General features: G+C 39.8%; 3 protein-coding genes across 3 annotated transcripts; 2 read left to right on the top strand and 1 right to left on the bottom strand.

Annotated features, from left to right (window-relative positions):
- The first annotated feature begins 2,399 nt into the window (after nucleotides 1–2,399).
- LOC107790763 (WD repeat-containing protein PCN-like) lies at nucleotides 2,400–12,481 on the top strand. The gene is made up of 11 exons (XM_016612725.2): nucleotides 2,400–2,675; nucleotides 2,768–2,911; nucleotides 3,700–4,000; nucleotides 4,082–4,145; nucleotides 4,301–4,414; nucleotides 4,544–4,706; nucleotides 6,136–6,289; nucleotides 6,428–7,023; nucleotides 10,315–10,496; nucleotides 10,816–11,073; nucleotides 11,876–12,481. The coding sequence occupies exons 1-11, from the start codon at nucleotides 2,514–2,516 to the stop codon at nucleotides 12,189–12,191; spliced, it is 2,454 nt and encodes an 817-aa protein (XP_016468211.1). The 5' UTR covers nucleotides 2,400–2,513; the 3' UTR covers nucleotides 12,192–12,481.
- A 6,420-nt stretch (nucleotides 12,482–18,901) lies between these two features.
- LOC142174480 (uncharacterized) lies at nucleotides 18,902–20,113 on the bottom strand. The gene has a single exon (XM_075240280.1). The coding sequence runs from the start codon at nucleotides 20,111–20,113 to the stop codon at nucleotides 18,902–18,904; it is 1,212 nt and encodes a 403-aa protein (XP_075096381.1).
- A 28,594-nt stretch (nucleotides 20,114–48,707) lies between these two features.
- Nucleotides 48,708–123,827, top strand: LOC142174479 (uncharacterized). Its single transcript, XM_075240279.1, has 3 exons — nucleotides 48,708–49,411; nucleotides 49,463–49,544; nucleotides 123,699–123,827. Exons 1-3 carry the CDS (start codon nucleotides 48,708–48,710, stop codon nucleotides 123,825–123,827), a joined length of 915 nt encoding a protein of 304 aa, XP_075096380.1.
- Nucleotides 123,828–144,179: the final 20,352 nt, after the last annotated feature.

Here is a 144,179-nt window from a genome sequence, read left to right as displayed (position 1 = left end):
GATACAGTTATACTTGTCTGGTCCAATACCCCACACAAGAATCTTCTTCACCTTGAAGTTCTTCTCAACAGCTTTTCGATCAGCATTAGTGTATTGTTTTCTTGTCTTTGGAACATTCTTTGTTCCCTCTCCAACAGCCTTCATAGGGACAAATGGACCATCATAAATCACGTCCCAAAGCTCGAAGTATTCAGTCATAATGAAGTCATGCATTCTTGTTTTCCACCAGCCATAACATTAGCCGTTGAATCTTGGGGGTCTATAGGTTGATATTCCTTCCTCGAAGTTTGGTGAAGCAGCCATGATGAAAATCCTTTCCAAGTGTTAACCTCTTAAAAAGAACCTGCTCCGATACCAATTGATAGAAACTAAGGGTCCACCAAACTGTTTAGAGAACTAGGTTCTCTATCAGTTACCATGGTAAACAATAGACTGTAAAACCAAACAGTATAGGGAACTAAGTTCTCTATTTATTCCCGCAGTAAATCGGCAGTAAATAAATAACACACAATATTTACATAAAAACTCCTTGTTCAAGGGATTAAAAACCATGACCTACCCTAATATGATTTCAACCCCACTAAATCGAGCAAACTTGAGATTATAACCTATTGCATTCTAGGAATTAAACTCTTAATCCCTCACCCCTTACAATAACTCTATTGTAAGCCCTTTACAATAACTCTATTACAAAGTAACAAACCTTGACTAACTCTAGTCAAGAAACTAAATCAAATCGTAGTTTAAATCTGTCCTACAAATTCATTTCTTGAAAGTAGTGTATGATTACAAATGAAGAATAAAATAACAAAGACTCAACAAACCTAAGGACTTAAGATATCTTCAACCATTGGATCTGGTCCTTGAGGTTGCAGCAGCTTTGTTCTTGAGAGAGGTGGTGGCTAACACTTGAGAGAATATGTTTTTTAGATTTGCAAGTGTTGGTGAAATGAAATCCCTTGCCTCATGTTGATAATATGTGCGTGTGAGATCATCAAAGATGATGCAATAAAGTGTCCTTTAGTTTGGCCTTAGCAAGCTACAACTGTGTTGCTGTACTGCTGTCAGACGGTACATTACATCAACTTTTATAGCTGTAAAGTTGACTGTACGACGACCATGGGAATTGATCCCTGTCTGTTCCCTCTATTGTTCCCTTATCTGATTTTATTGAGAATTGAACCAGACATCTGACTAGTTACTCCGAACGCAAGGGAACTAATTGTATCAGGTTCCTTATCTGGTTCTCTCATGAAGTTTGTCAAACCATCAAAACAAAAGAGACATAACTTATCAAATATGATTTGTTGGACCCCATGCTCCAAGAAAGTTGAACGGTGCACTTGGTTGAATGCTAATTATTTATCCAAAGGAACATGGATCGATTCCCACTTAGTATTTCTTTTTTCAATGGTGCACTCATATTTTAGAAATCCTAAATCCGCATGTGTTTGTTAAGGATTATGAATCAACTTCCTCCATCAAAAGTTAAGAAGTCACAAAGGCACATGACCCTAAGGGATTGGTGAGATCCTACAAAATCATGAAGTAGTTCCTAGGTGGGTCGAATCCGAATAACATATATAAACACTTAAAATTTCTCCTTCAACGACAGAGATAATACTTTGTGATACTTAATATTGAGTAAGATTTTTTTATATATGAGAATTAATTGTATAATTTAAAATATTAGGATATTCATGCAATTGAGTCATATAATATGATTATTTAGAGTAAATTAGACTTAAGGGTCATTTTGCTATAGACATTATGAAAATATTCCCGGTATAAAGTGTTTGGTTGGAGAGAAAATTAGGAAAAATGATCCTTAATATACGCATACCTTGCTTGGTGTTATAAGAAAAAAAATAATTTCTCTATCATCAATGCAACTTTAATTGACGGTATTAATAAGTACTCATATTAAGTTATGTGCAAAATTATTATTATCTTAATGTGGAATAAAAAATTATTTAAAAACAAAAATGCCTCAAAGCAAGTATATCCTTACATGACGATTTCCTATATTATTATCCTTACATGGAATAAAAAATTTTCTTGTTATTATTCATTGTTTAAATAATCTTTACATCACAATTTTTACACAATTAGTGTAAAATAAAAAAAAGACTTGAGCATAGCATAACAGCACAAATTCAAATTAGTTGGGGAATGAGTTCGGAATACTTACTGAATACTTAAAAAGGAAAAAGGTACTGCAGAGCTAAAGCCAAGAAGGAACCCTAGTTCATATTGTCCTTTTCTTATAGTAGTAGTAAGTATTTTTTTTAGAGTGAAAATGGTCTAGGATCGATTGACTAACCCGTTTATGCCGGGCGGACCTTAAAAAAGCCCGAATTAATAATTAATTAATTCAGCTTAAACCCTCGTTCGTTCGAAAACCTAGCCCTCTTTTTGGCATCGCCTACATTTGAGCATGTCCTGCCCCCTCTTCGTAGCTGCACCTTTCCTCTGAAACTCGAGGAAAAGTACAACAATTTTAAGCTTCAGAGATGCTCGAAGTTTATAGAAGCAGCTCAGTTGAGTGGAAGCCTTCGCCGGTAGTAGCCCTAGCTACTAGTGCCGACGATTCTCAAGTCGCCGCAGCTCGAGAAGACGGCTCTCTTGAGATTTGGCTTGTTTCTCCTGGCTCTGTCGGCTGGCACTGTCAACTTGTACGACTATATATATTTGTCTATTTACTCCCTTTTTTTAGCTTTAAAATATGTGTGATTGAGCTTTTTTTGTTTTGTTTCTGGCTGTGTAGATTATACATGGAAATCCTAATTCTAGGGTTTCGTCGTTAGTGTGGTGTAAGTCGGGGTCGAGAAGGTTAGATGCAGGTCGGTTATTTTCGTCCAGCATTGATGGATCAGTTTACGAGTGGGATCTTTTCGATTTGACTCAGAAGGTACGTGTAATTGGGTAATAAGTGTATGCGTATATTGATTGATTGAATTGGAGGAACTACTTATGCTATAATATACTCGTCCAAGGGACCTTAAAAGGTATACATTATTTAGTAGTGCAATGAAATGGACCTGAATTGAGTTGACAAGGTAAACTTGTTGACTGCATTTTTTTGATGAACATAGAAAAGAAGGCAATCTGAAATACGACAAAAGAAGGAATTTTTGACATTTTATGGCAGTGATTGTCTTTATAGAATACTATGTTGATCTTATCTACTATTTCCTTTTCTCTCCATTATTCTACCTTTTTTAATATATAAATTAGTGGATTTTTGAAATGGTTGTTTGTTAAAAAGCTATGTTTAGCTTTCCTTTTGTGGGGTGGAGAGATTCCAAAGAGATGATATCCTCTATGATATTTTTCATTAATAAAAGGGCAGTCCGGTGCACTAAGCTTCCACTATGTGCGGGATCCGGGGAAGGGCTGGACCGCAAGGGTCTATTGTATGCAATCTTACCGAATAGTACTCGTCGGCAAGAATTTTGTTAAAAGCTTATAAGCTGCATATTGCTGTAATCTATTGCTTTTAGCTGCTATTGTCTTAGATACCATGCTCTTGCAGTGTCTTTTATGGATTTGGCATAAGAAAAATGCAGTCTTTTTGGCTGTATGATCGGAGACTCGGGTCTTCCCTGATCAATGCATTTCAAGATCCATTTTTCTTGCCTGTAGTTTTAGGGTTTGATTTCGACGGATCGAGTATGTTTTTTCTATGGTTGCTTGCAGGCTGTGCTAGATTCCATTGGTGTTTCAATATGGCAGATGGCTGTGGAACCATGCAATACTTCGCAGCTTCATCAAAATCTTCCAAGGCAGTATGAGAATGGCCATGTTAATCATACAAATGGTGTTAGTAGTGATAATGAGAGCACTGAAGGTGAAGATGATGATGACTCAGTTGTTCTTCACGAGGATGATGATAGTGAAAATGGTCAAATTGCATTTGCTTGTGACGATGGTTGCGTTCGAATCTACACTACTGATGAGAAGAATATGACTTACAAAAGATCATTGCCTAGGGTCAGTGGTGAGACAGCTGCCCCTGAGAGTCAAAGTGCAGATATCTGATTGTTGCTTTGGGTATTTTATAATTTTTGTGTAATTGCAGGGCGTATATTGAGCGTCACTTGGAGTTCTGATGCAAAGAGGATATTTTCTGGTAGTAGTGATGGGTACGTTCTATTTTGGAATTAACTATGTGCTACATTTACTTGTTGATTTCTGATGAAAAACTCAACAGAGGCAATAATGTCGGCTGAAGCATGACTGTCTATTCTTCATGGCGTGTCCGCTGTGAAAATTCTGAGAGGAGATTTTTCCTTTGCAGGTTTATAAGATGCTGGGATGCGAAGTTAGCATATGAAGTCTATAGGATAACTGTTGGACTTGGAGGTTTGGGTAGTGGATCTGAACTATGCATATGGTCATTGCTTGCGTTGAGGTGAATATCAAATTGGCAACCCTTCCCTTAGAAGTTTCAGAAAGAATGGGAACTCCTTTTTTTTCATCTTGTGTTATACTAAAATTTTCCGTTTTAATATTGCTTCAAACCTCATAATGCTGTTTGCAGATGTGGTACCCTGGTTAGTGCAGATAGTACTGGTAGCGTCCAGTTCTGGGACACCCATCATGGCACTCTTTTGCAGTCACATTCAAGTCATAAAGGTGACGTGAATGCTTTAGCAGCATCACCCAGCCATAGGAGGGTGTTCTCTGCTGGTTCTGATGGTCAGGTACATAAACACGCTCCCTATCCAAAGAAAATACTCTATTTAAGTTGTACATCTATTTGTGCTTATTCCTCTAGGTTCTCATTGAGCCCTTGCTTGTTTACCCAGATAAAAAATGAAGTCCCATTTTATGAAGTTAGTAGATGATGTTAATTGATGAAACTAGCAATGGTATCCGCCAGAAATTTGAACTATGGATAAGCATTTTAGGGATTAAGTGGTTTAGGATAAGTAGAAATAAGACAGAATATATGTATTTCAAGTTTAGCAAGCATACGAAGAGTGAAATTGAGGTGGAACTAGGCAGGATTGTGGTACCTAAATGCAGGCAATTCAAATATGTAGACCTCAATGCTTCAGGGGAGTGGTATAGCAAATGAAGATAAAACACAGAACTAAAATGGGATAATACATAAATTGCCTCCTAAACTTGTCCCTAATTATCAGTGCTTTGAGATGCTACAATTTTTTTTTTAAAACAGGCTCAATGGTTAACTATGAATAAATAAACAGGTTGTATGGTTTGTGATAGTAAAAGATAATATGTTCGAAGCATTTAAATTGTTAGTTGCTTATGTTGTTATACATGGGTTAAATCGCTTGTCTAAAAGACAAAAAAAGAAAATATGCTACAATTGGTTGTTGCTTGAGAGGCTTGACTTCCATATTTCCAGTATAAGTGCTTCCTGTGTTTTGTTTTGTTTTTTGCCAAAAAACTTGCACGTAAAACTTCATTTCCTTTTCTATTTCTTGTTATCTACCTTTTTCTAAAAAAATGATAAAGAAAAGTTAAAGCAAAAAGGCAAAGAATTGACGAATGACTAACATAGAGGTGCCTGCTATTTTATAAAAATGTATCTGTAATCTTCGTTGATCAACAATATTCTTTTTTTATGAAGTTGTTTCATTACTGGCATCATGAAGATGCAGAAAGTACAAAGGTAAATATGTTAGCTTCGTTACATGATATTGTAGATACTGGGAGCTAGCCACAACACCAAAAAATCTTATGAAGGCCTTTCATGACTATGGCTAGTCTACAGTTAGGGAACTAACAAAGCCTATGAAGATAGTAGTACTATTTACATGGAACTGGTTGGACCAACTAAACAGACTAAGCAGACATTTAGCTTTTTGGTGAGTGATTTCGAGTTGAAATTCCATCAAAACATCTGAGGTTTCTCTCATCCGAAGGCACCAAAAAGTACCTTTGTACTTAAATCTTTCGAGTTGATCGACAATATTCTTTCAGTCAATCTTGCTAAAATGAAGATATTACAGTATCAATCTTTTATTTAATTTGTTTTTCTTTAGATATTGTATATTCTCATCTCTTCTGATATCTTGCTTAAGACATTCTCAGCTATAATTGTTTTGAGAACACAATTTAAGTATGCTTTTATAGCTGCTAATTATTTGCTATTGTTTTTAGGTTATAATTTATAAGCTCTCAACCAGTGAGGTTGGGTCTAATGATGGAGATATTACTTCTGTAGACATGAAGAAATGGATTTATGTTGGTTATGTGAGGGCCCATACACATGATGTGAGGGCCTTGGCAGTTGCTGTACCCATTGCTCATGAAGGTCAGTTATTTAGTTTTGCCTCTCGTTCACTGAAATTGAAGTTGAAATATTTGCCTTGTTTTGATTTTGGACTTCAAGATATCCCTTCTTATCTGGGTTTTGTTATACTTAATTTTTAACCTTTCTTCTCCCTGACAGAGCCCATGGCTGAACATAAGGCAAAGAAGCAGCGTTCTGGGGAGAAGCCCCTTGATTTTAGTTACCATAAATGGGCACACTTGGGTGTACCGATGCTTATCTCAGGTGGTGATGACACTAAACTTTTTGCATACTCTGTAAAGGAATTCACCAGGTTTTCTCCGCATGACATTTGTCCTTCACCTCAGAGGCCACCTATACAACTTGCAGTAAATACAATCTTCAGTCAGGCTTCTTTACTCTTAGTCCAGGCTGCGTACTGGATAGATATTTTTTGTGTTCGTGTAAAAAAGGGAGTTGTGTCTGATAGCTGTGGCCAGTCTGGCGGGGCTGCGAGAACAGATCTTGTGGCTCGTGTTAAGTGCAAAACTTCGAGGAAGATCACATGCAGTGCAATTTCTCCTTCAGGTGTAATGTTTGCTTATTCCGACTATGTAAAACCCTGTCTTTTTGAACTTAAAAAGAGTGGTGCTAGCAAGAGTCCATGGACTGTCAGCCGAAGGCAGCTCCCTTCGGGACTGCCATTTGCCCATTCAATGGTTTTCAGTGCGGATTCTTCTCGAATGATGATAGCAGGGTGTGACAGAAACATCTATGTGAGTGATTCCGTTCTCCAGTTTATCTTCTCTAGTTTAAAGCATAAAGTGTGTTTGTCTTTGATAAAGTCAGGGTGAAGTTCTCAATGTATTTTGCATGTTGCTATCACTTTTGAGGAGTGAGTTGATGACAGCTTTTTCTGAGGTGTTACTCTGACTATGTTAGATGTAGTTTGTAGGTAGTAAGGTTCTTACTAAGGTTGGAACATTTTAGTTAAGAATCATGATTTTAGAACTATACTAACTTAAATACTCCTTCCATCCCAATTATGTGACACTCTTTCATTTGTAGTTAGTCCAAAAAAGAATGATACCTTTTTATATTTAGTAACATTTCACTTTAAATTTCTTCTTTTACCCCTAATCAGATGATTTTTAGCCATACAAATTTCTCTAGTTTGTTATAGACAATAAGTTTCAAAAGTCTTTCTTTTATTTCTTATAACTTTATGCCCAATCAAACACCTTCACATAAATTAGGACAGAGGGAGTAACTACAGTAGTCAGATTTTCTCCCGTTTGCATATTTTATGTCAATAATAGGGAGTGTGAACTTTTCTTGTGTGTGTTACTGGCACAATTTCGTCTTTGTGCTGACTCAGTATAGCTGTTCCCATCCTAACAATAGTCTATTCATATGATGGATGTGGAATGGATACAAATGATTCATAGCTGACCCATGAAGTATAGTAGATTGATCGATTAATTGAATTTATTGCTGTACAGCATACACGTGCAGATCCTTTTCCAATTTGTACACGGACAAGCAGATGTTAGCTTTATGTTGTGTGTGCATATGGAGATGCTTACTCCTACACATGCAATAATAAAAAGTTTTAAGTTGATTTTTGACCTAGTTTTCTTGTTTGGAGGATAAAGCTAATTCTTCACAAGGTAGGGGTAAGGTCTGCGTACACACTACCCTCCCCAGACCCCACATGTGGGATTACACTGGGTTTGTTGTTGTTGTTGGTTGATAAAGCTGATTGGATGCAACCTTATTTTGGTGCATCATATGCATTCAGGATTTTCTTATACCAAAAAATATTCATCATGTTTCATCTCTCCTCCTTTCCCCACACCGATAAAATAAAATAAAATAAAATAGAAAATTGTTTCTCTGAAGAGCCTTGGAGCGACAGTGAAGTTGTCTTCGTGTGGCTGATAGGTCATGGATTCGAGACGACGCTTGTGTTAGGGTAGGATGCCTACAATACACCCCTTTGAGGTGAGGCCCTTCCCGTACCTTGCGTGGACGTGGTAGTCTTCGTGCATCCTGCTGCCATGTTTTAGGAAATTGTTTCTCTAGTACTTAAACTCGTATTTGTTGAGTTTTCAGTGAGATGGTCACTAACTTTGTCCTGCTAGTGAATTTTAACCAGTATTGGGAAAAGTGCTCTCTGTCGCTTAAAGCGACGAAGCAGAGCGACGCAAGATGCCCTCGCTTTGACATGTCGAAGATGTGATATCACTGAAGCATGCGCTTCCAGTGATGAGGCGAAAAGCAACAAGCAATCGCTTTGTTGCTTCTTATTTCTGCCCTTTTACCTTTAAAAGGGAAATAGGAAATGAAAAGCCAGAAAGTTACCAGCTAATCAGAACCCAGAATTCATGCACCGACACTTCTCACATGACTCTGATCTATCAGCCAGGTGCTTCTTTCTCTTTCTCATCTTCTTCTTCTTCCTTCTCCCCCTCTTCCACTTTTTCTTCTTTGAAGTTTCACTGCTACAGAATCAGGCTCTGATGCTTCGCTCTTCTTATAGCTTCACTGTGGCAGTGCTGCAAACCCTGTATTAGGGCTCTGAAGAAGAAGTGCAAAAGCATTGCATCACTTCTTCTTTGTGTCTTTGCTGTTAACTGAAGATCATAAAGGGTTTAAAGCTTCATTTTTCTTCTTATTGCAAAACTGCTATATTTTTCTTGTTATAATTGTTTTAAAACAGAGAACAGAGTCTGTTTTTCACTCTATTTGAATTGAACAGAGTATGTGAAGCAGACTTCTTATAAAATGCCTATTAGTTTGTCGTCCCTTTTTTATTTTTAGCTTGTCTGAAAATGGTAAATTTTTTTTAAAGCAAGTTGCTTTTGTATTTTACCCTCTTTTTAATAGTGATGTGAAAATGGTAAAAACTGATTTTAGCAACTTTTGTCTGCATTCTACTACCTTTTCTTATAAATTTATAACAATTTAAAACTATCGTGAGTAGGATTCTTTCTTGGGATAAAATTTAGGAATACGATCATGGTCAAATGGTGATTTTCTTAGCCTATTGGCTGGTGGACTTTGTTTTTGAATGATTTCGTTTGAGTTTGCCTTTTCTTTTTATTTTTAGCATGTTGAGATTATGCTTGTTATGTGTGAGGGTTATGTGAGGACTTGTATAACATGTACTTGTTGAGTATTGTTCTTGCATTTATAATGATTTCCTGATTATATATGTGTATGCTGCAACTTTGTTATTTCTTCAAAAAGTGCACTCACGTATTGCTTCTTGCTTAAAGCCCCACACCGTTTTTGGCGCTTTTGTATTTGAAAACACTAAGATGAACCAACTGTAATTTCTCCCAGTAAAAATGATCCATTTCTCACAAACATGTTTAATCTAATGGGAATTACTCCATAGTACGTGGGACAAAAATTTTCCTACTTTTTGTTGTATAATAAGGGAAAAACAGTGACACATGCCTCCCTCCTGAACCATATCTCTTTGTCATCAGCCCCCCTTACCTCACCAGAATCACCACCGCCAATCTACATATGGGGAAGATGTGAAGAGGAGTTGCTGGAAAGTTAGCGAAACAGAAAGGAAGTTGGGAAACTGGGATCATATGATAGAGGAAAGAAGAGGGTTAAGGGAGTGGGGAAATGAAGAGAAGATTGCCAGTGAGAGGAGAAATGGTGAGGGGATTGATGGAAATGGCGAGGGGATTGTAGGATGCCTATGACAAGGGAGGAGAGAGCCGGGCTGTGGCTGGTGCTGGTGCGGAGTGATTATTGACCTTTTTGCTTTAATTGAGGATGTCATATTTGCCTTGAATACTGTTGTCGACTGTAATGTCCCTCATGTAGACATCAGATGTCGGAGTTAATTTTTTTTTTTTTTCAAAGATGGGGGAGTTAATGTATATTGTAAATTTGGATCAATATTAATAGGAGAATGCAGGGTGGAGACAATAGTTAATCGATAATAAGAAGTATCAATGTAGAGTGTCAATCCTATAGTAGTCGTAGTTGAGATATAATTGTGATGTTTTTCTTTAGTCTCTGAAGCTTGTCTTCTTTTCTAGGTGGTTGATGCCGTAAGCTTGGAACTAGGTCACATTTTCTCACCTCGTCGTCAAGAGCATTACGAAGAATTTCCACCAAATGAACCTTCCATTACCAAAATGTTCACTAGTGTCGATGGGCAGTGGTTAGCTGCTGTCAACTGCTTTGGAGATGTGTATATATTTAATCTTGAGACACAGAGGTATGGGACCTCCTCTCTTACATGTATCTAGTATCTTATCTATCTTCATTTTTGCCCATTGTGGTTTACTTTTTGTGTATTTTCCAGTAAACTTCTAGGTACACTACATGATAAATAGGCATATTTTTAGAATGAGAATTCTTCCCATTTCTTGCGCATTGAAACGATGAACACTTAATTCCCTGTGTTGTGTGGTTATCCTTTGAGTGAAACTCCCATTTGCCACTTGATAACTTTCACTGTCAAGTCAGTTCAATATTTTTTGGAGGACCTTCATCATATTTCCTTTTGGGGGCACTGACTAAATATTGTGGAACAGGCAACATTGGTTTATATCAAGATTGAATGGTTCTTCTGTTACAGCGGGTGGTTTTACTCCTCGAAATAGCAATGTGCTTATTGTATCCACATCTTCGAACCAAGTATATGCCTTTGATGTTGAAGCTAAGCAACTAGGAGAATGGTCCAACCGGAATACATTCTCCCTGCCGAGAAGATTTCAAGAATTTCCTGGAGAAGTTATTGGCCTTTCTTTTGCTCCTGCTAATTCATCATCTGTGATCGTCTACAGTGCAAGGTGTGTTTTGCTGTTTTTGTCAAAGCTGTTTTTGAGTTTTTGTTTGTCTTTGTCTTCTGCTGTCTTTTCTAGCTGTATTCTTTTTGGTGACACTTTAGGTTTGCTTTAATGTGCATCAAAGATTTTGGTAACATTTTGTTAAGAGAATGGTGATTACATGAAATACAAGTTGGTCTCGTAATTGGAGCCAAGTACTGAAGTAATGGGCTTTCTTAGCTAGGCTGTTCATTTTATATGTTTGGATACAAAGATTTTGCTTTTGATGCATCTAGGCACATCAGCACACAGTAGTAGTAGTCAGCATGTGTATGATGTGCTGCAGATTGCTGTGGTTCAGTCATTATAGCTGAGATTGTTTAGAGCAATTTATTTGCTGAGAGCTAGTTTTTTTTTGCTGTGTTAAGAAATTTAATTTCTTATCCAACCTAATTGCTGGCTCAGGATATTCTTAGAAGCGTTCAGTTGAACCCCAACTTAATCCGAAGGAACTGCATGTGGCTTTAATATTCATGGAAAGTTGAAATGCCTGAGCAGTGTATGCTTCAGTATGTGTACCTTGCTATGGCCCAATAAAGTTGAAATGCCTGAGCAGTGTATGCTTCAGTATGTGTACCTTGCTATGGCCCAATGGAAATTTCTTTGACCATGCCCTAGTCCTGTTTCCTGCATATTCCTTCTCAGTTTGTTTGATCTTTCTCGAGTTCTTTATCTGGTTAACTTTGAGAAACCTAATTACGTTATCTCAGTGCTTTAGTTCCAATAAATGTCACATGAGAAACACTTTTATGGCTTTATTCTGTAGGGCGATGTGCTTGATTGACTTTGGGTTGCCAGTTGGTGATGATGACGATACCGACTTAGCTAATGGTCAAGATTTAGCTTTGAAGAAGCTACATGGTACTCCTGCAAATGGGACCTTAAAGCGCAAGCCAATAGGGAATGACTTAGATATGAAACAAAATGGTAGAAAGAATTTTGAATTCTGTGCATTCAGGGATCCTGTTTTGTTTGTTGGACATCTTTCAAGAACTTCCACCTTGATCATAGACAAACCCTGGATTCAAGTGGTTAAAACGCTTGATGCATTACCTGTTCACAGACGTATTTTTGGGACATAAGTCTTTGTCACAGTTTTTGTTACAGCTTTACTAGGAAACGTTTCGTGGGGTGTATTCAACCCCTTTCACTCACAGATTCTTCTTTGTTTGTTGGAGTTCGGGTTGGGAAAAAGTTGAAATCAACTCTCAAGTTCAATATAGCTTCACTTCATCTGCAGGAGTTCTCCATACCTGTAAATATAACTTATGAGCTTTACTAATGTCCATTAGTCTGTTCAGATATTGATTAATGTTTTCCTGTATAACATTTTTTTCTAAGTTTCTGTATCAAGCAGTTTTGCCTCATTAAACATACGTTTTGATCCACAATGTTTAAGTTTCTTTCTTCTAGTGTACTTCCCGCTCTTACTCAAGTTATATAAGATTTGTTTTTACAGAAAGGGTCTGATATTTCCCTCTACTATGATTAATTGTTTAAAGTTATTCCCCGTTATACTATTGGGCTATGAAATTCTCTGCCGTCTTACTATCCTAACAAATCTATCCTTAATTAGACGGAGGTGACATGTGGCACCCATCTGTGGCCTTTTTACATTTGGGCACATATTAAGCGTCCCGTTCCACGAAACCCATAACACGTAATCCATTTTATCTTATTTTAAAGTATTTTTTAATATTGGATAATCTCCTTGACCATCCGAAATTTCTCTTGGATTCCCAAGCTCAATCACCATTTTCCAAAAATAATTTATTTCACTATGTAAAACCATTCTCATCAAAATCCATCAATCTGTTTTCTTTCTTTTCATCCATCATCACAAATACCACCATTTTCATGACCAAATCTATATATTCCAATTCCAATACAAAGAAAATCCAAACCGCTAATGATAGTAGATCGCAATTTAATACTCAATCAACTAGTGTTTACCAGAGATTGCAATTTTTTGGTTATGTAAATGGTGGAATTTGGTCATCTAATTTAATCACCGTGCAACTCACCAAACCCACCGTTCAGTTTTTCTTTTTCTTCATCCCATCATCTTAAAATCCACAATTTTATTCCAATTTTAGGAGGGGAGGTACTTGCCCAGAACGATTCTTTTGACCGAGCAAATCTGTCTCTAGGGGCGATTTTGGTAACACAATAGGATGATTATTTTTCAGATTCGTGCAAAGAGCAGCAAATAATTTTTTAGACTCGGTCGATTTTTTTGACTGGGAAAGGAGAACCTTCTTTCTTGGTGCAAATTTGCAGATCCAAAGAAATAATCCCTCTTTCTTTTTTAGTGATAAGAGGAAGCGTAATTATTTTAGTTGTTATCCAGTCAAACTTCCATATCATACACCCGCAGGAAACAATTGATTCAACTCATCAAAATAATTCACAAACAAGAGGGCAAAAATGATGAATTTATGAAAAAATCTGATCTTATTTGAGAAAAAAATTTAAAATTTTATTGTAAAACTCCATGATACAAATCTGCAAGTATATGTTGAACAACTTTCTTGTCAAACAAACTTTTGAAGTCTTCTCAAAAGTCAAAAGTTCTCCCACTGTACTTCTTCAATTTATAACCACCATGAGCAAGCAGAATCTAACGTGCCGCTGTTGTTGCAATAAAAGGCCGCCGGAAAATTCTTCGGTAAGATGCCGACCATACTCCATGGTTGGAGTTTCAGCTATTATTTCGCTCCCTTCTGGATCTGGTAAATAAAAAAAACATATGAAAAAGAGAACAATGGCTCGCCGGAAAATTTCCGGTTAGATCCAGTAAATTTCAAATCCAAAGGTTCTCCCTGGTTTCCGGCGAATTCTCCAATAGAGATTCCAGCCATGGTCATAACAGTGATGTAAGAGAGAAGAGTGGAGGAAAAGAGAGAGAAGCGGGTGAACTTTGGGTCGGATAGTGGGTTTTTCTTAAGTGAATCGGGTTAGAAAAAATAAAAAAGGGTCAATTTTAATCCTATGCCGCCACGTATTACCTCCGTTTAATTAAGGATAGATTTGTTAGGATAGTAAGACGGCAAAGAATTTTATGACCTAATAATATAACGGACAACAACTTTAAGCAATTAATTATAATAGAGAGGCATATCAGACTCTTTTCCGTTGTTTTTAATTAATTTGGCTTAATTTTTTATTGGAAAAATTAAGAGAAAACTAAACTAGCTTTATACTTGTAACCACGCGATAAACAGAAAAGCTATTCTCAGTCTCTATTTTAAATTTCTCTTCTAATTCAATCTCCCTGTCAACTTCTATGTTTATAAAATTGATCGAAAGACGGAATAAAAGATCTCTCCTTCATTCAATCTCCTTATCAACTTCTGAATTTTCGGAAATCGATTGGAAGAGGGAATAAAAGATCTACTGCCTTTTGGTATTAAAAATTGACTTATGCCCCTTAACCAATCTCTTTCATTTAATGGGACCAAACCTAATTGTTAGTTATAGATAGACTATTCGTTTCATGCAAAATGTCATTTCCTCACTGTTGAATATCTTTGGAATTTTTGAGGTGTCTAGTCATGCATGTGCTAATTTGGAGGATTTTAGTTTCCAAATCTTTTTGCTGGCCACAGTTTCTCTTGTCATTGTGGACATTCAGTAGTCACTCGAAACAAAAGTTATAGATATTTTGGTATAACGATGGATTGGCAGATAGTAAGGCACACGTACGCTAATCAGTAGGTTAAATCCATATTATTTCCTTACAAAAAATTTAGCCAACTAACTAAACTACTAAAAAATTTTGAAGGTCGAACCCATGTCTCTCACTCATACAAACCCCAACCCTTCCCTAAAGAGTAGAGAGTCAACAATAACAGTGGTAAATAGGTATATCAAGAAATCTAGGTTTGGAAAAAGAGAGAATATTTCCGTCTACTGAAAAATATGGGATGCATGTGTTTGCTCACAAGCAATCACATGAAAGGACTCCTTTCATGTATTTACCAACATCGATTGTGGTGGAATCATATTCAATTATTTAAATTGTAGGTTCGCATCTGAATCAAAGATGTGGAGAGTATTATGTCGTCAACTTGCATAAATGTTTGAGCCGTGAAAGGAGAGCACCAGGTTAATAATATGGGTGGTCCAAAAATTTTAAGTGAAAGTGAGGGCCAACAAAGTTCGGATTAGGGCTGAAAAGCTCCACATTATTAGTAAAATGTTATTTAACAATGGTGATTCCATACTCAAGGCCCGGGTCTGAGACTTATGATAAGGATGAATGAGTATATACTATATCACTTTACTTGTGATAATGAGATAATGAAACAAGATAAAGAAAGTGAACTTAATATTAGTATATATATTTCTTTACTCGTAAAACGGTATAGTTAAATTTGTTACGTGGTTTATAGACAAGCAAATTGATTTAATCCTAAATGATAAATAAATAAGATTAAAAATAAGACTTAGCGTTAAAATCAAAGGGAATGACATGCGTGACTCCGGGAGCGATGCTTCCGAAGACAGAATAAGATCAATATAAAACAGAAAGTAAAGTTGTATTATTTAGCTTGAGAATAGAATGTAGCATAAGTTTTCTCAGAGATTTCGTGTCATACAATGGTTGTTAAAGCCACTATATATTGCTATACCTAGAAAACAAGATCCTAGGATCAAGCCCCCTTTTTTTTTTGGAAGGTGTATTAATTCCATTTATAAGTCAAAAGATTACATAGAGAGGGACAAAAGCTTAACCTCTTATACAAAATATGCAAAGGACTAATCTGCAGAAGATATGGGGAGGACTCCTCATGTAACTATTTTGCTTCCAAAAGAGATTAACTAAGTATTAAGAAAGTTACAACAAGAGAGACTCATCCTGGATCAAAAATGAAGACACCTTTCTTCACTCTAATCCTGAATGTAGGAGGTCCATTAACCTCATTCTTCATTGTGGATTTTATCTGTCTAGGTAAGGTGGTATCCCCAGTGAAGAAAGTGTTCTGTTTATTCCTTTCCCCCAAGTTAGCAAGTTGATCTGCTACTAAATTGCCTTCTCTAAAAATGTGCTCGAGTTGAAAGAAACCTTGTGAGGTCATATTCTGCACTTGAGTGATCTCTTCTCTGATTTGCCAAAATGGAGTGATGTTGCCCTTGACCATTTGGATAACTAAAGTGAGTCAGATTCAATAGAAACGTTAATAAATCCATGTTGAAGACACCATCTTAACCCAATTTTTAAAGCAAGTATTTCAGCCATGTTATTACTGCAATTCCCCAAGTATACTGCAAATGCCATGATCATATGGCCAGTGTGATCTCTAAGAATGCCTCCTGCTCCTGCACTTCCGGGATTACCTTTACTACAACCATCAACATTAAGCTTTAACTGGTTCTGGGGAGGTTTGATCCATATGACTAGCTTAATATCAAGCTTTGGTTTGAGTCTGTCAACTAGTTCACAGATGTATGACATTGTTGGGGGAAAATTGATAGAAGGAAATTGAGCAATCAAAATGAGTCTCATTAGGTGAGTGACTTGATCAGTCACCCTTCTAGAATAAAATCTGATACCTTCATATTTGTGAGAGCATCTGGATTTCCAAATTTGCCACAAAATAATAGAAGGCAAGCACTGCAAAATTAGATCATGAACTTTGTTTTTAGGCTTTAATAACCACCATCTCATTACCATGCTTCTGATATCTCCGTGGAGCAAAGGTATACCACAAGCATTAGAGAAATATCCCCAAATGTTACTTGCCAATTCTCCATTAGCAAAAAGATGATTTATAGTTTTCATATTTTTTCGAGAACAACAGTAACACATAGAGGGACCATGAACCCCAAATTTGATGAGAGAATCATCAGTAGGGAGCTTTCCTTTTAGAAGTCTCATCATAAAGAAAGAGACCCTGAAAGGAAGCTTATTATGCCAAATTTTCTTTCCAGTAAGAGTAATGTTATTCGGATTCTTGAGATTCTTTCAAGTAGATTTGGTGGAAAATTTACCATTTTGGTTGGCAATCTAAATTGCTTCATCATCTTGCCCAGGGATAAATCAGATAGTTTGAATATGAGAAACTTAATCAACAGAGAGAACATTATGGAGCTTAATCAGATCCCACCGATTATCAATAAAGAAATCACTAACTCTAGTTTTTTTGACTTGTATCTCAGATTCATTAGAGTAGCTAAAGCTCCTTTTTCCGTCCAATTATCCCACCAAAATGACAGGTTTCCTTTACCAATCTTCCAGTGTAAAAGTTTTTCACAATTTTTTTTCACATCCATGAGTCTCTTCCAGATATGTGATTGGCCATAGGCCCAACTCTTAGAGACAGGATGTGATCTCTTACAATATTTTACTTGTAAAACAAGGTTAAGAAGAGAATTTTGGGTTCTGAAGGTCCACCAAGCTTTAGCAGCAAAAGAAATGCAAATATCATGTAAAGATCTAAATCCTACCCCACCCTCCTGAGTAGGAAGGCACAGTTTTTTCCAGGAAATCCAATGATACTGATTCTTACCTTCTGACTGACCCCAGAAAAAGTTAGCAAGAACCTCATCAATTTGATCAAGAGTAGTTTTAGGAGGGTGCAAAACAGCCATGATGTGAAGGGGTAAAGAATGCAAAACTGACTTAATAAATACAGCTCTACCCCCGACATACAATAATTTTCCCTGCAACCCTTGAACCCTATTGACTGTCTTAGTAACCATAGTACTAAAGTATGAATTTTTTTTCCTGCCTATGTAGATAGGGCATCCAAGATAAGTGAAAGGAAACTGTGAATGAGAGTAACCTGTGATGACCTTGATATCCTCAATAGTTGACTGAGCTATTTTTGGAGAAACCAGAAAGGAAGATTTCCTTTTATTCACCATTTGGCCAGATATGAGTTCATATGTCTCCAACTTCTTCATCATAATGGATATTGAAAGAAGATCGCTAGAAGAAAATAAAATGGTATCATCTGCATAAGATAAATGGGTGAGTAAAGGGCTTCCTTCATCTATAGAGTAAGGAATAAAATTATCAAGTACTAATTGATCCATTAGTCTTGATAAGAATTCAGCGGAAATAGCAAATAAAGAAGGGAAAATAGGATCTCCCTGTTTTAAACCCCTGGAAGATTTAAACCATCCATGCCTAGCTCCATTAATATTAATAGAGTACCAATTATTGGATAGAGTTCTCATTATCATGCCTATCCACCCTTCATCAAATCCCATTTGCCTCATGACATGAGATAAATAGTCCCAATCAACTCTGTCAAATGCCTTGGCCATGTCCAACTTTAGAATGATATTACCACCAGAGTTTGGCTTCCTAATGTTATGAACCAGTTCTTGAGTAAGCATAACATTATCAGAAATTGTCCTACCTTTTATGAAGCCAGTTTGATTTGGTGAAATGATCTTATCCATTAATAGAGAAAGCCTAAGAAGTTTGGAAATAATTTTAGAAGTAAAATTACTCAAACTAATAGGTCTGAAATCAGTAAATTGTTGAGGACTATTAATTTTAGGAATGAGGACAAGAAATGTATGCGTAAAAGATTTTGGAAGTTGATGTCCAGAAAAAAAATCTAGAACCATATTATAAAGATCAAGATAGATAATGTCCCAGCAATGTTGAAAAAACTTCCCCGAAAAACCATCAGGGCTTGGAGAGCTGTTGCTGCTTAAAGAGAATACTGCTTCCTTCAGTTCTTCAATGGTGGGAGTAACCTGAAGCTTGAGATTGTCTTCCTCAGTAACCACCATTGGAATGCAATGAAGCATAGAGAAATCCCTGTCTTGGTTCTCAGTAGTAAATTGATTTTGAAAAAAAATGAATAGCTTCAGTAGCTATATCCTCATTGCCTTCAATCCAGGTGCCATCTTGCTTTTTTATTCTTTTTAAGAAGAGCCTCCTTCTTCTAGAGTTAATAACAGAGCGGAGGAATCTGGTATTGTTGTCTCCATCAGTAAACCATTTTAGACCAGACTTTTGCCTCCAGAAAGCTTCTTCAGTCTTAATATGTCTAATCAACTGAGCATTAATGTGATTAAGCTCCATCCTATTCTCCTCAGAATTATCAATAAGACTATTTTGCTCAATATATTCTAGCTTGGACTGAAGCTCCTTAGTCTTGTCAAAGATATTTCCCAAACTATTTTTGGACCAATTGGAAAGCATCTTACATACATTCTTTAGTTTAAGATGTAGCTTCCACATTGGGCCACCCACTACCTGTATATTCCAGGCTTGTTCCACAATATCCATAAAACCTTCATGTCCAGTCCATAAGTCTAGAAACCTAAAATATTTTTGAGGTTCTTGTAGTGTATTGAAAAAGGATATCAAAAGAGGGGCATGATCTGAGCCAGTTCTCACTAAGTGAGTAACTGTGGTATCACTAAACTTCTGAAGCCAATCATTGTTACCAAGAGCTCTATCTAGCCTTGCCCAGATTCTATTTTTTGGCGCCCATCCATTACACCAAGTAAAAGGAGAGCCACTATAATCCATATCCATTAGACCGCAATCCATAATGCAGTGAATGAAAGGGAGGCTTTTTGACATGTTGTGAATTTTCCCTCCTTTCTTCTCTTCTGGGTCAGTAATAATATTAAAATCCCCAGCCACCATCCATGGGGAATTCATTCCGCTAGCAATGGTTTTTAAGTTGTCCCAGAGAGGTTCTCTGAGATGAGCCTTGCACTTAGCATAAACTAAGGTAAGAAAAATTGGATCATCATTGATAGAAACCTTTACAGTAACCTGTTGTGACACGTCCTCCACTATACTAAAATTAAGGTATCCCTCACAAAAGATCCACACTTTATTAATACAGTTAGCATACGCAAAATCTAACCCCAATCTTCTCTTGAAACTCCTTAGAGTAGAATTTTGGCATAAAGGTTCCATTAGAGCAATGAAAACCAGCTTCTCAGATCTTTTGAGTTGAATAAGTCTATCAAAAGCACCTTGTGATCTGGTGCCTCTTATGTTCCATATAAGGGACTTAATCATTAAAATGATGTTGAGAGGGAATCTTGAGCCTGTGCAAGTCTCACAGACTTTCTAGTTCTGCCACCTTTGCCTCCTTTAGATGATGGACCTCCTTTGGAGGAGGTTGTGCCTCTACGAGATAGATGTTGTTGCTCTGCAATTTCGTTAAAAGCTTGGTCAATTTCATCTACAATTTGAGATTGTTGATTGAGTGTCACTACCAAATTATCAACATTGTCATCACTAGTGGCAGAGAATTCATCCATACTTTCAAAGTCACTATCAGATTCATTATCACCTTCAGATTCTTCTACTAATTCATTATGATATGAGTCTTCTGAGTTATCATCCTCAGAGTCAAGAGCACCAGTGTTATCTATGTTCCGACTATTAGCTAGAGTTGTAGTAACTTGGTCTGTTCGAACATTAGGAATGGATTTCAACTGAGAGAAAGGGTTACTGGTATCCAAGAATTCGATGCTGGCGTTGATTTGATGGGCAATGTTGTTGATCACATGATTAGAATCTATAGGGTTAAGAGAGGTGGGGTTACTTAGGATCTGCTGACTATTAATTTTGGGGTCAGGTGGTTCATTGTTTGAAGGAGGAGGTGTGAGAGCTTTTTGGGTATTGAGTTGCTTCTCAGGGGGTTCAGGTTTAGTAGTAGTTGGTTTAGTTTTCTTGCTATTTGGTTTGTTGGAAGATTGTATACTAGAGTTGTCTTGATGTTGGGTTGGTGCTTGTTTTGGTGGGGGAGCAGGACTTTGTTGAGTAATTTTCTTTTGTGAAAGATCTAAGTCTTGTCGAGTCGTCTGTTGTAATGTCCCAAGGGTTGAGATGTATTGTGGTTGATTTTGTTTTAGTGGCTTATCTATATTGGCATTAACATTTAATTGTCCCTCACGGACTACATTTTGTTAAGGCATCCGTTGGACTTTCTTTTTTAGTTTATTTCTTTTTGTGGAAACTTGCTGGACATGATATGACTCATTGTGTGTCCTGACTTCTTTGCCTTTTCCTTTCAAATTTTCTGTTGCTATACCATGTTGAGTTACCTGATGCCCGTTAGTTTGCATTGGTATTTGATCACCGCTAGCATTTCCAGTTGGAGGATTTATTACAGACACTTGTTGAGTGTCAGATTGCTGTAATTGAGGATTTATTACAGGCACTTTCAATTGTTGAGTGTCAGATTGCAGTAATTTTTGAGCTCTTACAGCATTTTTTTGTGATTTCAAATCATTTTCCCCGACTTCAGTTTGGATCTTCTCTTGTTCCTCGTCCCATTGCTTCCTTCTACAAGAGCTTTGAGAATGTCCTTGCATAAGACAATATTAACAGTAAGCTGGAGCATCTTCATATTCAATATCTAACCAATAGCCATCTTCCTCATTGCTTCCTAATCTTTTAAAACCAACCCATATTTGATCTTGTCGGGGCTTAAGTAAGTCAACTTCAACTTTGAGCTTAGCAACATTCCCCCTAAACTTTGAAAAGGTAGCAAGATCAGGAGCCATAGCTGTACCCACAGATTCCACCATTTTAGAGATTATATCCCATCTAAATAAGTGCCAAGGGAGTTGATGGATAAGAATCCAAACTGGGGCTAAGGATGTTTCAATCCCTGGGACAAAATCAGGTGTCCAAGTGACAATTTTCATAGAATATGGTCCCGGATCAAGCCCCTCTTAAATGACAATAAAGGGGGCCTATCGATGAACATGTAACGGCAGGCCATGAATGCCAAAATTCTCTGTAACGACTGCCTATTTAATATTAGGAAATATTCTTCATTAAATGCCACCTGTTGACAAACATTCGAACCCGCTCACGTCGGTAACGCTCCCTTCGGGACTTATCCGATGTCAGCTGCAGCTGTTGTCCCCTATCTTGGTTCTTACACGATTCATCTTTTGCCTGTCTCCGGTTCCACGTGTCACACAATCATTCGATCATTTAGTATAAACTAATTTTATCCTATACAGATAGACCCCCTACTTTTCGGTGGCACATCTTTGTGTCATCGAAAAGTTGGTGAAGATTCCTTTCTTGGTGGGAAATTTTCTATAACCCTCTGAGCAGACTCTGACGCTTGATAAGACGCACGTCTCCTCACATTTAATATCCCGAACACATGTTGCCCCACGATTCAATAATATTTTTGCTGGTTCTCGAGGTAATTATGACCATAATTTTAGCCGTTTATATCTTTAGTTATACGCATCATTTTGCCTTTTTCATTTCTAAATATTTCATAAGCTTTTTTATCCTCTTTGCACTTAACTTCCTTCTACTTCCATCTCTCTCCGATTTTCTTCAAAAAACTTTGTTTTCTTCTTATCATTACTATGGTTTCTTTCACTGAATCTATTTTGGTCTTCTCTTCAGTGGAGTTCCGAAGAGAAGCAAGGATAAAGAGGTTGATGTTGATGCTGATTTTCCTATGGTGAGCACCATCATACCCAAACATTTGAGTACTGTTAACGACTTCCAAGAGAAGTTTTCTTTTACGAATCCTTGATCTTGGCATGTTAGCAGGTATTCCTCTTCTATTCTCCCTTCCAGTATTCCACTGTGAAGGATGATTGTAACTGCCATGACCTAAATATCATTGCTCCTAAACTAGTAGAGCGAGTTACCTTCACCAAGAAGGGTTTTACGTATGTCTATATGTACCTCTTCACTTTGGGTCCATTTTCTTTGAGTGGGAGACTTAACCTCGTGATCTTGAAATTATGCCACTGGTACCAGATTTGCTTGGTTCAAGTAGGCCATTCTGTGTGGCGAACGGTAGCATGTCTGTGCTGGCTGTGCACAGAGATAGAGAAGACCCTAACCTTGACACATATGATGAACCTCTATTCCCCCAAAATTTTCCATGAGAAAAGTAAGATAACTCTTGATTAGTTAAAAAATTTCTGTATAAAAAAAGTGAAGCTATTGTTTGTTGAGTCATGTGACTTTCATCCTCGTTCTTTGATTATTATTATTATTATTATTATTATTATTATTATTAAAGCAGAATTATCAATTATAATTGGTGAATTTTATTGATTAATCATTCAATGTTTTTTTTATATAAATAAATTTTGATATTGTTAGGTTTTGCCCTGAATTTCTAATTTGTTAGGACTCTCATTCTTGAAAGAAGGAAAATGACTCTTAAAAGAAATAAATCTCCTTCATATGTCTTATCCTTTTCTTGGAGAAGTTTTATATTTCTATAAATTGACATTTTCCTCTTACAACAAGAACAACAATATCATCTACAATGTAGTAATTAAAGAGTCTTGTTTAGGGAGATTTTTCTCTCAATAATTTTTATATTTTTATACTAGTTTTTATATGAGTGTTAATTGATCAAACCCATTATAATAGCCTGTTTTATTATTCTTTTGCTATTTGATTTATCATCCATCAAACTTTGTATTGTTAGCTTTCGCATACCCCATGTTATTTCGATCTCAACACATATTGTCATACAAAGTTCAATACACTTAATGTAATACTCCGTAAATTCGGATTAGGTGTGAATGTATTAAATGAGTATTAATGTGATTTTTAGGAATGCTAATTCCTATCAGGATGATTATGGGTGGAAATAGTTATTTTGGAATCAAGACGCAGAGTGATACGCATAAGATGCGATAAAATCGAATAAGTTTATGAAATGTCTGTTTTTAGACTAATTTCACGTAAATCAGTTAGGAATTTCGGAACATTTAAAACATGAAAGTTGTATCCCTTTGAAATACCTTTTAAATGATATACTATTCAGCCTGAATGGATCTCTGTGCAAAATATTATGCACATTTTACTGGACAATGCGCAGCCTGCGCACCCAGCTGTTCCCGTGCACGACAACGCACTTGTGGCAGTGCCACTGCCCTTGCTGCACGTCCGAATGCACAGTTGGACCTTCAGCTGCGTGGAACGCACCCAGAGGGTCGTTTTAAAATCCCTACCTCGTCCCCCACACCCCAAAATACGAAAATTTGCTCTAGAAAAGGAAGCTTTCAAGAACCCAACTTCCTCCAAGATCCCTCCATCATCCAAGGTAAGTTCTAATGATGATTCTAAGTTAATTTTAATTCTCCAACACCTTATTGACATGGGTAAACTCTTTAAATCATTATATATTCATTCGAGACATCATTGTTGAGAAATGAAACTCTAAAACTCGAATTCAAGATGACTGGACGTAAAAAAAGGAATGTCTTCACCCTCTGTTTGACTATAGTATTGGATTAATAATTATAAACTCTAGTTCATGAGATATGAATTGATGAGTTTGATATAAAAGTATGAACGGTTATACGTTTGGATTGTTGATTACTCTCTCCGGTTCAAATTAGATGAGATACTTTTCTTTTTAGTATGTTCCAAAACAAATGATACATTTCTAAATTTGGAAATACTTCAACTTTAAACTCTTCTTCTTACCCAGTTTTCCCTCAATGAGAAGTTTTTATAACTACACAAATATCATGGCCCCACAAAGCTTTTAGCCATAAAGCTTTTAAGACCACAAACTTTAAAAGTCTTTTTTTTCCTCTTAAACTCTATGCCGAGTCAAACTACCTCATCTGAATTGAAATGGAGGGAGTATTAGTTAAGGGTATTGTTTATCTTATGGGTGATGAAGAATGATATTGATTATAAGAAATTTGAGATTTTAGAATTTATCTAGGAGCAAGAGAATGGGTTGTTGGGTGTAGAAACACTATTAATGAGGGCGATAAGGTTTTATGCCCATAAGGTATTTGATGAAATTCCTAAGTGACTAAAATATGAGCATTAGTGCTAATATTGGTTCTATTACACCATATAGTTTCGTACGTGAAAGTATGCCATAAATAAATTGATGAAAGCTCGGAAATAAGATGTTACATCCCGCATTTTCGTACGTTAAAGTTTTGTCGTAAGTTAATCAACGCAAGCTCGGGAATGAGATTATTTTGAGATTGTTAGTGTCATGCGATTTCAAGCAAGTGATAAATAAATTCGTGAAGATGAGAGGGTAAGTAAAACGAAGAAAATGAATTTTCGTCGAAGTTTGACATTTTGGGATAAAATACGGCCCGAGGTATAATACCCCGTATTTATGGACTAGTGCCATACAAGGTATTACATGACCATGATAGTAAGGTATATAAAGTGTATTAAAAGTGAGTAGTATTTTAAGTAAGTTGAGATAATTCTTAATTATGTGGATAATTGATTAATTATTGGTTAGTGGAGATTAATAAATTATCAATTTATTAAAATTGGATAAGTTTGAGGGATCTTACCTTTAACGTGGCAGCCCATGAATTTGTTACTAAAAGCCACTAAATGACTCACATAAGACATGGCAAGGTATCACATTATTAAAGCTTTTAACAAGATCCACATTCTTTAAGCCCTTTGAATGTGATTTACACAAATATATGCACTTTAGCATTCTTTAAGCCCTTTTGAACGTTATAGCATTCTTTAAGCCTTTTGAATGTGATTTACACAAATATATGCACCTTAGCATGCTATAAGCCCTTTTGAACGTGATTTACAGTGGTCGGAGTTGTAATGTGAGATTTTGCGATTCTAAGGAAGTACGGTACAATCTTTCTCAAGAATATCATACGACTTTTTCCCTACTCCGCTCTTACCATCACATGTTTTGTCGCAAGTGACGTGTATTAGAGGGATTGTCAAGGGAATCAGCTCAAGTGTGTTAAGGCTAAACCTTTCCTTCATTTTTGCATGATCTCGTCATTATGCAAGTTTGATAACGAGACATAAAAAAAATTCATATCCCGGAATTTATGTATATTTTGCTAGTCTCGCAAGTACATATATTTTTCTAGTTTTGTAAGTTACAATATTCTCCTTATCGGAACTTTATATTCAATTGAGTATTTCCTTCTTCCAGTCAAGATAGTAGAGAGTTTATATATACAGTATCACAATATTTTCATTACCATCGAACTATAATCATTGTACAGGCCCCTATTGGGCAACATCTGATCAGATGGTAAGTTACACAGAGCCTGCTGTGGCCGCGCCTATGAGCGAGCCCAGTTGATCGACAAATCCTAGTATGGCCGAGCGCTTATGAGCAAGCCTGCTATGGCAGAACAGTTATATATATATGTATATAACGAGCCTTATAGGGCCGGACAACTATTTTATTTACTATATTGAGAGAGTTGAGTCAGTATCAGCAGGTGAGCATATCTTCAGATTATCTTTAACTTCCAGTTACTTTCAGTTATTATATTATTAGTTCAGTTTCAGCTTTCAGTATATTGCCTTACATACTCGCTACATTATTTCGTACTGACGTACCTTTTCTAGGGGTGCTGCATTTCATGTGTGTAGGTTCAGACAGACAGACGGGTAGACCTCCTCATTAGGTGTTGCCTGAGTTCAACTTGATCGGTAAGCTCCATGCCCTTCGGAGTTGTCGGGTCTAGAGCTTTATGTACATCTTGTGTATATATGTATATATGTTATGAGTAGGTCAGGACTTATTCCGATCACAATATATCCATCAGTAGAGGCTTGTAGACATATCCTGTCAGTTAGTGAAGTATGTTGGGCTTATAGGCCTTGTATGTATATTTTAATTGGTTTGCGAGCTGTAGTATTTATGACGGCCTCATCGGCCCAATTTATATTATTGTTTAGTAAGTGTTTGCAAATTGTCTTGCAATGGGGCCCATGGCCAAAGTATGTCATTATATGTTCAAAATCCCTTAGTCACAAATTGGTATACAAGGATAGGTGAGGCACCAGGTGACAATCTTGCCCCCTAGGTTTGAGACATGACAAAAGTGGTATCAGAGCAATTATGTCCTAGGGATTCTATAAGCCGTGTCTAGTAGAGTCTTGTTTATGGGTGTATTGTGCACCACACTTATAAGTAGGAGGCTATAGGGAATTTAGGACTGTCACTCTTTCTTCTTACTCTAGATCGTGTGGTAGAGCTCAGTCATAGAAATTCAAATTCCTAAACTCTATCTTACTCATAATACGACAGTACATACATCCAGAAAGATAGTTGGTAAGGGAATGAATGTGGCTATGAAAGAGTTGAGTCAGAGGAGCTCGATTTCTCATGATGTTTATGATGAGTAAATGTAAGGTCTAAGACGTGTAAGCCTCTTGATAAGGAGCCTTAAGGCAAGAATATCTATCTACCCCTATGGTGAAAGGTAATGAGAGATTCAGAATATAAAAACAAAGTTCAACAAGTAAAAGAAGCAAGATGAAGAAAGGTACGAGGTGCCAGTTAATGAAGATTATTAATATTTACAATTCAGGTAGAGGAATATAAGCCGTTTGAGTTACCTTCAATTTTAACAGAGGTATGTACAATTAGTCACACCCATATCAGTTATGCTCTATGGGAGCCAATATATATAGTTTAAGAAAAGGACAGGATAGGATCCAGTTGGGGTTGAAGTAACCCAAAATGTTGGATGGATTGTTAGCGTTAGCTGACATTTCGAAGGATATTGCAAATGCATTAATAGATCTTCTTGTGAGTCACCCAGATGGTGCACTCTAAAATAGTACAACTAGAAATGAGTATTACAAAGATAAGCACTGGAAGCCTAGAAGGGATAAATATTATCTTAGTGTGGCTCCCGCCCTTAGTAGAAAAGAATGTTAGGCAACCCGAAGAGCCAGTGGATGGATCAAGGGGAGCTAAAAGCAAGAGAATGTCTTGTTGAAGCTTTCAAAATACAGTGATAGACCGAAATGTTAGCAGGGAAATAAGAAGATAGTCAATGAAGTATTATGAGTAAGTTGTGATACATGGACAACAACGATAGAAAAAAAATGACAGTATTATAAAGTCTACAGTCAAGTGAAGGAAAAGACGAGAGGTGACATGCCTTGAGATAACAATAGATTATAGGCTATAAAATCATATCCTTATTTTGAGAAATAAGTTCTTGAATCCAACGCGACTGCCAGAAGGAAAAGGTAAACCCCATAGTAATATAGATCAGTATGGATTGGTGAACAAGATCAACTAAACATGAATTAGGGACTGAGTGATTTGATAATGGTCGGCATCATGAGAATTTCAGATTGTGTTCCTGCAATAATAGAATAAACAACAGAAGAAGATTCACGAGAAATTCAGAAAATGGTCATTCAGGAAGACGCTTCCCTAAAGCAAGCAATGTGAGCAAAGTTAAGCTTAAGGGACTGTATGTGCCAGTTACACGAAGTGTCACCCTCGCGAGTAAGGAATTTTATTATCCTTGGTACAGAAAATTACCGCAAGGCAAGAAAAGGTCATCGATGATGGGGAAAGACGCCAAAGATGAATAGGTAAAATATTTATAGGTAGATCGTCGTAGCTCTAACTCTTAGTACTCCCCTAATGGGGGAATATGGAGTGTTGTAGCATTAAGCCAGAATTAAGTGGTTCTAGTAGCTATGGAATGGTAAAAGAATAATGCAATAAAAATAAGAAAGGGATGAGATTTCACTTATTCAAATCCTACAGATATGCTGCAATTCCAAAACATTATGCAAACACGAAATCAAAGAAAGGAAGTAAGGATTCCTGCCCAGGATGTTATTGATAAATAAAGAGCTAGTGTGAGAGGTAAGTTAAGACAAAGGAAATAACCCAAGAAAGATTACGCGGAATATTGATATGAGAATGGGCTAACGAGTAGTTAGTAGTTGATTCAGGAAGAGCCTAGTTGTGGCTAGACAAGAGGTTACAGACAAATCAACAAATCATGCAAACTAAACATAGTGAACCCCAACATGGAGAATTCAGTCTCGCAGATATGACATTGGGACCCTTGAGAAATTTTCAGATAGGAGTTGGGGTAGTTAAATGTATCGTATAAATGTTATGGAATTAAAAGAGAGTGCCACTGGGAAGACAGTCAAAATATCAGTCCATAAGCAACCCTACAAGCATAAGGGCGTGGAGGTAAGAACTACAGATAATTATAGGTGAGTACGAACATCAAGATTTCCATTGGGTATGATGTAATAAGCTCGCATCTTTACAAGAGTCAGAAGGTCTTCCTAAGTACTACAACGAAAGACTAACTGAGGAAATAAGGAAGAAGGCTTCAACTTAAACATGGTAACTCGAAGGAGAAAAAAAATGGTCATGAAAAAAGATAGTCTCACTACAACATTATATGCACTCTATAAGAAAGTGGCACCTACCGTGGCTAACGAACGAGAAGTAAAGTCAAAAGTAATATTCGAGATCATATGAGTTACACGAAAATTCCAGCATGCGTGGGAACTATGATAAGCTAAGTATGCACGCAACAAGGAGGTAGAAGACCAGGAAAAGTAATAGCTTACATTAAAGAAAGTTGAGAAGGAACGAAAGAAATTATTCGATCAATAATCCAGAGTTAGTTACGTTATGAATGCATTTGCGATTTCGGAGTATATATATATATATGTTGAATATCATACAGTCGTAGAAGACTCTGGTATACATTAAAAGAAAGAATTGAGTCCAACTCATAGACAAAGGATTGAATTGTTAGAAGATTATATACTGGATATTCCATAGCGTCCACGAAGGGCTAAAGTAATAACTAATACCATGAGCCACAGATCGGAAGATAACTTAAGCCTACACGAAGGTTGATCAGAGGGAAGAGGAAACTAAAAAGTTACATCAACTAAGTAAATCAGGAGTCTGATTATTAGACCTAGAAAATTATAGAAATCATGATCCAGAACATTGCAGGATCAGCCTTAATATCAGAGGTACAAGAGAGATACTATGAATAGGTAAAATATTTATTTGTAGATCGTCGTAGCTCTAACTCTTAGTACTCCCCTAACGGGGGAATATGGAGTGTTGTAGCATTAAGCCAGAATTAAGTGGTTCTAGTAGCTATGGAATGGTAAAAGAATAATGCAATAAAAATAAGAAAGGGATGAGATTTCACTTATTCAAATCCTACAGATATGCTGCAATTCCAAAACATTATGCAAACACGAAATCAAAGAAAGGAAGTAAGGATTCCTGCCAAGGATGTTATTGATAAATAAGGAGCTAGTGTGAGAGGTAAGTTAAGACAAAGGAAATAACCCAAGAAAGATTACGCGAAATATTGATATGAGAATGGGCTAACGAGTAGTTAGTAGTTGATTCAGGAAGAGCCTTGTTGTGGCTAGACAAGAGGTTACAGACAAATCAACAAATCATGCAAGATAAACATAGTGAACCCCAACATGGAGAATTCAGTCTCGCAGATATGACAATGGGACCCTTGAGAAATTTTCAGATAGGAGTTGGGGTAGTTAAATGTATCGTATGAATGTTATGGAATTAAAAGAGAGTGCCACTGGGAAGACAGTCAAAATATCAGTCCATAAGCAACCCTACAATCATAAGGGCGTGGAGGTAAGAACTATAGATAATTATAGGTGAATACGAACATCAAGATTTCCATTGGGTATGATGTAATAAGCTCACATCTTTACAAGAGTCAGAAGGTCTTCCTAAGTACTACAACAAAAGACTAACTGAGGAAATAAGGAAGAAGGCTTCAACTTAAACATGGTAACTCGAAGGAGAAAAAAAATGGTCATGAAAAAAGATAGTCTCACTACAACATTTTATGCACTCTATAAGAAAGTGGCACCTACCGTGGCTAACGAACGGGAAATAAAGTCAAAAGTAATATTCGAGATCATATGAGTTACACGAAAATTCCAGCATGCGTGGGAACTAAGATAAGCTAAGTATGCACGCAACAAGGAGGTAGAAGACCAGGAAAAGTAATAGCTTACATTAAAGAAAGTTGAGAAGGAACGAAAGAAATTATTCGATCAATAATCCAGAGTTAGTTACGTTATGAATGCATTTGCGATTTCGGAGTATATATATATGTTGGATATCATACAGTCGTAGAAGACTCTGGTATACATTAAAAGAAAGAATTGAGTCCAACTCATAGACAAAGGATTGAATTGTTAAAAGATTATATACTGGATATTTCATAGCGTCCACGAAGGGCTAAAGTAATAACTAATACCATGAGCCACAGATCGGAAGATAACTTAAGCCTACACGAAGGTTGATCAGAGGGAAGAGGAAACTAAAAAGTTACATCAACTAAGTAAATCAGGAGTCTGATTATTAGACCTAGAAAATTATAGAAATCATGATCCAGAACATTGCAGGATCAGCCTTAATATCAGAGGTACAAGAGAGATAGTATCGGCTCTACGATAAAGCCAGTTAGAAAAGTAACAACCTCATATGAAGTTAGTATAAAGCTCCCACCGGATTGTAGTATTATAATAAAGCTTCAAGTTGTGGATGTGAATCATACCTATGTGAAAGGGAGGTTATGAAAGAGATAGAAGATGTGATGCGAGATTTTAAGGTAATTAAGGTAAATGTGGACAACGTACAAAGATACTCAAATGCAGAAGGTTGTGAATAGTCCATACTTCGTATAATAGGCTAGAAGCACGGGGATTCAGTATCCAGGAATGATAGTGGCATCGTCAATAGTATATTTTCCAGCCTATGGTTTCTAGGTATTGAGAGGACTAGTCAAGAGAGCAAAGAAAAGTTAGAGGCGATGTGATATCTCGCTTGATGTTCTAGAATAACATAAAGAAATCTATGGGGCAAGCAAGTTGAAGGAAGGTTGCAAGTAGTATTAATAGATAAGTGTAGGTCACAAGCTAAAGTATGGTAGAGCGACAAGGTTTTGGGAAGACAAGAGTAAGAATAAAAAAAGGCAAGTGAGAAGATGACGAAAATGGATAAGTCCTCAGGGATCAAGCCCGTGAAAACAAGAGAGCTAATAAGAAGCTTGAAATAACTCTTTGTGACGACCCGGCCAGTTGTCTCATGAGTTACCGCTCTGTTTTTCCCCATTTCTACTTATTTATGCTTTGTTTATCCGTGTTATGTGGTATCGGGTTGGTCGGATCGAAACCGAAATGGTTTTGGTAAGGTTTGAGACACTTAGTCTCTAAAAGTAGCTTTAGAGTTAGAACAGTCAACCGAGAGTTGACTTATTGGTAAACAACCTCAGAATGTAGATTTTATGGCTTGGATAGCTTCGTTAGGTGATTGGGGACTTAGGAGTGTGTCCGAAATATTTTTGTCATGTCCGGTGTAGAATTATGCTTGAATTGGCAAAAGTTAGTTTTTGGCGATTTCCGATCGGCAGTGGAAAATAGCCTATCGGGGTCAGAATGGAATTCTGATAGTTGGAACAGGTTCTTAATGTCATTTTGGATATGTCTGCAAAATTTCAGGTCAATCGGAGTTGTTTTGGATAGTTTCGGCGTCATTGGTGGAATTTAGGAATTTCAAAGTTCATAGGCTTGAATTTGATGTGATTTTGGTGTTTTGATGTTGTTTTTGGTGTTTTGATGGCTCGACTAAGTTCGAATGATATTATGGGACGTGTTGGTATATTTGTTGAGATTTTCGAGGGTCTCGGGTGGATCTCGAAAGGTTAACGGATCAATTTAGACTAGAAAAAAAACTGTTGCATTTTTTCACAACAGCATGAACAGTAACCCAGGTGAACAGTAACTCGGGTGAACAATACTCGGGTGAACATTATAATGCGTGAGCAGTATTTAAACCCTCCGGGACCATTAAACCCTTTTACACCATTTTTGAATGGGGAAAGAGCTTTAAGGCGATTTTGAAGAGAGGAAATCATTGTTCTTCATTGAGGTGAGGATTTTGGACCCTAAAACTCAATTATTTGTGATTAAGGAACAAAATATCAGTGTTTAATTCATGAAAATCAGTAGAAAAAGGTGGAGTTATGGCTTGGGATTATGAGACATTCTAGGGATGATTTGAGGGGTCAAACGAACTCTGGTTTTCGAGTTCTTTATATGTACGGACTTGTGAGATGATAAAGAATAATTTGGTATAAAGTTTGTCCAGTTCTGGGATGCGGGCCTGAGGGTCGGGTTTTGACTGATTTCGGATTTTGTGCTTAAAATCGATATTTTTCAATTGAAATTCATTCGTTTTGCATAATTTGTTGATAAAAATCTGAACTTGGTAGATTTGGAGCACTCAGAAGTTGGTTTGAGAGGCAAGCGTGTTGTAGAGTAGCTTTTCGGGCTAGTTCGAGGTGAGTAATGATTTTAAATGCTGTTCTGAGGGTATGAAACCCCGGATTATACAACGTTCGGCTGTGTTGAGGTGACGCACACTCTAGATGACGAGCGTAGGATCGTGCACCGTTGGGAATTGTGACTTACTCCATCCCGAATGACTATTTTTCTGTATATTTGGTAGTTAATTGTTTGATATTATTATACTTTGGGCTAAATGCCATATTTGGGCTTCGTGCCAACTGTTTGAACCCTTAGGGGATCTTTAATGATATTTTCCTCACTGTTTGATTTCATACTTGTGCTCAGTCATTCCAGATCTTTCAATGGTTTCAAAACTCAGCTATGTCAATCTGTTTTAGAAACCTTAAATGATGTTTTAAAGATATTTTGAGCCGAGCTGCATATTTTTACTATTGCCCGAAGGGCTTATGAGATTCTAACTGAGTAAGGCCGAGGTTGTGAGGATACTTTTGGGTTGGGCTGCACGCCGCAGCAGTGATACACTAATTACGATAATGAGGCCGAGGGCCTGAGATTGTACGCCACGAGGTGACTTGATATTGATATGAGGCCGAGAGCCTGTTTATGATACCACGAGATGGCTTAATATTGCGCTTGGGCCGTAAGGGGCCCCTCCAGGAGTCTGCACACCCCCAGTGGGCGCGAGTACTCATTGTGACACGAGATATAACCCGAGGGGCTGGTATTGTTCTGTGATATTGCCTGAGGGGCTGATTTGATGTTATTGTGCCCGAGGGGCATTTCTTATGTGTTTACCATTTCTAGTTGTTTTTCCTATCTATTGTTGACTGCTTAAAAAGGTTTTTATGAGATTTCATCGTTAAATTGTGTTATTGATTTTGTTATGCCTCTGATAGCTAAATGTTGTATTTAACGTGATTTTATATCATTCAATATTCATTTATTCTTATTACTCACTGAGTTGGAAGTACTCACTTTACTCTGATTGGGGCGCTACAGGTCTTGCTACTGAGAGTTGACAGTCCTAGCAGATCTTCAGAGGTTTACTAGGTAGCTGCTTGGTGATTCACAGCCCAGTGCAACATCCCTCTATCTTATTTCTTTTTTGATTCAGTTATTTTGTAGTGGAGTAGACTTTCAGACTGGTAATATTGTTTTAGATGTTCATGACTGGTGACACCCCGATGTCGGGCTGCGTTGGCTTTTATTTCCGCAAATTATACTGTTAAATGCTTATTTTGGGATTTTATTTCCGATTAAAGACTTAGTAGTTATTATTTTAATTTCTTAAAGTGAATTGGAAGTGAGTCGGCTGGCCTTGTCTTCATGAGAGGCGCCATCACGATCAGGTTGGGTTTAGGGTCGTGACAAGTTGGTATCAGAGCCTAGGTTACATAGGTCTTACGAGTCATGAGCAGGTTTAGTAGAGTCTCGCGGATCGGTACGGAGGCGTCTGTATTTATACTTGAGAGGCTGCAGAACCTTTAGGAAAAATTCCATATTCTTGAAATTCTTGTCGTGCGAATTTGTTGATCCGAGAACTAAACTTTTGTTATTCTATTCTCTCACAGATAGTGAGGACATGCGCTACCGGTCAGAATGGACGACCACCAGTACCACCAACTGGAGCCACTAGAGGCCAAAGACGTAGTCGAGGCCATGGTAGGGGCAGAAGTGCATCCCACACAGCAGTTGGGGCAACACTTACATATCCACCAGCCGCCCCAGTTCAGGATCAGGTCCCGGCTGTGGCGCTCCAACAACACCCGCTTAGGCACCAGCTATGCCCATTGTGATTTCGGGTCTTCAGGAGACTTTGGCCCAGATATTGACCGTATGTACGAGTCTTGCTCAAGCGGTCACAGTTTCTACTGCCATAGCCATTTCTCAGGCAGGGGGAGGCTCTCAGACTCCCGCCTCCCGCACACCCGATCCGGTGGTTCAGGGAGTGCAAATACCGGAGGCACATCCAGTACAGCTACTCAGGATTATGTAATTCCTTCCATGCCAGAGGATGTGCAGCGTAGGTTGGAGAGGTTTGGTAGACTTCAGCCTCCGACCTTCAGTGGTGCAGAGGGCGAGGATGCCCAAGTTTTCTTAGATAAATGTCAGAGGATTCTTCGTACAACAGGTATTCTGGATACCAACGGGGTCACTTTCACTACTTATCAGTTTTCTGGAGCTGCCTTCACTTGGTGGGAGGCATTTGAGAGGCGTAGGCCTGTTAGTGTAGCACCTCTTACCTAGCAGCAGTTCTCCGTTCTTTTTCTGGAGAAGCATGTGCCGTAGTCTCATAGGGAGCAGCTGCTTAGGGAGTTTGAGTGGTTGCGTCAGGGAGAGATGACTGTGATGTAGTATGAGATGAGGTTTTTTGAGTTAGCTCGTTATGCTATTTGGTTGGTCCCGACAGATAGAGAGAGGATTAGAAGGTTTGTTGATGGCCTCACTTATCAGCTTCATATTCTTATGACCAGGGAGAGGGTAACTGGTGCTACGTTCGAGTACGTTGTGGATATTGCCCGTGAGATTGAGTCTGTTTGTTGCCAGGAGCGATAGGAGAGGGAGGCCAAGAGGCCTCAAGGATCTAGTAGTTATAGTGGTGCTCCATCGAGAGGTCAGTTTCAGCACGGTAGAAGCCGTCTATTTAGGCAGGCTCAGCCAGCTCGCCCAGGTTATCGTGGGGCATCGTCGGGTCATGGTTATCATATTTCTCAGCAGGGCCAGTCATCACTTAGTGCCCTTCCAGCTCAGAATTTGTCCCTTGCTCCATCAGTTCAGGGCTCCTCTATGCCAGGTGCATCTGCTAGTCACTCCAGTGCGAGGGTTCCCTTCAGTCCCCTTCTCCAGCACCTGGGAGTTGTTATGAGTGCGGAGAGATGGTCATATATAGAGGCAGTGCCCTCGTCGTCTCGCGAATTCATCTCAACAGAGGGGTCAGTCATCGGCTTCAGCGCCAGATACTTCATCACTACCCGCCCAGCCAGCTAGGGGTGGAGGTTAGTTAGCTAGGGGTCGCCCTAGAGGGGGAGGCCGATCAGGTGGCGGTCAGGCCTGTTTCTATGCACTTCCAGCTAGACCCGATATTATTGCTTCCGATGCTGTCATTACAAGTATTGTTTCAGTCTGCCACAGAGATGCCTCTGTATTTTTGATCTCGGTTCTACCTTTTCTTATGTATCATCATACTTTGCTCGTTATTTGGGTATGCCCTATGAGTCTCTGATTTCTTCTGTTCATGTATCTACCCCGGTGGGCGATACTGTTGTTGTAGACCGTGTGTACCGGTCGTGTGTGGTGACTATTGGGGGTCTGGAGACCCGAGTAGATCTTTATTATTATGTATGGTGGATTTCAATGTCATTTTGGGCATGGATTGGTTATCTCCGTATCGTGCTATTCTGGAATGTCATGCCAAGACAGTCATATTGGCTATACCGGGTGTGCCACGGATCGAGTGGCGAGGCTTGATTAATTATGTTCCTAATAGGGTAATCTCCTTCTTGAAGGCCCAACGTATGGTTGGGAAGGGATGTCCTTCGTATCTAGCCTTTGTGAGGGATGTCGGAGCTGAGACTCCCAGTATTGATTCTGTTCCAGTTGTGAGGGATTTTCCCAATGTGTTCCCTGCAGACATGCCAGGTATGCCACCGGATAGGGATATTGATTTTGGTATTGACCTGGTGCCAGGCACTCAGCCTATTTCTATTCTGCCGTACTGTATGGCACCAGCGAAGCTGAAGGAGTTAAAGGAGCAACTTTAGGAACTCCTTGATAAGGGGTTCATTCGGCCTAGTGTGTCGCCAAGGGGTGTGCCGGTTCTATTTGTGAAGAAGAAGGATGGCACTATGATAATGTGCATTGATTATAGGCAATTGAACAAGGTAACAGTTAAGAACAAGTACCCTTTGCCTCGCATTGATGATTTATTCGACCAGCTTCAGGCAGCGAGAGTGTTCTCCAAGATTGATCTCTGTTCAGGCTATCACTAGTTGAAGATCAAGGACTCGGATATTCTCAAGATAGCTTTCAGGACCAGATATGGTTATTATGAGTTCTTGGTGATGTCTTTTGGGCTGACTAATGCCCCAACAACGTTCATGCATTTGATGAACACCGTGTTCTGGCCTTATTTTGACTTGTTTGTCATAGTCTTCATTGATGATATTCTGGTATATTCACGTAGTCAGGAGGAGCACACAGAGTATTTGAGGATTGTGTTGTAGAGATTGGGGGAGGAGAAGCTTTATGCAAAGTTCTCCAAGTGTGAGTTTTGGCTCAGTTTAGTGGAATTCTTGGGACACGTGATGTCCAATGAGGGTATTCAGGTTGATCCAAAGAAAATAGAGGCGGTTTAGAGTTGGCCCAGACCGTCCTCAGCCACAGAGATTCGCAACTTTCTTGGTTTGGCAGGTTATTATCGCCAGTTTGTTCAGGGATTCTCATCTATCGCATCGCCCTTGACCAAGTTGACTCAGAAGGGTGCTTCATTTGTATGGTCGGACTAGTGTGAGGAGAGCTTTTAGAAGCTCAAGATAGCTTTGACCATAGCTCTAGTGTTAGATTTGCCGTCAGCTTTAGGTTTATATACCGTGTATTGTGATGCTTTGAGAGTTGGTATTAGGTGTGTATTGATGCAGGAGGGTAGAGTTATTGCTTATGCTTCTCGTCTGTTGAAGCCCCATGAGAAGAACTACCCCGTTCATGATTTGGAGATGACTGCCATAGTTAACGCGTTAAAGATTTGGAGGCATTACTTGTATGGTGTGTCTTGTGAGGTGTTTACTGATCATCGCAGCTTCCAGCACTTGTTCAAACAGAAGGATCTCAATTTGAGGCAGCAGAGGTGGTTGGAGTTGCTTAAGGATTATGATATCACTATATTGTACCATTTGGGGAAGGCCAATATGGTGGCCAACGCTCTGAGTCGAAAGGCGGTGAGTGTGGGGAGTCTGGCATATATTTCAGTTGGGAAGAGACCTCTTGTAGTTGATGTTCAGGCCTTGGACAATCAGTTCGTGAGGTTGGATATTTTGCAGCCTAGTCGGGTGTTGGCTTATGTGGTTTCTCGGTCTTCCTTATATGATTGGACCAGGAGCACCAGTATGATGATCCTCATTTGCTTGTCCTTAAGGATAGAGTGCAACACGATAATTCCAGAGATGTGACCATTAGTGATGATGGGGTGTTGAGGATACATGGCCGGATTTGTGTGCCCAATGTAGATGGGCTTCGGTAGTTGATTCTGGAGGAGGCCCATAGCTCGCGGTATTCCATTCATCCGGGTGCCGCAAAGATGTATCAGGATTTAAGGCAACACTATTGGTGGAGAAGAATGAAGAAAGACATTGTGAAATTTGTAGCTCAGTGTCTCAATTGTCAGCAGGTGAAGTACGAGCATCAGAGACCGGGTGGCTTGCTTCAGCGGATGGATATTCCAGAGTGGAAGTGGGGGAGGATCACTATGGACTTTGTAGTTGGACTTCCACAGACTTTGAGGAAGTTCTATGCTATTTGGGTGATTGTGGACCGGCTAACCAAGTCCGTGCACTTTATTCCTATGTGTACTACCTATTCTTCAGAGCGGTTGGCAGAGATCTATATTCGGGAGACTGTTCGGTTGCATGGTGTCTCAGTTTCTATCATTTCAAATAGGGGCACTCAGTTCACTTTGCAGTTTTAGAGGTCTGTGCAGCGAGAGTTGGGCACTCAAGTTGAGTTGAGCACAACTTTTCACCCTCAGACGAACGGGCAGTCCGAGCGCACTATTTAGATATTGGAGGACATGTTGCGTGCTTGTGTCATTGATTTCGGAGGGTCATGGGATCAGTTTCTACCGCTTGCAGAGTTTTCTTAAAACAACAGCTACCAGTCGAGTATTCAGATGTATCCATATGAGGCTTTGTATGGGAGACAATATAGATCTCGAGTTGGTTGGTTCGAGCCCGGTGAGGCTAGGCTATTGGGGACAGACTTGGTACAAGATGCTTTAGACAAGGTGAAGGTGATTCAGGAGAGGGTTCGTACAGCACAGTCGAGACAAAAGAGTTATTCCGACAGGAAGGTTCGGGATGTGTCCTACATGGTTGGTGAGAAGGTTCTGTTGAAGGTTTCACCCATGAAAGGTATTATGAGATTTGGGAATAAGGGTAAATTGAGTCCTCGGTTCATTAGGCCTTTCGAGGTGCTTAGGAGGATTGGGAAGGTGGCTTATGAGCTTGCTTTGCCACCCAGCTTGTCGAGTGTGCATCCGATATTTCATGTTTCTATGCTCTGGAAGTATATTGGGGATTCGTCTCATGTTCTAGATTTCAGCACGGTTCAGCTGGATGGTGACTTGACTTATGATGTGAAGCCAGCATCTATTTTGGAGTGTCAGGTTCGAAAGTTGAGGTCAAAGGATATAGCTTCAGTGAAAGTGCAGTGGAGAGGTCGGCCCATGGAGGAGGCTACCTGGAAGACCGAGCGGGAGATGCGGAGCAGATATCCTCACCTATTTGAGGCTTCAGGTATGTTTCTTGACTCGTTCGAGGACGAACGTTTGTTTAAGTTGAGATGGTTGTGACGACCCGGCCAGTCGTCTTATGAGTTACCGCTCCGTTTTCCCTATTTCTACTTCTTTATGCTTTGTTTATCCGTATTTTGTGGTATCGGGTTGGTTGGATTGAATCCGGAATAGTTTTGGTAAGGTTTGAGACACTTAGTCTCTAAAAGTAGCTTTAGAGTTAGAAAAGTCAATTGAGAGTTGACTTATTGGTAAACGACATCGGAATGCAGATTTTATGGCCCGGATAGCTTCATTAGGTGATTTGGGACTTAGGAGTGTGTCCGGAATATTTTTGTGATGTCCGGTGTAGAATTGGTCTTGAATTGGCGAAAGTTAGTTTTTGGCGATTTCTGGTCGGCAGTGGAAAACAGGCTATCGGGGTCGGAATGGAATTCTGATAGTTGGAACAGGTTCGTAATGTCATTTTGGATATGTCTGCAAAATTTTAGGTCAATCAAAGTTGTTTTGGATAGTTTCGGCGTCGTTGGTGGAATTTAGAAATTTCAAAGTTCATAGATTTGAATTTGATGTGATTTTGGTGTTTCGAAGGCTCGACTAAGGTCGAATGATGTTATGGGACGTGTTGGTATATTTGTTGAGATTTCCGAGGGCCTCGGGTGGATCTCGAAAGGTTAACGGATCAATTTAGACTACAAGAAAAGTTGCTGCATTTTTTCACAGCAGCATGAACAGTAACCCAGATGAACAGTAACTTAGGTGAACAGTAACTCGGGTGAACAGTAACTCGGGTGAACAGTACTCGGGTGAACAGTAAAATGCGTGAGCAATATTTAAATAAATCCTCCGGGACCATTAAACCCTTTTACACCATTTTTGAACGGGGAAAGAGCTTTGAGGCGATTTTGAAGAGAGGAAATCATTGTTCTTCATTAAGGTAAGGATTTTGGACCCTAAACTCGATTATTTGTGATTAAGGAACAAAATATCAGTGTTTAATTCATGAAAATCAGTAGAAAAAGGTAGAGTTAGGGCTTGAGATTATGAGACCTTCCAGGGATGATTTGAGGGGTCAAAGGAACTCCGATTTTCGAGTTCTTTATATGTACGGACTTGTGAGATGATGAAGAACATTTTGGTATAAAGTTTGTCCAGTTCCAGGATGTGGGATCAGGGGTCGGGTTTTGATTAATTTCGTATTTTGTGCTTAAAATCGATATTTTTCAATTGGAATTCATTCGTTTAGCATAATTTGATGATAAAAATCTGAACTTGGTAGATTTGGAGCACTCAGAAGTTGGTTCGAGAGACAAGCGTGTTGTAGAGTAGCTTTTCAGGCTAGTTTGAGGTGCATAATGATTTTAAATGTTGTTCTGAGGGTATGAAACCCCGGATTATACAACCTTTGGCTGTGTTGAGGTGACACACATGCTAGATGACGAGCGTAGGGTCGTACACTGTTGGGGATTGTGACTTAGTCCATCCCGAATGACTATTTTTTTGTATAATTGGTAGCTAATTGTTTGATAATATTATACTTTGGGCCAAATGCCATATTTGGGCTTCGTGCCAACTATTTGAACCCTTAGGGGATCGTTAATAATATTTTCCTCACTGTTTGATTTCATACTTGTGCTCAGTCATGCCATATCTTTCAATGTTTTCAAAACTCAGCTATGTTAATCTGTTTTAGAAACCTTAAATGATGTTTTAAAGATATTTTGAGCCGAGCTGCATATTTTTACTATTGCCTGAAGGGCTTATGAGATTCTGACTGAGTAAGACCGAGGGCCTGTATTGTGAGGATACTTGTGGGTCGGGCTGCATGCCGCAACAGTGATACACTAATTATGATAATGAGGCCGAGGGCCTGAGATTGTATGCCACGAGGTGGCTTGATATTGATATAAGGTCGAGAACCTGTTTATGATGCCACAAGATGGCTTGATATTGCGTTTGCGCCGTAACGGGCCCCTCCAGGAGTCTGCACACCCCCAGTGAGCGCGGGTACCCATTGTGACATGAGATATAGCCCGAGGGGCTAGTATTGTTCTGTGATATTGCCCATTATTGTGCCCGAGGGGCAGTTCTTATGTGTTTACCATTCCTAGTTGTTTTTCCTATCTATTGTTGACTGCTTAAAAAGGTGTTTTTGTGAGATTTCATCGTTGACTTGTGTTACTGATTTTGTTATGCCTCTGATAGCTAAATGTTATGTTTAACGTGATTTTATATCGTTCAATATTCATTTATTCCTATTACTCACTGAGTTGGAAGTACTCACTTTACTCCCTGCACCTCTGTGTTCAGATTCAGGTACTACAGGTCCTGCTACTGAGGGTTGACAGTCCTAGCAGATCTTCAGAGGTTTACTAGGTAGCTTCTTGGCGATTCGCAGCCCAGTGCAACCTCCCTCTATCTTATTTCTTTTTTGATTCAGTTATTTAGTAGTGGAGTAGACTTTTAGACTGGTAATATTGTTTTAGATGCTCATGACTGGTAACACCCCGATGTCGGGCTGTTTTGGCTTTTATTTCCGCAAATTATACTATTAAATGCTTATTTTGGGATTTTATTTCTGATTAAAGACTTAGTAGTTATTATTTTAATTGCTTAAAGTGAATTGGAAGTGAGTCGGCTGGCCTTGTCTTCATGAGATGCGCCATCACGACCGGGTTGGGTTTAGGGTCGCGACACTTTTCATCTTACCCATTTTACCCTTAATGAAAAGCTTTTATAACTACACAAATGTCATGGCCCCACAAAACTTTTAGCCCTAAAGCTTTTAAGACCACAAGCTTTAAAAGTCATTTTTTTCTCTTAAACTCTGTGTCGAGTCAAACTACCTCATTTGAATTGAAATGGAAGGAGTATTAGTTAATGGTGTTGTTTATCTTATGGGTGATGAAGAATGATATTGATTATAAGAAATTTGAGATTTTAGAATTTATCTAGGAGCAAGAGAATGAGTTGTTGGGTATAGAAACACCATTAGTAAGGGATATGAAGGCTTATGCTCACCAAGTATTTGATGAAATGCCTAAGTGACTAAAATATGAGCATTAGTGCTAATATTGGTTCTGTTACACCACATTGTTTCGTACGTGAATGTTTGCCATAAATAAATTGATGAAAGCTCGAAAATGAGATGTTACATCCCGGATTTTCGTACGTTAAAGTTTCGTCGTAAGTTAATCGACGCAAGCTCGGGAATGAGATTATTTTGAGATTGTTAGTGTCATGCGATTTTAAGCAAGTGATAAATAAATTCGTGAAGAGGAGAGGGTAGGCAAATCAAAGAAAATGGATTTTCGTCGAAGTTTGGCATTTTGGTATGAAATATGGCCCGAGCTATAATACCCCATATTTATGGACTAGTGCCATACAATGTATTACATAATCATGATAGTAAGGTATATAAAGTGTATTAAAAGTGAGTAGTATTTTAAGTAAGTTGAGATAATTCTTAATTATATGGATAAGTGGTTAAATATTGTTTAGTGGGAGATTAATAAATTATCAATCAATTAAAATTGGATAAGTTTGAAGGATCTTACCTTTAACGTGGTAGCCCATGAATTTGTTACTATAAGCCACTAAATGACTCACATAAGACATGGCAAGGTGTCACATTATTAAAGCTTTTAACAAGATCCACATTCTTTAAGCCTTTTGAATGTGATTTACACAAATATATGCACTTTAACATTCTTTAAGCCCCTTTGAACGTTATATTCTTTAAGCCCCTTTGAACGTTATATCGTTCTTTAAGCCTTTTGAATGTGATTTACACAAATATATGCACCTTAGCATGCTATAAGCCCTTTTGAATGTGATTTACAATGGTCAGAGCTATAACATGAGATTTTGTGATTCTAAGGAAGTACGGTGCAATCTTTCTCAAGAATATCATATAGATTCTTCCCTACTCCGCTCTTGCTATCACGTATTTTGTCGCAATTAACGTGTGTTAGAGGGATTGTCAAGAGAATCGGCTTAGATATTAAGGCTAATCCTTTCCTTCATTTTTGCATGATCTCATCATTACACAAGTTTGATAATGAGGGATAAAAAAAAATCATATCCCGAAATTTACGTATATTTTGCTAGTCTCGCAAGTACGTATATTTTTCTAGTTTTGTAAGTTACAATATTCTCCTTATTGGGACTTCATATTCAATTGAGTATTTCCTTCTTCCAGTCAAGAGAGAAGAGAGTTTATATATACAGTATTAAAGTATTTTCATTACAATTGAGCTTTAATCGATGGGCAGGCCCCTATTGGGCAACCTCTAATCAGATGGTAAGTTCCTCTGAGCCTGCAGTGGCCGAGCGCCTATGAACGAGCCCAGTTGGTCGGGATACAGAGCCTAGTATGTTCGAGCACCTATGAGCGAGCCTACTACGGTAGAGCAGTTATATATATGGATATACCGAGCCTTATAGGGCCGAACAACTATTTTATTTACTATATTGAGAGAGTTGGGTCATTATCAGCAGATGATCATATCTTCAGATTATCTTTGACTCCTAGTTACTTTCAGTTATTATATTATTAGTTCAGTTTCAGCTTTTAGTATATTGCCTTACATGCTCGGTACATTATTTCGAACTGACGTCCCTTTTCTGGGGGCGCTGCATTTCATGCGTGCAGATTCAGACAGACCGATAGGTAGACCTCCTCATTAGGTGTTGCCCGAGTTCAGCTTGATCGGTAAGCTCCATGCCCTTCGGAGTTGCCGGGTCTAGAGCTTTATGTACATCTTGTGTATATATGTATATATGTTATGAGTAGGCCGTTACCTGTTATGATCACAGTATATCCATCAGTAGAGGCTTGTAGACATATCCTGTCAGTTAGTGCAGTATGTTGGGCTTGTAGGCCTTATATGTATATTTTAATTGGTTTGCCAGCTGTAGTAGTTATGACGGGCTCATCGGCCTAGTTTATATTGATGTTTAGTCAGCGTTTGCAAATTGTCTTGCAATGGGGCCCATGACCAAAGTATGGCATTATATGTTCAAAATTCCTTAGTCACGAATTGGTACGCAAGGATAGGTGAGGCACCAGGTGCCAATCTCGCCCCCCAGGTTTGGGGCGTGACATGTTCCTCTTAATATATATTGCCATAGATTATCATTGAAAGAGGCGATGAATATTGTGATATGCTTGAAAATGTCAGAGTTAAGGTATTTGAGGTTAACTCTCTATGTTTAGGAATGTTAATGATTATCCCTATACTACGTTTCTTCTACAACGTTACTAATTGCCTCAGAAATATAATTAATCTTAGTTCCTTAAATAGTTGCAGAACTTCTATTCTCTAGCTTCGTAATTCATTCATGACTTTTATTCCGAATGCTGTGAGCTTAGTGCATAATTATTATAAACTTGTGTTTGATGCCTATGAGTCTCAGTCTAGATGACTCAGCATGTCATAAACAGTTGAAGCTTCAGTTCTCATAATCAATTCATGAATACATGTCTCAGTCTAGTCCTATTCAGCCTTTCAATATCATGTAACTCAGTATGATTCAGTATTTCAGCATCATGTATTGCAGTATGATTCTCAGTTCCTAACTTTAATCCCTGAATGTTGAATCACTATATTTGGACATGAGGCTACGATTTATGCTATATGCATCTTTGGACTTAAGGCCACAATTATATATACGTATACTTGGGCCCGAGCCGCAGCTTGTGCACATATATATATTGGGCCTGAGGCTGCAGTTTATTTATTCAGATAAACAGGTGGTTCATCATTCAGAAGAGGGAGTATTCATCTCCTTACTTCCTTTGTTCAATTCAGTTATCAGTTCAGCTATAAGTTATCAGTTATTAGTTATCAATTATCAGTTCAGTTACCAGTTATGAGTTATCAGTTTAGTTTTAGTTTTAACATTTACAGTTCTTTCTTTTAGTTTCTTTACATACCAGTAAAATTCAAATGTATTGACGTCCCTTCCGCCCGAGGCCTGCATCTCACGATGCAAGTAATATTTACAAGTTAACGATTCAGAGCGCTAGGATTCTTATACCAGCTATTTAGTGAGCCTAGTTCTTTCGAGGCATTATCATTACTTTATAATCTTTCAGTATTTACAGACAGTAAGTATTCTCAGTATTTCATTAGATGCTTCATAGACTAGAGTAATAGTTAGACAGAGTCACAATCTTTTCATGTTAAGCAATATTGGCTACACATATATTTTAGACTTATATTAGTGTTTTCGCACTTTGATTTAAATTATTCAGACTTTCAGTATATCAGTATATCAATATGTGTTATTTTATCTTCCGCATTCAATATGTTATTATATCACATGTTAATTCAACCAACCAGTTAATTCACTCGATCAAATGTATTCAGGCACCGTGTGCCGTTTTACGTCCAGACCCAGGTACGAGTCATGACACTTAACGAATCTTAGTTTATACGTGCACGTGTGCGCATTGACATCTTCAATAATTGGCACAAAGTTAAAGACTGTGTTGAAGCAATCGCCAGGCCTAACTCTATGTTTCTCTTTTTCATTTTGTTAACATAGGATGTGTTTGGTATGAAGGAAAACATTTTCCGAAAAATAATTTCTAATTTTTTCATGTTTGGTTGGCTTAAGTGTTTTGGAAAATATTTTTATTATGAACTCATTTTTCTCCAATTGGAGGAAAACGTTTTCCTTATTAAGAAAAAGGAAAACATTTTCAAAAACTTCTTCTCAACCTTACCCATCGTATTCCCCACCGTCACCAACCCACCCCACCCCTCTCCGAAAAGGCTTTTTTTTAAAAAAATTTCAGTTCCAACCCCCCCGACATAAAAAAAGTTTTGTTTGTTGTAATTTTTAAATTTCTGTTTTTTTGTTTTTCTGCACCACCCATCACCCCCACCCCACCCCCACATTTTTTTAATAATTTTAAATTTCTATTTTTTCGTTTTTCTGCACACCCTCCCCCCTAGGAAAAAATATTTTTTTAATATATTTTCAGTTTTAGTTTTTTCATCTTTCGGTTTATAGGTTCAAAATTTTACAAGTTCCAAAGTTATGGGTTCAGAGGTTTATATGTTTGAAAGTTTACGGGTTTAGAAATTATAAAGTTACGGGTTCAAAAGTTCGCGGTTTCGAAAGTTTAGCAGTTCAGATGTTTATGAAATTTATGGGTTCGTGAGATTGCTGGTTCGTAAGTTTATGACTTCATGTTTATTGTATCTAAATTATTTATGAATACTCTTGAGAAGTTACTTTCTTAATTTTCGTACCAAACGCTAGAAAATGAATAAGATTACTACCAGTTTTTCAAGAAAATATTTTCTTGAAAAATATTTTTCACGAAAAACATTTTTCGTTATACCAAACACACTCATAATATGAACAATAATTGTGCCTGTATCTTAGAAATATTTTTGCTTCAATGTAGCAACTTAGTAAAATCAGTTCAAAACATTAGAACTCGCGCTATGTGTGAGCTTTGGGAAGGATTAGACCATTTTGTGTTATCTTACTTTGCACTTATGCAAGAGATCATTTTCACCACTTAAATTCGTTACCTTTAAGTTATACAATAATAAGTTTTATTGTTGCCTTTAAGTTATACAATAATAAGGACAGTATTGAAGAAGCTTAATGTAGAGGAATTCAAGTTTGTCAAGAGGAAGATAAAGCTAGGCAGAATTAAACTGGAACATGTGCAAAAAAGCATAGATGCTGATCGCAATTATGAGCTGCTAAGGAAAGAGAAGGAGTTGATGCAGAATTTGGAGAAATGGAGATGATTGAAGAAGGAGCTTTGAAACAAAAAGCCAGGGGAAAATGGATTCAATTGGGTGACTCTAATACTAGATATTTCTCTGCTGTAATGACATAAAGGAACCAAAGAAAGCAAATTGTAGAGTTGCAGGCTATTGGAGGCAATAAGATAACTGATGCAGAAAGTATTCAAAAGGAGATAGTTGACTTTTATAAATCACTGATGGGAACTGCTGCTCAAACCATCCCTGCTATAGATAAAATGGTTATAAACTCACTCAACAACAAAGAATTGAGTTATATAAAGATGTGACTACAGAGGAAATCTATGAAGGATTGTGCTCAATTGGTGATGATAAATCACCTGGTGTGGATGGCTACAATGCAGTTTTGTTCAAAAGAGCTTGGCCTATTGCTAAAGATGAAGTTATGGAAGTTGTTATAACCTTGGTGCCCAAGGTGTCTAAGCCTAAAACTGTTAAGGAATTCAGACCTATAGCCTGTTGCATTGTCTTGTATAAAATGATATCCAAAGTACTAGCAGCCAAATTATAAGGTGTTATGGGTACAGTGATCAATGAAGCTCAAGCTGGATTCATACCTGGGAGGAAGATAGCAGATAATATTATTTTGGCACATGAACTGGTGAAGGCTTATACTAGGAAAAACATATCTCCTAGATGTATGATTAAGATAGATCTTAAAAAAACATATGATTCTGTGGAGTGGCATTACATGAAGCAAGTGATGGAGGAACTGGGATTTCTCCAGCTGTTCATATCCTGGGTTATAGAATGTGTTCAGACAGTCAACTACTCAATTGTAGTTAATGGTGAGCTAACAAAACCTTTCAATGTTGCAAAAGGACAGAGGCAGGGTGACCCTATGTCACCATACTTATTTGCCATTGCAATGGAGTACCTAAAAAGGAATCTGACTAGTTTGAAGGAGGAGAAAGAGTTCAAATACCACCCTAAGTGTGCAAAGCTAGGGATCACCCACCTAAGTTTTGCAGATGATCTGGTGCTATTTGCTAGAGGTGATTTGAAGATAGTGCAAGCAATTCAACAGAAGTTCAATCAGTTCACTCAAGTCTAAGGGTTGCAAGCTAATCTTAGTAAAAGTGAAGCTTACTTTGGAGGGGTTCCTGTAACAGAAAGGCAGGAAATTCTGCAGATGCTAGGACTTGCAAGTGGTGAACTTCCCTTCAAATATCTAGGAGTTCCATTATCCACAAAGAAACTGAGCTTAATGCAATGACAACTTCTTATTGATAAAATGTCTAAGAGGATTACTTCTTGGACTGCTAAGACTCTATTATATGCAGGGAGGGTCCAGTTAATCCAAAGTGTGTTGTTTGGGATTCAGGCTTTTTGGGCACAACTATTTATCCTGCAAACAAAGGTGATCAAATTGGTAGAGGGGATATGCAGGTCCTATGTCTGGTCTGGAGCAAATGAGATCACAAAGAAGGCTTTGATAGCCTGGGATAGAGTATGTTTGCCTAAAGTAGGAGGTGGACTAAATATAGTTAACCTGAAATTGTGGAACAAAGCAGCTATAGCCAAAACCTGCTGGGATTTAGCATATAAACAAGGCAAGTTGTGGATTCGATGGATTCATACTTACTATATCAAAAATCAACAAATGAGTACAATGGCAATACCTCAACAAGCATGTTGGATGGTAAGGAAAGTAATTGAGGCTCATAGTATATTGGAAGCTGGACAAATTTTACCAAATCAGAGGAAAAGCATGATCAGACAAATCTATCTACATTTGCTAGGAGACTATAGAAGGATGGAATGGAAGACTTTGATGTTTCAAAATGCAGCAAGGCCAAAAGCAAAGTTTATAATGTGGCTCATGGTACAGGGAAGATTGTTGACAAGTGACAGGCTAGAAAACTGGAAGATATTTGTTGATACAGAATGCGCAATGTGCAGGAAAGAAGTGGAAACAAGAGACCATCTGTTTGGGCAGTATGAACATATTACTCAAGTATAGAGTAAAATGTGTAATTGGATTGGTAGGCAATTTCTGGGAGTTAGCAGTTGGCAGCAGTTCCTGCAATGGTCAATTTCTGAAGCCAAAGGGAAAACTCAGCATGCACAGGTGTTTAGAATGATATATGCAGAAGTAGTTTACCACATATGAATAGAGAGAAATAGACGTATATTTGAAAAGAAAAGCAAAACATGGGAGCAGATGTCAAAGGAAATAGCCTATATAGTTGGTGTTAGAGTCACAACTAGAAACAAATCCTTTGTGTATAGCCTATGTTTCTAGGTAGTAGAGTAAGATGAGTATAGGGAAGAATAGCAAGCTGTGTTTAGCTATGCTATAGTTTTGTAATTGATACTTGGTGATTAATAAAATAATTTAGTTACCAAAAAAAAGGTTTTATTATTGCACTCAGCCTCTCTTTACTAGAAAAATTAATAAAATGAAAAAAATTAAAAGAAAAAGTTTGGTAAATTTTCCACATTAAACTTTCATGACTCAAGCCGAAAGCTACTCAACATTGAAGTAAGCAACACCACTTCGTGCACCCAAAAGCTCTAGCTAGACTAATAAAACTAATTGTTGATTGGTGTGATCGTTCTGCAACACAATAAGATCTAGAATTAGTTGGACGCAATATTCTTACATCTAGCAGCGGAAGCGTAAATTTCACCAAGTGAATTCATTATATATATAGAGAGATAAATTGACCTTATATATGCACTGTAATTTCCAAGCCAAGGGGTTCGGATGAACCCTTCCACTCCTCTAGGTCCGCCTATGCTTATATCACTCTATCTTACCATTTATCAACGTAATTTTTTCCCTCAATTATGAATGACTGGAAAACAAGATAACAACACATATATGGTTTATATGGCTGGTCAATATTTTTAAATAGTGTATCTTTAGTTGTGCCTGCTTATTTAAAGAAAAAAAAACTCGTTTGCTAAAATCAAAGCTTTTGTATTACAAGGCATCTCTGATTCATAAGATTTGTAATGACCGTCGTGTTCTACATGTTAAATCTTCTATTATTTTATTTTTTTCGGACATTTTTTAAGACTTTTCTCAGCAGGGTCTTGCGCAATAAATCATTAATGATCGTCGGTTGTCCTAAAATATTCCTCATGAAATTTTTTGCAAAATCAAAATTTGTGGAAAGTTTTATGGCTTCAATATTTATTTGAGTATAGACGGTAATTCTTTATTTTTCTGGAAACAATGAAACAAAGCAATAGAGTGAAAATGGATCTACTCATGTTTTACAAAATTTATTCATCCTTGTATTGCACAATGTTAGCAGGGACTAAGGGCACATTCAATCAAATGCAACCTGCAAGAATACACATGAAAGGTGATATCTACTCCTACTTTTTTTCCTTTTTCTTGAGACCATGCCCGAGATAGGCTACTTACGTGTCTGGTTGCCAATTAAAATCAGGTCGTACATAATTCAAATCTACTCTTACTGATTTGAGGTTTTTGCTTCGTGGCCTTTCTTGTTTTGGGAAGTAATTGGTTGAGAGGTGCTTTTTAGAACTAGTTTCTCGGCACGTGCAACGCGCAACGCGCACGTGTACGCCCAGTTTAATAGTATTTTTTATCGTAAACTAATGTCACAGATATTAAAATAAATTTTTAATAAGTATAAGTATACATGAATGAATATACTATAAGTTTTTGTGAATGATCATTGTGGATTATCGTCAAATAAATTATTCGTCCGAACCTACGAAGATGAACAATGAAAGTGTAATTAGATACATGTGATTTGCATACTTATTTAAGATTTTATGAGGTTAAAATTTTATAATTAAGTGTATATCACCTAATACTTCCTTATAGACGATATTCTTGTATATGTTCCTTCCATTCGTTTCGGCTGTTCTGTCATAACAAGGACTTCCTTTACGATAGTGTTGTCAGTAAAAGCAATTTTCACTTCTTTATGAACCGAGGTGTAGTTCTGTGACGACACGACCGGTCGTCTTAAGAATTAATGCCCCGATCCCCTATTAATTGCTTTTTCGAGTTTATTTTTGCTATTTTTATTTGCCGGGATGTCCGGTTTTGAGTTTCGGGGAGTTTTGGGACGCTTAGTCTCAGAATGAGAGCTTAAGTGTTGGAAAGTTGACTGTAGTCAGAACAGTGTGAGACAACCTCGAAATGGAAATATAACGGTTCCATTAGCTTCGTTGGGTGATTTCCAGCTTAGGGGCGTGATAGGATTGTGTTTTGGAGGTCCATAGCTAATTTAGGCTTGAAATGGCGAGAGTCGAATTTTTGAAGTTTTCGGTCTGATAGTGAGATTTTGATCTAAGGGTCAGAATGAAATTCCGAAAATTGGAGTAGCTCCGTAGTGTTGAATGTGACGTGCTTGCAAACTTTCAGGTCATTCGGACGAGATTTGGTAGACTTTTTGATTGAAAGCATAATTTAAGAGTTTTTGGAGTTCTTAGGATTGAATCCTATGTTAAATTGGTGATTTGATGTCGTTGTGAGCGTTCCGAAGTTTTGAACAAGTTTGAACGATGTCATGGGATGCGTTGGTACAATTGGTTTGAAGTCACGGGGACTCGGGTGAGTTTCGGGATGTTTTAGGCCAGCTGTTGCAGGTCCAGAAGAGTTTCAGGCCTCGGAACCCACCGGTGCGGTCCATACAAAATCCAGTGCGTCTGCGGTGGGGGCTGTGCGGCCGTATAAAATGCAGTGCGATCCGCGGTGAGGAAAATTTCACTGGTCCTACTTCGGAAGCTCATATCTTTTGATCTACAAGGAATTTTGGGATGATTCTAAAATGAAAGTTGTAGCCCTTCGTGTTTAGTTTCATGAAAAGTAAAGAAATCACAATTTGGACATCTGTTGAGAAAGTTATGGCCAGAATACTAAAGTCTGTCACTGTAGTCAAAACCTATGCAGACAACACTCGTTTTTGTGCGGACCGCATTGGTTTTGTGCGGACAACACTCGTTTTTGTGCAGTCCGCAGTGGTGGAAATCCGGGGGATGCTCTATAAATATGAGGTTTTGGGTTTTATTTCATATTTTGACCTAGAGAGCTCGGATTTTGGTGATTTTTCGAAGGTTTTTCAAGAAATTCATCGGGGTAAGTGATTCTAACTCAGATTTGGCTAGAGTACATGAATCCATCATTTAATTCGTGATTTGGGATGGAATTTGGGAAGAAAACTTGTGAAATCTTTCAAAAATGTAAATTATGATTTGAAATATCAATTGGTATCGGAATTGAATAATTTTGGTATGGTTAGACTCGTGAGGGTATGAGGATTCTGAAAATGTAAATTTTACCCGATTCCGAGATGTGGGCCTGAGGGGTGTTTTGGTCATTTTACATAATTTCGTGTATTAGCTTAGAATTTAATTATAGAATCAGTTACTTGAAGTGTTATTTACATTATGCAATTGAATTGAATAGATTTGGGCCATTTGGAGTCGAGTACTCATGGCAAAGATGTGATGTTGGGTTGATTTTGAGCCGGTTCGAGGTAAGTGACTTGCCTAACCTTGTATGGGGGACCTTCCCCTTAGGATTGGTATATTTGGTAATTGAAATGCCTTGTACGTGAGGTGACGAGTTCGTACTTGTGCTAATTATTGGAAATCCAGTTTTCTTAAGTAATTACTAGTATGTTTCCTTTCCTGTTTCTATTTCTTGCACTATTAAGCCTGTTGTTAGCTTAGGAAAGCATGTCTAAGTGACTTAATTTGCTTTATTTGATTCAACCTGCCTTACTTGAATTCTGTGCAACATGCTAGGCTAGAATCACTTATTGCCTTAATATGAAATTTTGCCATTTCTATATATCTTCCTGCTGTTGTGTATTTATTTTGGGACTACGAATGTGAGATTCCGGTAGCTCCCCCTTGTCTGTTTATTTTGAGACTGCGGGTTAGATTTTTGGTAGATCCCCCTGCACAGTTATATGGAACTACGGGTATGCACCCGGTAGATTCCCCCAATACTGGTATTTACATTTGGGATTACGGAACGGGATTCCGGTAGATCCCTGCGAACTATGAGTTGGACTACGGGATAGGATCCCAGGAGATCGTAAATAATGGACTACGGGACGGTATCCCGTGAGATTCACTGGATATGTAAAGATGGGACTACATGACGATATCCTGGGAGATCCCCGATTGTTACTATTGGTGCTGAGTTGTATTTCCTTTCCATGTTTACCTTGTTCTGTATAGTTGTTATTGTTCTATTCATCCTGTGTAATTTTACTACTGTACTTATTTATACTGTTTCGTTCTATACTATTGATCTTTATATTTTGTTTAACCTCAGTAGGGCCCTGACCTTCCTCGTCACTACCCAACCGAGGTTAGGCTTGGCACTTACTGAGTACCGTTGTGGTGTACTCATGCCCTTTCTGTGCATGTTTTTCATGTGCAGATCCAGGTACCGCTACTCAGGCCTACCATCCTTGAGGGAGGCGACTGCTCTAGAGACTTCGGGGTACATCTGCCGCGTCCGCAGACCGAGGAGTCCCTTTCTATTCTAGCTGTTAAAAATTGCCCTTATGTATTTTTCTTTCTTGTTTGATATTCTGGAGTTAGACTATTAGATATTCCAAAGGCTTGTGTTTCCGTGAGTTTCCGGGTTTTGGGATAGTGTACTTGGTTTTGAGAATGTTGTGTTGTATATGCCGAGCGGCATTATAACTATTGTTTCCATTCAGTTATATTGGTTTTTGATTATTTCTTCTGCAAGATTCGTTATGTTCCGCATTTGTTAGACTTACCTAGTCGTAGAGACTAGGTGCCGTCACGACAGTTCACGGAGGGCGAACAGGGGTCGTGACAAGTTCGTATTGACACGATCAAGCCGGCCATTGATGATATAGTAACTCTTCTTTGATTCAACGAAGTCCTTTCACTTTTTTACATGCTTATTGAAAAGTGTTGTTTGGATGTTTATCCCCTATTATAGATGCACCAACATTTTAGGTCATAAACAAAAACGATATAATTAGTAAATTATAGATGACAAATGTAGAATGGCATTACCTTTTCATCAACTAATATAAGAATTATCATAGTACTTTGTGCCTTTGATTTTTGTATGGTATTACTGTACCCCTTCGAATCACCAAGACTTTCATAACTCAATTAGATGAATATTTTGGTACCTTGCTAATAAGTACATATTGTTTTGATGATTCTGTTTCAGTTGCTATTTGGACTGCACCTGAGATGGTTAGATGGACAATGAAAATAATATTAACAGTAACAGATTTTGTAGTTTCTATTATGATTTATTGTGTCATTCCACATAGACAATAGCTTAAAACATTTGTAAAAATAGGAATAATTTTTGCTGGCACTAGCTTTTACTTAATGTAGTAAACACATTGAAATAATCATAATACCTTACAAGTGTAATTATACCAATTATTTGAGCGACAATTTCAGGGAATTCGAACCTGTTATAATAGAACTAAACTAATTAATATAGGAGAAAGCGATACAAACTACTCCCTCTGTTCCAATTTATGTGATCTTATTTGATTGGGTACGAGGTTTAAGAAAAAATGAAAACTTTGGAATTTGTGGTCCTAAACAAGTCAATAAGGAGTCCAGAATATTTGTATGGTTATAAAAGCTTCTCATTAAAGGTAGAATTGAAAGCTTAAGCTAAATTGTTTCCAAATTTAGAAAGAGGTCATTCTTTTTGGAACAGACCAAAAAGAAAATAGGTTCACATAAACTAGAACAGAGGGAGTATTGTTTGCAAAAACATCAAGTGAAATCAAAAGAGCATGTGCATACAATAGGTCCATAAATCTAACGTCCAATTTGCAAAATATTAATCAAAGGACTATTCTAATAGTATTACTAGCATACAAGAGATGTCAGATGCAGATTCCTTTAAGCTTCTGTACAACAGTTATATCGGCACATATAAAAATGGATACAACTATGCAAGAATATTGTAACTATTAGGATATTTGTTGTGATATATAGACACATATGAAAATGGGTAGAAAGAATAAAACTTTAATTTAGACACTTTCTGTGAACCATGAACATGAGCATATTTACAGAACAAAAGCGTAACTTAATATTTTTATAGCAGTCTTCAGTTAAGTAAAAACATGAATAATTTATAATGGCAATAGCTTTTATTAGTGTAGTGACCATAATGAAATAACCGTAATAAATAAAAAGTATAGTATTACCAAATGTTTAAGCGAGTAATGGTGGTCATTCGAACCTGCAGAAGAGAACTAAATTAACTAATATTGGAGCGAGCGATATAAAATATTGTTTAGAAAAATATCAAGTGTATTAACTATTAAATGAGAAGAGCCTCTGCTAAAAGATATAAAATGTCGCATATATGAGAGTTTGTTGAGAAAAAGCTATACCATAGTTGAAAACCTTGAAGTACCATATAAAACAAGTACTGGTGGTCGGAGAATAGAACTTTTATATAGAATAACTTTTCTAACATAATTGAAAAAACAAATTTCATTGCTATACCTACGTTGCCTATGCTATATAAATATGTTAGCAAAAGCCACATCCAGTGAAATTAAAATAGCATAAGCATACAATAGGTTCCTAAATTAACGTTCAATTCGCAAAAATTAGTCAAAGGACTATTATAATAGTATGAGCATACAAGAGATGTCGAATGCCTTTAATTAAAATTACCTTATTTAATTAAGCTTCTCTACAGTTATATCAACATACATGGAAATTGATAAAACTAAGCAGGAATATAACATACTATTTGGACATTTTTTGTTATATATAGACACATATGAAAATGGGTAGAAAGAAAATAAAATATTTCGATTTAGATACTTTCTGTGAACCGTGAATATGAGCAAATTTATAGAACAAAAGGGTAATTTAATGTTTTATAACAATTTTAAGTTCAACAAAGATCCTTTCAAACTTGGATATGGTAGAAATAATTGTAAAATAGATTCAGGATTATAGGCTGCAAATTTCCTTAAAAGCGAAAAGTGTTGCTAGTATTTACATACAACATTTAAAAACTCATCGTCAATATTCATGACAAAGGCTCTAATATTATTTCTAATTTTTGGTAGTCTAACTGTCACGATCCAAAATCTGTTAAATGTCGTGATGGCGCCAGACACCACTATCAGGCTAGCCAACACTAAATAGTTAATTAAATCCTCATTTTTAATATTTTTGAAATCATAAATCTCCTTCATTTTAATAGTAAAAGATAAACTTTACAGCAAAAATAATAATATTTTCAAATGTTCAATACTGAATATTCCATAATCATCCCAAAACCCGATTATCACAAGTGCATGATCATTTACTAGGAAATAAAATAAAATACAGCATCTGTCCGAAATACAAATTGGACAGGAGAGAAAAATGTAAATACTCTGAAGGAGATTCTATTGGCTGCGTATCGTACATAAGATGCAGCTCATCTAACTCCCCACATCAACCACGCTGCTGCGCCCACGAGGCCACCAGACATACATGTGCATGTGCAACAAAAATGAATAGCAAGTGTAGTATGAGTATGAAAATAACGCGTACCCAGTAAGTATCCAGTCTAACCTCGAACATATAGTGACGTGATAGGTCGACTTCGACACTTACTAGTGGTCCAATAATATCAGATACAATAAAGAAGTCAATAAATATAAAACAGAGTAAATATATGAAACAAATAAGTATAAAATATATGGTACGATTTCCCTATTTACAATTTACTCAAACTCTCAACTAGCAAACTCCCTCCGTAACCGAAGCATATATATATAGATATAGTGGATTTCATCAAGAGGTTGTCATAATTCAAATCAGGGAAAAACCCTCAGATACACTGGCTTCTTGCCAAATGTTATGCACGATTCCATGAGGATAATATATATATATAAGAAATGCCAAGGCGTACGGCCCGATCCAACATAAAAGTAAACTGTGTACTGCCGAGGGTCGAATGACGCGAACCATAGATGCATTTATTAACCTGCCGAGGCAAAAGTAAACTGTGCACTACCGAGGGTCGAACGACGCGAACTATAGATGCATCTATTAACCTGCCGAGGCGAACGACTCGCTCTCATGAGAATGTGGTACATAAATCCTGCCGAGGCGAATGGCTCGATCCCGTAAGAGTAGTAGAAGGAAATACCATGCTCGCGAATTATACGTGTGATACGGTCAAATATAAATTTAAGGAATCGCCCTCTCGCAGATCATACTTGCGACGCGGTCAAATATAAATTTCTTAAGTTATTAAAGTATTCCTCAATTCTTTTTAAATTACGAATTTCAAATGAAAACTTTTAAGTTTCCAACTTTTCCTCAATTTCAACTCCTTTCACAACATTTAATAAGAAAACCCAATCTCTCTTCTTCTCAAGACAAATAATAAACATAAGTTAACAACAATATCAACAAGGCATGATGTAAGCCTAAAACTATCCGTACATAGGCATAATTAGTAGCTACGTATGGACTCTCGTCACCTCGTGCGTACCTAGCCTTTAAAAATAGAAGCACATAATAATTTAGTTTAACTGTGGGGTTAATTTCCTCTTACAAGGTTAGAAAGGAGACTTACCTCGCTCGGAAGTTCCATAAATGGCTCCAACGCCACTCTAACACCTCAAACCAATTCCCAATGCTCTAAAACTAGTCAAACAAATAAAAATACACTCTAATTCTCATAACAATTCTATTTACAACAATTCCCAACTCCGCTCGGAATGTCGATAGAAATCACCCTCTATGATGACCCAAAAGGTCATCTTTTATTTTAGAATTTGTTTCCGTATGCTGAGGCCTTGAAAACTTCCTTTTATCTCTCCTTGATTTGTGTGCGTAGTCCAGGCGTGATACCGGAAAGCTTTTGTGTGAAAAATTTAAGAAATAATGATTGTTGGCTTAAAAAGATGATTTTAGTTGACTTTGGTCAATATTATGGGTAAACGGACCCGGACCCATGTTCCAACGGCCCTGGAGGGTCCGTAGAAAAATATTGGACCTGGGCGTATGCACGGAATCGAATTTCGAGGTCCCTAGCCCGAGAAATAAATTTTTGAAGAAAATTATTTAACTGAAAATATAATGGTTTTCAGAAATTTAATAAGATTTGATCTTGTTGGTATCAGACCCTTATTTTGGTTCCGGAGCTCGGTACAGGTCTGTTATGGTAATTAGACCTTGTTTGTGAAATTTGGTGAAAAATGGAAGGGATTTGAGGTAATTCGGACTCTTGGTTGAGAAAATAGAAATTTTGAACTATCTTGAGAATTTCATGAGTTTTGGTGTTGAATTCATAGTTCTAGATGTTATTTTGGCGATTTGATCGCGCAAGCAAGTTCATATGATATTTAAGACTTGTGTGCATGTTTGGTTTGGATCCCCGAGGGCTCGGGTGAGTTTTGGATAGGCTATAGAGTGATTTTGAGTTGTAGGCCTCTGATCTCGCAATTGCGAGATCAGGCTTTGCATTTGCGAACTTCACAGACTTAGCAATTGCGAGGTCTCCATCGCAATTGCGAAGGAGACTTGGGCTAGCATATTTCGCAATTGCGAACATATTCTCAAATTTGCGAAGAAGTTAGGGCAGGGGGAACTTCGCATTTGCGACCAAATGGTTCGCATTTGCGAAGGTAGAAGAAATTGCGAAGGTTCGCATTTGCGATGTCCTTCTTGCAATTGCGAGGTTCACAAATTCGAAGCTCCAGATGCAATTGCGACATCTGCATCTGTTAAGTTGGGACTTAGACGGGAATTTTCACCCATTTTTCAATTCTCTAGAACCCTAATCCTCCATAGGCGATTTTTCAAAGACCCAAACTTCTTCAAATCATAGGTAAGTGATTTCTAACTCATTCCTTTCAATCTATTTCATCTTTTTGCAAGATTTCATCACAAAATCTAGAGATTTTCATGGGAAAATTGGTGTTTTGGGTAGGATTTAGGAATTTCGAAATTTGAGGATTTGGTCCTCAATTTGAGGTCGGATTCCAAAATAATTTGTATATCCGTGCTGGGGGGTGAATGGATAATCGGGTTTTAGTCCGAACTACATGTTTTGACCAAGCAGGCTCGGGGTCGATTTTTGACTTTTTGGAAAAAAATGTTTAGAAACCTATGATTATGCATTAGAATTATTTTCTTTAGTATTTATTGATGTTATTAAGTTAATTATGGCTAGATACGAGTGAATTGGTGGTGGAATCGAGAGGTAAAGTGGTGATTGAGCTTTTAAATACCCGTTGGCTTGAGGTAAGTGTTTGGTCTAACCCTTACTTGAGGGATTAGGGATCCCGACCTATTTTCTATGTGAAATTCCATGTGTGTGGTGTATAGCTGTGGTGACGAGTACCTATGCGCTACCAAATTATCATTTTTAGCTTGCTCCCTTCCCCATTTCCTAATATACTGTTTCTTGTCTTAATTGCTACTTGCTCATAATTGTTTCCATGTCTAATTGCTTCATATTAACTGTTGTTTCCTCTATTGAAGTACAAATTATTTCATAGTTTCATTTTATTTTCTCGTTGGTTGGAGTTGGTTATTGGAGCTTCATAGTATACTTTGGTTGGTTTTGCTGAGTAGTTTTAACTATTGAAGTTTTGTAATGCCATAGACTTTCCATTGTTATGATTTCAGATATAAATGTTGTGGAAGGTTTTAAGTTAAATTGTGAAATGCCTGTTCTTGTGTTGTGATTGATACTGATATGTTGGGATCGGGTTGCACGCCGCAACATGAGGAATAAGGGTGAAATGTGATTGTTTGGTGGGATCGGATTGCATGCCGCAACAATGAGTAATAAGAGTAGACAGGTGGTATCGGGTTGCGTGCCGCGACAAGAGAAATAAGGGTGATATGTGTTGAGGAGTAATAAGGGTGGACTGGTGAGATCGGGTTGCACGCCGCAACAAGGAGTAATAAGGGTGAATATTGATACTGTTATTGTTTATATAGTGGGATCGGGATGCGAGCCACATCAAATATTATTTATGTATTCTTTTCTGCTGAAATTTATTATTGTAATGTTGAAAATCTCTTAAGGATTGGTTATAGCTGAGTACCGGTAGAAGACTGAGTTATGTATTTATTCAATGGAAGTTGCTGTTATATTTCATATTGTATTTCCTTTCTGTTAGTATCAACTTTTGCAGGTATATATATGTTGTTATGCCCCGTCATAGCCTCAGCACTACTTCTTCGAGGTTAGGCTCGGTACTTACCAGTACATGGGGTCGGTTGTACAGATACTGCACTCTACACTTCCTGTGCAGATTTTGGAGCTAGTGGCTGATCAGAGTTCGAGGTTGCTGCCTTCAGTCCACAGGAGACCCAAGGTAGTCCTGCAAGCGTCCGCAGGCCCTGGCGTCCCCTTCTATCTTTGCTGCATTCTGTTTTACTTTTCTCCGAGACAGATGTATATTTTTCTTTCAAACCAATACTTGTAGTATTTGTAGACTGTTCGTGAGTTGTGACACCAGTTCTGGGTGAAATTTATTACGGTTTTCGTTATTAGCATAAAGATAATCTTTTAAACCGTATTCTTCCGCATTTATTTTCGCTGATTTACTTTTATTAAGTTTTAATCATTAAAAGATAAAGGAAAAAGGTGAAATATTTCTACCGTTGGCTTACCTAGCGAGTACAATATTAGGAGCCATCACGGTCCCGACGGTGAGAAATTTGAGTCGTGATGCCCTCGGGCCCACGTGCCTGGATTCCGAAATATTTCGAAGATAAACATTACCCATAACCTTACGAACTCAAATATACAATTTATTCTCAATTCCATATCCAATTTCGTGGTCAAAATCTAAGAATACCAATTTTTTAGGTTTTTATTCAAAACCCCAAATTATCAATGTATTTAATTCACAATAGGTAGGGGATAGCTTACCTTGCCATTGATGATGGAAACCCCCTCTTGAAACCCTCCAAGAATCGCCCAAACCAAGAGAAAATAAAATAAAATGGGCCAAATCCCGTCTTTTAAATAAACGCACTGCCTAGTGATTCTTCGCACCTGCGGACAAAATACCACTTCTGCGATCCTCCACCAGACCCTTCGATTCCGCATCTGCGATCGCCATCCGCTTATGCGCCTTCGCTTTTACGACTCTTCGCACGCAGGTGCGTTCCCGCTTCTGCGGAACTCGACCGCATATGCGGTCCCAGTATTCTTCTAACCTCGCAAGTGCGGTCACACCAGAAGACAACAGCCTCAGCACCTCCAAAAGGTCAAACTCAATTTGTTGACCATCCCGAATCCACCCGAGGCCCCAGGGACCCCGTCCAATCACACAAACCAGTTCCATAACACAACACAGACCTTTTTGAGGCCTCAAATCACATCAAACAATGATAAAACCATGAATCACACTCCAATTCAAGCTTAATAAACTTTAGAACTTCAAACTTCTACATTCGTTGCCGAAACCTATCAAATCATGTCCGATTGACCTCAAATTTTGCACACAAGTTACATTCGACATTACAGACCTATTCCAACTTCCGGAATTGGAATCCGACTCCAATATCAAAAAGTCCACCTCTGGTCAAACTTCTCAAAACCTTCAAATTTCTGACTTTAGCCAAATGACTCCAAAATGACCTATGGACCTCCGAATCCACTTCCGGATGCGACCCCAATACCAGAATCACCATACAGAGCTAGTCCCAGACTCGAAATCCCAAACGGACATCGATAAAAATAAAATGTACTGCAACCTAAATTTATGAAATTCTTCCGAAAATACCAACTTCCACAATTGACGCCGAAACGCTCCCGGGTCATCCAAAACCCGATCCGAACATACGTCCAAGTCCGAAATCATCATACAAACTTGCTGGAACCTTCAAAATCCCGATTTCGAGGTTGTTTACTCAAAAATCCAACCTTAGTCAATTCTTCCAACTTGAAGCTTCTGAAATGAGAATTCTCTTTCCAAATCAACTCTGAACTTCCAAAATTCCATTTCCAACCACGCGAACAAGTCGTAATACCTGAAGTGTAGTTGCTCGTGGTCTCAAACCTTCGAACGACATGTTAGATCTCAAAACGACTTGTCGGGTGGCTATATTCTCTCCCAATTAAGCATACGTTCGTCCTTGAACGTGCTAAGGGCTGCTCTGGAGTTGTCCGAAATCATTGTTTAACACCTCGTGCACCTACCCGTGTTACCCCAACTCAGTTGAGCACACTAGATTGAGCCAGTCTGAAGATTCTCCTTTTTTACTTTGCCAAATAAACCTTAGAGTCCAATTCCAACATCCGGAACTCTCTTCCAGGTCTGCTTCTATCATACGAACACCATATCAATCACTACACGATGCACCAATACATGATTGCATACCTTTGCTGAATCCACACTATGCACAACATAACTCACATAACCATAACGACATCCTCTAATACAATAGCCGAAATTGCTCGAGTCCGATGCTCCAATGCATCTCATGACATATATAAGTTCTGTTCCAACTCCTGCAGTACCGCCACGACGAAAGAGATGCATAGAAAATCATAACCGACTACCAAGTTAATAATTCATTGAGCCTCTCCTCCTGACAAGGACCATTGCCTCATTATGAACCAAATAACTATATTTGCTCTTATATACTTCATATAAACCTGACCGTATGATCACAGGTCCAATAATCTCGTCTCCCCCAGTATAAGCTGCCCAGGCCATAAGCCACCTCAGACACTACCAAAATTCTCATATGATGCCACAATTCGAATGTGATACATAAGGAAAATAGACTCCGGAAAGGACTACTCAACCCACGTAACTAATTAAACAACCGAAAAGGTGTTATGAACCTTCCTTAGAAAATGGGAAACAAAATGCACAAAAATAGATATAGGGGACTGTATTCAACATCACACTGTTGCGGCATGCAACCCGATCTAAACAACATACCCGTGGCGGCGTGCCACCCGATCCACACATAAAATCTATATAAGGAGATACTCACCGAGCTAAAATGCTCATTACTACAAAATATTCGAATATCGACAACAAGCACGCTAAGTGCATAATACCATCCCTGGGGAGACAAATAACACCATACGCTACAAAACTGAAGCACAACTAAAGTACGATATATGACCTGCATCTCGAGAGCCATCTTGCTCACATAACACCATCGCTACGCATAACCTTAACACATATGAAATTTATCAAGCCGTTTCACAACTCACACGACACCATTTAGTATTACATTACATAGACGACGACGAAGTATCATCTAACGTCTAATTACTCCTCCATAAGGAACGATATGCTGAGATAAACACACCCTGCTCGATACAGAGCCCACATTCACATTTAGATCCATCCACAAACCTCAAGCCGATTCTGATTGTATTTCACTGGGCTACCAACCTTTCAAGGATTCGCAATAACCCATTTTTCCCATAACACACGAGAACATCCATCATAACCGGAACAAACTTCCATAGTCCACAACCAAATGAATCGAGCGCCCTCCAGGCACAAATTCCCAAATTAATGATATTGCCACAATCTTCATACATGGTTTCAATTCTTCAATCAATCAAGCGACTACACGTCACACTTGTACAACCTTCCCATGAGATACGCTCCCATGAACTTCCGCTCCAGGTAACAAGTTTGCACATCCATGCCACCGGCTGCACCAATGATGTAAAGCAAATCAAGAATCCTCAAATCAATTCACGAAGCCTCTTACACAAGGCATTGATCTCAGCAACCATCCCGAGCCCATGCTCATTCGCCAGTCGTACGAGTCCGTTAAATTCTCATGGACATCAATTAAAAGGTGCGACAATACACTTCAATCCAAAGTCATGTTGTACCCTTCTTCATAGCAAGCACTCTTTTTTGTCATATCTAACTTCTCCCGAATAGTAGCCTATATTCTAAATTAAGTCCGTAGACCTAATCACTGTCCACCATGAATCCCAAATCACTCTAACCTCTTCTCAAGGCATGTAGTCATCCTACCACAGAACCCATATGCTACTCTGCTACTCTCCCACTTTGGTCAAACTCACTTCTTTAAGCAACTACTTGACTCCTGTTTCTCACACTTGGCCTTCTAGAAGTCTAACCACTGCATGACACAACGACATCTGATAGCCACTTCTTCGGCACTATTTTGCGCTACCTTGCCCCAAAGGCGAGTTGAAGAAAACCATAACACCGACGAATTTAACGTATTCAACAAGGTCAATGACACCGCATCACAGATGAAAATTCTACCACGCTCGAAAATACCAAGTCTTGCTCTTCATCAACCCAAACCTGAACATTTGTAGTCCTATTGCCTTTTCCTCTGCTGGAATTAAAATACCAAATCTCTGAATCATGCACTGAGAAAACTTCCTCTCAAGTCATTCACTACCCTGACATATAGGCAAACATCTCACTATCACCTCAATACTGTGCGATAACAACTCACGAGCAACATAGCTACCTGTGCATATCCTCGAAGCTTTCAGAAGTATAGCTATTGAGATAAATTGATGAAATATCCATCCGCAAGGCGATGACAATATCCCAATCAACTACGTAGGGAGAAACATCCCATACCACATCTGTAGTACCATTACAATTCCTCGATTCTAGATTTATAACCATCGCTTCCCGTCGCATAAGATTGAATAGGAAGGAAATGAAGGCGTAAGCCCCAAAGGAATAAAATCACACGATGAGGAATCCAGAAGGGAAGTGCTCCTAACCGGCCCGTAGCCTCCCGAAGATAAGCACAGATGTCTCCGTACCGATCCGCAAGACTCTACTAGACTTGCTCATGACTCGTGAGACCTAAGTGAACCTAGTGCTCTGATACCATGTTGCCACGACCCAAAATCCGTTAAAGGTTGTGACGGCGCCGAACACCACTATCATGGGAGCCAACACTAAATAGTTATTAAATCCTCATTTTTAATATTTTTGAAATCATAAATCTCCTTTATTTTAACTAGTAAAAGATGAACTTTATAGCATAAATAATAATGTTTTAAAATTTTCAATACTGAATATCCCATAATCATCTCAGAACCTGGTGTCATAAGTGCATGAGCATTTACTAGGAAGTAAAATAAAATACATCATCTGTCTGGAATATAAATTGGACATGAGAGAAAAATGTAAATACTCTGAAGGAGACTCTGCTGACTGCGGATCGTACATAAGATGCAGCTCACCTAAGTCCCCGCATCAACCATGCTGCTGCACCCACGAGGCCACCAGACATACATGTGTCTGTGCAACAAAAATGCACAGCAAGTGTAATATGAGTACGAAAATAACGCGTACCCAGTAAGTATCCAGTCTGACCTCGAAGAAGTAATGATGAGAGGTCGACTTTGACACTTACTAGTGGTCTAATAATATCAGATGCAGTCCCGTAGTTCCAATATAAAAGTGCAGGGGGATCTCCCGGAATACAAATCCATAGTCCCAAAGTAAGCATGCAGGGGGATCTCCCAGGATACCGTCCCGTAGTCCCAAAGTAAACATACAACAACATTACGAAGGACACTCAATTCAATTCAAATTTCATACCAAGGTAAAACAGGTATTTCTAACCTAGCATGCTGCACAAAATCCAAATAAGGCAGTTTGAGCAAATAAAGCAATTAAGTCAATTAGACATGCTTCCCTAAACTAACAGTAAACTTAAATTGCAAGTAGTATAGACAGGAAAAGAAGCACAATTATAGTTAATTAATGAAAATAGGATTTTCAATAATTAGCACAAGTACGCACTCGTCACCTCACGTACAAGGCATTTCAAATATCAACAATACCAAATCCTAAGGGCAGTTCCCCCACACAAGGTTAGGCAAGCCACTTACCTCGAATCGGCTCAAAATCAACCCAAAACTACGCTCTTTCCACGAGTACTTGACTCCAAATGGCCCAAATCTATTCAAATCAATTGCATAATATAAATATAACTTCAAGTAATCGATTCCACTAATTAATTCTATGCTAATACGCAAAATTAGGAAAAATAACCAAAACGCCCCCGGGCCTACATCTCGGAATCGGGTAAAATTTAAATTTTCAAAATTCTCATGCTCTCACGAGTTCAGTCATACCAAAAGTACCAAAATCTAGCCTCAAATGATCCCTCAAATCACCACTAAAGCTCTCTAATTAACCAAGCCCTAACCCCCAGTTTAACATTGATTTTCCTTCAAATTTCATGCTTACAATGATAAAAATCACCATAATAACAAGCTTGGGAACCAGGGACCTTACCTCAATGGATCCCTCTGAAAATACCTCTTGAAAATGCTCCCCAAAGCTTCTTCCCGTTTGAAAAGTGATGAAAAATAACTCAAATTCGCGAAGGCATCTATTTATATGTTCTGCCCAGCAATACCGCATCTGCGGTTCAATGCCCGCCCCTGCGGGACTGCTCCTGCACATAATCAACCGCTTCTGCGGTTTTTCATTAATCCTCCTTATCCGCACCTGCACCCCAGGCTCTGCATCTGCAGGCTTGCAGGTGCGACACAACCTCTGCTTCTGCGGCTTCTAACTCCAAAACACAATCCAAACACGCCCCTAAGCCCGAAATCACCCAACAGAGCTAACAAAACTGACATAATTCCATTCTGAGGACGTCTTCGTACTACTCCGACTACGGTCCAAATTCTAAGACTTAAACTCTCATTTAGGGACTAAGTGTCCCGAAACTCTCCGAAATGCCAAATAACCCTTCCTAGAAACTCACAATAACAGAAACAAACTTGGGGAATGCAATTAATAGGGGATCAGGGCGTAAATTCTTAAAATGACCAGTCGGGTCATTACATCCTCCTACACTTAAACATTTGTTCGTCCTCAAACGAGCATAGAGACATACCTAAAGTAGTGAAAAAATGATGGTAACGGCTGCACATATCCTGCTCGGTCTCCTAGGTTGCCTCCTCGACCGGCTGACCCCGCCACTGAACCTTCACTGATGCAATATTCTTTGACCTCAGCTTTCGAACCCGCCTATCTAATATTGCCACCGGCTCCTCAACATAAGATAGATCTTTGTCCAACTGGATTGAACTGAAATCCAATACCTGCGATGGATCACCATGATACCTCCGGAGCATCGAAACATGAAATACTGGGTGAACTCCTGCCAAGCTGGAAGGTAAGGGAAGCTCATAAGCAACCTTCCGAACACGCCGGAGTATCTCAAAAGGGCCAATAAACCTCAGACTCAACTTCCCTTTCTTCCCAAATCTCATAACGCCCTTCATAGGCGAAACCCGAAGCAGAACCCGCTCTTCAACCATATAGGAAACATCACAAACCTTCTGGTCCGTGTAACTCTTCTGTCTAGACTAGGCTGTACGGAGTCTATCATGGATCACCTTAACCTTCTCCAAAGCATCCTAAACCAAGTCTGTGCCCAATAATCTAGCCTTACCCAGCTCAAACCAACCCACCAGGGATCTACACCACCTACCATATAGTGCATCATACGGTGCCATCTGAATGCTGGACTGATAGCTGTTATTGTAGGCAAACTCTGCCAATGGCAAGATTTGATCCCAAGACCCTCCAAACTCAATCACATACACACAGAGCATATTCTCAAGAATCTGAATAGTGCACTCGGACTGTCTATCTGTCTGAGGGTGAAATGCTATACTCAACTCCACCCGAGTACCCAACTCATGCTGTACGGCCCTCCAGGACCATGATGTGAACTGAGTGCCTCTATCTGAAATGATGGAAACTGGAATACCATGTAGACGAACAATCTCCCGGATATAAATCTCTGCCAACCGCTCCGAAGAATAGGTAGTACACACAGGAATGAAGTGTGCGGACTTGGTCAGCCGATCCACAATCACCCAAATGGTATCAAACTTTCTCAAAGTCCGTGGGAGTCCAACTACGAAGTCCATGGTGATCCGCTCCCACTTTCACTCCAGAATCTCTATCTACTGAAGCAACCCACCCGGTCTCTAGTGCTCATACTTCACCTACTGACAATTGAGGCACCGAGCTACAAACCCAACTATATCTTTCTTCATCCACCTCCACCAATAGTGCTACCTCAAATCCTAGTACATCTTCGCGGCACCCAGATGAATGGAATACCGCGAACTATGGGCCTCCTCTAAAATTAACTCCCGAAGCCCATCAATATTGGGTACACAAACCCGACCCTACATCCTCAATACCCGTCATTACCAATAGTCACATCTCTAGCATCACCGTGCAGAACCTTATCCTTGAGGACAAGAAAATGAGGGTCATCAAACTGACGCTCTCTGATACGATCAAATAAGGAAGACCGAGAAACCACGTAAGCTAGAACCCGACTGTGCTCTGAAAGATCCAATCTCACAAACTAGCTGGCTAAGGCCTGAACATCCATCGCCATGGGCCTCTCTACTACTGGTAAATAAGCCAAACTCCCCAAACTCTCCGCCCGGCGACTCAAAGCATCGACCACTACATTGACCTTGCCCGGGTGATACAAAATAGTGATATTATAGTCATTTAGCAGCTCTAACCACCTCATCTGATGCAAACTAAGATCCTTCTACTTGAACAAATGTTGCAAATTTCGGTGATCAGTATAAATCTCACAAGGCGCACCGTACAAATAATGACGCCAGATCTTCAAGGAGTGAACAATAGCAGCTAGCTCGAGATCATGGATAGGGTAATTCTTCTCATGTACCTTTAACTGTCTGGACGCGTAGGCAATCACCCTACCGTCCTGCATCAATACCGCTCCAAGGCCAATCCTCGAGGCATCACAATAGACAGTATAAGACCCTGAACCTGTAGGTAATATCAAAATTGGGGCTATAGTCAAAGCTGTCTTGAGCTTCTGAAAGCTCACCTCACACTCTTCTATCCACTGGAACGAAGCACCTTCTGGGTCAACCTGGTAATTCTAATATAAAAGTGCAGAGGGATCTTCCGGAATACAAATCCTTAGTCTCAAAGTAAACATGAAGGGGATCTCCCGGAATACCATCCCTTAATCCCATAGTAAACACACAACAACAATACGAAGAACACTCAATTCAATTCAAATTTCATACCAAGGTAAAATAGGTATTTCTAACCTAGCATGCCGCACATAATCCAAATAAGGCAGTTTGAGCAAATAAAGTAATTAAGTCAATTAGACATGCTTCCCTAAGCTAACAGTAAGCTTAAATTGCAAGTAGTATAGACAAGAAAAGAAGCACAATTATAGTTAATTAATGAAAACAGGATTTTCAATAATTAGCACAAGTATGCACTCGTCACCTAACGTACAAGGCATTTCAAATATCAACAATACCAAATCCTAAGGGAGTTCCCCCACACAAGGTTAGGCAAGCCACTTACATCGAACCGGCTCAAAATCAACCCGCTCTTGCCACGAGTACTCAACTCCAAATGGCCCAAATCTATTAAAATCAATTGCATAATGTAAATATAACTTCAAGTAACTGATTCCACTAATTAATTCTAAGCTAATACGCGCAATTAGAAAAAAATGACCAAAACGCCCCCCGGGTTCATGTCTCGGAATTGGGTAAAATTTATATTTTCAGAATACTCATACTCTCACTAGTTCATTCATACCAAAAGTACCAAAATTGGACCTCAAATGATCCCTCAAATCACCACTCAAAGCTCTCTAATTAACCAAGCCCTAACCCCCAATTTACCACTGATTTTCCTTCAAATTTCATGCTTACAATGATAAAAATTACCATAATAGTGAGCTTGGGAACCAGGGACCTTACCTCAACGAATCCCTCTGAAAATCCCCCTTGAAAATGCTCCCCAAAGCTTCTTCCCGTTTGAAAAGTGATAAAAAATAACTCAAATTCGCGAAGGTATCTATTTATATGTTCTCCCCAGCAATACCGCATCTCCGGTTCAATGCCCACCCCTGCGGGACCGCTCCTGCGCATAATCAACCACTTCTGTGATTTTTCATTAATCCTCCTTATACGCACCTGCGCCCCAAGCTCCGCATCTGCGGGCTCGCAGGTGCGACACAACCTCCGCATCTGCGGCTTCTACCTCCTTCGCCCTTGGCCGCATCTGCGGCTGGATCTCGCTTCTGCGGCATCGCACCTACGGCTCCCTAACTGCAGGTGTGGTTATGACAGTAGGATCGACAGTTGAAGCTGCTCCAACAATCTTCCAAACTCCCTGTTAACCATCCGAAATCATCTCGAGGCCCCCGGAACATCAACCAAAGGGACGAACAAGTCATATACTACTATCCAAACTTATACCAATCCTTAAAACACCTAAAATAACATTGAAACATCGAATTAACCATGGATTCAAGCCTAAGAACTCCAAAAACTCTCAAATTACGCTTTCGATCAAAAATTCTATCAAACCTCGTCAGAATGACCTGAAATTTTACACACACATCACATTCAACACTACGGAGCTACTCCAACTTTTGGAATTCCATTCCGACCCTTAGATCAAAATCTGACTATCGAACCGGAAGCTTCAAAAATTCAACTTTCGGCATTTCAAGCTTAAATAAGCTACGGACCTCCAAAACACAATCCAAACACGCCCTTAAGCCCGAAATCACCCAACGAAGCTAACAGAACCGACAAAATTTCATTTCTAGGCTGTCTTCACATTGCTCCAACTATGGTCCAAATTCTAAGACTTAAACTCTCATTTAGGGGCTAAGTATCCCGAAACTCTTCGAAACTCAAAATAACCCTTCACGACAACTCACAATAGCAGAAACAAACACGAGGAATGCAATTAACTGGGGATCAGGGCGTAAATTCTTAAAACGACCGGCTGAGTCGTTACAAATTTCTAGGGTTTTCTTCAAAACCCCAAATTTCCACTAAATTCCATGTTACAATCTATACATAATTAATGTATTTAACTCATAATAGATGGGGATAGCTTATCTTACCATTGATGATGTAAATCCTCTCTTGAAACCCTCCAAGAATCGCCCAAACCAAGAGAAAATGAAAGAAAATGGGCCAAGTCCCGTCTTTTAAATAAACACACTACCCAGTAATTCTTCGCACCTGCAGTCACTCGACCGCTTAAGCAGTTCTGCATGTGCGGACAAAATACCAATTATGCGGTCCTCCACCAGACCCTCGATTCCGCATCTGCGATTGCCATTCGCTTCTGCGGCTCCCCGCCCGCAGGTGCGGTCCCGCTTCTGTGAAACTCGGTTGCATCTGCGGTCCCAGTCTTCTCCAGCCTAAGATGCTTCTGTGACCCTCATGGCCGCTTTTGCGGCTCCGCACCTGCGACCCTAACCTTGCATGTGCGGTTACACCAGAAGACAGCAACCTCAGCACCTCCATAAGGCCAACTTTAATCCGTTGACCATCCCAAATCCACCCGAGGCCTCGTCCAATCATACAAACTAGTTCCATGACATAACACGGACCTGCTCGAGGCCTCAAATCACGTCAAACAATGCTAAAACCATGAATCACATTCCAATTCAAGCTTAATGAACTTTAGAACTTCAAACTTCTACATTCGATGCCGAAACTTATCAAATCACGTCTTATTGACCTCAAATTTTGCACACAAGTCATATTCGTCATTGCAGACCTATTCCAACTTTCGGAATCAGAACCCGACCCTGATATAAAAAAGTCCACCTCTGGTCAAACTTCTCAAAACCTTCAAATTTGTAACTTTAGCCAAATAATTCCAAAATGACCTACGGACTTTCAAATCCACTTTCGGATGCGCTCCCAATACCAGAATCACTATATGGAGCTATTTCTAGACTCGAAATCCCAAACAGACACCGATAACACTGAAACACACTGCAAGCCAAATTTACAAAATTTTTCCCAAAATGCCAACTTCCATAATAGACGCCGAAACACTCCTGGGTCATCCATAACCCGATCCGAACATACGCCCAAGTTTGAAATCATCATACGAACTTGCTGGAACCTTCAAATCCCGATTCTGAGGTTGTTTACTCAAAAAATCAACCTTAGTCAATTCTTCCAACTTGAAGCTTCCGAAATGAGAATTCTCTTTCTAAATCAACTCTGAACTTCCGAAATTCCAGTTCCAACCACACAAACAAGTTATAATACCTAAAGTGTAGCTATTCGTTGCCTCAAACCACTGAACGATGTGCTAGATCTCAGAATGACCGGTCGGATCGTTACACTAACACCTATCAGTTCTAACTACTCCTCAATGTTTTTTTCTTTCCGTTTATCATGTTTTGGTCTTCTTTTTTCGTTTGAGAGGTACACGAGAACTTCTTAAGTGTTTGGTTCACTTAGCTCTTAGTAGCAAATAATAAAAATTGTAAATAGTTTATTCACAAATATATGAATTCTTCCGAAGTTTTTGATCTTCCACATGTTGATCAATGAGATAGGAGATAATATTTCCTCGATTTGTTTCTTGTCAAAATCTGTTTGATTTCTTCTACCGCTTCTTCATCAAAAACTATTTCTTCCAATAACACGCTATATGTGATACAAGAGTCAGCTTCCGTCCTATCACCATCATCGCTAAGAATTTTTAGCCCATTCTTCTCCGCGAACACACCATATATGGAGTTTCTTCATCGAAGGCTCTTTTATTGTCATTTAAGATGGGCTTGATCCTAGGATTTTGTTTCCTAGGTATAGCTATAAGTAATGGTTTCAACAGAAATTGTAAGGACACAGAATTAATGGCAAAACTTATGCTACATTATATTCTTAAGCTAAATAAGATAATTTTACTTGTTCTTTCATATTATTCTTATTTATGTCCTCGAAAGCATCGCTCCCTCAACCAGACCTGTCATTTCCCTTGATTTTAAAAGTCTTAATAGCAAATAATAAAAATAGTCAATTTGTTCACAAATATATGAATTCTTCCGGAATTTTTATCGTTCACATGTTGATAAATGAGATCAGAAATAATTTTTCTAGACTATTTTTTTTGTCAAAAAATAATTTTTCCTAGACTTGTTTTTTTTGTTGTCAAAATCTGTTTGATTTCTTCTGCCGCTTCTTCATCAGAAACTATATTTTCCAATAATACGCTATATTATACAAGAGTCAGCTTCCGTCCCATCACTATCATTCGCTAAGAACTTTTGACCCATTCTTCTCTATGAACACACCATATACTAAGTTTCTTTGATTCAGAGTTACCATGCTAACCATTTATAATGAACTAATTAACGTATATAATTAACTACCATCGTTAGTAAATTAATATGTCAATTCAAAGCATAATTGGCCATTGCTTTGTAATTTATATGTAACCCGAATAATGTTTTGGTCAACGGAAGAGTCGTAACACCAGCATATTTTTACTATTTAGTTTGGTAGGGTTTTTGTCTAATATAGCTAGTGGTAATATTGTATCTTACTCTTTCGCTTTTTAGTGCATGACCTATTTACTAGTTATTGCTTTTGCTTTGCATCTTTCTTCTGGATTTCATGTTGTTCCTATTTTCCTATGATCTTTGCGGTGATACTAAATTGTCTCCTTTTGCTTTTTGTCTTTTTGTTTTTTTGAGCCGAGGGTCTTTCGAAAACGGCCTCCCTACTCCTTCGGGGTAGGGGTAAGGTCTGCGTACACACACTTCCTTCCCCAGACCCCACTAGTAAGATTTTACTGGGTTGTTGTCGTTACTGCTTAGACTTTTAAAATGTTAAATATATGCCATTGATTGCTAAATTTTCTTTCTAAAAGAAAATCTTTCATAATATGGCATGTGCAACTTTAAGAGTTCTTTCCTGTTAATTGACAAATATGTATTTGAGCATCATATAATATGATTTAATAATTTTTTTAGGAATATAAACTTGAAGAAATATCCAAACAAAACAAACTTTTGAAATTGAAGAAAAACACTAATCTGAAATAATTCCTTAATAAATTAAACTAATTTCAACTAAATCACAAAAATAATCTCTTCTCCAACTTAGCTTCTTCGTATAATTTTCTTGTTTTCAGATGTGTGCGCAGTAGAAGCGGATTTAGGCTGTTAGGTGGGGTGTCCAAGGAACCTCTAAGTTTTGTATGAATTCTGTATTTGTATTGAGAAATTGAGTAAATATATAAAAATTATGAGTTGGGAATCCACTAACAAAGTTTGTTGTTGGTCTTGTGGTAGAAAAAGGACTTGTAAGGCTTTGTTACCCTCTTTGTTGAGGGTTAAGTCCCCTTAGCCACCGTGAAGACCTTTTTTCCTTTTTCTTTTATCGTTTGAGATGGGTCGGAACCCCCAAACATTAAATTCTGGATCCGTTTTTGTGCACGGGGGATGACATAGTAGGCTTATGAAAACAAAAATCAATATATCACCTTTAATATAATGATAAAACATTACTCTTATTGGCTGAAATTAAGTTTATCATTTCAACTTTTCATACTATTATAAGAGAGTTAAAATTATGAATCGTTTAACATTTAATAAGCATAACACAAATATCATGTCATGCTCCAAACCTAGGTGAGCCGGACCGACGCTCGGTGTTTTAACTTGACCGAGTGAACCTACCATATATATAAACGTATACCAATATTACATATCTCAGGATTATGTGATAGTCATATAGGATATTACATGTTAGTTCACTCAGTCATGTTAAGACACTAAGTTCCGATCCGCCTAATCAGTTTAGGAGCATGACATGCCAAGATATTATTTTTCAGATTTCCAAATGAGAAGTAGGTATTGAATTTTTTTAATTCCGAGTTACTTTTCTAGTGAAGCATAAGTGTGCTTGAACTGTTTTTTGTTATATCTTAATATATCCACATCAATTCCCAAATGAAAATAAAATTTCAAACAACTCATAATACTATTATTTGTTGTACCATGTACTCTGGCTAAGAACTCATTTAACAATTTAAATAAAAAAATATAAATTATATCACCAATAGTTTAACAGAAATTGATATCATAGTACATGTTACTCTATAAATATAAGCTCTTAGACAGGAAAAAAAATTACCTGTCCAGGTAGTATTGAGCAAAATCTATAGCTGTAAACCTTTACCAGAAGAAGAGAATTAGTAATTTACCACTTTTGTTGTGCACCTTTATGTATATAGTACAAGAAAGATATGAAAGATTATTGTAATTATTAGTCCGTACTATTAATACAGATGGAAGCCCAAAGGATAAAACAAATGAGGTTGAAATGTGAAAAGACTATGGTGTAAATAATATAATTAAGATAATTTTTTATCACAACTCGGATTTCCCACCGTTGGGGTCGTGGCGCCTAACTCTTGAATACAAGGCAAGCCAACAGTTACGGTTCTAACACATTAATCTTTACCCCAAAATAGCAATAAATAATAATTAAACCTAAACAGATATAAGTGCGGAAATTTTTATAACAGTTCAAAAACTCTAAAACACGGCTACCCCAATGATCTGATGTCACAATCCACGAACGTCTAAGAATTTCTACAAATACTGGTTTAAAGGAAAATACATCTGTTTTTCGGAATGAAAGAAAACAAAAACTAAAATAGAGGGAAGGGGACTCCAGGGTATGAGAACGCCGGAAGATCTACCTTGGGTCTCCTGTGGACTAAAGGCAACATCCCAAACTCTACTCACGAGGTCCGACACCAAAATCTGCAAAGAAAGTGTAGAGTGCAGTATCAGTACAACCGACCCCATATACCGGTAAGTGTCTAGCCTAACCTCGACGAAGTAGTAACGAGACTAGGACACGACAACAATATATAAACCTGTGCAGTTAAATTATATAGAAAGTAACAACAACAGAAATTTAACAAAACATAACGGGAAGGAGAAACATGTTAAGGAGAATATCAAATTCTGACAATAATTCAGTAAAGAAGCAAAATAAATATCAAGCTCTGAACCAACAGAAATGATAACATAGTAACATGTCCACGACATCACCCTTCGTTCTTTTACTCTCGTCCTCACCTGTCACGACCCCAAACCCGAACCCGGTCGAGGCGTCTCTCGTGAAGACAAGGCCAGCCGACACATTTCCAATTCATTTTAAGCACTTAAACAATAAGCATTTAGTCTTAAACATGATATAAATCCAAAAGTAAACAGTGACAATACAGAACAATTTGCGGAATATAATCCAACATAACCCGATACCGGGGTGTCACTAGTCATGAATATCTATCAGTATGCTACAAGTCTGAAATGCCTACTAAACTATTACAGAATAACTGGTAAAGAGATATAAATGAGATAAATGGGGGGAAACACGGGAGTGCGGACGCCAAGCAGCTACCTCGTGGACTCTGAAGTCTGCCGGGAGCTCTCAACTCGCGCTGGCAGGATCAGCAACGCCTGAATCTGCACATGGGGTGCAGGGAGTAAAGTGAGTACTCCAACTTAGTGAATAATAATCATAAATAAATGACTAAGAGATATGAAAACACGTAAGGCACATTACAGGCTATAATGAAGTAGTAAAACCAGTAGAAACAATGAAGCTATGGTAATGTGTAAAGTCATTTTAATTCAGTTCAAACTTTATGAAATGCATTTTTAACAATTAAGTAGGTAAATGACAGACAAATAAGACAGATAAACACATAAAGGATTGCCCCTCGGGCACAATGTCAACAATACCAGCCCCTCAGGCTATATCTCACATCACAATGGGTACCCGCACTCACTGGGGGTGTGCAGACTCCTGGAGGGGCCCCTTATAGCCCAAGCGCAATATCAAGGCATCTCGTGGCATCATCACTAGGATTTCAGCCTGATATCAACAAGCCATCTCGTGGCGTATAAATCTCGGGCCCTCGGCCTTATAATCATAGTCAGTGTTTTCTCACAACATAGGCCCTCAGCCTTACTCAGTCAGAATCTCATAGCCACTCGGACAACAGTAAAACATAGTGCTCAATCCAAAATATCATTTAAGTGTTAAAGCGGAGTAAACATGGATGAGTCATGAAAAACTGTAGAATATAGCATGACTGAGTTCAAGTATAAAGTCAAAATAGTGAGGAAATATCAATAAAATTCCTCTAAGGGTTCAAATAGTTGGCATTCAACCCAAATATGGCATTCAGCCCAAAACATAATGATAGCAAATAGTTTTCAGTCAAATACGTAGTAAAATAGTCATTCGGGATGGACTAAGTCACAATCCACTATAGTGCACGACCCCACGCTTGTCATCTAGCATGTGTGTCACCTTAATATAGCACAACGATGTGCAATCCGGGGTTTTATACCCTCAGAACATCATTTACATTCATTACCTACCTCAATCCGGTCCAAACTCTAGCTCGCGACACCTTTGCCCCTCGAATCAGCCTCCACTCGCATCGAATCTATCCAAAATCAGAATCACGGTGTCAAAATATGCTAAGGGAACGAAGCCCAAGCAAAAATATTCAATTTACAACACAAGTCCTAAAATTACCAAAACCCGACCCCTGGGCCCACGTCTCGGATTCTGGTAAAAATTACATAAATGGATTTCTTATCACTTCCCAAGTTCATTCATACCAAAAGCATCAAAATCCAACCACCAATGACCCCTCAAATCCCAAATTCTAGATCTCCAATTTCAAGCCCTAGTTCTTCTATTTTAGGCTTAATTTCCATGATTAATTAGGTGGAATTCACATTAGAATTGGGTATTAAGTCCATGAATCTTACATCCAAGTGATTCCCCTTGAATCCCTCTTCAATCTTTTTCAAAAAGCTCCAAAAATGCTCAACAATGGTGAAAATAAACCCCAAAATCGCGGACAAGATGACTATTTAAACATTCTGCCCAGATCTGAAATCCTTTTTCGCAAACGCGGTCAAAGCCTCGCGTTCGCGAAACACAAAATAACTTTGACTAGAATTTCCTCTTCGCGATCGCGACCTGCCCATCACGAACGCGATGATTCCTCAGTCTAGCTTTTCGCGATCGGGTTACCTCTCTCGCGAACATGATGAATGAAATCCCCTGGAGCTCATCTGCCCATTTTCTTTTAAGCGAACACGACAACACCCCGTGAACGCGATGCACAAACACTTAGCCTTTCGCGAACGCGGAGCCTTCGTTTCTAATGCAAAGGCTTAAATCCTAGACTTCACCAATTGACCCTTAGCGAACGCGAGGGCCTACTCGCGAACGCAAAGGCCTACTCGCGAACGCAAAGGCCATTTCCTCTGCAACACTGATCAGTAATTTCTGCAATTCCAAACATCATGGATGGTCCGATTGACCACTCAAAACTCACCCAAGGCCCCCGGGACCTCAACCAAATATGCCAACATATCCCATCACGCTAAATCTACTCAGGACCTCCAAAATACATTCCGATCACGCTCCTAAGTCCCAAATCACCTCCCGAAGCTATCCGAACCATCGAAATTCACATACGAATCCTCTAATACATAAGTCAACATCCAGTTGACTTTTCCAACTTAAGCTTCCTCAAAAGAGACTAAATGTCTCAAACCTTACCAAATCCTTTCCGAACCCGAGCCAACCAACCTGATCACATATAGAACCGATAGACAAAATAAGAAGCAGAAATAGGGGAAACAGAACGGTAAGTCATGAGATGACTGGCTGGGTCATCACATCCTCCCCAACTTAAACAAACGTTCGTCCTCGAACGAGTCAAAAAACATACCTAAAGCCTAAAACAGGTGAGGATATCTGCTCCGCATCTCCCGCTTGATCTCCTAGGTAGCCTCATCCACAAGCCGACCTCTCCACTGCACTTTCACTGAAGCTATATCCTTTGACCTCAACTTTCGAACCTGACACTCCAAAATAGTTGCTGGCTCCATATCATAAGTCAATTCACCATCCAACTGAACTGTGATGAAATCCAGAACATGAGATAGATCCCCAATATACTTCCAGAGCATGGAAACATGAAATGCCGGATGCACACTCGACAAGCTGGGTGGCAAAGCAAGCTCATAAGCCACCTCCCCAATCTTCTGAAGCACCTCAAAAGGTCCAATTAACCGAGGACTCAATTTACCTTTCTTTCCAAACCTCATAACACCCTTCATGGGTGAAATTTCAACAGAACCTTTTCACCAACCATGTAGGACACCTCCCGAACCTTCCTGTCAGCATAACTCTTTCGTCTCGACAACGCTGTATGAAGCCTCTCCTGAATCACCTTCACCTTGTCTAAGGCATCCTGCACAAAGTCTGTCCCTAATAGCCTAGCCTCACCGGGCTCGAACCAACCAACTGGAGATCTACACCGCCTCCCATACAAAGCCTCATATGGAGCCATCTGAATACTCGACTGGTAGTTGTTGTTATAAGCAAAATCTGCAAGCGGTAGAAACTGATCCCATGACCCTCTGAAATCAATGACACAAGCACGCAACATGTCATCTAATATCTCAATAGTGTGCTCGGATTGCCCGTCCATCTGAGCGTGAAAAGTTGTGCTCAACCCAACCTGAGTACCCAACTCTCGCTGCACAGACTTCCAAAACTGCAAAGTAAACTGAGTACCCCTATCTAAAATGATGGAAACTGGGACACCATGCAAATGAACAATCTCTCGGATATAGATCTCTGCCAACCGCTCTGAAGAATAAGTAGTACACACAGGAATGAAGTGCGCGGACTTGGTCAGCCGATCCACAATCACCCAAATAGAATTGACTTTCTCAAAGTCCATGGAAGTCCAATAACAAAGTCCATAGTGATCCTCTCCCACTTCCACTCAGGAATATCCATCTGCTGTAGCAAGACACCCAATCTCTGATGCTTATATTTCACTTGCTGACAATTGAGACACCGAGCTACAAATCCCATAATATCTTTCTTCATTATTCTCCACCAATAGGGCTGCCTCAAATCCTGATACATCTTTGCGGCACTCGGATGAATGGAATACCGCGAGCTATGGGCCTCCTCCAGAATCAACTCCCGAAGCCCATCCACATTGGGCACACAAATTTGGCCCTGCATCCTTAACACTCCATCATCTCCAATGGTCACATCTCTAGCATCATCATGCTGAACTCTGTCCTTAAGGACAAGCAAGTGCAGATCATCATACTGGCGCTCTATGATGTGATCATATAAGGAAGACCAAGAAACCACACAAACCAATACCCGACTGGGCCCCAAAATATCCAACCTCACGAACCGATTGGCCAAGGCCTGAACATCAACTGCAAGAGGTCTCTCTCTAACTGGAATATATGCCAAACTCCCCATGCTTACTGCCTTTCAGCTCAAAGCATCGGTCACCACATTGGCCTTTCCCGGATGGTACAATATAGTGATATCATAATCCTTAAGCAACTCCAACCATCTCCGCTACCTCAAATTAAGATCCTTTTGCTTGAACAAATATTGAAGACTGCAATGATCAGTGAATATCTCACAAGATATGCCATACAAGTAATGTCTCTAAATCTTCAACGCGTGAACTATGACAGCTAACTCCAAATCATGAACGAGGTAGTTCTTCTCGTGGGGCTTCAACTGACGAGAAACATAAGTAATAACTCTACCCTCCTACATCAATACACAACCAATCCCAACTCTCGAAGCATCACAATACACGGTATATGAACCTGAAGCTGATGGCAAAACTAACACTAGAGCTGTGGTCAAGGCTGTCTTGAGCTTCTGAAAGCTCTCCTCACACTCGTCTGACCATACAAATGAAGCACCCTTCTGAGTCAACTTGGTCAAGGGCGATGCGATAGATGAGAATCCCTTAACAAACTGGCAATTATAGCCTGCCAAACCAAGAAAGCTGCGAATCTCTATGGCTGAGGATGGTCTGGGACAACTCTGAACCGCCTCTATCTTCTTCATATCAACCTGAATACCTTCGCTGGACACCACGTGCCCCAAGAAAGCCACTGAACTGAGCCAAAACTCACACTTGGAGAATTTTGCATAAAGCTTATCCTCCCTCAATCTTTGCAACACAACTCTCAAATGTTCCGCGCGCTCCTCCTGACTACGCGAATAAACCAGAATATTATCAATGAAGGCTATGACAAACGAGTCAAGATAAGGCCGTAACATGCTGTTCATCAAATGCATGAACACTGCTGGGGCATTGGTTAGCCCAAAAGACATCACCAAGAGCTCATAATGACCATATCGGGTCCCGAAAGTCGTCTTAAGATTATCCGAGTCCCTGATCTTCAACTGGTGATAAACTGAATGGAGATCAATCTTGGAGAACACTCTCCCTCCCTGAAGCTGGTAAAATAAATCATCAATACGAGGCAAAGGATACTTGTTCTTAATTGTTACTTTGTTCAATTGCCTATAATAAATGCACATTCTCATTGTGCCATCCTTCTTCTTCACAAATAGAACGGGCGCACCCCAAGGTGACATACTAGGCCAAATGAACCCCTTATCAAGGAGTTCCTGAAGCTGCTCCTTTAATTCCTTCAACTCCGCTGGTGCCATACGATACGGCGGAATAGAAATGGGCTGAGTGCCCAGCACCAGGTCAATACCAAAATCAATATCCTTGTCCAGTGGCATGCTCGGCAGGTCTGCAGGAAACACATCTGCAAAATTCCCCTCAACTGGGATAGAATCAATATTGGGAGTCTCAACTCCGACATCCCTCACAAACGCTAGATATGAAAGACAACCCTTCCCAACCATATGTTGGGCCTTCAAGAAAGAGATCACTCTACAAGGAACTTAATCAGTCACACCTCTCCACTCTATCCGTGGCACACCCGGCATAGCCAGTGTGACTGTCTTAGCATGAAAGTCCAGAATAGAACGACACGGAGATAGCCAATCTAAGCCCAAAATGACATTGAAATCCACCATGCTCAATAATAATAGATCCACTTGGGTCTCCAGACCCCCAATAGTCAGCACAAACGATCGGTATAAACGGTCTACAACAACAGTATCGCTCACCAGGGTAGATACATGAATAGGTAAAGCAAGAAACTCACGAAGCGTACCCAAATAAAGGGCAAAGTATGATGACACATAAAAAAGGTGGAACAGGGATCAAATAATATAGAGGCATCTCTGTGGCAGACTGAAACAATACCTGTAATGACAGCATCAGAAGCAATAACATCAGGTTTGCCTGGAAGTGCATAGAAAGGGCCTGACCGCCCCCAGATCGACCTCCCCCTATGGGGCGACCCCTGGCTGACTGAACTTCACCCCTAGCTAGCTGAGTGGGTGGAGGCGAAGAAACTGGCGCTAAAGCCGAAGACTAACCCCTCTGCTGGGACGAACTAGCAAAGCAACGAGGACACTGCCTCCACATGTATCTCATCTCACCATACTCATAACAACTCTCAGGTGCCGGATAAGGGGACTGAAGGGAACCCCTCGCATCAGAGTAACTAACAGATGCACTCGGCATAGAAGAGCCCGGGACTGATGGAGCACGAGTCGAACTCGGAGCTAGAAGGGCACTAAGTGAAGACTGGCCCTACTGAGAACTGTGATAACCATGACCTGAAGACACCTCATTATAGCCTAGGTGAGCTGGCTGAGGAGACCTGAATGAACGGTCTCTGCCGTGCTGAAATTGACCCCTCAAAGGAGCACCACTATAACTGCTAGATCCTCGAGGCCTTTTGGCCTCCCTCTCCTCTCGCTCCTGGTGACGAACAGACTCAATCTCACGGACGATATACACAACCTCCTCAAAAGTAGCACCAGTCACCCTCTCCCTGGTCATAAGAATTCGGAGGTAATAAGTAAGACCATCCACAAACCTCCCAATCCTCGCTCTATCTGTCGGGACCAACCAAATGGCATGACGAGCTAACTCGGAGAACCTCAACTCATATTGCGACACAGTCATCTCCCCCTGACGCAACCACTCAAACTGCTTACGCAGCTCCTCTCTGTGAGACTGCGACACATACTTCTCCAGAAAGAGAATGGAGAACTGCTGCCAGGTAAGGGGTGCTACACCAACAGGCCTACGCCTTTCAAAATCCCCCCACCAAGTGAAAGCAGCTCCTGAAAACTGATAAGTAGTGAAAGCGACCCCGCTAGTCTCCAGAATACCTGTTGTACGAAGCATCCTCTGACACTTGTCCAAAAAACCCTGGGCATCCTCGCCCTTTGCACCACTGAATGACGGAGGCTGAAGTCTACCAAACCTCTCCAACCTACGCTGCTCGTCCTCCGGCATGGCAGGAACTACATAATCCTGAGCAGCTGCAACTGGCTGGGCTGGATGCACCCCCGACATCTGGAATCCCTGCACGACCTGCTCAGGTGTGCGAGCGGCGAGAGTTTGATTGCCTCCCCCGGCCTGAGAAGTCGTTGTGGCTGTAGTGGCTGAAACCGCCTGAGTTAGGCCAGTGCAAACTGATAATATCTTAGCCAAGGCCTCCTAAATACCCGGAATCATGATGGGCACAGCTGGTGCCTGAACTAGTACTGCTAGAGCATCCATAACTGGGGCCTGATCCTGAGCTAGGGCAGGTGGTGGATCCACAGGTGCTGCCCTCGCTGCTCTGCCCCTACCACGACCATGATCGTGTCCACGGCTTCTGGTGGCCATAGCTGGTGGCACTGGTGGTTGTCCACCTTGTCCGATAGCGTATGTCCTTACCATCTGTGAGATAATAGAATAACAGAAGTTTAATAATTGGATCAACAAGTTCGCACGACAAGAATTTCAAGAATATGAAGTTTTTCCTAAAGGTTCTGCAGCCTCTTGAGGATAAATACAAACGTCTCTGTACCGATCCGCGAGACTCTACTAAACCTGCTCATGACTCGTGAAACCTATGTAACCTATGCTCTGATAACAACTTGTCACGACCCTAAACTCGGACCCAGTCGTGATGGCGTCTCTTGTGAAGACAAGGCTAGCTGACACTTCCCATTTTTTCCAATTATTAACAATTTAGCATTTAAAAATAGTCTAAACATGAATAGATAATCCAAAGTAGTAGATAATCCAAAGTAAGATAGAGGGAGGTTGCACTGGGCTACGAATCACCAAGCAACTACCTAGTAAACCTCTAAAGATCTGCTAGGACTGTCAACCCTCAGTAGCAGGACCTGTAGTATCCGAATCTGAACACAAAGGTGCAGGGAGTAAAGTGAGTACTTCCAACTCAATGAGCAATAAGAATAAATGAATATTGAACGATATAAAATCACGTTAAACATAATATTTAGCTATCAAAGGCATAACAAAATCAGTAACACAAGTTAACGATGAAATCTCATAAAAACACCTTTTTAAGCAGTCAACAATAGATAGGAAAAACAACTAGGAATGGTAACACATAAGAACTGCCCCTCGGGCACTATAACGGGCAATATCACAGAACAATACCAGCCCCTCGGGCTATATCTCATGTCATAATGGGTACCCAGCTCACTGGGGGTGTGCAGACTCCTGGAGGGGCCCGTTACGGCCCAAACGCAATATCAAGCCATCTCGTGGCATCATAAACTGGTTCTCGGCCTCATATCAATATCAAGCCACCTCGTGGCGTACAATCTCAGGCCCTCGGCCTCATTATCATAATTAGTGTATCACTGCTGCGGCATGCAGCCCGACCCAAAAGTATCCTCACAATACAGGCCCTCGGCCTTACTCAGTCAGAATCTCATAAGACCTTCGGGCAATAATAAAAACATTGAAAGATATGGCATGACTGAGCACAAGTATGAAATCAAACAGTGAGGAAAATATTATTAACGATCCCCTAAGGGTTCAAATAGTTGGCACGAAGCCCAAATATGGCATTTGGCCCAGAGTATAATATTATCAAACAATTAGCTACCAATTATACAAAAAAAATAGTCATTCGGGATGGACTAAGTCATAATCCCCAATGGTGCACGACCCTACGCTCGTCATCTAGCATGTGTGTCACCTCAACACAGCCAAACGTTGTATAATCCGGGGTTTCATACCCTCAGAACAACATTTAAAATCATTACGCACCTCAAACTAGCCTGAAAAGCTACTCTGCAACACGCTTGCCTCTCGAACCAACTTCCGAGTGCTCCAAATCTACCAAGTTCAGATTTTTATCATCAAATTATGCTAAACGAATGAATTCCAATTGAAAAATATTGATTTTAAGGACAAAATCCGAAATTAATCAAAACCCGACCCCTGATCCCACATCCTGGAACTGGACAAACTTTATACCAAAATGTTCTTCATCATCTCACGAGTCCGTACATATAAAGAACTTGAAAATTGGAGTTCCTTTGACCCCTCAAATCATCCCTGGAAGGTCTCATAATCTCAAGCACTAACTCCACATTTTTCTACTAATTTTCATGAATTAAACACTGATATTTTGTTCCTTAATCACAAATAATCGAGTTTTAGGGTCCAAAATCCTTACCTCAATAAAGAACAATGATTTCCTCTCTTCAAAATCGCCTCAAAGCTCTTTCCCCGTTCAAAAATGGTGTAAAAGGTTTTAATGGTCTCGGAGGATTTATTTAAATACTGCTCACGCATTTTACTGTTCACCCGAGTACTGTTCACCCGAGTTACTGTTCACCTAAGTTACTATTCGTCTGGGTTACTGTTCATGCTGCTGTGAAAAAATGCAGCAACTTTTCTTGTAGTCTAAATTGATCCGTTAACCTTTCGAGATCTACCCGAGGCCCTCGGAAATCTCAACAAATATACCAACACGTCCCATAACATCATTCGACCTTAGTCGAGCCTTCGAAACACCAAAATCACATCAAATTCAAACCTATGAACTTTGAAATTTCTAAATTCCACCAACGACGCCGAAACTATCTAAAACAACTCCGATTGACTTGAAAGTTTGCAGACATATCCAAAATGACATTACGAACCTGTTCCAACTGTCAGAATTCCATTCCGACCCCGATAGCCTATTTTCCACTGCCGATCGGAAATCGCCAAAAACTAACTTTCGCCAATTCAAGCCCAATTCTACACCGGACATCACAAAAATATTCCGGACACACTCCTAAGTCCCAAATCACCTAATGAAGCTATTCGAGCCATAAAATCCGCATTCCGGGGTCCTTTACCAATAAGTCAACTCTCGGTTGACTTTTCTAACTTTAAAGCTACTTTTAGAGACTAAGTGTCTCAAACCTTACCAAAACCATTCCGGATTCGATCCGACCAACCCGATACCACATAACACGGATAAATAAAGCATAAAGAAGTAGAAATGGGGAAAACGGAGTGGTAACTCATAAGACGACTGGCCGGATCGTCACAACCTCCTCAACTTAAACATATGTTCGTCCTCGAACGAGTCAAGAAACATGCCTGAAGCCTCAAACAGGTGAGGATATCTGCTCCGCATCTCCTACTCGGTCTTCCAGGTAGCCTCCTCCATGGGCCGACCTCTCCACTGCACTTTCACTGAAGCTATATTCTTTGACCTCAACTTTTAAACCTGACACTCCAAAATAGATGCTGGCTCCACATCATAAGTTAAGTCACCATCCAGCCGAACTGTGCTGAAATCTAGAACATGAGACGAATCCCCAATATACTTCCGGAGCATAGAAACATGAAATACCGGATGCACACTCGACAAGCTGGGTGGCAAAGCAAGCTCATAAGCCACCTCCCCAATCCCCTAAACACCTCGAAAGGCCTAATGAACCGAGGACTCAATTTACCCTTCTTCCCAAATCTCATAACACCTTTCATGGGTGAAACCTTCAATAGAACCTTCTCACCAACCATGTAGGACACATCCCGAACCTTCCTGTCGGAATAACTCTTTTATCTCGACTATGCTGTACGAACCCTCTCCTGAATCACCTTCACCTTGTCTAAAGCATCTTGTACCAAGTCTGTCCCCAATAGTCTAGCCTCACCGGGCTCGAACCAACCAACTGGAGATCTATGCCGTCTCCCATACAAAGCCTCATATGGATCCATTTGAATACTCGACTGGTAGTTGTTGTTTTAAGAACTCTGCAAGCGGTAGAAACTGATCCCATGACCCTTCGAAATCAATGACACAAGCACGCAACATGTCCTCCAATATCTGAATAGTGCGCTCAGACTGCCCGTCCGCCTGAGGGTGAAAAACTGTGCTCAACTCAACATGAGTACCCAACTTTCGCTGCACAGACTTCCAAAACTACGAAGTAAACTAAGTGCCCCTATCTAAAATGATGGAAACTGGGACACCATGCAAATGAACAATCTCCCGGATATAGATCTCTACCAACCGCTCTAAAGAATAGGTAGTACACATATGAATAAAGTGCACGGACTTGGTTAGCCGATCCACAATAAGCCAAATAGCATCGAACTTCTTCAAAGTTCATGGGAGTCCAACTACAAAGTCCATAATGATCCACTCCCACTTCCACTCTGGAATATCCATCCGATGAAGTAAGCCACCCTGTCTCTGATGCTCATATTTCACTTGCTGACAATTGAGACACCGAGCTACAAATCCCACAATGTCTTTCTTCATTCTCCTCCACCAATAATGGTGCCTCAAATCCTGATACATTTTTGCGGCACCTAGATGAGTGGAATACTGCGAGCTATGGGCCTCCTCCAGAATCAAATCCCGAAGACCATCTATATTGGGCATACAAATCTGGTCCTGCATCCTCAACACCCCATCATCACCAATGGTTATGTCTCTGGAATTATCGTGTTGAACTCTGTCCCTAAGGACAGGCAAATGAGGATCATCATACTGGCACTCTTAGATGCGATCATATAAAGAAGACCGAGAAACCACACAAGCCAATACCCGACTGGGCTCCGAAATATCTAACCTCATGAACCGATTGGCCAAGTCCTGAACATCAACTGCAAGAGGTCTCTCCCCAACTGGCATATATGCCAAACTCCCTATACTCACCGCCTTTCGGCTCAAAGCATCGGCCACCACATTGGCCTTTCCCTGATAGTACAATATAGTGATATCATAATCCTGTAGCAACTCCAACCACCTCCGCTGCCTCAAATTAAGATCCTTCTGCTTGAACAAGTGCTGGAGACTACGATGATCAGTAAACACCTCACAAGACACACCGTACAAGTAATGCCTATGAACTATGGCACCCAACTCCAAATCATGAATGGGGTAGTTCTTCTCATGAGGCTTCAACTGACGAGAAGCATAAGCAATAACTCTACCCTCCTGCATCAATACACAACCAATACCAACTCTCGAAGCATCATAATACACGGTATATGAACCTGAAGCTGATGGCAAAACTAACACTGGAGCTATGGTCAAGGCTGTCTTGAGCTTCTGAAATCTCTCCTCACATTCATCCGACCACACAAATGAAGCACCCTTCTGAGTCAACTTGGTCAAGGGCGATGGGATAAATGAGAATCCTTGAACAAACTGGTGAAAATAGCCTGCCAAACCAAGAAAGCTGCGAATCTCTGTGGCTGAAGATGTTCTGGGCCAACTCTGAACCGCCTCTATCTTCTTCAGATCAACCTAAATACCCTTGATGGACACCACGTGCCCCAAGAAAGCCACTGAACTAAGCCAAAACTCACACTTGGAGAATTTTGCATAAAGCTTCTCCCCCTTTAATCTCTACAATACAATTCTCAAATGCTTCGCATGCTCCTCCTGACTACGCGAATACACTAGAATATCATCAATGAAGACTATGACAAATGAGTCGAGATAAGGTTGGAACACGCTGTTCATCAAATGCATGAACGCTGCTGGGGCATTGGTCAGCCCAAAAGACATTACCAAGAACTCATAATGACCATATCGAGTCCTGAAAGCTGTCTTAAGAATATCCGAGTCCCTGATCTTCAACTGGTGATAACCTGAACGGAGATCAATCTTGGAGAACACTCTTGCTCCCTCAAGCTGGTCGAATAAATCATCAATGCGAGGCAAATGATACTTGTTCTTACCTGTTGCTTTGTTCAATTGCCTATAATAAATGCACATCCTCATAGTTCCATCCTTTTTCTTCACAAATAGAACCGGCGCACCCCAAGGTGACACAATAGGCCAAATGAACCCCTTATCCAGGAGTTCCTGAAGCTGCTCCTTTAACTCCTTCAACTCTACTGGTGCCATACGATACGGAAGTATAGAAATTGGCTGAGTGCCCGACACCAGGTCAATAACAATATCAATATCCCTGTCCGATGGCATGCTCGGCAGGTCTATAGGAAACACATCGGGAAAATCCCTCACAACTGGAACAGAATCAATACTGGGAGTCTCTGCACCGACATCCCTCACAAAGGTCAGATACGAGAGACAAACCTTCCCAACCATACGCTGGGCTTTCAAGAATGAGATTACCCTACTAGGAACATAATTAGTCAAACCTCGCCACTCAATCCGTGGCGCACCCGGTATAGCCAATGTGACTGTCTTAGCATGACAATCCAGAATAGCATGACACGGAGATAGCCAATCCATGCCCAAAATGACATCGAAATCCATCATAAACAATAATAAAAGATCCACATGGGTCTCCAGACCCCTAATAGTCACCACACACGATCGGTACACACAGTCTACAATAACATTATCGCCCACCGGGGTAGATACATGAACAGGTGATGCAAGAGACTCACGGAGTGTACCCAAATAACGAGCAAAGTATGATGACACATAATAAAAGGTGGAATCGGGGTCAAATAATACAGAAACATCTCTGTGGCAGACTGAAACAATACATGTAATAACAACATCGGAAGCAATAACATCGAGTCTAGTTGGAAGTGCATAGAAACGGGCTTGACCACTACCTAATCGTCCTCCCCCTTTAGGGCGGCTCCTAGCTGACTGACCTTCACCCTTAGCTGGGTGGGTGGGTGATGCTGAAGTAACTGGCACTGAAGCCGATGACTGACTCATCTGTTGAAATGAGCTCGAAGGACGACAAGGACACTGCCTCCACATATGACCCATCTCTCCATACTCATAACAACTCCCAGGTGCTAGAGAAGGGGACGGAAGGGAACCCCTCGCACCGAAATGACTAACAGATACACTCGGCATGGAAGAGCCCTAAACTGAGGGAGCACAGGACGAACTCTGAGCTGGAAGGGCACTAAGTGATGACTGGCCCTGATGAAAACTGTAAGTACCATGAATCGATGATGCCCCACGATAACCTGGGCGAGCTGGCTGAGCATGCCTGAATGGACGGCCTCTGCCGTGCTAAAACTGACCTCTCAAAGGAGCACCACTATAACTAGTAGATCCTCGAGGCCTCCCTCTCCTCTCGCTCCTAGTGACGAGCAGACTCAATCTCACAAGTAATATCCACAACCTCCTCGAAAGTAGCACCAATCACCCTCTCCATAGTCATGAGAATACGGAGTTGGTAAGTGAGGCCATCAACAAACCTCCTAATCCTCTCCCTATCTGTTGGAACCAATGTCTGGGAGCTATGGAAGAGGAGAAATAAAAGAAGGTATGGTGGTAATATCTCCTTGAACAGGCTAATTTCTCAGGTTTCAGCAACTCTGCACAATTTACTACATGACGAGCTAACTCGAAGAACCTCATCTCATAATACGTCACAGTCATCTCTCCTTGACACAACCACTCAAACTCCATATGCAGCTCCTATCTGCGAGACTGCGGCACATACTTCTCCAGAAAGAGAACGGAGAACTGCTACCAAGTAAGGGGTGCTGCACCAACAGGCCTACGCCTCTCAAAGGTCTCCCACCAAGTGAAGGCAACTCCCGAAAACTGATAAGTAGTGAAAGCGACCCCGCTGGTCTCCAGAATACCCATTGTATGAAGCATCCTCTGACACTTATCTAAGAAACCCTGGGCATCCTCGCCATCTGCACCGCTAAAGGTCGTAGGCTGAAGTCTCCCAAACCTCTCCAACCTACGCTACTCGTCCTCTAGCATGGCAGGAACTACATAGTCCTGAGCAGCTGCAACCGGCTGGGCTGGACGTGCCCCCAGTGTCTGAAGTCCCTACATGACCTGCTTAGGTGTGCGAGCGGCGGGAGTCTGATTGCCTCCCTTAAGAAGTAGCTGCAGCTGTAGTAGCTGAGATCGCCTGAGCTAGGCCAGTGCAAACTGATAGGATCTGAGCCAAAGCCTCCTGAAGACCCGGAATCACAATGGGCATAGCTGGTGCCTGAGCTAGTGCTGTTGGTTCGTCCATAACTGGGACCTGCTCCTGAAATGGGGCGGCTAGTGGATCTGCAGGTGCTACCCTAGCTGCTGTGCGGGCCATACCTCTGCCTCTACTGCGACCACGACCGTGTCTTCGGCCTCTAGTGGCCACAGCTGGTGGTACTGGTGGCCATCCATCCTGACCGGTAGCATGTGTCCTCACCATCTATGAGAGAATAGAATGACAGAAGTTTAGTACTCAGATCAACAAATTCGCATGACAAGAATTTCAAGAATATGAAGTTTTCCTAAAGGTTCTGCAGCCTCTCAAGGATAAATACAGATGCCTTCATACCGATCCGCGAGACTCTACTAAACCTGCTCATTACTCGTGAGACCTATGTAACCTAGGATCTGATACCAACTTGTCACGACCCCAAACCCGGACCCAGTCGTGATGGCGCCTATCGTGAAGACAAGGCCAACCGACACATTTTCAATTCAATTTTTAGCACTTAAAGAATTAGCATTTTGTCTTAAACATGATATAAATCCAAAAGTAAGCAGCGACAATATAGAACAATTTGTGGAATACAACCCAACACAATCCGATACCGGGGTGTCAATAGTCATGAGCATCTATTAGTATGCTACAAGTCTGAAATGCCTACTAAACTATTACAGAATAACTGATAAAGAGATAGAAATGAGATAAATGGGGAGAAACATGGGATTGCGGACACCAAGCAGCTACCTCGTGGACTTCGAAGTCTACCGGGAGCTCTCAACTCGCGCTGGCAGGATCAACAATGCTTGAATCTGCACACGGGGTTCATGGAGTAAAGTGAGTACTCCAACTCAGTAAGTAATAATCATAAATAAATGACTGAGAGATATGAAAACACATAAGGCACATTACAGGCTATAATGAAGCAGTAAAACCAGCAGAAATAGTGAAGCAGTGATAATGTGTAAAGTCATTTTTAATTCAGTTCAAACTTTATGAAATGCCTTTTTAACAATTAAGCAGGTAAATGATAGACAAATAAGACAGATAAGCACATAAAGGATTGCCCCTCGGGCACAATGTCAACAATACCAGTCCCTCGGGCTATATCTCATATCACAATGGGTACCCGCGCTCACTGGGGGTGTGCAGACTCATGGAGGGGACCCTTACGGCCTAAGCGCAATATCAAGCCATCTCGTGGCATCATTGTGAGCACGTGATTTTTGCCTCACGAAACTACTCCAAAAAAAAAAATAATAAAACAAAATTCTCTTAGTATGCAATTTTTTTAGAATTTATGTGGCGTTTATTAATTGTTTGTGTTTGTCCGTAAATGTTTGCTTTGATATAATTAAATGAAAATAAAATAAAAAATACATGTTGCATGCATATCTAGGATTTAATTATGCATTTGAAAGTTAATTTAAAGAAAATCACAAAAATATGCATTTGTTCTAGTTTTAATGTTTCACTGTGTGATTAACGTTTTGTCTATGTGTTAAATAGTTGTTAAAAAAGTAATTAATATTTTTGTAAGGTTAATTTTGTTTTATAATTTTAATTAGGATTTTTAATAATTAGGAATAGGATTAGGAAATAAAAATGAGTTATATGGGTAAAAATTGGACCTGGACTGAAATCCAGGCCCAAACAAAATCAATTTCCCCACAGCCCAATTCAAACACCCCATGTCCGGTCCAATGCAACCAAAACCAAATGACGACGTTTGGTCATGTTTTATCAAGGGCCGTTGGATTAAATCAATCCAACGGCTGATATTCTACAACCCTTACCCATAACCCTTACCCGACCCACTGCCCCGATCCAATCCTTTCCCTCAACTTAAACCAAACGACGTCGTTTGGTTAAGTGAGCTGATCCTGACCGTGTATCTTACTTGATCGGATGGTCAATATCCATCCACCCCATCCCTATATAAGTCCAAATCCCTACCCCGACCCCCTAACTAAACACCCCCTCTCCACTATTCATCATCATCTCCGAAAAAACACACCCCTAACCCTAGCTGCCCTAATTCCCCATTGCCTGAAACCCGGCGGCAACAACACCGCCGGTCACCACCTTAACACCCTCGACTCCTCACAACCCCCTCTTCACAGATCTGGTGTTAGTTTCCCTCGAATCAGACCACATAGTCTCGAATCTTCGATTGAAGGTTGGTCTGAAAACCCGACCTTTTCCGATGACTTCCTAATTAACTCCATAGCACCTCCTAACCTGCCTCGTTATGGATCTGGTGTTTGTTTGGCTCGAATCACCTCAGAGTTCTTCGAATCTTCTTTTGAAGGTTCGATCCAAACATGAACTCACTCAGATTCGTTCCAAACTAACATCAAATGACCCCTAGGCCTCCCTCACCCTTGTGTCATCTTTGGTTCCCTTCGAATCTGCCCAGAATTGGTCGAACCTTAAATCAAAGAATCTGAAACCCTAAAAAATTTCCAATCGTGGAATTTTTCCAAATCAAGTGAAGGATTGAGGTCTAAGAGACTTTAATCGAGGTATTCTCAATTGAGAATACTTCGAATAAAGTCTGTTTAGCCTCAAAAGGGTCCGAATCCAAGTTGAGTCTGAGTCCGGGTAAAATTAAAGATTCAGAGGTATTTTTCCTATTTCTTTTGTTTTCTACATATATTGTTGCCTATTTCAGTAACCTGTGTAATTTTTCATATTTTTGTTTATTTAATTCTATGATTCTGTCTCATACCCGTCTATTTGATCAAATAAGTGAATTGTTTCTGTTGATTATATTTGTTTACAATGTGTGTAATCGACTCGATTAAGTTCGTCGATTAGTTATATTATAAAATCCTGTTTCTGAAAATGCTGTTTGAAATGATCTGTTTATTTGTTTATAAACTGATTGTTGGAAAATGTTGTAGATAATCAGTTTGATTAATACTCGTTAATTAAATCATCCTTGTTTATAGTTCAATAAGTTCATCAAAAGGATGATGTGTATGTGTTGATTTCTGAGCATTAAGTTTCAGGGCATTGTCAGTATATTGACAATGCTCCTGTATTTGTTTGGATCTTAGTTCAATGTTGAAATTCAGTTTAAATTGTTATGCTGAATTCAGTATAATGTTATTGTGATGTTGGGTTTGAATTCAAGTTTACAAGGGTTGGTTAGATACAACTGTGTTAGGAAGTTGATAGGATTGGTTATAGCTGTTTAATTCAGAAAGATAATCGAGTTTGAACAGATTTTAAAATCTGTTTTGTATCAGATTTTGATTTCTTTAAGGGCAGTAATAACAGTAGGCTTTCAGGGGTACTATTGGGAATGAAACAGTGAGGGTAGTAGTGTGCTGATAGTGGAGTGTTAATGGCTCTTATTTAATGTAATAATGGGAAACAAAGGGTAATGGGAGTGCTGAAAATCAGGAAAAAAGATCACTTAATGGGATTTAAAGTAGTAAAAGCAGATTTTAATGGGATTTTCTGATTTTTAAAAGAAGAAGGGGGTCCAGGCAGCACTGAAAAGAAAAGGGGCAGACCTGTATAAGATAGAGGGGATTGGGACTGATTGAAAAACCCAGATTTTAATACACACAGATATAGACATTAAGAGATACACAGAAATAGAGAGAACAAATCTGAAAGAGAAAAAAAAAGAACGAATCTGAAGATACGAGAGAGAACAGCTGCTGATTCTCATCTTCATTTTCTTTTGCTTCCAATATCAGGTATATATTTTAGACTCATGTTGTGGAAAGCTTCAACATTGCCAAATAAATGAAGTTCGGAATTATAATTATGTCTTTTACTCGTTTAAATCTATTAGTTTAAATTTCAGTTTTGTTTCAGTTGGTTAATATAGTAGCTTACATTTGATGTGAGAACTGTTCGTTAATCATCCCTTTGAAATTCGCATAAGCTTTGTAATAATGTTATTTATTTCAGAATTTCATTAAGTATAGCTATATTCAAATTATAAGATAGGGAACGTGGCAGAAAGCTAGCCATTAATTAAATCTTATGATATTGTTGGCTATGTATGGAATAGTATGGAAGTATCAAGAAACTACATTACAAGCATATTTTGTCACAAAAGTCCGATTTTATTTAAAGCTAGATTGATGTAAGTTGTATGTTGTTCGTACATGGCGTGTTAACAGTTACATGTATAACCATAAGTGAAAGGTGAGTTGATATAATTCGTTACGAGGTTAGAATATTAGGAATGGTTCAGACGTAAAACTATATTGCATGTGATGCAATTTTATTGAATCAATTTGTATAATAGTTCTCTTTCTTATCAACTTGATTCTTATCTACCATTGTAAATAAATTAACCAAACAATTATAACTTTGGACTAAAAACAAGTATATGAGAAGGATATGGGATTTATAAGCACGAATTGCAACATTTTATGTGAAGGATATGTAGAAATAGAGTTCGCATTAAATATAACAATGAAAATTCTTCAGAAACTATTAATTTGTTTATCAAATTAATTCTTTTCCAGTTTTATATGTGATTCGATTTTTGGATATATTAATGTTGTATCCACGATAAAAATGGTAGTTTTTTTTAGTTACATGTTGTTTATTTCTTTTTCATATCATTAATTCTTTAAAATTTGAATAGTTTTGAGGTATATAATTCATACGCGTAAAATAAGACTTGCGATCAACACATAATAACTTTTGAATTCTTTTCAAGAAAATTTAGAGACGTCTAAATCAGTGTTTCTCTATGGCTTTCATATAAAAATAAGTGGATGCAATAAACAATTTGTAGAGAATTTTATCAAGAATATTTTGTGAAATTAGGGATACTTTCGCGTGGCCTAAATTACATTTTTTTAAGGCAGTTTGGATTATGCGTTCGCGCAACTTTGAGCCAAAATTTTAATAAAAAGAGATTCGTCGGAGGATATTAAATTAATTTCATAAAACCCGAGATGTGCGGTTCACTATTTAAGAAAGGCGAATGTTCTTAATTTTATTTTAAGCACAATTTCGAATATCAAATAAATTTTTTATAATAAAAATATAAAAATATTATCAACCTTTTTGTGTACACGTATGCGTGGCACGATTCTCTACAATTATAAAAGGTATGTAATACGAATATACGTACGCGTGATTCGTTTATATAATTGTAAACAATCTAAATAAAAGCGGTAATAAACTCGGGCAACAAGAAAAAAGGTATTTAGTAAATCAAGATAATTAAGCCAAATATAAAAATGGTTAAGCGACCGTGCTAGAACCACGGAATTCGGGAATGCCTAACACCTTCTCCCGAATTAACAGAATTCCTTACTCAGGATTTCTGGTTCGCAGAATAACAAACAGAGTCATATTCTCCTCGATTCAGGGATTAAAACCGGTGACTTGGGACGCCTTAAAATTCCCAGGTGGCGACTCTGAAACAAACAAACAAATCCCGTTTCGACTGTCCTTTAATTGGAGAAAACTCCCTGTACCCCCGCGAGGGCGGAAAAAGGAGGTGTGACAGCTCTGGCGACTCTGCTGGGGATAAAAGACCCAGAACCACTGGTTGAGGGTTTAAAGAATTTGAGCTTAAAATAACTGTTATAGTTGACTTTATTTATTATCTGATGTTTACATGATATATGCCTAATGTGCTAAATGATGCTTTTACCGCTTTAATATTATCTGAATTGTGTATATACAACTGCTACGAAACCTTTCTTCTTTCTGAGTCTTCTGAACTTATGGTGTACACGTGCGCGTGGCCCACCTTTTTGTTAGAAGTCATACCAAATAAGACGAAGTTGGGACAAGTAACTAGGCCGGGCAGACTTTCGTGCTCCCGGTACGTTGCCCCCACTTCGGCTCAAACTGTCCGTTTGGGTGAGCCAGGTTTAGAACAATATGCCTCAGGTTTTTCACCTAGAATAACTCAGCCATGTACCGGATCCCTAGTAGGAACGTCTATTTGCATCATGTACATTTGGCCTTGGAGACTCAACACAGGGGTTGGGTCTGTCTAGGACAGGTGAACCCAAGATGAAAAGACTATCCTGATTCATCCTACTTGCTACCTGTGCATTCATTTGCCTCGGATTTGCTTGTTGACCAGCTTAATCGAAATCATTGTGAGAGCCGAGGAATAAAATGGGTTGTTTTGGAAAATTCCCAAAAATAGTTTTAAATCTTGAAAAGAAGTGCTAAATAAATAAAAATAAATAAAATAATAATAATAATAATTTTTTTAGTGTCTGTTTTCAAAATGAGTCTTGATTTTGTTAAAATTAATTTCAGATACAAAATGAGCACCACACAAAACCCACCGTCCGCGAATGCAGACGAGTTTCTATTTCGGCTTCAGATGTGGTGGTATGAGTTAGGCGAAGATGGTCAAAAATGGGTCATTAAGCATTTGGGAAATCTCACAGATATTATGAAAGTTAAACCACGTGATGATCTGATTGCGGCGTTAGTAACTTTTTGGGACCCTGTTCACAATGTCTTTCGTTTCTCTGATTTCGAGCTTACTCCTACATTAGAAGAGATAGCTGGATATGCTGGTTTTGACGGAGATCTAAGAAATCAAAATCTGATATTCACAAAGACTCCCTCGGTACATCGATTCTTCGGTCTTCTGAACATCAGTAATCAAATCAGGAAAAGCAATGTCATCAACGGATGTTGTTCTTTCAACTTCCTATATTCAAGGTTCGGAAAGCCAGATGGATTTGAAATTCATGAGAAAGGCCTTACTAACAAGCAAAATAAAGACACCTGGAAGATTCACCGTCGCTTCGCTTTCATGGTGGCTTTTCTGGGAATCATGGTCTTCCCAAACAAAGAACGAACAATTGATATTCGCACAGCGAAAGTCGTACAGGTCCTCACTACCAAGGAAAATCACACCCTTGCCCCGATCATTCTCTCAGACAATTATCGGGCGTTGACTTTATGTAAATCAGGGGAAAAAGTCTTCGAAAGATGCAAAATTTTGTTGCAAATGTGGGTGATTGAACATCTCCAACATTAGCCCAAGATCATACAGTATGGGCCAAGCAATGATAATTTCATCGAGAGTTATGAGGAAAGAATAAAAGATTATAAGTCCCCAGAAGGGATAGAAGCCTGGGTATCTCATCTAAGGGCTTTAACGACAAATCAAATTGAGTGGACTTTGGGATGGCTCCCGATGAGGGAAGTGATACACATGTCAACCTCAAATAGTTATTTTCTACTATTGGGATTGAGAAGCATCCAGCCATATGCGCCACTAAGAGTTCTAAGACAACTAGGGAGATACCAAGTAGTTCCTGATGATGAAGATTTGAGTATGCAAGTAATCGAATTACACCCTGAAGCCACTATTCCCGAGGCTCTAATTCAGCAGATGTGGAATGGATGTCGATACTTGAAAAGTGATACTCAAGTCCCAGACACTACAAGGGGCGAGATAAATCCAGGATATGCAAGGTGGTTTGAGAAACGGTCTCGCGTGGATGATGTACCAGAACCCGAGCTAAGAAGGCCAACAAAAAGACCCCATGTTCAAACCTTTAATGATAAAATCCAAGAGCGGTTGATTTGGGGAGAAAAGGAAAAAGGGTACAAAGCAACTATCCATGCCCTAAAGGAAAATCTGAGGAGCCTCAGTCTGGAGAAAGATTTGCAAGCACAAGAAGCCGAAGGCGAGAAGAAGAGTCTAGCTTGAGAGAATGAAAATCTTCACGCTCGATTTCAAAAAATGAAAAAGCTTCTGAAACACCAATGAGGAGTTGGAAGGATCAAAAAACCATCGCCAATCTTTTTGAAAGAATGCAAGATTATGATTCCATTCTTGCAAAAAACGAAAGGGCGTTGAGCAAAGCTAAAGAAAGAATCCAACAATTAAACGAAGAGGCCAGATCTAATAAAGAACGCCAAGTAAGGCAATCCGAAGAAGACAGGGCACAATTCAAGAAGGAAAAAAACCATTGGATACGTTCAGAAGACCAACTTCGTGCACAACTGGAAGAAGCGAGAAGATACAACAGAGAACATCAGCACGCAGACATTGACAGAGAAAGAGCACAAGCAAGACTCGATCAGGCCAGACTCCGAGCTCTATTAGAGTCAGCTCTAGATCGTGAGGACCGTATCAGAGATATAGCCACCACTCGCCAACATCAACTGCAAAACCAAGACCAACATCTCCAAGATTTCAGGGCACAAATCCATGATTTAGCGGTTTAGACCTCTCAAAGTTATGTGAACTGCCAAGGGATGGATTATGAAAGGTTCGTAGAGCATGCACCTATTTTTGCCCGTCATCTGGCAACGGTGTTAGAAAGAATGTATCGTACGTTGGGAGGTCATCCAGGTCAAGCCCCACATTGAGCAGATAATCCAAATGATTGACAACAAAAGTGGAAAGTAGAGCATGTTCAGAGATGTTAAGAGTTGTGTCTTTTATTTTGATTTGGGTGTGTGTGTTTCAAACCATTTTCTTATAAGGTTTTCCAAATGTAATGTCTGTTCCATCTTTGTATTACTTTCAAGAATAAATAAAAGTGTTTGCCTTACGTCCGAACTACGCAAGGTCTGATTCATGCGGGGGCATGATACGTAGGCAATCTCTATAAGATTCAACCACAATAAAAAAAATATATATAAAAAATAAAATAAAATAAGAGTGAGCAACAATAAAAGACCAAGAAAAGCTGGGATGGCACAAGCAGCCGAGCAAATACATAATAGAAATAGGTTATTTGTCTAGGAGCATTGCATCTCAACGTGTAATTATATATGTGTTAAACTCTCAAAACTAACAAGTTTGCTCATTTCCAGAATTCAAGCAGTTAGTTTCCCTAAAGAGTATACTGGCATATTATCATTATCACACGAGATCAAAAGGACCAATACCGGAAAGTATGTCTATCCCAGATGTCGACACAAGTATTGAGATAGAGGAGATGGATGTCGGTAAAATGAAAGAAGAGATGTTTAAACTCAAGCAGCAAATGGCTGAGATGTACCGGGCTTGGTCTACAGGGCAGTCACCCCCATCTTACCCAACTAACCCTGCTCCATCACTAGCCCAAACTCAGGATAATCTTACCACTGAACTATCCCCAAATTTCCCCATCTACCAACACTACCGAGGCACCACCTCTCAGACACCGCAATCTCCCCCTCCTAAACCAGTTTCGTACCTTCCTCCACCTGTAACTTCTGTCTTTGTGGCACCTCCCACAGCTACATTCCACAAATCTCCCAGTGAGCCTACATTCCAGGCCCAGGACAACCAATATTACCCCCCCGGAGCCTACTTTCAAAGCCTCCGAAATCCATTCATCTACTCCTCGTCTTGACCTCCCAACTGAAATTGACAAGCCAGTCAAAAATGCTGAACAAGAAGAGATGTTCAGAAAGGTCAAAAGCTTAGAACAATCGTTCCGAGACATGCGAGGGTTGGGAGGACAGGTCAGTGTGGCTTACAAGGACTTATGCTTATTCCCTAATGTGCAATTACCAATTGGTTTAAAGATGCCCAAATTTGACCTATACAACGGTCACGGCGATCCAGTAGCCCACTTAAGGTGTTTCTGCAGCAATATGCGAGGAGCTGGGGGAAAGGACGAATTACTAATGGCTTATTTCAGTCAAAGTTTGAGCGGATCAGCTCTAGAGTGGTATACTCGACAGGACCATAGGAGATGGTACACCTGGGATGACCTGACACAGGCATTTGCGTATCACTTCCAATACAATCTAGAAATTATCCCAGATCGACTATCCCTGACAAAATTCGAGAAAAAGCACAATGAGAGCTTTAGAGAGTATGGTTTCCGGTGGAGGGAACAGGCAGCAAGAGTGGATCCTCCTATGAAGGAGAGTGAAATGGTAGACTACTTCCTTCAAGCCTTGGAACCAACTTACTATGCCCATTTGGTTTCAGCGGTAGGAAAATCATTCAACGAAGTAGTGAAGATGGGAGGTATGGTGGAAGAAGGCCTCAAGACAAATAAAATCATGAGCTATTCGGCTATTAAGACAACAACTCAAGCTATTCAAGGCGGGGTAGGAGGAATCGGAAGAAAGAAAAGGGAGGAAGCAGCGGTAATTGATTCAGGAACTTGGTCGGGATCCAGAGGTTCACCTCCTTACTATAATCAACATCGACCTCACCAATCAACTCACCACCACAATTCACCTCAACACTACACCCTTTGGAACCTCATTTTTCCATCAACCATGCACAAGCATACAATCATCCACCTGCTCACGCTAATTGGTGTGCTCCTGTCATACCAAGTACCTACCCTTATCCGCGAGGCCACTTCGGACCAGGTTTCAGACCTAGTCCAGTATTCAGGGGTGAAAGGGGGCAGAAAAAGAAAACCTACACTCCATTGGGAGAGTCCTACACTAGTCTGTTCCACAAGCTGAGACAGCTGGACATGCTAAGACCAATACAATCCAAGCTACCCAATCCTCCTCCAAAGAATCTGGACTACACCATTAGCTGTGAGTATTGTTCCGGTACACCAGGCCATGATACGGAAAAATGCTGGCATTTAAAAAATGCAATACAAGAGCTGATTGATACTAATAAAATCGAGGTTCAAACCCCCAAAGCTCCCAATATCAACAGAAATCCAATGCCAGCCCATCAGGAGGCTAATATGATAGAAATAGTACAGGTTGATGGGGAGACAAAGAAGCCGTCACAAACCGTCATGATGATCAGGTCTCATGAAGCCAAGCCAGATAAGCAGTTAATAGAGGATAAGTCGGTACCTAAGCAGAACAGAAATGGTGATGAACCATCTGTGGTAGTCGAGAAGAGGTCTGCGAGCAAAGTTGCCACAAAGCAAGAAAGGTTGAAAGTGATAGTACCAGGGGTTGCCAGTAAACCCATTGTAGTCGTGGAAGGAGCCCGTATAGATCGGGTTATTATCAAACCTGCAACCCAGCTACCAGTGATCAACAACAAGGCCATTCCATGGAACTATGAACGGGTGACTGTAATATACAAGGGAAAAGAAGTCAAGGAAGAAGTCTGTGAGGTGCAAGGCTTGACTCGTTCGGGAAGATGTTTTACCCCCGAAGAGTTAAGAAAAACTAAAAATAATCCAACACCAATAAAGAGAGCTGTGACGGAAGAAGAAGTGGAAGAGTTCTTAAGAAAAATGAAGCTCCATGACCATTCGGTTGTGGATCAACTAAAGAAGACGCCCGCTCAAATTTCATTATTGTCATTACTGATCCATTCAGAGGAGCACCGTCTGGCTTTGATGAAAATCCTGAATGAGGCTCACGTTCCCGATAAAATCTCTGTAAATCATTTGGGAAAAATAGCCAACAGAATCTTTTAGGCGAACAGAATTACATTTTCTGATGATGAATTGCCTGTGGAAGGGACTGAGCACAACAGAGCTCTTTACCTCACCGTGAAATGTGAAAACTCCGTAGTAACCCGGGTATTGGTTGACAACGGGTCAAGTGCAAACATCTGCCCTCTCTCCACTTTAAGCAAATTAAAAATCAAAGAGGAGAGGATCCAGAAGAATAGCATTTGCGTACGGGGGTTTGACGGTGGAAGCAGAGATTCATTTAGTGACATAGTGTTGGAACTGACAATAGGGCCAGTTGAATTCACGATGGAGTTTCAAGTACTGGACATAACTGTTTCTTATAATTTGTTGTTGGGTCGACCATGGATCCATGCTGCTAAAGCAGTCCCGTCAACATTACACCAGGCGGTCAAGTTTGAATGGGATCATCAAGAAATAGTTGTGCATGGGGAAGAAAGTTTAAATGCTCACAGTAGTTCCATTGTACCGGTCGAGGGAATAGAAAATGACCAGAGACCATGGGTATACCAAGTGTCCGACACAGTGTCGGTAGAGAAAATTCCAGAGGGGAAGTACCTTCCGAATTCAAAGATAACCTCTGCATCAGTCATGGTAGCCTATGAAATGTTAAAAAATGGTTTTATACCCGGCAAAGGTCTGGGCTCATCTTTGCAAGGAATTATACAACCAGTATCTCTCCCCGAGAACTGGGGAACATTTGGTTTGGGATTCATACCCACTGTCACCGACGTAAGAAAAGCCAGAAAGCTGAAACAAAAGGCATGGGTTCTTCCAAAACCGGTCCCACATCTATCAAAGTCTTTTGTCAAGACCGGTGCTAAAAATCGCCCGATAACAACAATTCCTAAATCCCTGGTCAATCCTAAGGAGGAATTAATTGAAAGATACGAGAAATTGTTTGACGATGTGAATATGGTGGAAAGCGGGGAAGGTTGTAGCAACGCAGAAGTTCAATTCGTTGGGCCAGAAACAAAGCTTAATAATTGGAAAGCCACACCTCTCCCCATTTGAAAGGAGTTTTGGTAGTTTATTTTTGATTTTCCTTCAGTTTGTTTAGGTTACCTCAGGGTTGTAATCCCAATACTTATCTTACAGTTTGTTTGAAGTGTGCAAACCTTGTTATATTTCATCATCCAATAAAATACAGTTTCCTTTTTTCATTATCATTCCTTTTCTTCTTTTTCTGTACAGTTCTTTTTACGCTGGCTCTAGTGATATGGCATGCATGAGGAATCCTCAGCCCAGTCTTAAAAATCAATCTGGTTCCGAAATAATAATTCAAGAAATATATTGTGATTATGAATCAGAATATGATGAAGATGAGGCTTTTGAAGAGATTAGTAAAGAGTTAATTCACTTTGAGGAAAAAACCAAACCTAACCTGAGTGATACCGAAGACATCAATATAGGGGACACGAATAATATCCGGGAAACTAAAATAAGTGTCCATCTCGAACCAAGGATCCGAGAAGAGTTAATTAAAGCACTCATAGAATTCAAAGATGTTTTTGCATGGTCATATGACGACATGCCGGGCTTGAGCACTGATTTAGTAGTTCACAAATTGCCCACCGATCCAATGGTGCCTCATGTCAAGCAAAGGTTGAGAAAATTCAAGCCTGATATGAGTGTGAGAATTAAGGAAGAAATCACCAAACAGTTGGAAACAAAGGTCATTCGAGTCACTCGATATCCTATTTGGTTAGCTAATATCGTTCCTGTACCAAAGAAAGACGGCAAAATTAGAGTATGCGTCGATTACCGCAATCTCAACAAAGCAAGTCCAAAGGATAATTTCCCGTTACCCAATATCCATATTTTGATCGATAATTGCGCCAAGCATGAGATAGGATCTTTCGTGGATTGTTATGCCGGGTATCATCAAATTCTAATGGATGAAGAAGATGCAGAAAAGACGGCATTCATCACACCATGGGGAACTTATTGCTACCGGGTAATGCCATTCGGTTTAAAGAACGCCGGGGCAACTTAGATGAGAGCAATGACCACAGTATTTCATGATATGATACACAAGGAGATTGAGGTATACGTGGACGATGTGATCATAAAATCAAGGCATCAGGCCGACCACGTTGGGGATTTGAGGAAATTCTTCTTAAGACTTCGCAGGTACAACCTCAAGCTTAACCCTGCCAAATGCGCATTTGGAGTTCCATCTGGAAAGTTGCTGGGATTCATAGTCAGTCGGCGAGGCATCGAGCTAGACCCATCAAAAATCAAAGCCATCCAAGAATTGCCACCTCAAAGGAACAAAACTGAAGTAATGAGTTTGTTGGGAAGGTTGAATTACATCAGCAGGTTTATTGCTCAGCTTATGACAACCTGTGAGCTTATTTTCAAATTGTTAAAAAAGGATGCTACTGTCAAATGGACCGATGAGTGTCAAGATGCGTTTGATAAGATAAAAGGATACCTGTCGAACCCACCCGTACTGGTCCCGCCGGAGCCAGAAAGACCTCTGATTCTTTACTTAACGGTCTTGGAAAATTCATTGGGTTGTGTATTGGGGCAACATGACCTCACCGATAGAAAAGAACAGGCCATCTACTACCTTAGCAAGAAATTCACAGCTTATGAGGTTAAGTATACTCATCTGGAGAAGACATGTTGCGCCCTAACGTGGGTAGCTCAGAAGTTGAAACACTATTTGTCTTCCTACACTACTTACCTCATTTCGCGTCTGGATCCATTGAAATATATTTTTCAAAAGCCTATGCCAACAGGGAGACTTGCAAAGTGGCAGATATTGCTCACAGAATTTGACATCATCTATGTGACTCGGACTGCAATGAAAGCCCAAGCACTGACCGATCATTTAGCCGAAAACCCGGTCGATGAGGAGTACGAGCCATTGAAAACCTATTTTCCCGATGAAGAAATAATGCATATCGATGAGATGGAGCAAATTGAAAAACCTGGCTGGAAACTTTTCTTTGATGGGGCTGCTAACATGAAAGGAGTCGGGATAGGAGCTGTAATCATTTCTGAAACAGGGCATCACTATCCTGTTACGGCTCAATTGCGATTTTATTGCACCAATAATATGGCTGAATATGAAGCTTGTATTTTGGGGTTAAGGCTAGCCGCAGACATGGGTATCCAGGAAATCTTAGTCATGGGAGATTCGGATCTTCTGGTACATCAAATTCAAGGAGAATGGGAAACCCGAGACTTGAAGCTCATACCATACCGACAATGTCTACATGATCTTTGTCAGCGGTTTCAATCAGTGGAGTTCCGACATATTCCAAGGATCCATAATGAGGTTGCCGATGCATTGGCTACCCTGGCATCAATGTTACACCATCCAGACAAAGCTTATGTGGATCCAGTGCATATTCAAGTCCACGATCAGCATGCCTACTGCAATATGGTTGAGGAGGAATTTGACGGTGAACCATGGTTCCACGACATCAAGGAATATATCAGAATGGGGATATATCCAGCACAAGCCACAGGGGATCAAAAGAGAACCATTAGGCGATTGGCAAATGGATTCTTCTTAAGCGGAGGAATTTTGTATAAAAGAACACCAAACCTTGGATTATTAAGATGCATAGATGCCCGACAAGCTACGGCTGTCATGTCTGAAGTACATTCAGGAGTTTGCGGACCCCACATGAGCGGATATGTGTTGGCAAAGAAAATCCTCCGAGCTGGTTACTATTGGCTTACCATGGAGCGAGATTGTATCAGTTTTGTACGCAAGTGTCATCAATGCCAGATACACGGAGATTTGATTCATTCTCCACTATCCGAGTTGCACACAATGTCGGCACCATGACCCTTCGTCGCCTGGGGCATGGATGTGATTGGACCCATTGAGCCGGCAGCATCCAATGGGCATAGGTTCATTCTGGTAGCCATTGATTATTTTACCAAATAGGTTGAGGCCCAAACATTCAAATCAGTGACCAAGAAAGCTGTGGTCGATTTTGTCCACTCAAATATCATATGTCGATTCGGAATCCCAAAGGTGATCATCATAGATAACGGTGCTAATCTTAACAGTAACTTAATGAGGGAAGTATGTCAACAATTTAAGATTATACATTGCAACTCTACCCCATATCGGCCCAAGGCGAATGGAGCAGTCGAGGCAGCCAACAAAAACATAAAGAAAATACTTCGGAAAATGGTAGAAGGTTCAAGGCAATGGCACGAAAAATTACCATTTGCGTTGTTGGGATATCGTACTACTGTTCGCACTTCAGTAGGAACAACTCCTTATTTGTTGGTATATGGCACTGAGGCAGTAATTCCTGTAGAAGTTGAAATTCCTTTCCTTCGGATCATCGCCGAAGCTAAGATTGATGATTATGAATAGGTCAAAACCCGTCTGGAACAGTTAAACTTGATTGATGAAAAACGATTGGCCGCAGTATGTCATGGCCAATTGTATCAAAGAAGAATAACAAGAGCATACAACAAAAAGGTGCGTCCCCGGAAGTTTGATGTGGGTCAACATGTGCTGAAACGTATTCTTCCACATCAGGTGTAGGCAAAAGGCAAATTTGCCCCAAGGACCATTCATTGTGACCAGAGTATTATTGAATGGTGCACTATGTTTAACAGATATTGAAGGAAAATGCATAGACATGGCTATCAATTCTGATGCGGTAAAGAGATATTATGCATAACTTTTTGAATGTTTGTATTTGACATTATTTCGAAGATTGGAATGACAAAGGCAATTTATTCTGCTATCCAAACACTATACCCTTTGCTTCCCCTTTGAGCCACATTTGTTGCTTTCCTACCCTCTCTTGGAATCAATGAAAATCAAATATGAAAAATACAATTAAAAAAAAGGGAGAAAAATAGAAAATCACTATTATTGTAGTGAACTACATTTGACCTGATTCCTCAAAGAGGATACGTAGGCGCCTCACGGCTCGGTCATAGGGTGCACGATATGCATAATGTGCACAAAAAGAAACATCAAGAGACCCCAATCAAGAAACTGGGGCAGGAATTGTATTGGTAATAAGAAAAAATTCCAAGAGTTGTAATTTTAAACCCATATCAAAATTGTTTAACTTTTGATTCCAACCACATACCAAAAAGACCTTTTGATCAATCTTAGAAAAATGCCGAGTTGAGCAAATGAAGATGGTTCATAACACTCTGGTCCAAACAAGAAAAGAAAGTAAAAATGAGAGAGTCTTATAGGTGAAAACCCACACGGGCACCATGAGACGACGAAAGATGAGAGAAAGTAAAATGAGAGAGTCTTATTGGTGAAAACCTTCGCAGGCACCATGAGGCGAAAAGGAATTAAGAAATGAACAAATGAGGAAGGTTTGTCGGTGAAAACTCTTTAAGATATTGCAAGTCAAACAGGTCTGTAAAATGAAAAAAAAATGAAGTTGGGTTATGGAAATTTTGGGAAAACAAAATGAAACAATTGAAAGGAGATTGATTAAAAGACTGGGTTGATTAATCCAAAATGCATACCATGATCATTGGTGCCAGTGACTCCAATCAGATAAGTCCTTTATTCTTTCTCCAACAGTCATCCAAATTGGGATGTTTTTCTTTTCATTCTAGATTGTCAAAATCGTCATGTTTTCGTCACTAATAATCTTACTCTTCTAAAGCTTTTGAGATGAGTTTTATTCCAAACAAATAAGAAGGAATGTCAAGGTATACTACCAAAATTCAAGATTGCATAGGACAAAAATACGGCCATGATGGGCAGGAGGTAATAGAATAAAAATAAGATATGTGTGTAAGAAAAGTGGAATCAAAAGTGGTTCAACAATGTCAGGAGAGACATATGATTACAGTTGAAAGGGTTTGAAGTGAAAACAACAGTTGGGGATCTTATAGTCAAGGATCAATTACAAGGACAAAATAGTCTTCTCAACCATTCCAAGGCAATAAAACAAGACGAAGAGAAACCCCACCGTCGGCAAGAATGCCCCAGTTAACCACCCTGCTTTAAACTAACAAAATTTTCTTTGATTTAAAACAGGGGCAAAAACAACATTTGTGTCAGGCATCCACCTGAAGAATAAGGAAGAGCAATGGAAGTGTTAGAAGTCAGGCATCCACCTGAAGAATAAGGAAGAGCAATGAAGAAGAAATCAGGCGTCCACCTGGAAAATGAGGATGAAGAATTGAAGAAGAAGTCAGGCGTCCACCTGGAAAATGAGGATGAAGAATTAAAGAAGAAATCAGGCGTCCACCTGGAGAATGAGGATGAAGAATTTAAGAAGAAGTCAGGCGTCCACCCGGAGAATGAGGATGAAGAATTAAAGAAGAAATCAGCCGTCCACCTGGAGAATGAGGATGAAGAATTAAAGAAGAAATCAGGCATCCACCTGGAGAATGAGGATGAAGAATTTAAGAAGAAGTCAGGCGTCCACCTGGAGAATGAGGATGAAGAATTAAAGAAGAAATCAGGCGTCCACCTGGAGAATGAGGATGAAGAATTAAAGAAGAAATCAGGCGTCCACCTGGAGAATGAGGATGAAGAATTAAAGAAGAAATCAGGCGTCCACCTGGAGAATGAGGATGAAGAATTAAAGAAGAAATCAGGCGTCCACCTGGAGAATGAGGATGAAGAATTAAAGAAGAAATCAGGCGTCCACCTGGAGAATGAGGATGAAGAATTAAAGAAGAAATCAGGCGTCCACCTGGAGAATGAGGATGAAGAATTAAAGAAGAAATCAGGCGTCCACCTGGAGAATGAGGATGAAGAATTAAAGAAGAAATCAGGCGTCCACCTGGAGAATGAGGATGAAGAATTAAAGAAGAAATCAGGCGTCCACCTGGAGAATGAGGATGAAGAATTAAAGAAGAAATCAGGCGTCCACCTGGAGAATGAGGATGAAGAATTAAAGAAGAAATCAGGCGTCCACCTGGAGAATGAGGATGAAGAATTAAAGAAGAAATCAGGCGTCCACCTGGAGAATGAGGATGAAGAATTAAAGAAGAAATCAGGCGTCCACCTGGAGAATGAGGATGAAGAATTAAAGAAGAAATCAGGCGTCCACCTGGAGAATGAGGATAAAGAATTAAAGAAGAAATCAGGCGTCCACCTGGAGAATGAGGATGAAGAATTTAAGAATAAGTCAGGCGTCCACCTGGAGAACGAGGATGAAGAATTGAAGAAGAAATCAGGCGTCCACCTGGAGAATGAGGATGAAGAATTGAAGAAGAAATCAGGCGTCCACCTGGAGAATGAGGATGAAGAATTTAAGAAGAAGTCAGGCGTCCACCTGGAGAATGAGGATGAAGAATTGAAGAAGAAATCAGGCATCCACCTGGAGAATGAGGATGAAGAATTGAAGAAGAAATCAGGCGTCCACCTGGAGAATGAGGATGAAGAATTGAAAAGGCAATCAGGCGTCCACCTGGAGAATAAGGGAATACAATTGAAGGATCAGCAGTCAGGCGCCCACCTAAAAAACAGAATGGCAATGTAGTTTGACATTACGGGTTGAAGTCAAAAGCCCGCCCATATGAGAAAGGAGCACACGTAAAATCAATAAAGCAGAGGAGTCCAACCAAAACCCCAACAAGAAACAACAAGAGTCCCAAACAAATAAAGGAAATACGAGGCACAATGAAAGGAAATGCGGAACAAGTCAGAAGCAAAAGATGCCCAAAAGTCACCAAGACATCAAGACAACAAGAAACGCAAGGGCATAATCTAGATAAGATTCTGTAATTCATATACCATAGTCTAGTTTAGCTTTTGTTTTACCTTTGAAGCAAGGTGTAATAAGGAGGCCAGCAAGCAGTAAAAGCAGCACAAAACAGCAGTAACATCACAGTCCCACGGTAGTCCCAGCTACCCAAAACTTCCCGAACTACATTGACCTGATTCCTTTATAGCCAAGGATATGTAGGAAACCTTTGAAGCAGGGGTTCGGTCAAATCTTTCAAAAAATGCTTCCCACGGAGTATTTGAACGGGCAAAAATCGCTCGTATCCGCTCACTTTATCTTTGCACGAAAACTCTTCGAGTTTCCGCACAAAGAGGGGCAGCTGTGAGCACGTGATTTTTGCCTCACGAAAACTACTCCAAAATAAATCAAAAATAAAATAAATTTCTTTTAGTATGCAATTTTTTTAGAATTTATGTGGCATTTATTAATTGTTTGTGTTTGTCCATAAATGTTTGCTTTGATATAATTAAACGAAAATAAAATAAAAAATACATGTTGCATGCATATCTAGGATTTAATTATGCATTTAAAAGTTAATTTAAAGAAAATCACAAAAATATGCATTTGTTCTAGTTTTAATGTTTCACTGTGTGATTAACGTTTTGTCTATGTGTTAAATAGTTGTTAAAAAAGTAATTAATATTTTTGTAAGGTTAATTTTGTTTTATAATTTTAATTAGGATTTTTAATAATTAGGAATAGGATTAGGAAATAAAAATGAGTTATATGGGTAAAAATTGGACCTGGACTGAAATCCAGGCCCAAACAAAATCAATTTCCCCACAGCCCAATTCAAACACCCCATGTCCGTCCAATGCAACCAAAACCAAACGACGACGTTTGGTCATGTTTTATCAAGGGCCGTTGGATTAAATCAATCCAACGACTGATATTCTACAACCCTTACCCATAACCCTTACCCGACCCACTGCCCCGATCCAATCCTTTCCCTCAACTTAAACCAAACGACGTCGTTTGGTTAAGTGAGCTGATCCTGACCGTGTATCTTACTTGATCGGATGGTCAATATCCATCCACCCCATCCTTATATAAGTCCAAATACCTACCCCGGCCCCTAACTAAACACCCCCCCTCTCCACTGTTCATCATCATCTCCGAAAAAATACACCCCTAACCCTAGTCGCCCTAATTCTCCATTGCCTGAAGCCCGGCGGCAACAACGCCGCCGGTCACCACCTTAACACCCTCGACTCCTCACAACCCCCTCTTCACAGATCTGGTGTTAGTTTCCCTCGAATCAGACCACATAGTCTCGAATCTTCGATTGAAGGTTGGTCTGAAATCCTGACCTTCTCCGATGACTTCCTAATTAACACCATAGCACCTCCTAACCTGCCTCGTTATGGATCTGGTGTTTGTTTGGCTCGAATCACCTCAGAGTTCTTCGAATCTTCTTTTGAAGGTTCGAGCCAAACATGAACTCACTCAGATTCGTTCCAAACTAACATCAAATGACCCCTAGGCCTCCCTCACCCTTGTGTCATCTTTGGTTCCCTTCGAATCTGCCCAGAATTCGTCGAACCTTAAATCAAAGAATCTGAAACCCTAAAATATTTCCAATCGTGGAATTTTTCCAAATCAAGTGAAGGATTGAGGTCTAAGAGACTTTAATCGAGGTATTCTCAATTGAGAATACTTCGAATAAAGTCTGTTCAGCCTCAAAAGGGTCCGAATCCAAGTTGAGTCTGAGTCCGGGTAAAATTAAAGATTCAGAGATATTTTTCCCATTTCTTTTGTTTTCTACATATATTGTTGCCTATTTCAGTAACCTGTGTAATTTTTCATATTTTTGTTTATTTAATTCTATGATTCTGTCTCATACCCGTCTATTTGATCAAATAAGTGAATTGTTTCAGTTGATTATATTTGTTTACAATGTGTGTAATCGACTCGATTAAGTTCGCCGATTAGTTATATTATAAAATCCTGTTTCTGAAAATGCTGTTTGAAATGATCTGTTTATTTGTTTATAAAATGATTGTTGGCAAATGTTGTAGATAATCAGTTTGATTAATACTCGTCAATTAAATCATCCTTGTTTATAGTTCAATAAGTTCATCAAAAGGATGTTGTGTATGTGGTGATTTCTGAGCAGTAAGTTTCAGGGCATTGTCAGTATATTGACAATGCTCATGTATTTGTTTGGATCTTAGTTCAATGTTGAAATTCAGTTTAAATTGTTATGCTGAATTCAGTATAATGTTATTGTGATGTTGGGTTTGAATTCAAGTTTACAAGGGTTGGTTAGATACAACTGTGTTAGGAAGTTGATAGGAATGGTTATAGCTGTTTAATTCAGAAAGATAATCGAGTTTGAACAGATTTTAAAATCTGTTTTGTATCAGATTCTGATTTCTTTAAGGTCAGTAATAACAGTAGGCTTTCAGGGGTACTATTGGGAATGAAACAGTGAGGGTAGTAGTGTGCTGATAGTGGAGTGTTAATGGCTCTTATTTAATGTAATAATGGGAAACAAAGGGTAATGGGAGTGCTGAAAATCAGGAAAAAAGATTTGTAATGGGATTTAAAGTAGTAAAAGCAGATTTTAATGGGATTTTCTGATTTTTAAAAGAAGAAGGGGGTCCAGGCAGCACTGAAAAGAAAAGGGGCAGACCTGTATAAGATAGAGGGGATTGGGACTGATTGAAAAACCCAGATTTTAATACACATAGATATAGACATTAAGAGATACACAGAAATAGAGAGAACAAATCTGAAAGAGAAAAAAAAAGAACGAATCTGAAGATACGAGAGAGAACAGACACAGAAAAGAGAGAATACAGAAATAGAGAGAAAAAAGGGCTGAACATTTAAGAGAAAGAAAAATTCCGAAAAATATTTAAGCTTTCAAAATAAAAATAAAAACTAAAAAAAAAATCTTCTGCTTTCTTTCTTTGTTTGAAATCAGTATTAATTGTTGTTGTTTCATTCAAAGCTTGAAGCTTTTGTTTTTGGGATTACTGCTCTACTGGTTTGCAAACTCTTTTCCTGGGTTGTTACTTTTGCTAGGCTGTTGTTGCTGTGTTGTACTGTTATTACTGCTGCTGATTCTCATCTTCATTTTCTGTTGCTTCCAATATCAGGTATATAATTTAGACTCATGTTGTGGAAAGCTTCAACATTTCCAAATAAATGAAGTTCGGAATTATAATTATGTCTTTTACTCGTTTAAATCTATTAGTTTAAATTTCAGTTTTGTTTCAGTTGGTTAATATAGTAGCTTACATTTGATGTGAGAACTGTTAGTTAATTATCCCTTTAAAATTCGCATAAGCTTTGTAATAATGTTATTTATTTCAGAATTTCATTAAGTATAGCTATATTCAAATTATAAGATAGGGAACATGGCAGAAAGCTAGCCATTAATTAAATCTTATGATATTGTTGGCTAAGTATGGAATAGTATGGAAGTATCAAGAAACTACATTACTAGCATATTTTGTCACAAAAGTCCGATTTTATTTAAAGCTAGATTGATGTAAGTTGTATGTTGTTCGTACATGGCGTGATAACAGTTACATGTATAACCATAAGTGAAAGGTGAGTTGATATAATTCGTTACGAGGTTAGAATATTAGGAATGGTTCAGACGTACAACTATATTGCATGTGATGCAATTTTATTGAATCAATTTGTATAATAGTTCTCTTTCTTATCAACTTAATTCTTATCTACCATTGTAAACAAATTAACCAAACAATTATAACTTTGGACTAAAAACAAGTATATGAGAAGGATATGGGATTTATAAGCATGAATTGCAACATTTTATGTCAAGGATATGTAGAAATAGAGTTCACATTAAATATAACAATGAAAATTCTTCAGAAACTATTAATTTGTTTATCAAATTAATTCTTTTCCAGTTTTATATGCGATTCGATTTTTGGATATATTAATGTTGTATCCACGATAAAAATGGTAGTTTTTTTTAGTTACATGTTGTTTGTTTCTTTTTCATATCATTAATTCTTTAAAATTTGAATAGTTTTGAGGTATATAATTCATACGCGTAAAATAAGACTTGCGGTCAACACATAATAACTTTTGAATTCTTTTCAAGAAAATTTAGAGACGTCTAAATCAGTGTTTCTCTATGGCTTTCATATAAAAATAAGTGGATGCAATAAACAATTTGTAGAGAATTTTATCAAGAATATTTTGTGAAATTAGGGATACGTTCGCGTGGCCTAAATTACATTTTTTAAGGCAGTTCGGATTATGCGTTCGCGCAACTTTGAGCCAAAATTTTAATAAAAAGAGATTCGTCGGAGGATATTAAATTAATTTCATAAAACCCGAGATGTGCGGTTCACTATTTAAGAAAGGCGAATGTTCTTAATTTTATTTTAAGCACAATTTCGAATATCAAATAAATTTTTTATAATAAAAATATAAAAATATTATCAACCTTTTTGTGTACACGTATGCGTGGCACGATTCTCTACAATTATAAAAGGTATATAATACGAATATACGTACGCGTGATTCGTTTATATAATTGTAAACAATCTAAACAAAAGCGGTAATAAAATCGGGCAACAAGAAAAAAGGTATTTAGTAAATCAAGATAATTAAGCCAAATATAAAAATGGTTAAGCGACCGTGCTAGAACCACGGAATTCGGGAATGCCTAACACCTTCTCCCGAATTAACAGAATTCCTTACTTAGGATTTCTGGTTCGCAGAATAACAAACAGAGTCATATTCTCCTCGATTCAGGGATTAAAACCGGTGACTTGGGACGCCTTAAAATTCCCAGGTGGCGACTCTGAAACAAACAAACAAATCCCGTTTCGACTGTCCTTTAATTGGAGAAAACTCCCTGTACCCCCGCGAGGGCGGAAAAAGGAGGTGTGACAATCATCACTAGGCTCTCGGCCTGATATCAACAAGCCATCTTGTGGCGTATAAATCTCAGGCCCTCGGCCTCATAATCATAGTTAGTGTTTCCTCACAACATAGGCCCTCGGCCTTACTCAGTCAGAATCTCACAGCCACTCGGGCAACAGTAAAACGTAGTGCTTAGCCCAAAATATCATTTAAGTGTTAAAGCAGAGTAAACATGGCTGAGTTATGAAAAATAGTAGAATATAGCATGACTGAGTTCAAGTATAAAATCAAAATAGTGAAGAAATATCAATAAAAATCCCCTAAGGATTCAAATAGTTGGCACGAAGCTCAATTATGACATTCAGCCCAAAACATGATGATAACATATAGTTTTCAGTCAAATACACGGTAAAACAGTCATTCGGGATGGACTAAGTCACAATCCCCAATAGTGTACGACCCCGCGCTCATCATCTAGCATGTGCGTCACCTCAATATAGCACAACAATGTGCAATCCGGGGTTTCATACCTCAGAACATCATTTACAATCATTACTCACCTCAATCCGGTCCAAACTTTAGCCTGCGATGCCTTTGCCCCTCGAATCGGCCTCCACTTGTGTCGAAGCCCAAGTGAAAATAATCAATTTACAACACAAATCCCGAAATTACCAAAACCCGACCCCCGGGCCCACATCTCGGATTCGGGTAAAAATTACATAAATGGATTCCTTATCACTTCCCGAGTTCATTCATATCAAAAGCATCAAAATCCAACCATAAATGACCCCTCAAATCTCAAATTCTAGGTCTCCAATTTCAAGCCCTAGTCCTTCAATCAGGCTTAATTTCCATGATTAATTAGGTGGAATTCACATTAGAATCGGGTATTAAATCCATGAATCTTACCTCCAAGTGATTCCCCTTGAATCTCTCTTCAATCCTCTTCAAAATGCTCCAAAAACGCTCAACAATGGTGAAAATAAACCCCAAAATCGCGGACAAGACCTCTATTTAAACATTCTGCCCAGGTCTAAAATCCTTCTTCGCGAACGCGGTCAAAGCCTCACGTTCGTGAAGCATAAAATAACTTTGACCAGAATTTCCTTTTCGCGATCGCAACCTGCCCATCGCGAACGTGATGCTTCCTCAGACTAACACTTCGCGATCGCGTTTCCTCTCTTGCGAATGCGATGAATGAGATCCCCTGGAGCTCAGCTGCCCATTTTCTTCTATGCGAACGCGATGCACAAACACTCAGCCATTCGCGAATGCAGAGCCTTCCTCACGAATGCGAAGGCTTAAATCCCAGCCTTCACCAACTGACCCTTCGCGAATGCGAGGTCCTACTCGCGAACGCGAAGGCCATTTCCTCTGCAACACTGATCAACAATTTCTGCAATTCCAAACATCATGGAATGGTCCGATTGACCGCCCGAAACTTACCCGAGGCCCCCGGGACCTCAACCAAGCATGACAACATATTCCATAACCTCATTCAAACTTGTTCCAATCTTCGGAACGCTCAAAACAATATCAAAACACCAAATTCGCATCGGATTCAAGCCTAAGTATTCCAAGTCTTCTAAATTACGCTTTTGATCAAAAACCCAACCGAACCACATCCAAATGACCTGAAATTTTGCACACACATCCCAAATGACACAACAGAACTACTGCAACTCTCAAAATTCCATTCAGACCCCTATATCAAAATCTACCTATCAACTGGAAAACGCCAAAAAACCAATTTCGCCAATTCAAGCCTAAATCTATTCCGGACCTCCAAAACACATTCCGATCATGCTCCAAAGTCCGAAATCACCTCCTGAAGCTATCCTAACCATCAGAATTCACAACCGAATCCTCTAACACATAAGTCAATATCCATTTAACTTTTCCAACTTAAGGTTCCTCAAAAGAGACTAAGTGTCTCAAACCTTACCAAATCCTTTCCAAACCAGATTCAATCAACCCGATCACATATAGAACTGATAGACAAAGCAATAAGAAGCAGAAATGGAGGAAATGGAGCAGTAATTCATGAGACGACTGGCCGGGTCGTCACATCACCATAAGAAACAACCGAAATAGCACGACATCACCCTTTGTGAATTAACTCTTTCATAATCATGGCACGACATTACCCTTCGTGCATTAACACTCACAGAATATGACACAGTATCATCCTTCGTGCATTAACACTCATAGAATATGGCACGACATCACCCTTCGTGCATTAACACTCACTCACAATATCGTGCACGACATCACCCTGCGTGCTTTACACTCTTCCTCACCCAAACAATAGAAACAATAATATCCCGACAAGGGAATCAATAATAACCAATCTCGTTTCAACAACTAACTTCACAATATATGTCACCACTTGAGTCAATACTTAACAATTATCCAATACCAGGGAAACATAATAAGACTTGTTCAATCATGAAGAATAACTAGTTTAAGCATGAACAGTACGTAATAAGAGACACAACAATCACAAGTACATGACTCACTTGCATGCTATGACCCAACAACAACGTATAGATACTCGTCACCTCACCTATACATCGTATTCAAACAACTAAACACATAGCAAATAAGACAACAACACCTGTTCCCTCAAGCTAAAGTTAGCCACAACACTTACCTCGATTCCACGGCCAAAATCAAGCCTCAATTACCGTTTTACTTCTCGGTTCCACCTCCAATCCACTTGTATCTATTCATAATTAACTTAATAACATCAATAAATATTAAAGAACTTAATTCTAATGCTTAATTATAGGTTGGGTTTTTCCCAAAAGTCAAAAATTGACCCCGGGCTCGCTTGGTCAAAACTCAAAGTTCGGACCAAAACCCGATTACCCACTCACCCCAAGCCCGATTAAGTAATTGGTTTTGGAATCCGACCTCAATTTGAGGTCTAAATCTCCAAATTTCAAAATTCTCAAATTTCACCCAAAACACCCAGTTTCCCATGAAAATCCCTAGATTTTGTAATGAAAAGATGAAGTAGGTTGAATGAAATGAGTTAGAAATTGATTACCTATGATTTGGGGAAGAACTACTCTTTAGAAAATTGCCTCTTGAAGTTTAGGGTTTGAAACTTTGAGAAATGAATTGAAAATCCTGTCCAAAACTCTTTTGAACAATTGCAGGTATCGCATTTGCGATCACAGGTTCGCAAATACGAACTCGCAAATGCGAAGATTGTCTTGGCCTACTGTCTTCGCAAATGCGAACAAATGTTCACAATTGCGGCTACTGTTCAAGTCACATTTGCGATGATGAACTTCGCAAATGCGAAGGTCCCCTGCCCAGCCTATTGATCGTATTCGCAAATGCGATGCTTGCATTTGCGAGCCAGACTTCGCAAATGCAAAGTCTACAGACCTGCAATATAACAGAAAATTTCCTTAAGTCCAAAACACTCTGTGACCTATCCAAAACACACCCGAGCCCTCGGGGCTCCAAACCAAACATGCACATAATTCGAAAAACATCATACATACTTGCTTGTGCGATCAAATCGCCAAAATAACATCTTAAACAACGAATTCAACACCAAAACTCATGAAATCCCTAAGAATACTTGAAATTTCTATTTTTACAACCGGATGTCCGAATCTCGTCAAATTACTTCCGTTTTCTTCTAAATTTTACAGATAAGGTTTAAATATTATAACAGGCTTGTACCGGGCTCCGGAACAAAAATACGTGCCCGATACCTACAAGATCATGTATTGTTCACTTTCTAAAAACCATTATATTTTTCAGTAAACAATATTTTTCAAATTTTTTTTTCATTCTAGGGACCTCGGAATTCGATTCCGAGCATACACCCAAGTCCCATATTTTACTACGGACCCTACGGGACCATCAAATTACGGGTCTGGATCTGTTTACATAAAATGTTGACCAAAGTCAACTTAAATCAATTTTTATAGGCAAAAATCAATATATTTCTCAAATTTTCATATAAGGCTTTCCGAAAGCTAGCCCGGACTGCACACGTAGATCGAGAAAAGTAAAAATAAGGTTTTAAGACATCGGAACACCAAATCGGATTCTAAAACGAAAGATGACCCCTTGGATCATCTCACTTTTACAATTGCTACATCTTTTAGTAATTTCTGGCAGTTGAAACCACCTCTTCATTAATCTATTCAATGCACCTGTAATTAATATTTAATAAAAGGTTATTACAAAGGGTGAAATACACCTGAAACTTACATTTAATGAAAGGTTTTACTATTTAATATTTATTATATTAGATGTTTTATGTTTTAATATATTTTAATCTACAATAGGGGCAAAAATGTAATCTAACTATGAAGATAGGAGCTTTCAACTTTTAATATAATATGATTTAAAGAAGTGATTATCATTTTTTTTTATAGAAGTTACATTTTGAAATTGCAGCAACAACGGTTAACTCAGGCTACAGAGGAGACGAAATCAAGTAAACTGTAATGAATGCCTGAAAATTTTAACATTATTACATGCTTATACATCTCCAAATCATAACCATTTTAATAGTAAGCGACAATTCGAAAACCAATGAAGGTGGAAATATAATAAAACCAACGGGAAAAACAAAATCAAGGAACTTACAGCAAGACTTCGTTAGAGATAAATATAAGGTAGGATTTAAGGTGAGAAATAATTGGATGGAATAATAATGACACCGGATATTTAATAGACAACGAATTTTTCGGAAAACTACGAGTAGGAGAAGATGCTTATTGTAGTTTTTTACATATATTAAAAGAAAGGTAATTTTATGTAACGACCCAATCGGTCGCTTTGAGCATTTGCACTTCGTTCGGTAGTTTGAGGGTGTGAGCAACTTCGTATGATATATTATGACTTGTGTGTATCGTCGGTTCCGATTTTCGGATGATTCGGAATTGGTTTGGAAGAATGAATTTCATTGTTGAAACTTTAAGTTACAAGAGTTGACCAAGTTTAACTTTTGTGTGGTTGACCCCAGATCGGAGTTTTGATAGTTCCGTTATGTCCGCGCATATGCCCGAATTTGTATTTGGATATTTCTAGAAGGTTTCGGCACTATTTGGCGAAAGTTAGGAATTTGAAGGTTTGGAGTGTTCATAAGGTTGGCCGGGTGTTGACTTTGTTGATGTCGTGTTCGGATTTGGATTTCGTGAGTTGTATAGCTCTGTTGTATTATTCAGAACTTGCATGCAAAATTTGACGTCATTCCGGATTGATTGATAGGATTCGGCGCGAGTTGTAGAAGTTGAAAGTTCATAAGTTCATTAAGTTCGACTTGAGGCGTGATTTTGATGTTGTTATGCATGATTTGCGGCCTCGAGTAGGTCTGTATTTTATTATGGGACATATTGGAATATTTAGACGGGGTCCCGAGGAGTTCAGGTGAGTTTAGGATCAATTTCTGACAATTTCCTCTCATTTTTAGTTGCTGGTTTTTACTGATGTCGACACTGAACCGCGTTCACGTTGGATTCATCGCAAATCGCGAATAAGAAATTGGACTGGGCTATTTTATCTCTTTGCATTTGCGATTATTGAGTTGCATTCATGGTGTATGTGGGACTTGAGCTTCGCGTTCGCGTTTGGGGTGGTCGCGTTTGCGATGTAAGCTGAGAGCTGGAGCACTCTTTTTCGTGTCCTCAAGACGTGGCCGGGTTCGCACTGTGTGGCATCTCTGGGCATCGCGTTCGTGTGGGGAGCAGCGCGAACACGTAAGGCATTTTTTGGTGACAATTTATTTTGTTCATCACGAACGCGATGGTTTGTCCGCGTTCGCGAAGGGTTCGCCTGGGCAATGCTTATAAACACTCCATTTCGGAGATTTCATCCATTTTTGCATATTTGGAGCTATGGAGCTCGGATTGAAGCAAATTTTGAGACGATTTTCACGTGTTGGATTGGGGTAAGTGATCTTTAACCGGATTTAACTTTATTTCATGATTTTACCTAATTTACGGTTTGAATTGGGAAAAAAATGAGAATTTTTTGAAAACTTTCAAAAATGTAAAATGATAATTTGAAGGACGAATTGATGTCGGAATCTGATAATTTAATTGATATGGTTGGACTCGTATCGGAATGGGTATTAACATTTATGAATTTTGTCGGGTTTCAAGGTGGGAGCCCAGGGTTGACTTTATAGTTTTCTTTAAAGATTGAAGCTTTATTATTCGAAATTGTTCCTATGGTATTTTTATTTTTAGTATGAAGTTATTTTGGCTAGATTTGAGCCGTCTGGAGGGTTTTTCACACGAGAAGGCCATTTTAAAGCAAAGCTTCTTCAAGGTAGGTGTCTTGCCTAACTTTGTGTGAGGGAAACTACCCCTTAGATTTTTAGTTGATTGTGCGATTTGTGTTATATGAAGGACGTGTACACAAGGTGACGAGTGGTACAAGGGCTATATGTGGTATTTGACCGGTTTAGATTATCTGGACTCTTTTCATGCCTTTAATTGAATTGTCTTGACATGTTATGTCTCTTATTGTTAATCTACTCTTACATGCTTTATTTGACGTTGTTAGCAGTTATTGTACCCCTTACTTATTATTTTGCCCTTACATGCTTTAGTTGAAGTTATTGCCTTCTTGATTTCCTCGTTACCTTTTAATTATTGAGTCTCTTCCATGACTCCGTGCCTATTTGATAGTTGTCTTAACTGCTTTACTTGCGCACCTTAGTTGTCACGTGCTTTACTTGTCCTGTCATTTTTGTAATATTTGTTGCATTCCTTTGATTATTACGTGGTTTCTTTATTGACGTATACTCATATCCTTCGATTGTAGAAATTCTTGTAAATTGAGCTATTGGATTGTTGTTGTTAATTTAAATTGCTTATGGATCGAGTTGCGCACTGCAACATGCATAATAAGGGAGGATTGTGATATGATGATATGATGGGATCGGGTTGCACGTCGCAACAGGTGAAATAAGGGAGGATTATGTGATATGGTGAAATAAGGGAGGATTTGATATTGATACGGTGGGATCAGATTGCGCGCCACAACAGATTTTATTTGTTATTTTTGATATTGATATGGTGAAATAAGGGAGGATAATGTTTGTACGGTGGGATCGAATTGCACAACGCAACAGATTGTGTGTGCTGTATTCATTGTTGTATTGTGTTAGCTTTCGATATTTATCATATGAGATGTTAAGGACTAGTATTTTTGGATTTACTGATTTCGAGGATTGAGTTGTTTTCATTAGTTTACTGCTTTGCCATCATTTCCTGTTTTCCTTTCCTATTACTATTATTTTGGTGAATTGATTTTTAAAATAAATTTACTGAGCTGAGTCACTTTCTCATACCCTGCTGACATATTTATAACAAAACGGTTTTAAATAAAAAAAATTATTAATTTTCTTACCTTATGTGACTCTTAAATTAAAAATTTATTGTTTCATTCTGTACTTTACTGTTCTTAATAGTTGTCATATTTTACTTCAATTGATTTTTCAACTTAAACTCCTTAACTCATATGATGTTTTTACCTTACCTAAAAATCATTATTATGTTTTAATTTAGCAAATTCTATATTTAATTCAGTAGCTTATCTGATGCTTTATTTTACTTAAAAATATTATTTTCTTCCCCTAAATGATTTCTCAAATAAACTCGTTTTCTCATTTGATCTCCTACTTTATTTAAGATTGTTATTATGCCTTATCGTATATAAAAAACCTCTTGATCATGTTATTTAGCAATTTACACGGATACGATATACATGATAGCACGTGGACTTTGCCGTGCGAAAGAGATTTGGCAAAAATGTAGGCACGAAGTGCCATGCTTGTAAGATTTGGAAGTTGTCACTTATGATTTGAGATTTACAAGGAGTAGTACCTCGGGTAGTTCTTGTTGTGACTTTTGCATTAGGTACGATTTGATGGATTGAGTTGTCATCGGTTCCCTTTACTCGAGTTCCCTCATATGTCATATGTATCCTAACTATGTTGTCTCTTTATTACCTGGTTATTTCTTGTTGCTATTCACGCTCCTATTATTTTCACCGTTGATTCTAAGTTTGTGACTCTTCTGCCGTTGGTCTTACGTTGACGTCATTTCCTTGTACTCTCTATGTTATATCCTGCATAAATTTGCATGTCTGGTAGGTGTCTTGACCTGTCCTCGTCACTACTCTACCGAGGTTATGCTCGATACTACTTGGTACCGCTGTGGTGTACTCATGCTACACTTCTGCACATTTTTGTGTAGATTGATAACTACGGATTCTAGCCTATCTTATGCTCTCTTTTGCTTAGGTTTTGGATAAAAAATGTGTAAAAGTATTTCCGAAAACTAACTTATTGTACTTGTTTGCAGGGTTTGGTCAAAATGAAGCAAGAAAGTCATAACCAGCTCATAAAGAAGTTAAACTTGCACAAGTTCAAAGCTGAGATAAAAGCATTGACAGCGAAGGAAAAAAAGCCGTCGCGGAAGGTCCACCGCTAAGCCGGCCACAATTACGCTGACAACGGAATTGAGGTTCAGAGAAGGTGTTTTGGATGCAGACAGGGACCGCTGACTGTGATGAAATAGTGTGTCCGTGGAATACCTGATGTGGCCGCGGTACAAATTCTGCTGAGGGCGAAATAGAGATTCAGAGGCCTAGAAATTTGAGCTCAAATGAAGAGTGCGGTCCGCGAACATTTTAAGTGGCCGCGGTTGAAGACAATGCTGAGGCGGTTTCGTTTACGATCCCAGCAAAATCAAGCACAATCCCAGTCCAAAATGAAAGAAACGCGGTCCGCGTTTGGTTTTGTGTGGCCGCAAAAGTTCAAGCACTGAGGCGCTCAGTATTGCGCTGACAGGGGAACCTCCGTAGGGTATTTTTGTCCAGAATTTCAGTTGTGTATAAATAGATCCTTTTTAGATTTTTAGGGTATCTTTTGTATCAAGGAGCTCATGAACAGTCGTATTTTACTACTTTGAGTAATTTTAGAATAGCTTTAGCTTAATTTCTTAGATTTTATTCTTGTAATCAACTTTTATGGCTTATATCTCATCTTCTTCTTTAATTTTTACCTTTATTATGAGTAGCTAAACCCATTAGCTAGGGTTGTGACCCAACCCTAGTGTGGATATTTATTGGGTCTTCTATTTTAGGGCTTAATTGTTTATGGGTTAGTAATATTTAGCTTGATTCATGCTTTAATTGTAGAATTGGTGGTTGCAAACACTGATTCATGCCTTTATGACTTAGAATCTTCTTGAGAAAGAGGGACTAAGTCTAGGAAAATTACGCTACCATGGAATTGAGGTGCATTCAAGAGATTGATAGCCCCAATCAAAGGGTTAAACCTAGAGATATTAATACCCGACTTGAGCCAATTTTACTTGTATTATTTGAACACCCAATTGGGCTTGAGAAAGCCAATTAGGGCAAAGCCATTCAAACTACCTAGAGGTACAGAGTGAGTAATTATGTGTAATGGTTATATCACGAACACAAATATAGCAGGTTTGTCCTAAATTGTCGATCCCATTAGATACTCGCCTAGGTGAAAGTCACTTCCCTAGTGCTTTTTATCACTTGAGAAAACTTTACAAAAAAAAAGAGTACTTCGTTTATATTCAACAATCAATAGCACTAAAAGTAGAATAGTAACAAATCCAAACATGGTTAGAAGTGCAATTAAAAGAAACACGCATAGCTAGATTAGATAGAAACCCAATTCCCAACCAATATTAACTCCCTGTGTAAATCGATCCCGATCCTTCGGGTAAAAGCTGCATCGACCACTCCTTGCCATTACATAGTGGTGTAGGGTTGGAGCCGATCACTTTTTGGCACTGTTGCCAGGGAGTTAAACGGTTTTGGCTATCTATCTGACTAGTTGTGTGTCTTGTTTTTCTTTCCTTCTGTTTTACTAACTTGTGTGAGTTAATCAATTCAGGTACAAAATGGCAAATAATGATCTTATCGGAAATGTTCTCCCGAGGGAGGAGGTAGATGATAATGGTGAATATGATGTGCCTCTAGTACCTCAAGCTAAAAGAAGAGGCCGCCAGGATAATGACAACATTCCAGATCCTCCATGAGTAGCTCTTGGGGTGCTTCCAAATGAAGGGTACGCAAGTGCAATTGTCCCACCTCGGATCCCAGTGGGCAATTTCCAGATTACAAATGTCATGCTGACCTTATTGGAGCAAAGAGGGTACTTCACAGGCGCGCCCCATCAGAATGCATACAAATATCTAAAGGGCTTTGTGGATACCTGCTGGGGAAGCAAACAAACAAATGTGTTGGAGGATGCATTGAGACTGAGATTGTTCCCTTTTTCACTTAGAGGGAAAGCTTTGGACTGGCTCGAAAGACTCCCCAAACATTCCATCACTACATAGGATGAGTTGGTCGACAATTTTATAGCCAAGGTTTTCTCACCGGGAGATATGGCTGCATTGAGGGATGCGATCTTAGCATTTAAACAGGAACCAAATGAACCCCTTCATGAAATCTGGGATAGATATAGAACTATGGTCAAGGAATACCCCAACAATGATATGATTGAAGCAATGATCCAACAGACATTTTATCGGGGTATAAACACGACCAATCAATGTGTAGTAAACCAGCTAGCAGGGGTAATTTTATGAAGCTACCCTATGCTGAGGCCTGCGAGATTCTTGATGAGATGGTCGACATTTCCTCAGCCTGGCGGATTTGGGCAAATGTTCCTTAGGGTGACCCTCATGTCATAAATCTTCACAAGGAACTTCAAGACCAAGGACAAGCCATAGCTAAGTTGACAACAACCATGAACCAGTTAGCCAAAGCGCAACTTCAGTAGATTTAGGGACCAAAGAAAGTAAACACAATGGAAGGAGATAATCTTTTGGTAAACAAGAGGAGACAACATGGGCAACAAATGCAAGGCAATCAAGATCAATATGAGCAAGGTAGTAATGGTTACAACCTAGATGATAGGTATTGTGAGCAAAGTGATTAGGTTTTGTATGCCAACAACTATCTAGGACAACGTGGTAACGCTCCAAATCAACAATGGATATCGCAAGGGAATAATTAGAATTGGGGCAACTAAGGCCAAGGAAATTGGAGCAATAAAAACAATAACAACTCTAATAATTGGGGGAACAACAACCCGAATTGGGGTAACAATAGCAATTGGGGTGACAACAACAACTAAGGAGGTTGGAATAACGGTAATTAAGGTAATCAGGGGCCGAGTTTTCAAAGGCTTCCAATGTTTCAACAACCAAACAATCTGCCTCCATTTCCGTCCCAAGGCTCTAGCTCATCCAACAATGAGATAGGACAGATTGAGTTAATGTTTGAGCAAATGATGAAGAAGAACGTCGACTCCGATGCCCGATTGACGTCCCATAATACTTCTATCCGCAATCTGGAGGTCCAACTTGGCCAGATATCACAAGCTTTGAACACTCGCCCTAAAGGGGCACTACCTAGTGACACGGTAGTAAACTCGAAGGGTGGGAATAATACCGTCCATGCAATAGAGGTGACTACAAGGAGTGGTAGAGGTGGTGATGCAAGTAACTCCAAGCTAAAGGAAGTTGTGAGTGATGATGTTGAAGTGCAAAATGAAGATGATCCTATAGTTGTTGAGCAGGCGAGTGCAGAGAAGTTGGATGGTGAGGTGAGAATTGATATTCATGACAAAGATGAGGAGACTCAAAATGACGTGAACCCATCTAGGTAACACGTGATAGACATTCCGAAAATGGTAATGCCTAAAGCCAGGGATCCTTTGCCTAGGCCTCTTCCACTTTACCCTCAAAGACCATCAAAGCAGAAGAATGAAAACCAGTTCAAGAAGTTTATTAAGATTATGAAAAGTTTGTCAATCAATGTGCCCTTAGTGGATGCTATTTGAGAAAATGTTGGTATATGCCAAGTTTAGAAAGACTTGGTAACTAAAAAGAGATCTATGGATTGTGAGACCATCAAAATGACTCATCAAGTGAGTACCATTGTTGTGACGACCCGACCAATCATCTCATGAGTTACCACTCTATTTCCCATATTTTTGCTTCTTTATACTTTGTTATCTGTGTTATGTGGTATCGGGTTGGTCGGATCGAATCCGGAATGAATTTGGTAAGTTTTGAGAGACTTAGTCTCTTTTGAGGATGCTTAAGTTGGAAAAGTCAATTGAATATTGACTTATGTGTTAGAGGGCTTGAATGTGAGTTCTGATGGTTCGGTTAGCTTCATGAGGTGATTTATGACTTAGGAGTGTGATCGGAATGGGTTTTGGAGGTTTGGAATAGATTTAGGCTTGAATTGACGAAGTTGATATTTTGTCGATTTCGGGTTGGTTGGCGAAATTTTGATATAGGGGTCGGAATAGAATTCTGAGAGTTGTAATAGCTCAGTTGTGTCATTTGGGATGTGTGTGCCAAATTTCAGGTCATTCGGACGTGGTTTGGTTGGGTTTTTGATCGAAAATGGAATTTGGAAGATTTTAGAAACTTAGGCTTGAATCCGAGGTGTTTTAGTTGATTTGATGTTGTTTGAAGTGTTTAGATGATTGGAACAAGTTTTTATAAGGTATTGGGCTATGTTTGTGCTTTTGGTTGAGGTCCCAGGGGCCTCGGGGTGAGTTTAGGTGGTTAATGGAGAGGTTGATATGTTATTGCAGCTGCTGAACGTTGCTGCTTCTGGAGTTTTTGCACCTGCGGTTTGGGGACCGCAGGTGCAGCGCCACACATGTGGAAGAGGAGCAGTAGAAGCGGATTGTTGAGGATTTTCTAGGAACCACAAATGCGGTGTGGGACCGTACCTGCGGAGTCGCAGGTGCGGATGGCTTATCGCAGATGCGATTTTGGGCTCTTAAGTGAATTCTACCGAAGCAGAGGATTTAACCACAAATGCAGTACTACACATGCAGTTGAAGGACCGCAGATGCGGAAAGGCCTGGGCAGAACATATAAGTTATTTCATTTCGCGAGATTTAGCCATTTCACCATTTTTGACTTCGACTTGGGAGCTTATTGGGCGATTTGAGAGGGGGATTTCAAGAGAACTTCATTGAGGAAAGGAATTTGGACCTAAAACGCGTTTCTATGCTATTATTTCATGGATTAGAGCTAGAAATTATGGAAATCAAAGGTTAAAATTGGGGAAACTAGTGCTTGGAAACTTAGGCCTTTAATTGTGAATTTGAAGGACCATTTGGAGTCGGATTTGAGAACTTTTGATATGTATGAATTCGTGGGGAGATGAAGAATCTATTGATGTAAAAATTTCTGAATTTCGAGACGTGGGTCGGGGGGTCGGGTATTAGTAATTTTGGGATTTGTGCCCTTTATTGATTGTTTTCGCTTAGGCTTCATTCCCTTAGCATATTTTGACATCCTCGTTTTGGTTTTGGATAGATTTGACGCACGTGGAGGCTGATTCGAGGGGCAAAAGGCATCACGAGCTAGAGATTTAACCAGTTCGAGGTGAGTAATGATTGTAAATGATGTTCTGAGGGTTTGAAACCCCGGATTGTACATTGTAGTGCTATATTGAGGTGAAGCACACGCTCGATGACGAGCGTGGGGTCATGCACTATTGGGGATTGTGACTTGGTTCGTTCCGATTGATGATTTTACCACATATTTGATTTAAAACTATTTGGATCATCACTATTTGGGCTGAATGCCATATTTGGGCCTAGTGCCAACTATTTGAACCCTTCGGGAATTTTTATTGATATTTCTTCACTGTTTTGACTTATACTTGTACTCAGTCATGTTATTTTCCATTGTTTTACTACTCGGCCATGTATACTCAGTTTTAAGACTTAAATGATATTTTAAATGATGTTTGGGCTGAGAAACACTGTTTTACTATTGCCCGAGGGGCTTGTGAGGATTTTTGACTGAGTAAGCCCGAGGGCCTATGTTGTGAGGAAACACTGATACTAATTTGAGGCCGAGGGCCTGAGATATGTACGCCACAAGGTGGCTTGATTGATATGAGGCCGAGGGCCTAGTTTTGATGCCACGAGATGGCTTGTTATTGCGCCTGGGCCGTAAGGGGCCCCTCCAGGAGTCTGCACACCCCCAGTGAGCGCGAGTACCCATTGTGATGTGAGATTGAGCCTGAGGGGCTGGTATTGTTCTGAGATTTTGCCCGAGGGGTGGATTTGTTGATACTGTGTCAGAAGGGCGAACTTCTATTTGTTTACTTTACCTTAACTATCTGTCAATCACCCGTTTACTTGTTGCAAAAGGATTGTTACTTAGCTTTTCACTAGTTTACTGCTTTTAAATTGTTTTACTGCTTCATTATAGAATGCCTTGTGCCTTACGTGTTTTCTTACTTTCAGTCGTTATTTACATTTGTTACTCACTGAGTTGGAGTACTCACTTTACTCCTTGCACCCCTGTGTGTAGATTCAGGCATTGTTGATCCTGCCAGTGTGAGTTGATAGCTCTCGGTGGACATTCGGAGTTCACGAGGTAGCTGCTTGATGTCCGCAGACCCATGTTTCTCCCTCTTTATCATTTTTATCTCATATCAGACTTTTGTACTAGTTGTAGACCTTTTAAACTTGTATTAGGTTTTATAGATGCTCATGACTAGTGACACCCCGGTTAGGGCTGTGTTGGGTTGTTCTTCCGCGTATTTATGATATTATCTACTACTTTGGATTATATATTCACGTTTAGACTATTTGTAAATGCTAAATTGTTAATAATTGGAAAAATGGGAAGTGTCAGCTAGCCTTGTCTTCACGAGAGATGCCATCACGACTGGGTCCGGGTTTAGGGTCGTGACAAGTTGGTATCAGAGCGTAGGTTACATAGGTTTCACGAGTCATGAGCAGGTTTAGTAGAGTCTCGCGGATCGGTACGGAGACGTTTGTATTTATCCTCAAGAGGCTGCAGAACCTTTAGGAAAAACTTCATATTCTTGAAATTCTTGTCGTGTGAACTTGTTGATCCAATTATTAAACTTCTGTTATTCTATTCTCTCACAGATGGTAAGGACATACGCTATCGGACAAGGTGGACAACCATCAGTGCCACCAGCTATAGCCACCAAAAGCCGTGGACACGGTCATGGTCGTGGTAGAGGTAGAGTAGCGAGGGCAGCACTTGTGGATCCACCGGCTGCCCGAGCTCAGGATCAAGCCCCAGTTATGGATGCTCCAGCAGTACCAGTTCAGGCACCAGTTGTGCCCATCATGATTCCGGGTATTTAGGAGGCCTTGGCTAAGATATTATCAGTTTGCACTGGCCTAACTCAGGCGGTTTCAGCCACTACAGTCACAACGACTTCTCAGGCCGGGGGAGGCAATCAGACTCCCGCCGCTCGCACACCTGAGCAGGTCGTGCAGGGATTCCAGATGCCGGGGGTGCATCCAGCCCAGCCGGTTGCAACTGCTCAGGATTATGTAGTTCCTGCCATGCCGTAGGACGAGCAGCGTAGGTTGGAGAGGTTTGGTAGACTTCAGCCTCCGTCATTCAGTGGTGCAAAGGGCGAGGATGCCCAGGGTTTTTTGGACAAGTGTTAGAGGATGCTTCGTACAACAGGTATTCTGGAGATCAGCGGGGTCGCTTTCACTAGTTATCAGTTTTCAGGAGCTGCTTTCACTTGGTGGGGGGATTTTGAGAGGCGTAGGCCTGTTGGTGTAGCACCCCTTACCTGGCAGCATTTCTCCATTCTCTTTCTGGAGAAGTATGTGCTGCAGTCTCACAGAGAGGAGCTGCGTAAGCAGTTTGAGTGGTTGCGTCAGGGGGAGATGACTGTGTTGCAGTATGAGTTGAGGTTCTCCAAGTTAGCTCGTCATGCCATTTGGTTGGTCCCGACAGATAGAGCGAGGATTAGGAGGTTTGTCGATGGTCTTACTTATTACCTCCAAATTTTTATGACCAGGGAGAGGGTGACTGGTGCTACTTTTAAGGAGGTTGTGGATATCGCCCGTGAGATTGAGTCTGTTCGGCACTAGGAGCGAGAGGAGAGGGAGGCCAAAAGGCCTCGAGGATCTAGCAGTTATAGTGGTGCTCCTTTGAGGGGTCAATTTCAGCACGACAGAGACCGTTCATTCAGGTTTACTCAGCCATCTCACCCAGGTTATAATGGGGCATCTTCAAGTCATGGTTATCACAGTTCTCAGTAGGGCCAGTCTTCACTTAGTGCCCTTCTAGCTTCGAGTTCGACTCGTGCTCCATCAGTCCCGGGCTCTTCTATGCCGAGTGCATCTGTTAGTTACTCTGATGCGAGGGGTTCCCTTCAGTCCCCTTATATGGCACCTGAGAGTTGTTATGAGTATGGTGAGATGAGATACATGTGGAGGCAGTGTCCTCGTCGCTTTGCTAGTTCGTCCCAGCAGAGGGGTTAGTCTTCGACTTTAGCGCCAGTTTCTTCGCCTCCACCCACTCAGCTAGCTAGGGGTGAAGTTCAGTCAGCCAGGGGTCGCCCCATAGGGGGAGGTCGATCTGGGGGCGGTCAGGAACTTTCTATGCACTTCCAGGTAGACCCGATGCTATTGCTTTTGATGCTGTCATTACAGGTATTGTTTCAGTCTGCCACAGAGATGCCTCTGTATTATTTGATCCCGGTTCTACCTTTTTTATGTGTCATCATACTTTGCTCGTTATTTGGGTACGCCTCGTGAGTTTCTTGCTTTACCTATTCATGTATCTACCCTGGTGAGCGATATTGTCGTTGTAGACCGTGTGTACCGATCATTTGTGCTGACTATTGGTGGTCTGGAGACCCAAGTGGATCTATTATTATTGAGCATGGTGGATTTCAATGTCATTTTGGGCTTAGATTGGCTATCTCCGTGTCGTTCTATTCTGGACTTTCATGCTAAGACAGTCACACTGGCTATGCCGGGTGTGCCACGGATAGAGTGGAGAGGTGTGACTGATTAAGTTCCTTGTAGAGTGATCTCTTTCTTGAAGGCCCAATATATGGTTGGGAAGGGATGTCTTTCATATCTAGCATTTGTGAGGGATGTCGGAGTTGAGGCTCCCAATATTGATTCTGTCCCAGTTGAGGGGAATTTTGTAGATGTGTTTCCTGCAGACCTGCCGAGCATGCCACTGGACAAGGATATTGATTTTGGTATTGACCTGGTGCTGGGCACTCAGCCCATTTCTATTCCGCCGTATCGTATGACACCAGCGGAGTTGAATGAATTAAAGGAGCAGCTTCAGGAACTCCTTGATAAGGGGTTCATTCGGCCTAGTATGTCACCTTGGGGTGCGCCAGTTCTGTTTGTGAAGAAGAAGGATGGCACAATGAAAATGTGCATTTATTATAGGCAATTGAACAAGGTAACAATTAAGAACAAGTATCATTTGCCTCGTATTGATGATTTATTTTACCAGCTTCAGGGAGGGAGAGTGTTCTCTAAGATTGTTCTCCATTCAGTTTATCACCAGTTGAAGATCAGGGACTCGGATATTCTTAAGACGGCTTTCGGGACCCGATATTGTCATTATGAGTTCTTGGTGATGTCTTGGTGATGTCTTTTGGGCTGACCAATGCCCCAGCAGTGTTCATGCATTTGATGAACAACATGTTACGACCTTATCTTGACTCGTTTGTCATAGTCTTCATTGATAATATTCTGGTTTATTCGCGTACTCAGGAGGAGCACGCGGAGCATTTGAGAGTTGTGTTGCAGAGATTGAGGGAGGAGAAGCTTTATGCAAAATTCTCCAAGTGTGAGTTTTGGCTCAGTTCAGTGGCTTTCTTAGGGCACGTGGTGTCCAGCGAAGGTATTCAGGTTGATCTGAAGAAGATAGCGGCGGTTTAGAGTTGTCCCAGACCGTCCTCAGCCACAGAGATTCGCAGCTTTCTTGGATTGGTAGGCTATTATTGCCGGTTTGTTAAGGGATTCTCATCTATCGCATCGCCCTTGACCAAGTTGACTCAGAAGGGTGCTTCATTTGTATGGTCGGACGAGTGTGAGGAGAGCTTTCAGAAGCTCAAGACAACCTTGACCACAACTCTAATGTTAGTTTTTTCATCAGCTTCAGGTTCATATACCGTGTATTGTGATGCTTCGAGAGTTGGGATTGGTTGTGTACTGATGTAGGAGGGTAGAGTTATTACTTATGCTTCTCGTCAGTTGAAGCCCCACGAGAAGAACTACCTAGTTCATGATTTGGAGTTAGCTTCCATAGTTCACGCGTTGAAGATTTGGAGACATTACTTGTATGGCGTATCTTGTGAGATATTCACTGATCTTTGCAGTCTTCAACATTTGTTCAAGCATAAGGATCTTAATCTGAGGTAGCGGAGATGGTTGGAGTTGCTTAAGGATTATGATATCACTATATTGTACCATCCGGGAAAGGCCAATGTGGTGACCGATGCTTTGAGCTGAAAGGCAGTAAGCATGGGGAGTTTGGCATATATTCCAGTTGGAGAGAGACCTCTTGCAGTTGATGTTCAGGCCTTGGCCAATCGGTTCGTGAGGTTGGATATTTTGGGGCCCAGTCGGGTATTGGTTTGTGTGGTTTCTTGGTCTTCCTTTTATGATCACATCATAGAGCGCCAGTATGATGATATGCACTTGCTTGTCCTTAAAGAAAGAGTTCAGCATGATGATGCTAGATATGTAACCATTGGAGATGATGGGGTGTTAAGGATGCAGGGCCAGATTTGTGTGCCCAATGTGGATGGGCTTCGGGAGTTGATTCTAGAAGAGGCCCACAGCTCGCGGTATTCCATTCATCCGAGTGCCGCAAAGATGTATCAGGATTTGAGGCAGCCCTATTGGTGGATAAGAATGAAGAAAGATATTATGGTATTTGTAGCTCGGTGTCTCAATTGTCAGCAAGTGAAATATGAGCATCAGAGATTGGGTGGATTGCTACAGCAGATGGACATTCCTGAGTGGAAGTGGGAGAGGATCACTATGGACTTTGTTATTGGACTTCCATGGACTTTGAAAAAGTCAATTCTATTTGGGTGATTGTGGATCGGCTGACCAAGTCCGCGCACTTCATTCCTGTGTGTACTACTTATTCTTTAGAGCGGTTGGCAGAGATCTATATCCGAGAGATTGTTCGTTTGCATGGTGTCCCAGTTTCCATCATTTTAGATAGGGGCACTCAGTTTACTTTGTAGTTTTAGAAGTCTGTGCAGCGAGAGTTAGGTACTCAGGTTGAGTTGAGCACAACTTTTCACCCTTAGACAGACGGGCAGTCCGAGCACACTATTCAGATATTAGAGGACATGTTGCGTGCTTGTGTTATTGATTTTGGAGGGTCATGGGATCAGTTTCTACCGTTTGCAGATTTGCTTATAACAACAGCTACCAGTCGAATATTCAGATGGCTCCATATGAGGCTTTGTATGGGAGGCAGTGTAGATCTCTAGTTGGTTCATTCGAGCCCGGTGAGGCTAGGCTATTGGGGACAGATTTGGTGCATGATGCTTTGGAGAAGGTGAAGGTGATTCAAAAGAGGCTTCGTATAGCGCAATCGAGGCAAAAGAGTTATGCTGACAGGAAGGATCGAGATGTGTCCTACATGGTTGGCGAGAAGGTTTTATTGAAGATTTCACCCATGAAGGGTGTTATGAGATTTGGGAAGAAAAGGAAATTGAGTCCTCAGATCATTGGGCCTTTTGAAGTGCTTCGGAGGATTGGGGAGATGGCTTATGAGCTTGCTTTGCCCCCAGCTTGTCGAGTGTGCATCCGGTATTTCATGTTTCTATGCTGCAGAACTATATTAGGGATCCGTCTCATGTTCTAGATTTCAGCACGGTTCAGTTGGATGATGACTTGACCTATGATGTGGAGCCAGTAGCCATTTTTGGTCGTCAAGTTTGAAAGTTGAGGTCAAAGGATATAGCTTCAGTGAAAGTACAATGGAGAGGTCGGCCCGCGGAGGAGGCTACCTGGGAGACCGAGCGGGAGATGCGGAGCATATATCCTTACCTTTTTGAGGCTTCAGGTATGTTTTTTGACTCATTTGAGGACGAACATTTATTTAAGTTGGGGAGGATGTGACGACCCGGCCAGTCATCTCATGAGTTACCGCTCTATTTCCCATATTTCTACTTCTTTATGCTTTGTTATCTGTGTTATGTGGTATCGATTTGGTCAGATCGAATCCGGAATGAATTTGGTACGGTTTGAGACACTTAGTCTTTTTTGAGGAAGATTAAGTTGGAAAAGTCAACAAGATATTGACTTGTGTGTTAGAGGGCTCGGATGTGAGTTTCAATGGTTCGGTTAGATTCGGGAGGTGATTTATGACTTAGGAGTGTGATCGGAATGAGTTTTGGTGGTTTGGATTAGATTTAGGCTTGAATTGGCGAAGTTGATATTTTGGTGATTTCCAGTTGGTAGGCAAGATTTTGATATAGGGGTCAGAATGGAATTCCAAGAGTTGTAGTAGCTCCGTTGTGTCATTTGGGATGTGTGTGCAAAATTTCAGGTCATTCGGACGTGGTTTGGTTGGGTTTTTAATCGAAACTGGAATTTGGAAGATTTTAGAAACTTAGGCTTGAATCCGAGGTGTTTTAGATTTGATGTTGTTTGAAGTGTTTTGATGATTGGAACAAGTTTGTATAAGGTACTGGGTTATGTTTGTGCTTTTGGTTGAGGTCCCGGGGGCCTCGGGGTGATTTTGGATGGTTAATGGAGAGGTTGAAATGTTATTGCAGCTACTGAACTTTGCTTCTTCTGGTGTTTTTGCACCCACGGTTTGGGAACCGCAAGTGCGGCGCAGCAGGTGCAGAAGAGGAGCATCAGAAGTGGATTGTTAAGGATTTTCCAGGAACCGCAGATGCGGTGTGGGACCGCACCTGCGGAGTCGCAGTTGCAGATGGATTATCGCATATGCGATTTTGGGCTCCTAAGTGAATTCCACAGAAGCAGAGGATTTAACCGCAAATGCGGTACCCCAAATGCGGTTGAAGGACCGCAGATGCGGAAGGCCTGGGCTGAACATATAAGTTATTTCATTTCGTGAGATTTATCCATTTCACCATTTTTGACTTCAGCTTGGGAGCTTTTTGGGTGAGTTGAGAGGGGGATTTCAAAAGAACTTCATTGAGGTAAGGAATTTGGACCTGCAACTCGTTCCTATGCTATTATTTCATGGATTAGAGCTAGAAATTATGGAAATCAAAGGTTAAAATTGGGGAAACTAGGGCTTGGAAACTTAGGTCTTTAATTGTGGATTTGAAGGACCATTTAGGGTCGGATTTGAGAATTTTTGATATGTATGAACTCGTAGGAAGATGAAGAATCTATTGATGTAAAATTTTTTTAATTTCGAGACATGGGCCCGGGGTCGGGTATTGGTAATTTCGGGATTTGTGCCTTTTATTGATTGTTTTCGCTTGGGCTTCATTCCCTTAGCATATTTTGACGCCCTCGTTCTGGTTTTGGATAGATTTGACACGCGTGGAGGCCGATTCAAGGGGCAAAGGCGTCGCGAGCTAGAGATTTAGCTGGTTCGAGGAGAGTAATGATTGTAAATGATGTTCTGAGGGTTTGAAACCCCGGATTGTACATCGTAGTGCTATATTGAGGTGAGGCACACACTCGATGACGAGCGTGGGGTTGTGCACTATTGGGGATTGTGACTTGGTCCGTCCCAATTGATGATTTTATCGCATATTTGATTGAAAACTATTTGCTATCATCATTATTTGGGCTGAATGTCATATTTGGGCCTAATGGCAACTATTTGAACCCTTCAGAGATTTTTATTGATATTTCCTCACTGTTTTGACTTATACTTGAACTCAGTCATGTTATTTTACACTGTTTTACTACTCGGCCATGTATACTCAGTTTAAGACTTAAATGATATTTTAATAATGTTTGGACTGAGAAACACTATTTTACTATTGCCCGAGGGGCTTGTGAGGATTTTTGATTGAGTAAGGCCGATGGCCTATGTTGCGAGGAAACATTAATACTGATTTGAGGCCAAGGGTCTAATATATGTACGCCACAAGGTGGCTTGATTTATATGAGGCCGAGGGCCTAGTTTTGATGCCACGAGATGGCTTATTATTGCGCTTGGCCGTAAGGGGCCCCTCTAGGAGTCTGCACACCCCAGTGAGCGCGGGTACCTATTATGATGTGATATTGAGCCCGAGGGGCTGGTATTGTTCTGAGATATTGCCCGAGGGGCGGATTTGTTGATACTGTGCCTGAGGGGCAAACTTCTATTTGTTTACTTTACCTTAACTGTCTAGCAATTAACTGTTTACTTGTTGAAAAAGGATTGTTACTTAGCTTTTCACTGGTTTACTGCTTTTAAATGGTTTTACTGCTTCATTATAGAATGCCTTGTACCTTACGTATTTTCTTACTTTCAGTCATTATTTACTTTTGTTACTCACTGAGTTGGAGTACTTACTTTACTTCCTGCACCCCTGTGTGCAGATTCAGGCGTTGCTGATCCTGCCAGTGCGAGTTGAGAGCTCCCGGCGGACATTCGGAGTTCACGAGGTAGCTGCTTGACGTCCGCAGACCCATGTTTCTCCCTCTTTATCATTTCTATCTCATATTAGACTTTTGTACTAATTGTAGACCTTTCAGACTTGTATTAGGTTTTATAGATGCTCATGACTAGTGACACCCCGGTTAGGGCTGTGTTGGGTTGTTCTTCCGCGTATTTATGATATTATCTGCTACTTTGGATTATCTATTCATGTTTAGACTGTTTCTTAATGCTAAATTGTTAATAATTGGAAAAATGGGAAGTGTCAGCTGGCTTTGTCTTCACGAGAGGCGCCATCACGACCGGGTCCTGGTTTAGGGTCGTGACAATTGTGCACTCGATGGCTCCAAAGCTTGAAGATCCTGGCGCATTTACTATTCCATGTACCATTGGGAGTGCAGATTTTGCAAAGGCCTTGTGTGATTTGGGAGCAAGTATAAATTTGATGCCTTGCTCTATATTCAAAACTTTGGGTATTGGTCAACCGAGAGCTACTTCAATAAGATTGAAAATGGTCAATAGAACAATGAAGAGGTTGTTTGGTATTATTGATGATGTTCTTGTCCGAGTTGAAAAGTTTATTTTGCCTGTTGATTTTGTGATTCTCGACTGCGAAGTCGACTATGAGGTGCCAATAATATTGGGAAGGCCTTTCCTAGTAATAGGAAAGGCATTGGTTGATATGGAAGCAGGAGAGATCGCCTTTCGTATGGGTGACGAAAAAGTTGTCTTCCATGTGTGCAAATCAATGAGGCAGCCGAATAGTACTGAGGTTTGTTCTTTTGTGGATCTGGTGACGGAGGTGATAGTTGATGACACGAGTGCCATGATCAATGTGGAGGATCCTTTGGAAGCTATATTGTTGAACCATGATGTGATCGAGGATGAAGGCTTGGTAGAGTATGTCAATGCCTTACAAGGAATGGGGTCTTACCCCTATGAGCCCCGTAAACTTTCCTTGGATCTTGAGAACAGAAAGACTCCACCCACAAATCCCTCAATCGAGGAACCTCCCGTATTGGAGTTGAAGCCTTTGCCTCCATACCTCAAGTATTAATTCTTGGGCCCTTGTTCAACTTTACCTGTTATTCTTTTTTTGTTCCTTACTAATGTGCAGGTAGATGCCACCCTTGAGGTGCTTCAAAGAAGGAAGAAGGTAATTGGATGGACTCTAGCTGATATTCGAGGAATAAGCCCTGCCTTTTGTATGCACAAGATTATACTTGAACATGATGCCAAACCCTCCATGGAACATCAAAGGAGGTTGAACGAGGATATGCAAGAGGTCGTCAAGAAGGAAGTTATCAAGTGGCTAGATGCAGGGGTTGTGTATCCCATCTCGGATAGTTCATGGACTTCACCGGTATAATGTGTGCCGAAAAAAGGGGTATGACTGTGGTCACAAATGAGCAAAATGAGTTGATCCCGTCTAGGACTGTCACCGGATAGAGGGTATGCATGGACTACCGGAAGCTGAACAAAGTGACCTGTAAAGATCATTTTCCATTTCCCTTTCTTGACCAAATACTAGATAGACTTGCTGGGCTTTCCTACTATTGCTTTTTGGATGGGTACTCAGTCTACAACTATATTATAATTGCAATAGAGGACCAGGACAAAACCACCTTCATATGTCTGTATGACACCTTTGCATTTTCCCGGATGCCATTTGGTTTGTGTAATGCATCGGCTACCTTTCAGCGGTGTATGATGGCTATATTTACTGACATGGTGGAAGCCTTCTTGGAAGTGTTCATAGATGATTTTAGTGTTGTGGGTGACTCTTTTGAAGAATGTTTGGGTAATCTTAACAAAGTGTTGGCCCGATGTGAGGAGACAAATCTAGTGCTTAATTGGGAAAAATGTCACTTTATGGTCGAGGAGGGCATTGTCCTCGGCCATAAGATCTCAAAGAACGGTATTGAAGTGGACAAAGCGAAGATTGAAGTGATTTTAAAACACCCTCCTCCTACTTCCGTCAAAGGAGTGAGGAGCTTTCTTGGGCATGCGGGGTTCTACCGAAGGTTCATCAAGGACTTTTCCAAGGTGGTGAATCCCTCGTGCAAATTGTTGGAAAAGGACGCAAAGTTTGTGTTTAATGATGAGTGCATGAAAGCTTTTGAGCTTCTCAAGTATAGATTGACTACAACTCCCATCATCACCGCACCCAATTAGAGCTTTCCTTTTGAGCTCATGTGTGATGCTAGGGACGTTGCAATGGGACCATTATTGGGGCAAATGGTGAACAAGATGTTTCATTCGGTGTACTATGCAAGCAAAACTATGAATGATGCCCAGGTTAATTATATGGTGATGGAGAAAGAGTTACTAGAAATTATGTTCGTAATGGAGAAGTTTAGGCCTTATCTCATGGGTGCCAAAGTGATTGTTCAGATTGATCACACAGCACTCCGTTACTTAATGACCAAAAAGGACTCTAAAGCTAGATTGATGAGATGGGTTTTGTTACTTCAAGAATTTGACCTAGAGATTGTTGATCGAAAAGGAAGTGAAAATCAAGTGGCGGACCACTTGTCCCACTTGGAGGAGGAGGGGAGACCCAAAGATGGTCTCGAAATTAATGATGCATTCCCGGATGAACAACTCCTCTCAGTTTCTTTGAATATTATGCCTTGGTTTGCCGATGTGACCAATTTTCTTGTGACCGTAATTGTTCTGAGTGAGCTCTCTTCTAACTAAAGGAAGAAGCTTAAACAGGACACATTGAATTATTACTAGGATGAGCCTTATATTTTAAAGATATGTAATGATGGTGTGATTCGGAGATGTGTTCTAGAAGAGGAGCAAATGAGTATTCTTGATGCTTTCCATTCCTCGCCCTACAGTGATCATCATGGTGGGGCGAAAACTGCTTCAAAGGTTCTTAGCTATGGTTTTTATTGGCCTACTCTATATAAAGATGCTGGTGAGCTTGTCAAGAGATGTGATGAGTGTCAGAGAGCTGGTGGAATTTCCAAGAAGGATGAAATGCCTCTCACCACTATTCTTGAGGTTGACATTTTTGATGTGTGGGGCATAGACTTCATGGGAACTTTTGTGAGTTCGTGTGGCAACACTTATATTCTAGTAGCCGTTGATTATGTTTCCAAGTAGATTGAGGCCGTGGCTTTGCCCAACAATGAAGCCTGGAGTGTGGTGGCATTTCTCAAGAAAAATATCTTCACACAGTTTGACACTCCTCGGGCGATCATCAGTGATGAGGGTTCTCATTTCTGCAATATGGCATTTGACACTTTTCTAGCAAAGTATGGTGTCAATCACAAGGTATCAACCCCTGATCATCCTCAGGCTAGTGGACAAGTTGAGGTCTCCAACTGGGAGATAAAAAGCATATTGTCAAAGACTGTCAATGCAAATAGGACTGACTGGTCAAGGAAACTGGATGATGCTTTGTGGACCTATAGAACAACTTATAAGACTCCAATTGGTATGTCTCCATACCGGTTGGTATTTGGGAAGGCGTGCCATATTCCAGTTGAGTTAGAGAACAAGGCCATGTGGGCGCTGAAGAGGTCAAATCTTGAGTGGGATGTTGTAGCAAATCTCCGGGTAGAGCAACTCAATGAACTTGATGAGTTTAGGTTTCATGCCTATTCCAGCTCGTCCTAATCTGCATAACATCAATTAGAAGTAAATTTCCAACACTCATTATCCATGGTCGCGTTTGTTTTTTCGTGGACAGCGGTGCAGCTTTCGCGGCCGCACCCAAAATTTCGCTCTCAACGGTACCTCAGATTCAGAGAATGGGTAGTCTGATTTCCAACATTCTATGCACACGGTTCTTTTTCCGCAGTCCGCGGTTGCCTTTATGCAGCCACATTTTTTTTTCGTGGTCAGTGGATCCTGATTCTGAGAGGCAGTAATGCCAGTCCTCTGCTATGCTTTATTTCCATGTGCAATGTTTTAGCTTCAACTGCAATGCTTAACCATATGATGGATACATTGTTTTGATGTTGTTTTATGGCTTATTCTCTGCAGACAATGGTTCAATCTAGAGGTGCCGGTGATACACAAAAAGGGAGGGATGAATCCTCCCGAGGTAGGGGAAGAGGAGGACAAGGAAGGACCAAGTTACCACTAGCGGTCCAGAAATTGATAGGGAAGCTGCGGAAAACAATCAAAGCTGCGGACAGAGCTGCATCCCATTCTGAGGGTAGTGAATATGTCCCTTCCCGGGAGGTTTCAGAAGGAGACTCAGTGCCAACGCATATTCCCGTGGACTTCCAAGGGAGATTCCAATTGAGAGACGAGCCTACAACCCCTGCTTCTCCTACTTCCTCTAAGTCGTCTGATGGATCAGAGGAAAGTAGTGAGTCTTCAACATCAACCTCTCCTCGAACTTCTCCACCTAGACAAGACCCTATTGATGTAGATGATGAGGTCCCTGACGACATGAGGGGTGGTGATACCTAGGCAAGAGGGATGGAGAGAAAAAGGAACCCGGTGGTATGGCTGGAAAGATTTGTGAGTGAAAACGACTACCACAAGTTTCGGGAGTGGTTGCCTCAGAGGTCACTTAAACATGAGAGGGTTTTCATTGAGTGGCATCTACTACCTCACAACCCAAATATCAAGAGAAAATGAAATGATAGAATGGGTTGGCAGTTCTTCACCAATAACTCACCAGATGCCAATGAACACTTGGTGAAGGAGTTTTATACCAATGTTCGCCACATTAGAAAGGGAACATTTTTGACCAAAGTCCGGAAAAAGAAAATCAAGTTTGATGGCAAAACCTTGAACGATTATGCTGGGTTCAATGACAAGAATGAGTACTTGTATCTGGAGAAGGAGGCTATGGATGAGTTATCCCGCCCGTGGCTGGCATCAGTGATTGCTCTCCCATGGACTACTCCAGCTTGGCAGACACCTGGGGTCCCAATCTATAGGAACACATTGAGCTTCGAGGAGAAGGGTTGGGAAATATTTGTGTGCAGCTGGTTAGACCCTACTACTCATGGCAGTGATATACCGATCTCTCGGGCTATTATAGTGGGGGCCATCATGGCAGAGTACCCGATCAACATCGGGAATATTATGTCCAGGGTGATCACTAGAGTGGTTAACAGGAATGAGAGCTCCTACCCTTTCCCAAACTTCCTCACTATGTACCTAGAGGATCAGGAAGTTGAAGGAAGGAACTTTGACACCAAGGTGAAAGTAAAGAGACCATTCTCCTGGTACAACCTTTAGGTTTCAAACAACCCCAAGTCCAAGGGCAAAGCCTCCACTTCCACTGGCCAGTTTGAAGAGCCAGGGGTAGTGGCCACTGGTTCCGAGCCTCCCACCGCCATACCACATCCTCCATCTGGACCATCTACTTCAATGCCCTCTTCAGTGCCTTCTTCATCAGCATACCCTCTGACTGCACTGAGGGTTAACCAGACTCTATCCAGCATCAACAATAGGATGCAGGCAGCTACATCAAAACTATCTGTTCTATCCAGCATAGTGGCAGCTCAGTTAGCTCCAGCACAGCTTCAGGTGCCTGCCTCAGTGGAGGATTCACTAAAGAAGCTTCTAAACAATCAGAAGAAGCTCATGGATAACCAGAAGCTGATCATGGCCACTTTGGAAGCACAAGGAAAAGCAATCATGGACCTGAGCAAACAAACTAAGAAAATGAAGAAAATTCGGGCTTCCAAGGAGTCAGTAAAGCGGCTAAGGAAGTAGGTGGAAAAGATTAGATCAGCTGGCGACATCCCATTGGACCTACTATTAGAGGAGCCAGCTCCAGCAACTCAGGCAGCACAGGCACCAGAGCAGGAGGCTGATAGAGAGCCGTGAGGAGAGGGGTGATTCTCTAGACTGATGACATAGAGATTGAGCCGGAGGACCCCAAGGGAGGTGACTCTGTCCAGCCATAGGACCAGCCAGTGACCCCATGCAAATAGAGGAACCATAGGGAGTTTTTCTTTACTCTCTAACCCCTCTTTGATCTTATTTTTTCCTTTAGCATTGAGGACATTGCTAGTTTTTATTTGGGAGGGTTGTCCTATTTTGATTTGGTGACTGGAATGTAATTATGATACTTATTTTTCTTTATCGTTATTTTTCACTTTTGGTATGTATATAACTTTACCATTTATTTCTCACTTTTCGTTATTTTTCAATTTTGATATCTATATAAAGTTACCTTTCTATGCATATATTCATTCCCCTTTTATGTATATTTGTCTCAATCTCCTATTGTACATATTCAATTTACTTTCTGTATTTTACTTTATAACTTCTTTTGCAATTTTCCTTAATAGCATAGCTTCTTATTTTCATTTAGTAGTTTCTTTTTAAATTTGTAGCTTCTTACTTTTACAAGTTTTCATGATTAATAAGTCTTTGGTTGTCTTAGTGCTACAGTTCTTTCCAAAGGTAGAA

This window comes from Nicotiana tabacum, chromosome 20 (genome assembly GCF_000715075.1).
Source record: "Nicotiana tabacum cultivar K326 chromosome 20, ASM71507v2, whole genome shotgun sequence".
Lineage (NCBI taxonomy): Eukaryota > Viridiplantae > Streptophyta > Magnoliopsida > Solanales > Solanaceae > Nicotiana > Nicotiana tabacum.
The sequence above is the reverse complement of the archived record's forward strand: the minus strand, read 5'-3'. Positions and strand labels throughout refer to the sequence as shown.

Coding starts and splice junctions, on each gene's coding strand:
- LOC107790763 (XM_016612725.2), top strand. CDS start 2,514: ATGCTCGAAGTTTATAGAAGCAGCTCAGTTGAGTGGAAGCCTTCGCCG. Junction 4,001..4,081: donor ATCATTGCCTAGGGTCAGTG/GTGAGACAGCTG, acceptor GTGTAATTGCAG/GGCGTATATTGAGCGTCACT. Junction 6,290..6,427: donor TGTACCCATTGCTCATGAAG/GTCAGTTATTTA, acceptor TCTCCCTGACAG/AGCCCATGGCTGAACATAAG.
- LOC142174480 (XM_075240280.1), bottom strand. CDS start 20,113: ATGATTAAGTCCCTTATATGGAACATAAGAGGCACCAGATCACAAGGT.
- LOC142174479 (XM_075240279.1), top strand. CDS start 48,708: ATGTCTAAGAGGATTACTTCTTGGACTGCTAAGACTCTATTATATGCA. Junction 49,412..49,462: donor AGAGACCATCTGTTTGGGCA/GTATGAACATAT, acceptor TTGGATTGGTAG/GCAATTTCTGGGAGTTAGCA. Junction 49,545..123,698: donor GGAAAACTCAGCATGCACAG/GTGTTTAGAATG, acceptor ACTTGTTTGCAG/GGTTTGGTCAAAATGAAGCA.